This window comes from Vicugna pacos, chromosome 24 (genome assembly GCF_048564905.1).
Source record: "Vicugna pacos chromosome 24, VicPac4, whole genome shotgun sequence".
Classification (NCBI taxonomy): domain Eukaryota; kingdom Metazoa; phylum Chordata; class Mammalia; order Artiodactyla; family Camelidae; genus Vicugna; species Vicugna pacos.
The window spans coordinates 10,055,658-10,197,962 of NC_133010.1; the positions used below are offsets into that span (position 1 = coordinate 10,055,658).

General features: G+C 54.7%; 1 pseudogene; it reads left to right on the forward strand.

Moving 5' to 3' along the window:
- The first annotated feature begins 5,118 nt into the window (after positions 1-5,118).
- On the forward strand, positions 5,119-82,559 carry LOC102525858 (uncharacterized; annotated as a pseudogene).
- The last annotated feature ends 59,746 nt before the right edge of the window (positions 82,560-142,305 follow it).

Here is a 142,305-nt window from a genome sequence, read left to right on the forward strand (position 1 = left end):
AGCAGAGCTCTCTCCACCAGACAGCCTCCCTTGGGTGCCGCTGCCCACACGAGCCACTTCTCTGGGGGTCCCATGGCACAAATCTCCAGCACCTTTCACCCTACCCCTTGGTTGGTTTGTGCCCTTGTGTGGTCACTCAGATCTCTGAGTCGCTCTCTGCCCAAACACATGAGCTCTCTACAGCAAGCGAGTCTCTCCCCACCCCGCCTCCAGCCTCCGCTCACTGCCCTCTGCAGGGCTGGGCAGAGCAGTCACTCCAGAAAGACTTTAATTGGAAGTCTGGTCTCTTTTAGGGGAGCCCCGCGCAGATCACAGCTATGTTTTTCAGCTTGTTCTCAACAAAACCTTAGAGAACCAGATGCTTCTTGCCTTCCTGGCCCTGAGGCCCAGCCATCACCCAGGTCTCTGGCCACCTACCCACTTCTGCATCCTGCCTTCAGCAGGGCTCCTGTCTCCTCAGAGCTGCTACCCCCATCACAGATCATCACACGTTGTCTGCTTTCTCGCAGGCGGATGTGGAACTCCTCAGCCCTGGAGGACATTTAACCGTCTGCTGCTGTTTGCTGCTCCCCTTTCCACTTGTGTGACTTTGGTCTCTCCACTGAGACAGCCGGGTTGTTCCCAGGCCTGTCCTTTCTCTGCTGCTTCCAGTGGGAGGCTGGAAGGGCTGGATCAATGCAAGAATGAGTGAGTGGTGGTACCTCTAAGCCAAGCTGCTGTGTGGGTTCTAAACTGCTTGTTCTCATCCTGGACTCTGAATTCCTTCTGGGAGAGTCTGCCTGGGACCCTGCAGCTCCCCATCCTTAGAGTCCATCTGAATGAATACAGCACGGACCCTCAAAGTCAGATTAGAAACTGGTGTCTAGAAACTCCATCCTGAGCATCTACTGTATGCCCACGCCTGTCAAGGTGGCTGCAGAGGAGAAGAGGGGCCGGGTTACTTAGCCCATGCCCTCCACCAGTTCAAAGTCTAGACACAGAGAGATTCACAGGCAGGAGAGCCAGAACAGGTCTGAGGGGATGGGGCCATGGCCAAGGCTGCGGGATGTGGTTCACTGGGTACCAGAGGGAAGGGAGTGATGGTGGCTCAGCTGGAGGGAAGCGGAGCACAAAGAGGGCCTCCTCCCTCCTTGAGGAAGAGAGGAAAAGGGAAGGGAAGGGCAGCTAGCAATGGAGAGGCTCTCACAACTACACCACCTGAGCAGAGATCCCACCATGTGGGGCTCGTTACACCCTTAAAAATGAATCAGCAACAAATTGTAAACCCCAGATGCAGAGAGCAAATGAGAAGCCATTGTTCCCAGCCCCGACGGCCACTGGCCAGCCTTCTCCCTCTCGGTGGATGGAATCATCGTGGCCATGAAGTGGCACTTTGGGAGAAAGTTTTAAATCTGTTTAAATGTCACAGTGAGTAATACTTTGCTCCCATCTTCTCCTAATTACATTTCTCTTTGATGATCTAAGGTTAAAAAATATTTAACTCGTGTCTTTCTGGACTATCAAGGGCAAGGAGACCGAAGTGCCAACCTAACCGTGCTCCTCACTGTCTTCTCAGGGTTCCAGCACCTCTTGGCCTTATGTTGAGAGACCTGTGTATGTTATTCTATTCCTAACACTCAACTGTGGCAGAGACTGGAGCCTCAGCGAGCCCGCACTGCGGTTTTCAGAGCATAAACCTGGGCAGCTGCCGTTTCTGCCCCGCAAGCTGGGGGGAGGTGGGGTATTTGACCACACACCTACAGAGGTAAGAAAAGTGTTACTTGGAAGGAGAGACAGCCTAGATCCAAAATAAGTCATCCTCAAGTCGGAGAGAGGGGAGAGTGAGGAATCTCCCCCAAAGGAAGTAGAACCTTGTCATAGCTGTGGGTCTATACGTGGTGAGACACAGGGAGGGGACCCTGGTGCAGGGGCCCAAGGCACTGCCCTGGAGAGAGTTAGACCCATACCCTATGAAGGAGGTTTTGCAGGCATCTGAATTAACCAGATGCCCCCTTTCACTAACAACTCCACTCTCCCACTCACTCCTGCCCAGGACTGCCTTTTTTGTATGTACTGGCTACTATTAATAATAATATGAATAAGGAAACACCTGTGAATAATTTACTTGGACCTTGTGGGGAGGGGCTGGGGTGGTGTCTGAAAGCAGTGGCTGGGGAACCTCAGCCTCCCTCCCCTGTGCAGGTCCCTCCTTCGTCAGCACCACCCCTCAGCTCTCTTTCTTCATTTCCTCTTGTTCTCACATGGCTTTGGGGGGTAGGGGGCAGGGAGAAAAAGAGACCTGAAGGAGAAATTACTCTCCTAAACTCCCCTGTTATGGCAGAAACTATATTCCTCTCCACTGTGAGATCCTGGGAAGTAAGTGTCAGTGCCCCAAGATGATGTTCTAGATGTTTTGAACAAAGTTATTGGCCTCTGCTGACGTGTCCTGAGGGAAAGGGGAGGGGGAGGGTTCAGCATGGTGGGTGTACACACACACACACACACACACCACATTGGCAGAGTGTAGATACAAACGGGGTCTATGTACACATCCACACTGCATCCACATAAGCCCCCAGCATCCTGACAAGACATTTGCACACACCTCCAAGCCACCAGCTCAAACAATCCATGTGCCTGCCTTCCACCTGATCACAGTTCTTCCCAGGCACACCAAGACCACAGACACGTGGCAGAGAGGCTCTCTCTATGTGTGAGTTTCTGTTCGATTCCCTAAACTTGGGTGTTTCTTTGACCATCATATAACACTGGATAATGTAAGCCCTGGACCGAGTTATGAATCAACTATACTTACACACGATTCCGTCAAAGGCAGGAGTATCTTAAAATGAAAGGACGAAGTTCCATGGTTCTCAGAATTGTACTTGCTGTTTGGTTTGGGCCCTGGATCCTCAGGAAGAGGTGCCCCGGGTGGGCTCAGGGCTGAAACTCAGGGCCTCCTCTGGCTTCCTCCTGGCGCTGGAGAGCTCGGCGTTGTGGTTGTACCAAAGGGGCTTGGTCTCGGTTTTCAGGCAGCTGGGGTCTCATTTCCTTAAATAAAATTTTAAACATATCATCTAGTAACCTCACGCAATCCCAGGGCAGGAAGAGAGAAACCCAGAACACCCAACAGGGGCCGGTGGTCACCCGGCCAGGGTCAGGCCAGCAGCTTTGCCCCGCAACATGCAAGGGAGCTGGAGCCTTATTTTAATTTGCCTGGCTTCTGAAGCCGAGCAGAGGCTGCCCTGGAAAAGCAAATGCGGGAAAGGATGGGGTGCAGGTAAATATCGCTAAAAGGAAAATTAGCTCTCCCAAGCCAAGTTCACTACAGCATTCGCCCCCAGGGGCGGGGCTGTTTGAACCGGGCTCCCGCGCCAGCCACTCCCTCTCCCGCGCAGCCGACGTTCTGGCCCCGGCGGGCCTGCGGGGGAATCTGGCGGAGTGCGGGACCGGGCGGCGGGACCCTTGGCTCTCGCCTGCAGACGCGACTCCTAGCCTCGCACTTCTGGAGCGGGAGGTGCTGCAAACGAAGCCCGAGGGGACAGCGCACACAGCTGGAGTCTGGAGCCTGGGTCCGGCCAGAGCCCGGAGAGCGATTCGGAGGCTTTCTTTCTTTGATGGTGGATTTAGAAAAAAAAATATTTTTTTTCCCAATTTGAACCAGTAAAGGAGACAAGGGCAAAATCAAGCCAGTCCTTTGCACTAGCTCACCGGCCACCGCGCCCAGAACCTGCCTCCGTCCGTCGCTGCAGGGCGAGCGGGCCGAGGAGCCCGGCTCCTACCTTCCTCCCGCCAGCCGCCTGCGGGTCCAGCCGCCGCGCTTCGGGGCCGGGAGGCCGTCCGGGACGGAAACACCCACCTCCAGCCTTCGCAGGCGGGCTGGGACGAGGGTCAGGCCTCGAATCTCTATGCCCCGTCCCCTCAGAGCTGCCCATCTGCTCCTCAGACCCGTCCTCCCAGGTGGCTCGGGTGGCGGTAGACGCCGTGAGGGAGGCGAAGATTTGGGACTGCTCTGGCAGGTTGGGGACGCGAGGAGGGAAAAAGCAGAGAGACGGAGAGAGAGCGCGCGCGCGCGAGAGAGCTCTTGTCTATAGATTTATCCACATAATATATATTTATGTAGCTTTTTTTCTCTCGACACTGATCAATGCGCACTCGGATCGCTGGGCGGACTTCCTCCAAGCCGGCTCGCTTTTTCTAGTCTAAATAAATAAATAAAGGGAACCAGATGGGAGAAAAAAGCGCCCATTCCACCTTCGCCGCCGCCCCGCCCGCCATCCCTGCCTTTGCTTCGCCCGCCTGGCGCCCTAATAGAGCGCGTATCGGTGGATAACGTCCCCCTACATACCCACACGAAAATGAAAACCAATGTTTTTAAAATACAAAGAGTTGAACCTGCTGCTGATACAAAAAGAACCCCCAAAAGGCAAAGAGGAGCCCAGCAGCCCGGTTCCTAACAGGAACCCGCTCCCCGCGGCCGCCGGGCCCGGAATCTCAGCGCCTCCCGAAGAGCCATGCGCCTGGCGCTATTTATAGCCGGGGGCCGTCTCGGACTGTACCACCGCCACTCGCCGGGGCCGCCGACGGGGGAGGCGCGGCGGGGCCGGCGCCGCCCCACGACGCCCTGCTCCCGGCCGCCGCCCGCCGCCGCGCGGAGCCCCCCTCCCGAATCTCACCCTCTCCCAGCCCCGCGCCCCACTCCCCGCGCGCGCACACTCGCCGCCCCCACCCCTGGTCTGACCGGGAACTTGAGCCGGTCCAGCCTGTTTAAACGGAAAGGACAGGGATCCTGCCTGTTCAATGTAAAAAAAAAAAAAAAAAAAAAAAGACAGAGAGAAGAAGAAGAAGAAGAGGAGGAAAGAAAGAAAAAAAGAAAAGAAAAAAATCAGATCAGATCGAAAGAGAGAGAGAGAGAAGAGAGGGAGGGGGGAGAGGAGAGAGAGCGCGAGCGCGAGCGAGCGAGGGAAGAGAGGAGAAAGAGAGAGAGCAGAGAGCGAGAGGAGAGCGACGTGTAGAGAAACCGAGGGGGAGAGAACCCGAGTGTGTGTATGCGTGTGCGTGTGTGAGCGCGAGCGAGCTTGCGAGGGAGAGGAGCGAGAGTGAGAGCGAGAAAGAATAAAAGGAAAGAAGATTTTCTCTATGTATATAAAGATGGCCACGTTAGCAAACGGACAGGCTGACAACGCGAGCCTCAGTACCAACGGGCTCGGCAGCAGCCCTGGCAGCGCCGGGCACATGAACGGATTAAGCCACAGCCCGGGGAACCCGTCGACCATTCCCATGAAGGACCACGATGCCATCAAGCTGTTCATTGGGCAGATCCCCCGCAACCTGGATGAGAAGGACCTCAAACCCCTCTTCGAGGAGTTCGGCAAGATCTACGAGCTTACGGTTCTGAAGGACAGGTTCACAGGCATGCACAAAGGTGAGTGCACCTTTCCCTCCCAACTTTGCCGGGGAGAAGGAGCGGGCGGGCGGGCCGGCCGGCCGGCCGGCGACGAGCGAACGAGCGGGAGACGGCGCGAGAGGGAGCCTCAGGCGGACGCCGAGGAGTGAGGCGCTCGGGCAGCGGAGACCAGGACTGGGGTGCGTGGGGAGCTGCTCGCTGGGGCAAGGCTGGGTTTTGGTCAAGGAGCTAATAGACACGGTGCCGTGGGGGAGAGCAGGGGGAGCAGAAGAAGAGAAAGAGAGAGAGGATCGAGGGAGAACGGGGCTTGGATTTTTTGGTACAGCGACTTGAGAGATTGGGATAGGGACGGCTGCACCGGCCGAGTCCGGGACGCAGAGCAGACTGGCGGGCTCTCCGCCGGCCGGGACCTAGGGTGCTGTCCATCGCCGTGGTGCTGAAAATACTAAGAGGAGACGGTCTTCTCCTCCTCCGCTCCGGGCCAGAGTAGCAGGAGCGCAGCCGTCTAAAAAGAAGAGAGGTGACAAATTCAAAGAGATATTTTTATTTCGCTATTAATTTAGCAGTAAACTCTCCCTGCCGAGCTGTGTGCCTCAGTAATCCGGTTGTGGTGTGTGTGCGGGGGGTGTCGGATGTTTGAAGGAAGGAGGGACAAAACCTAAGGCAAGAATTAACAAGGAATCAGCCATCCCTTGGGTGGAGTGGGGGGGTCAGGGAAGCTTCAATGATCCCCCTCTCAGGAAAAGCAGAGCTTTGGGGAAAATCTGTGTATGAAAGGTATGCATTTTGAAGGGTGTATCCTAAATCATCCCAAACTCACCATGCAGAGAGGTTTATAGTACATTATTTCTTTTCCTTGAAGCAATCATTGCTAGTGAGTGCTTGGAGGAGGGGGAAACAGAATGATCAAAGAATTAAAACCCAGCAACTTTTTAGGAAAGTGGTCATGGGGATTGTCTGCAGCCTGCCTGTTTTCTCCTTGTTTTATTATCTTTAAGGCAGAGCCCCAAACGTGTTCAGTTGTAGAACGTGTGTGGGTGTCTGGTGGGTGACGAAATTAGCCCAGTACTTGCTCCCTAACAGTAATGTATAGGATGTACAGCGGGGATTAATCGGGGCTGGAGCTGTGTGGGCAAGTTAAATGCTTTCTGAGAGAGATTGATTATCAGGCAGAGAAGGAGCACCGGGCTAAGGAAGTTGTAAGGGATGTGTATGGACGTTCCGTTTTTAATAAACAGTAGTGTGGAGAGCCGCTGAAGATGCTGTGTTAGAGCTGGTGGTTTTAAATATGAAAACACACACACGCACACGCACACCCACCCACACACAGAGAGCAGCCTCATCCTTGGCCACAAATGGGCTATGAACAGAGCTGATCCTCCGGCACATTAGGTGCAGAACGCAGAGCTGTCTGGTTCTCTAAGCAGCAGTGTTTTCACTATCACAGCCTCCCTCCGTCTCCAGCCCTCCCTTCATCCGAATACTAAGCAGAGCTCCAAACTCTTCATAGTTGGAGTCCCAGAGAGCAGTTTTTATTGGCTTTAGCATCTTCCAGCTTGCCTGCTGAGGAGTAAATCTTAAAGTTAATGGCATGTTGAGTAGCACAAAAACACAGCAGAATGGAAATATACTGGGTTTGTTGGGGTGGGGTGAGGGTGGGGGCTGTAATGGAGAGAGAAACCAACCTTTATTCAATATGGAGAAAATGTCTGTCTTTTCAGAAGAGAAACTGGAAAGGTGGAATGGGGAGGCAGTCTCCGAAATACTGTTTGTTTTCCTTTTTTTCACCCTCCCTCTCAAGTCAACCATATCTCTGTAGTTTTTCCCTTTCCAATCAAGCTCCCTAGGAGCTAATCAAGATTTTTATCAGACCTTTGTCATTCTAATATGTCCCCAGGTTTTAAAATAGCAGCAATGAAAATAAAAAAGCATAGGTAGGGGAATCCTTTGCCCACCTTAATGATCAGTTCTTGTGGGGATTTGAGATTTTAAAGTTTAAAAAAATCAGAACCCACTAGAGGCAAAAAGACAGTTGTGAAGAGCTGAGCTTTCTATGAGATCTGGGTTGGAGTACTTTATTTGCTTTTTTTATTTCAAATGAAGATAATGTTAAACAATATTCATTGGTTTCTTCTCATGACCCCTTGCTGGTATCATCACTCTGTTTCTGATGTTTTTTGTATTATAGCAAAGAAGTAGCATTATCACCATTTGCATCAGGAAGGTGGAGAAGGTGATGATATAGTTGTATCTTATGTATCATATCCTATGTATCATATCATATATATACACACACATATCTGGTCAGGATTCCTAGGACAAGCAGAACTTCATTTTCTGAAGAATTCATTCCCTAAACTGGCTCAGTCAGGGGCAGGCAGGCCCGTTGGCTTTGGAATGCTGGGTGCCTCGTTGTTGAAGCTCACCCTTCAGAGCCTGAGCATATATTTTTTCTCTGTGAAACTTCCTTCCTCTCTATCCCTCAGATTTTTATAGGCGAGGTTGGGCCACAATGTCCCTAACAGTGCCTGGAAGCTCCAAGAGAGCTGAATAAATGAGACAGTTTCCGAGGTTTGGTTTATTCAGTCCTAGAAGAGTTTGAACTCCTCCTTCAGTGATACAGCCTGATTTATTAGCTAATCCTGATAAAATAAGCCTCCAGCCACCTTAAAAAATTACTCGCTTGCCATTGGTGATTAATTACTGTTAAGTCAAAAAGCATGATGAGGCTTGAAGAATGAGGGTTGCGTTTGGCTTCTTGATTTTCCCCAACTCTAAATTGCAACATGAGGCTAGGGATGGAAACGTGCCTTTGTTAAGCCTAGTTTTAGGGTATATTTGTGGCTTTTTCTTTCCCCTTCTTGAATTTCTAACTTCTAATGAATTATACTGGACACAATTGAGAGATATGACAAGATACTGGCTTCCAGTGTGGATGGAATATGTATGTTATTGGTTAAAAGAAGAAGAAGAAGAAAAATAAAGTAAAAATTTAAGTAAGTGCATAAGAATTCAGGTGGGTATATATTTGTTGGCCACCTTCCATTTCAGGTAACTGATGAAGGAAAGAGTTCTAAGGGTTAATGGCATACCTGTCATGCGTAGAGTGAACCTTAAAAGGCAATTACTCCAGTCAAATTGGGAGTCTGTGGAGGAGGGAGTGGGTGGGTGCTGTGGAGCAAACCCAGCCGTATCAGAGAAAGACCTGGGTTGGGGAGGCAGCAAATAGCAGTTGTAAACTGGGGTAATTACTGTAAAGGTAAATTCACACCCTGGAGACCAAAAAGCAAATGGGCAGGGGGAGAACTAGGTGCCAGACAGAGAAAGCAGTGAAAAAAGGAAAAAAAAAAAAAAAGACCAGAACAATTTTAAGAAACAATACCTTAGGAAGAAAACCCAGTTTAATGCAAACTCTCCTGGCTAACTCAGTCTCCTTTTCTCCCCCGTTACAAGCACTTGGAGAAAGATTGTTTTTTCAAGCTCCAAAGAGAAAAACACTGTGCTATTGATTAAAGAAGAGAGAGGCAAACTCCCCGGGTAGCAACAGAAGTGAGGTGAGGAGTAATTTTGCCCCTTTCTATAGAATTTTTCTCCCCTGGAGAAGGAACCAGGTCACCTACTAGTCTAATTCTTCTTCCATCTCACTTTTTATTTATTTCTCTTTTATTCTTCAAATTTTCTAGAGAACAGAGGCAGTGACTGAAAATGCATACACACATGCACAGAGTCATGCCTGCTAACACACATACACATACACAGTTGGTGGCTCACACATGAACAAGCCGCAATCCATTCATAACTTTGGTCTTGTCTAGCAGGGTAGGATGCAGCAAAGACTGAGTTACTGGGAGACATAAAGACTAGGGCTCTCTGGATAGCCATATTATAATGCATTATGTTGGAAGTCATTTAAGTCCAATTTAAGTGGTATTTAGTGTAATATTTATGAATTAATGTAATCTAAACATAAGGCTGTCCCCAAAGGTTTAAACAGCCTTTACTACTGATGTGTGCTTGTTCCCGGAGCCTGCGATGCATTTTAATCTAAACAGCCAAGTCCACATCACAGTCCCTCTTGTTAACCAGTCAGAACAGACCTGTGGCCTGAGTAACCTCTGTGCATTGAGATTTTCCTCTGCTGCGTGGAGGAAAATCTCCACTGGCAGCCCTGAGGTGCTCCCAACCCGGAAGCCACAGCTGCAGGGACTTCAGCCCCTCATACTTTCATACTACACCCAGAGGGAGGGTGGGACAGAGTAATGGAACCTTCTGTGCACTGAGCTCCGGCTAGTGCATCAATTTAAAACATACTCATCCCCTGATGCACAACCTCTCATTTCAATGGCATCTAAGTAGGAAATTCCTCAAGCCACCTTGATTTGGGGTGCAGCTGGGAGAAAGGGAAAGGGCAAGGGTTATGATTATGTTTTGGTGATTTGGAATCATCTTCATAAAATAATGTCTCGTATTTTTGTGTAAGCGTAACAATTAGAACATCGAGTTTTCACCGCTTGACTTCAGCTGAGAGAGCTTTCTGTGTTGTGTTTTGTTTTCTTTTCCCCCTCAGATAGGTGAATTAAAGCTAGTGAGGTTCTATCTGATTTCTGTTTTCAAATGAGTCTAAGAGACAGTGAGACTGAAGTACCAGCGTGGGCATTCGCTCAATTAAGATGAACTTAAAAAAAAATTACTTGGAAAAATAAAAATTCAGCTCTGTCCAGGGAAAGACACTGGCAGAATGGCTGGACACACACCTACAGCAGCTTTTAAAAGAGAGATTTGCTTTGTGAGAAAGAGATATGGAAAATGAGATAGCTCTAATAAGGAAAGAAGAAAAACATTTAAAATGTAAGTTTCCCTAGAGAAAATTAGCGATGGCAATCATTGCAAAGTTAAAATGATCCTGAACAACAGCCCCCATTTTAAAAACCTCCAAATTCCAGATGTTGATAAGTATTCTATATAGGAGCAGAGAAAAAACTATTGAGGAATGATTAGTTTATTTATTAGTTTATTTAAGATGGCTATTTGCTAGTTGTACATGATTTCATTTATCTTTTAAGTAGTCTTCCTCAGAATCAACCCACATACACACACGGAGATAAATTAATATGCACACGTGCACGTATATGCACCCATGTGTGAGCATGACTAAGCTCATCCCACACATATGGGAACCAGGGCTGGCCTAGATTTTACTGCAATTCAACAGGGAGATGTTAACACTCTTCCCCCCACCCCCACTCAGCTTTAATGGGAATTCTAGATTGGGTTGAAAGAACCCCCTTGGCATATTTTCACTCTCTCCACCTGCTCCAGTTGGCTGATGTTTGTGGCTTCTCAAACACAAAACAAAATAAAACAAAAAGAAAAGCTTTTCTTGAATGAAGTCATAGCTTAAAAACAACCCAAAGGAAAACAATTACAAAAATGTGCACCATAGCTATGCAAACCTGCCCTCCATTCATGCGTGTTGTGAAGTTTTCCAAGTGCGTTCAAAGAGCTGATTTCCAGGGGGCATTCCTGATACCCAGTGAGCTCACCACACTCCCGCGACTCACTCACTTGAGCAAGGCCATTGCAGGCATTATTATCATCACCATCATCATCATAATGTGTAGACCAGGATGGGAGAGGGGCTTCTGAAAGAGGCCTGGGGAGATACCCAAGACAACACCTATTTGGTTGAGATAAGAGCTGGTCTCACTTGCCTCAAATGGATTTGGGGAAAGCACTGCAGGACTCACACCTTCCATGTCACCAAAAGGTGGTCAGTTGCCAAAGTGACCCAGGAGGGATCTCGCTGAAGAGGATTTGGAATGAATAATCTATAGAGGAGAGAAAGATGCAATAGAGAATGAGGCCCAACATCGTAGTAGGCAGAAGAAAAGGAAAACTGAAAGTTGGAGGGCCAGAATGCCAGCCGGAAGCTGGGAACACTGGTTGACAGTGTCTGAAAGTGCAGCAGCTTCTGAACTTGGAAGGGAAATCCCATGTGACATGCTGAGAGAGGAGCTCGAGGGTGTGAAAATCTGTGCATGTCTGTGGGTACCGGAGGGTCAGGGGAGGGAAGATGCTGCAGCCTGTGTGGGTGTTGGTGTGAGTGTGTGTGTGTGTGCGCGCATGTGCACGCACATGTGTGCAGGGACGACATGACAAATTCAAGTGCAATGGAGATGATGTTAGGGGTCGTTTCATCTTGCAAGGCTGCATGCGTGATCACGGAGATGGTTGATGGAGAGAAGGAGAGAATGACGCTGTCCTCGTGATCATGTACATGCTCCACCTCGGAATTTGTGGCTTGAATTTGTCAGTGATCTAAGTTCCAGTGGGGAGGCATGCTCTTGTCCATCTGCCTGATATCCCCACCCAAAAGTCCAGATTGGGGTGAGGGTTCACTCCCCCCGACTCATCACCCGTCAAAGGCTTGCCCACTTCTGCTCACCTATTGACTCATTTTAGAAATGACCTTCCATCCGAGATCTGAGTGGCCAGCCACAGAGCCCAGCCCTCTGCAGAGATCATTCCATCCGCCCACTGCATTCCCTACACCACTTGCTGCCCCTTGGCATTCCAGTCCTAATTTTTTCTTGTATTGTGTTCATACACACACACACACACACACACACACACACACACACACACATATACACACACAGGACTTGACCAAGTCGGTCAAGCTAGGCACTGCAAGCAGAGGGCTGCATTTGGCCTGAATGCACACAGGGGTGGCAGGGAGCCGCAGCCCTCATTTTGGGCTTGGTACAGGGGAAGCACATCCCACCTCCTTTACTTTCGCCTGTTCTGCAGCCCTTCAAATACACAGGCTCTCCAGGAATCCCAGAAAGCATGTAACCCTACCCAAATAGCTTAGGGGAGGGGAACAGAGCCCCCCAACTTAGTTGGAGCCCTTTAATCATCCTCTTCTATCTTCTTTTCCTTCTTCCCCTTGCCATTCAAGATGCCCTCAAAAAAAAAAAAAAAGCCACTGGGTCAGAAGAGATAGATCCACGTTCCATTTGGCAGCATAGGGATGCAGTTAAAGATGCCAGGGCAAGAAGATGCAGACTATGATGGGGTAAGAAACGTTGGCAAAGGAATTCCCAGAGTCTATGTGTTTGCCCTAAGGGCTTCCTCATCTCCACTCAGCCCATTTCCAGTGACCCCTGGCTGGGTATAGAGCCCAAGCCACAACCCTGCCCACAGAAACCAACCAAGCAGCCAGGTGGGCAGCCCCAGGGTAATCGGCCTCCTTTCTGGGTCCCTCTGGGAGCACAAGGGGATGTTTTCATCCTGTGCATTCCCAGGGCTGCTCCCCTTCAACTTGCTCCGCATTTGGCTTCCCTTATCCTCCCTTGTATCTCCCCTCCAGCGTGAGCTGACTGACACTCAAAGGAAGCAATTCCCAGCAGCTCCGCTCAGGAACAAACCCTGCGTGGCCATCTGCAAGATGTAAATAAATGGGTGCCCTCATGGCGACAGGCGTAGTTCTGGTTCCGTGAGGACAGAACAGCCAAAAATATTGATCAAAGCTCGGGGGAAAATAATTGATAATGAGCTGGCCTCCAACAAGAGTTTAATTGACAGAGACTTCCGAAGGCCGGCTCTGGACCGCGCATAAGCTGACTGCGATGTTACTTTATTGCAATACACTCCGCTTTAATTAATTATCACCTTTGTTAAGAGCAGCTCCAGATCAAAGGTTTCTGGATACTTAACAGATCTTACTGACAAAACCCCCCATGCATTAGGCTATCCCACTGCTGGCAGGGAGGCAAGCAACATTCCTTCCCATTTTCTTTCCTCTTAGCTGGTGGCTTCTTCCTCTTTGTTAAAGATGAACAGCTCTTACTGCACAGCCGCTCTGTCCTAGGATGGGGCTGGTGTGGGGTGCTGCCCGGTAACGGGTGCTGCCCGGCGAGGGCATGGGGCTGCTGTTGCGCAGCTGTTTCTAAAATTACATGACGGAGACTTGGTTCACCTTCAGATCTATCTCGCTGAAGCGGGGAGTGTCGATAGAATAAAAAAGGAGTTCGTGGAAATGCAAAAGATGTGAGTGTATGGAAGTGTTTGTGTGTGGGGACACGTGCACAAGCGACTCTGTGCACGTCCACATAAATATTACAGGATCGATACGTTTCACATCCGCTGCCCACACCTCTTAACTTCTCCCTCCTGTCTCTTGAGCACCTGTGCCACTGTCATATTTCACTCTGAGAAATGCTTGCAGCTGAAGCGTGCATAGATGATGCTGTATCGAACCAAGCCATTGTTTGGATTCGGTTGTGGAGTCTGGGTGCCCATTGAAGGATGGTCCTTGCCTTGAGTGGGTGGTGCCTAAGGAATCCACTTCTCAAGATGTGACTGGAACCTCAGTCTCTAGAGTCCCCAAAATCCACAAACTGACAGGTGACTTACTTGAATGCCACCCTTGGAGCCATGCGAGGCAGATCTGAATGCCATACGTGGCTGTTTGTTCATTATTCTAATTTAATGATGCAGTCACACCTAATTAATCCATGTCTGGTTTATTCACACACTATGTTTGAGGATCCAAAAGATCTCACAAGCTAGCTGGCTTCCCTTTCCAGGGGCGCGTGAGGGGGCTCCCCAGACAAGTGAGCATGGCTGGGTCCAAACAGGAACGGATCACTGTAGACAGACTTGAGGGAGGCACTGTCCCTGACACCACTGTCCACTCACGTCGGAATGACAGCCATCACAGAGAGACGTAGTGATGAGATCATGTGCTTGTGTGCAGACACACGTGAGCACACGAAGCATGCGTTCTACCAGGGAGCCCTTCTAATCGGCAGCCCCGTGTGTATGAAACAACAGGGTCTGGTGGAGTGTCAAGCATCCCTGTGATGGGGAGTTTCGGTGCAGAAGGTTAAGAGGCAGAGCTGAGGCGACCTCCCCTCTCTGGCCTGAAGACAGCGGAGTCAGATACATGGAGGCCACCGCACAGGTGAAGAGACCGAGGCTGGGAACAGCAAATCCCCAAAGTCCAGTCTCAGCGCACCTCCCCGTGGCTGCTTCTGGCCAGACTGCTTCCAGTGAGTGCTGCCTCTTGCCTGACAGGTACATTGAGAGAACGAGGCATCAACCTAATAATATCCTTATAAAGCCAAGCCTCCTGCGCTAGTCCTAGGAGACAAGAGGCATCCAAAGATCAAACACTACATCACAGTGTATTTGTAGGCACTCTCTGATTCTGCTACCTCCTTATAATGCTCTAATTGACTATTTGATCAGCTCTAAAAGGGCCGGTGTTCAAGACAGACTCGCACACACTCTCACATGCACACTCACACACACCCACCCACACACACTCACCACCCAAGCATGCGCACGCAGACTTTCTCTTGCACGCACCACTGCCCCCACTCCAGCTCCGCCAACAAGGGTAGATTTTCACAGGCGATGCTTGAAGGTGAGTGAAATCACACACCTAAGACTGTACATGCCCTTCCAGTAATGGGCTTATCAATACCTCTTAAAGAAATGTGACAGCCAGCCCAGAGTGATTCAGTTGTGTGGACAAAGGTCGGCATATAGATATCCATTATTAATAATATCAATATCTTGGTTGACCAATATAACCAGAAACTGTATCATGTCGCTGCTGATGGGCAGGGCTTGGAGAGCTCCACGGCAGCAGCAGGAAATTATGCCCATGTAAAATTAATCATATTGACTGGTTCTAAGAATATACGGAGAGGCGAAGATGTTGGGAGTGCTTGCCGCGGTGGGAGAGGGGGACCTTGTTCCCAGAGGCTCTATGGTCTTGAGCTCCTGGAAGGAGCCCGAGGGGAAGGAGGCGTCTCTGGGTGACCGACGAGAACACCGTCCCTCATCCAGCCCCTGCCTTCCAGCGGGGTGAGTGGAGGAGAGGTGTCCTCTGAACAGGAAAAGAAAGAAACAGGATCCCTCACCCATTATCCACCCAACATATCCATATCTTCCTGTCAAATCAATACTTGGCTTGGCTTGGTCTCATTGGATGGGACACAGAGAGCATCCTTGTGCCCGCCGCGTGAAGAAGTCTATCTCGGAGGGGTGGTGTGAGCCTGAAGCAACATCCCCAGTTACATGGTGGGATCCTGGCCCCCGGAGATGTCAGTGTGTGCTTTGCGGCTTAGGGGTCGCAGGAAGAAAGGCACCCAATCCAATCTATCACACGATTGGGTTCTTGAGACCAGCAGAGCCAGAGGTGCGGGGTCCTGCCCCATCAGCACTGCTGGTGGGGTCGGAACGGTCTGGACTGTAGGAAGCCGTTGTTCGCTGAGGCTCACGTGCAGGCACAGTGAGTGGGAAGGAAAGGGAAGGCCATATGCCCTTGGCCTTGGAATTGCTATCTGGCCTGCCCCTGGCCCCCCGCAGCCATGCCCGCCGGAGCCCCAGCTCAGGCTGTTCCTGGTCCTCCCTGGCTGCCCTGGGCAGTGCCTGAAGAGTGTTCTGAAGGAGGAGTGGAGAGCAAAGAATCCAGGGGCCGAGGGCTCAGCGGCCAGGGAGAGACGGAATAGGGCTGACCAGGAAAGCCCATTAAACTTTCGGATCATTCCCAGAGCTTTTGGAGGCAGCTGGAAGGGAGGCTGCCTCAGAGACCAGGTCCCTCGGTGGGGTAGTGGTGGACGAGATGAATTGTAAGTGCAGGGGAGATGCCTCCAATTGTAAAGGAGGAAGAGGAGATGGGGCCTGTGGCAGGGCTGGGAGCACTGGGGCCTCAGCAGACCGGCCACATCCCATCGTCTCTTGACCCACCTCCCCCTCCTAGCGTGCACACTCAGGGTCCCACCAGGTGCTTACATCCAGCCCTTGGGGCCATTCTCTGTTCCCTCCCTCATGCTAATAGCCCAGCTTTGTTAGCTGAGTCCCAACCCCCGGGCTACCCAGAACAATTCACAGATCTCTGAATTTGCTCCCAGCCCCACCCAGACTAGGCAAGGCCGCAGAGTCGTTTGGGGGTGGGCCGATTTGGCACCTGAGGGCATCCTCTTTGCCCCGAAGTGCCTCATCCCCTCCTCAGCCTCAAGACCTGGGTTCAGAGCCCAGAGCCAGGCCCTTCCAGTAGCCCCGTTCCCTACCTTGGGGAGGGGCCCCCAAACTGTGTGTGTAGGAGGGCTCCCCTCTCCTCCAGCGGTCGCCTGCCCTCTGACGGTGAGAGGGAGAACTTTCTGTTCTCAAGCCAGGCCCCTGACACCCAGGAGCCTTTCCAGTCCTAGCTTGGCGTCCCAACCCCGCCTGCACCCCACTCCTCACCCCTGCAGGGCGCGGGAGGCACGCCTCTCCTCAGATGCACGGCAGCCCCCGCAGGGGTGGGCTGTGTGGGGCCCCAAACCTGAGGCTGGGACACCAGCAACACAGAGCCAATAGGAAACAAGAGAGGAGAACCAGAAAATCCAGAAAGTACTGTATCACACGTGAATTTTGTTTCATTGTTTTTAATGAATAATTAGAGCGCAGTTGAGGACAGGTTTTATTCTTCGTTCCATATGGCGAGACACCAGACTCTTTCACACTCAGGGGCCGGACCTGGGTCCAGCTCCAAACTGTTATATCCGTCCACTTCTGCAAAGGAATCTCCAAGTGCCCCTCAAGACACGCATGCACCCTCAACCCTGTGCCCAGTGACCCAGGTCTGGAGTCCAGCTGAGACCCCAGGGCCGCGACCGAAGTCCCGTGGGCCATCATAGTGAAAGGCACAGAGCAGGGGAGCCACCAGCTGGCTTGTTTCCAGCCTTCATTTTCTCTCGCAATTTTTAAAACTCTTTTTATTGAAAACTAAAACCTCCTCTTTGCTCTCCTTTTGATGATTTCAATAAATAAATTATTAGATTTATTTTAGAGTCAGTTCTGTTGTCATTGTGTTGGGCAGGTTTGAAACACCACAGGAATGAGAAGTGAAGGGTGAGGCCTGGGGCTGGACGGGTCAGGGCAGCTGATCGGTCCCTGGAGAGCGGAGGGGAGCAAGGTGACGGGGCCGTGTCTCGGCGGGGAGAGCGTTCCCAGAGGTGGCTGTGAGTGGCCACTCTGCAGACCAGGTCACAATGGCAGGCAGTTGGATGGGAGGGGAGGAGCAGGACCAGGGCCCAGGTGGCGGCCACAATGCTGGAGCTGGGGGCGGCCAGACTCCCTCTCCCTTTTGTGCGAGACCCCTGCCTGCGGCTCACACTCTCTCCAAGGCTTTGGTTTGGTTCTCTCAAGTTTCTCAAGTTTCTCAGCAAAACATTAACTCTGAATGTTCTGATCTATCTCTGCTGAGCCACAACAGAGACCACACAGCCGGGAGGAGTCAGTACCCCAGGCTGGCAGAGGCAGGAGGAAGGTCCTACTGGGGCAAGAGCAGAGGCTTCATCACCCCAACTGCAGCCGGCCTCTAGGGTGTCCCTGCAACCATCCCCACGTGGAGAGCAGGGACCCATCCCCGCCCACATGTGGCTGGGCAGCCTTCTGCCAAGCAGAGAGCGTGTGGGGCATTCCAATCCTCACCGGGAAGCCCTGGGATGGGGCAGAAACAGGCCTCCCTGCAGGAGGCAGATTCATGTGCAACTCAGGTGCCCTGAGAGTCAAGTTCCCTCCTCGGAAGGTGGGGACCCCACCATCACCACCACGAAATAACCGGGTGTGCCAGAAAGCAGCAAACCCACAAATATAAAAGTACCCAATGCGAATGACTCCCCCAAGGAGGAGGAATCTGACAGGGGCACGAGCTCCCTGCCCAGGGGGCTTGGCCACAGGCTCCCAGGGGGAGAGGGTGGCAGGGACCGGGCAGGCACACAGGGACAAGGCAGAGCCGGGAGGCTGACTTGCTGACGGCCCGCTTGTTTTGTTTCGTTTTGTTCCATTATGTTTCGTTTCGGTCCCACTGCAGTGAAATCTCATTCTCAGGCTGGTGGATAAAGGAATTTTTCACTTTGAAGAAATCTGGACCTACCACCAGCCTGGCTGACGAAGAAGAAAGAGACAGGGGTCAGGGGTAGGTGGGCGGCTTGTAGGTATGTCTGATGAAGCTGGTGACACCCATAGGACCTGCCCGGACGGGCCCCACCTGCTTTGGGGCTGCAGTGTCCTTCAGCTGTCCCAACGACAGCCCACTTGGGCTGAGAAATTACTCATGGAATATTTAAACTTGTGCCTGTGTTCCCTGTCACTTAGGCAGGCGTCCAGATTGTCCCCACAGCCTTACTCAGCTGAACGTCCCATCCCGAGAGGTGAACTGTGGGGTTCTGGAGGTTGGAACCTACCCCCGGCCCTCTGCCCTTCCTCTACGCCGGCCCCCAGTTCAGGCGTGGCTGCAGGCAGCCAGCAGCAGGGATGAAGCCGGGGACAGAGTTTCCTGGGGTGATGCCGGTCTGGAACTGCAGTAATCTTGGCAGATCCCAGGAAGATCCACTCCCGGTGGATAACACACCCAGGCCAGGGTGCCAGGGTCCCTGGGCGGCATGTTAACTGCAGAGGAGCCATCGGGGAGCTTCTCCCATCTCCGGGAGAGAACCCCAGCCCAGAGGAGCAGTAAGAGATGAGGTGACCTTTAGGGCTCCGAATATAGGAGTGTCTGTGGCCAACTCATTAGGGGAGGGAAGCTGCCCTCTCTCAGGCCTTCTGCAGAACCTGACCCGTGACATCTTCCTGACCCCTGGGATTTCTCAGATGGGGCAGAACCGAGCTCCATCTCTGAGCTGGAGTAACTGCCCAAGGCCGTCCCTGCAGGGACTGGGAGGTCGGGGATGTGGTTTTCCATGGCCTTCCTAGCTGACTGTCATCCAGCCTCCTCTGCGCTCCCCGCCCCCTCCAGACCCCAGACCTCAAGGCCCAAGGCTCTCAGGGAACAGCGGTCCCCAACTCGAAGGACTTCCCTTCAAAGTCCTGCCCCTTGCTGATCTGACAAATCAAACTGGGCAGATGCGTCCCTGGCGGCTAATGGGCATTAATGTGTTACCATCTCTGGTGACACGTGCCTCCTACAGGGACCTTTTAGAGCCCAGGCCATAACCCAAAGAAACAGCTCTAATGGGGGAATTTCCGGCATGGGCCAGGCCAGAGGGAGACACTGCGAGGCTGAGAGGCCTCTGGCTGTTCACAGGGCATGGGCCCGCCTGGCCTGCATTTGTGTCGCTGGGTCGTGCAACTCCCCCTCCGCTGCCGCAGGACCAGAGGAAGCCGGCAGTGGAGGGGCTGAGACCCTGCCTGTCTCCCAGCAGGGCCGGCGCACCCAGGAGGCTGCCAAGCCAGAGGTCTAATAAAATATTAAACACAGTCGGTAAACTTAAACCAGTGCCGTATCTGGAGCGCCGAGTCCCTCCCTGAACACAGCCAGGCTCCAGCCCAGGGAGGCTGCTGGTTCGGCGTTGCCCAGGTGTGGGACTGGGGGCTTCCTGGTCCAGGCCCCACTGGGGGCAGGAAGAGGGGAGACCCACAGGGACGGAGGAGGCAGGGCGGGAGGCCATGGCTTTCCTCCTCCATTCGGTTATTCATTTCCTCTGATTCTTATCTAATCTCTCCTGATTGTCCTGGTGAAACTTAATAGACAAAGTGAATTTTTATTACATCATCAATATAATCTCCAGCTAATCAGCCGACTCGGGGGGCCACCGCAAGCCCTCTAGCTCCTCAACTGGCTTCATAAATAGTAAGAACCACCACTGCCAAGCGTGACTCTTCCACCCACTCCCGAGAGGCCCTCTCCCCACCGCTCCCCCTCCCCAGACCTATTCTTGGGGTTTCTGCCTTCCCACGGGTCCCCCCGCCCAGTGGGCCACATTGCCGGTCGATGGAGATGTCTTCTCCATTCGTATTTTTAGTTTTCTCCCTCCCAGCTTCAGCTGTTAAAATCACAAATCTGGGGCTTGTGTTTTGAATGCCAAAATAGCCTAATGTCGACTGATTTTGATTCTACTTTCCTCTGTGCTGGGAATATGATATGTCAGAAGATATTACATAATCAGGTGGCTCGCAGGACATACTATAAACCACAGGATATACCAAATTAAGTCACGTATGATGCCGTACTGAGATAACCTGGGTGCCAGAGGTGTTTTGGTCATTTAAAGTCAGACCATGCGTCTGATACACTGTACCATAGATGTTAAATTATATATTTCATTTATATTATAGTATGCCTTCCATTTATATAGCATTTTAATCTGCAAAGTGCTTTCTTGTATATTATCTCTTTCATTCCTATTGCAACCAGGTACAGTTGATACCTTTTTTATAAAGAAAAATGGAAAAAGGATCACGAAGGAAAATTACAACCTGGTCAAATCCTGCCAGGATACAGCAGAGCAGCTCGGGCTAAGAACAGCCGCTGACAAGCCAGGGAAGGGGCGTGGGTGAGTGGAGGGGGCAGAGGTCTGGGTGGTGAGCAGGCAGGCAGATTCCTGGGGCCCGGCCCGCTGGGCAGCCCCTGGCCAAAGGGCAGCAAGGACCTAAGGAATGGTTGGTAGGTTGGTTTGTCTCCTTACTAACCTGCTCGAAGTTAAATATGAAACGAGAGCACTCCTTTCCAAGGCATCTCTTTGGTAACGCGAGGCGTCTGCTCCCCGGCTCTCTGGGGGCCAGACCACTCAGCTCTGCAGTGGTTTGGATTTGGGGAAGCCAGCAAACATCCCCTAGAGTCAGATCTTACAAGTAAGGTGGGTGACAAGGCTACTGAATCTGGCATTGGGCGTCCACACCCCTGGCTGTTTGAGTGAAGGGGGAGTCTGCTCATTGCAGGCAGATCAGAACCAGCTCTGGGAGTGACCAGCCACCCTTCATGAAGTCTCCCCTCGATCCTCATGCAAAAGGCTGCTTCCTTGCTTCTGTCCAGCAGGTGGTCTGTGTGCATCGGGGGTCATGAGAAGGATCCTCTGCTTTGGGCTTGACCACACGAGGGGGCCCTGGATCCTCAGAGGGGCCCCGGGAGCAGGCGGTGTCTGGCGCGTTGGACACTGCCTGCTGCAGACTCGGCTGGTGCACCAAGGCTGGAGCGGAGCGGCTCGCCTGGCTCTGGCCCCGCCCTGCAGCCTGGCTCCAAATCTCAGCTCCTTCCTCTCTCCAATCACTGCAGTGACCCCTGCTCACCTCACCACTTAGGGTCACTGGGAGGATGGAATGAGCTGAGCCGAGGGAAAACGAGGTGTGTAAGTTAAAATCTCCAGGGTCATTGTCATGTATTAAGTGCCAGCACCCCCATCAGACCACAGGGGGTTCTGAAAATCCTGCTCGCTCAGAAATACGATGCACGGGATGACATCAGGGCTCGAGGATGGACGGGAGGGGATGTTGACAAAGCACCTACTACACGGCGTACACACAGGACTCTCGCTTATTTTATCTCACTCAGTCCTCGTGACAAAACTGCGACAGAGATGTCACCGTGCCCCTTTGAATGCCAAGGGAACGGGAGCTCGGAGAGCAGTAACTCGACGGAGCTTACACGCTACGGAGACACAGAGCCAGAATTTGCAACCAAATTTGTCATATTCTCAAGCCCACTGCATTTCCATGACTGCAGCTCCCTTTATGGAAGTAAATAAAAAGATCATCTCTTCCATCGCCTTCGTTTTACAGATGGGGACACTGAAGCCCTGTGACATTAAAGGCTAACATTTTCTTAAATCATTCCACACGGTCTTTTACGAAGGCTTGAAAACATGTACACACAAGTGTACGTGGACACGTTACAGGCACACAGAGATACCTCACACCAACACACCCTCTGGCAGACACCCGTGCACACAGATACTCACACGTGTATAGACACAAAGAAATGTACTCACGGACACACACAGCAACATCAAATACAGACACCCCCGTACACAAGCACACACACCCAAAAATACAGATACACACACACAAGCACATTTCACAGATGCACACGTGTAGGAACATTCTGAGACACACCTCGAGATACACACACAGACAAGGCTGTGTACACTCACACAGAAGCACACACTCACACACCACCCTTTTAACAAGGCTGAATCAACCGCAAGGCATGGACACAATTTAGCCACATCGCTCCTTAGCAGAAGTAAAAGCAGCTGGTTTAGAGAAAAGGATGCAGAAGCCCAGCTCGGAAACAGGGGAGGAGGCACAGTGGGCTCCTTAACTCACCTTTCAGCCCTAGGCCAGAGGCCAAAAGTCCTCTGGCTGGTGCCTGCGTGGTGCAGAGCCCAGCAAAGGTCAAGGCCAAAGGCTCATTAGAAATCAGCAAATCAACAGAAGGCGTTTGCTGAGAACTGAGAACGCTCCCTCTACCACGGCCCTTCTGCATCCACCTGCAGGATCCTGGCCAAATTTCTACTCCTCTGACCAAGACCCAAGGCAGGTCCTGGAGAAATCTGGGGCAGGACTTCCAAGGACCCCCTCCCCGCCGCCCACAACCAGCCACCCACATCGGCCACAGACAGGAGTCATGTAGGTAAAGCCAGGCCTGTGAGTTCAAGAGGCGCCTCCAGGAAAGTGACTGGAAGGGACGGGAGTGGAGTTGAAGATTTGCAGCCAGTCTGTCCCGGGGGCCGGCGCTCAGGCTGCCTCACCCTGTGGTTCTGAGTAAGGGAGGAAGTCTTCCCACGCTTAGTCCTCTGATGTCCACCCAAGCCTGTTCCCAGCCTGCGGGGCTCCTGTCGGTCCATGGGACTACGCTTGTCCCAGGCTTGGCAGACGAAGTGGCCCTGTGCATCTGTATTAAGAGAATGAACACACACACACACACACACACACACGGAGCAAAGGGTCAGCCACAGCAAGAAACTCATCAGAGAACGTGAAATGTATGGTTTTCTCTCCTTTAGAATAAAATCCTGAGGATTGGGGAATGAGTTCAATGTTCACCATCTGAAGGACAGACTATTTGGAAACTGGCTTTCCTGGACCGTGGGGTGGGCCTGCCCTGCCACGTGCGGGCTCAGGCTGGGTGTGTTGGACGTGAGATTCTGCAGCCCATGGTCCGAGGTAGTGTGGGTGTTGACCTGTCGCACGTGCTGACGGGCCGTGAGGCTTTGCGGGCAGCTCCGGGGGCCGTGGCGGGGAGACAGCTATGAACAGCTGTGGTGTGGCTTGTTTCTGGCACACAGTGTGCCTATTTGATGCGTGTTTTCTCCTTACGTGTGGTGTCACTGTGTCCTGTGAGTGTCCAGCGTGCTTGGACACATGTGCTTATGTACGTGCATGCCAGGTGTTGGAGAGCTATGAGTTCTGCCCTGGTTCTGGAAAGGGAAGGGAGGGTACAGAGGGGGCTCCATCTTCCTTCTTGCATGGCTGCAAAGCTCCTTCATCCTGGGACTTGCCATCCAGCGAGACTTCCCCCCAGCCAAGGGGGAATCTTATGCCAGGAGTACCTCTGCCCCCATCCTGAAGCTCTGGGTCTCAGCAGAGTTCTGGGAGGACCTGGAGCCCTTCCCTGTAGTGGCTGGGAGAACTCTGTGTGTGTGTGTGTGTGTGTGTGTGTGTGTGTGTTTGTGTGCGTGTACGCACGCACACCACCTCCTTGTAAGCACACTGCAACCACAGCTGGGGAGGCCCAGGCAAGGCGATGCGTGGATATATATGCTCATGTGTGCTGAGTGGACACAGGCATGTGTGGGCTGTAATGGGCCCCGAGCGGGCCAGTTTATAAGTGACAGCTTGTGTGTTAAGTCTATGACCAGAGCTTCTACCAAGTGCCTGTGCAAAACGGCAGAAAAGATGGTCCGACTCCCTGGATGGGCACTCGGGCGGTTCTCCACCAGTGTGTGTCAGTGGAGGGTGTCTTCAGAGGGGCCTCCGGCCAGGGTGTCGGGGAGGAGCGAGGAAGAGGTCTGGGGGAGGCAGGGCTCTGCACACGCGTGGCTGTGGGCGGCCTGAGGGGGTGGGACGCTGAGTGACACTGACCTCCCGAAACCTCCCTGCTTTCGCGGGTGCGTGGCTGGGCCGTTGTGGCTTTTTCTCACATTCTGCCCCCAGCTCCCCCGGGAGATGAGGAAGAGGAAATTGGGGTACCTTGACGCCCCGAAATATAACCCTAAACACCCAGCTCCTCCTGGAGACAACGGAAAACGCAGGGTTGTGTGTGTGCGTGTGTCTGCTTGTGTGTGTGCGTGTGTGCGTGTGCGTGTGTGTGTGTGGCAGAGACAGAGAAGGAACTGGGTGGGGAGGTGCAGAAGCAATGGGAAGAGAGAGGCTCCCTCCACTGCCTCCGTCTGGGTGGGAGCAGATGGTGCTCAAATCCGACCAGCAAGGCCAGAGGCAGTGCTTGGAAGCAGTCCTGAGGGAAGGACAGCGCGAAGGAGGCCAGGGTGGGGCTCCCCAGAAGCATTCCCTGGCCGCATACATCTCTGCCCTCCCGGCTCTGTCCTTCTGTCCAGACGCGCAGAGTCCCTGAGCCTGGCCCCCACGTCTAGCTGCAGGTGCCCTGCTTCTTTGCCTCATCTCTGGGCCACTTGAGGCTGGCCCAGCCCCTGGGGTGCAGACATGAGGGCAGGCACTCCCTAAGTCTGGCCCCGGCATGAACTCTTTTGGCTCCTAGGCCGGCAGGAGGAAGCCCGTCCTACCTGCCCCCAGGGGACCTCAGGTCTCGGGCACAGATCTAGCTTCTCTGGAGGGAATCACCACGCAGGACCCCAAGGGCACGACCCTCAGCTCAAATCCAGGGTCATCATCTGCACTTTGCCCGAAGTGCAGGCAGCAGGCTTCTCCCCGGCTCACAGAGCAGAGCCCTTAGGTGAGGTCTGCCTTGTCTTCCCTCAGCAAAGGCCGGACCCTGACCCTCCACAGCCTAGTGTAGGTCTCCTGTATCCAAATGCCCTGGAAATCTGGTGAGAAATAAAGATCCTGGCCTGTGCTTCAGACCTTGGGATTCCCTGAAGATGGGCCGGGACTCTGCAGTTGGAGAACAGCTCAGGGGGTCTCCAGTGCCTGCTCCCCAGAGCTGTCCTGTGGCGACCCCCACCCCGGGGTCAGTCAGCACCCAGTCCAGATGGTCAGGATGCTGCAGCCTCCTCCTCCCTTCCCAGCATTTCCTAACTTCCTGTGCCCTGCCTCGGGGCCCCCGGGGAAGGATCTCCCGACCATGTGCTCACACCATAAAACCCCTCCTCAGGCTGCCGTCATAACTGCCAGAAAGACACATATTCCCCACCGGTAGGAAGGGGTCCTGCCCTCACACTCTCAATATCCCCCTCACACACACACACACACGGGCACCCAGATGCACACAGATACACTCACACACAGACCCACGCACAGGTACACTCATCCAGACATACACAGATGTACACACACAGACACAGACCCGTCCACACACAGGCACACCCAGACACACACATGGGTTAAGCTATTCCATTCTCAGCTCCGAGCATTCCTGGCCCTGCCCAGCACCTCCGGCAGCCTTTCCAACCCTGTTCTGTGGGAGGTGGAGGCTCCGGAGGTGGCCCCCGGGCTGAGAGGCAGGCAGTGCTGAGGTCAGATGCCCGCTGTTCCGCTGACAAGATATGTGACCTTGGGCAAGTCACTTTGCTTCCTGGGCCAGCCTCAGTTTCCCCCCTAGCAAATGGGAACACATAAACTGTCTAAATTGGATTTATTTTGAGTATGAAATGCGGTAATCTAGGCAGAGTGTTTGGCATGGTGCCTGGAGCACGGTTAGGCTGAGATAAATTGTGGCTGTAGCACAAGCGAAAAAGAAAAGGCAGTGATAGGTTTTCCAGCCCAGACGCTGGCCTCTGGCCTCGCTGCCCTTGTGTTGCCGCCTCGTTTCCTGGGAGATCTGGTCCATCTCTGAACCTCTGCTCAGCCTGTCCCCACCCAGTGCGCCCTCTTCCCTCTGCGTCCCCCAGACCGAAGCCTGGCCCTCTGCAGAGAGTGCACTGAGCCTCCCGCCCAGGGCTTCAGACCCACCGCACGGACCCCTGCTAGCGGGTGTCCACCCGCGTCCATCGGCCTCTCCTTCCCCCGTGGGCTCCCTACAGACTCCCAGGCCCCAGCTGGACACACGTCAGGCGCAGATCCATGGTAGCCCCCTGCCCTCAGCTGGAGGGACTGTCACTGCGGCCCCAGCCAAGGCCAGTTCCTTTTGTAATATTAAGTTTATTGGAAATGTTTTCCATTGTGAGCAATACTCCTAGAAAAAATAAACGAGATAGGAGGAGAGAAGAGAAGACACCACAGTCACACCTCCCAGAGATGCTCTGGTGACTGTCACGGTGATTTCCTTAGGTCTGACCGACAGTTTTCACTCAGAAGCAGCACAGACGGAGCCCGTCTGCCTACAGCGTGCCCGGCCCTGGGCTGCACGTTGTATGAGAAGTGGAAGAAAGAATCACTGTCCCCGCCCGCGGAGGCTCACAGCCGGGAGAGGAAATAAACTTGGGGGAAATGATGCCCAAAGCATAAATGAAATTCAACCCACCCCCACCCCCAGCAGCAGATCCCACTGTGTGCCCTGGTCGCCGGGGGGATGCCCGGCTCCTGTGGCCAGGGTTTGGACGTGGATGGGGGTCTGGGTTCTTGTCCAGGAGCCCCAGAGAAAGTCACTGGGCTTGTCCAGATGTTCACTGCCGCACCTGGGAGTGGAGAGGAAACCGATCACTTCTGAGAACGCTTCCGGTTTCACAGTCTATCCCCTGTGAGGCCAAGTGCATGCTGGATTTAGCGTGACGGTCGCACAACCATCAGGGACTCTTGGAGGCGGGGTGCGAGTGTGGCAGTATCTGAGGAGTCGCTCAGAGACCATCATGGGGGTTGGAGGCAACTAGAAATGGTGAGGGACTCCACGGAGGGATGGAAGAGTTTGTGACTGGGGCTTGGTCATGAGTTAAAGTGGAAACAGGGTGTGATGGTTGGCCATCATTAGCACCAGTTTCTCCCAAAAGGACAAGGGCGCAGTGGTGGTTTTATAGAGAGAGCACTGGAGCTGGAGTCCAAAGACTTGAGTTTTAATATCTGAGCGCTAGACCGTGACCCTGGGCATTGAGCTCCCTGCCTATAAACTGGGAATAACCTCAGACTCCGTGGAAATGGGAATATATAGAACAGGCTTGGAGAGTGGTACTAACATAATAATAGGAGAAAAACGGTTAGCATGCCTTTATCATTTACCGTGTGCTCAGCACGAACCCGAGCATCGGCTGTGCTGTGTCATTTAACACACCCAGCTCTCCAGGGAGGAAGGTTCAGTTTCCATCTTTATTTTGCAGACAAGGAAACAGAGGCACAGAGAGTTTAAGTGACTTCCCAGGTCACACAGTGAGGAACCGGCAGAGCCCGAATGCCAAGCAGGGCCCCGAGGGTCACGGGCTTGGTTACAAGTGCTTGTGCCCGTGAATGTTAAGTCCCACATCCGGGGATGAGAACGTCTTGGCGTGTAAACACCGTGATGGAAGATCAGATCAGCCAGCTCCTGAAGTTCAGTGGATACACAGTAAGCACTCAATAACGAGTGTTTATTTATTGCTTCTGTTTACAGCTCTATTCCCAAAGTGAATTGTTTGTTTAAGTAAGGAGCATTTACCTTTATTACAGTCATTGGTAAATAAAATTATATTTGCATTTCCACAAATATGTATGAGTTTAATTAGTCTTGCAATTCGTACACAAGAGCCAGTCCAGGAAACACATTCATGAGCTCACACTCCTACCCCAGGCAAAAAGCCTTCTCAGACAAACAACAGGATTAAATAATTCATTCATTCACAAATAGTTATCGATCACCCACTCTGTGCCAGGCACGAGTCTAGCTGCTAGAGACACAGCAATGACCAAGGCAGATAAACTCCTGGCTCTCCTGGCGCTTACATGTTTATGATGAGAGTTAGAAGATGAATTAAAAATAAAAATTAAGTGCCATGCTGAAGATTAAAATATATGGATGAGGGACTGAAGCTGTTCTATATCACGTGAGCAGGGAGGATCTCCCTCAGGAACTGACAGTGAAGCTGAGATCCAAACACCAAGCAGAGATGGAGGGAGAGAGCACTTTGGGCAGAGGGGATAGCAGGTGCAAAGGTCCTGAGGCAGGAATAGGCGTCGTGCATGCAAAGGACAGGAGAAAAACCAATGTGCAAGAGCATCATGGGGATGGTGAGGGGAGGGAGGTGGGAGGAGGGTTTTGGGGGAAGGAAGTGTCAGGCTTAGCAGGTCAAGTTGGAGTCTGAATTGCATTCCAAGTGTAATAAGAACCTGGAAACAGTTTGATCTTATATACATTTCACAAAAACCTTTCTGGCTGCCGTGTGGAACCAACTGCTATTAGAGAGCAGACGTGGAGGCAGGCGGCCAGGGGAGTGAAGATTGGGGTGTGGATTAAGATGGGCAGTAAAAGTGTGAAAAATAGATGGGTTCAGGGTGTGTTGGGGAGATAGGCGGCCCCAGGACTTGTTGCTGGATTGGATGTGGAGTGAAGGGAAAGCAGAGGCCCCAGTATGATTTAAGCTACTCGATGGCTGGTGGTGCTGCTTACTGGGAGGGAACACGTCTCAGGGATGGGAGACCCAAATTCCATTTTGGCCACGCTGAGAGTAGGATGCCAATTAGACGTCGCAGTGGAGACCTTCAGAAGGCAGGTGGATTAGGATCCTGGAGCTGAGTGAAGATCTGGGCTAGGGGCATAAATGTGAGAGGCATGCACGTATGGTGGTACTTTATAAAAGTTATTTATAATAGAACAGATTGAACAGGACTTCATAGATGTGCTTAGCGTTCTTCCCCAGTGTGGTCTGGGCATCAGTTAGGTCCTGCACAGTGTGATGCACACCGAGTCAGGCACGCACGAAGCCTGAGACGGGGTCCTGGGAGCCCCGTCCTCCCTGCACCCCTCCCCAGTCTCTCAGCAGGTGCTCCCCAATGCCAGACACCCCTGGCCCTCACTTTGTCACTAATGAATGTAGCAAAGGAGACTGTGCCTCCTGCCTCAACCCCGCCTCGTACCATCTCACAGAGCCTGGCTGGACTCTGTTCTTCCCAGGCTCCCACCTCAACCCCCCGTGCTGTAGCTGCGCTCCCTCTGGCTTTTGCCACGGCCACTGCCACCTGCCCTGTCTTGGAGTATCTCTTTCCCAGGATGCCACAGTTGCAGTCCACCCGGGAGGGAGAGCAGGAACTGTCCAGGGTGAGTCAGCCGGATTCACGGCGGAGATGTAGGTCGCCCAGCTCCCTCCTCCCTGCTCTGCGGCGGCTGAGGCCTCCCTGCCCCGCCTGCCCCACCAACCAAGCGTGTCCCTGTGGCCTGCACACCGTCACCCCGCCGCCCCCACCAGCCTGAACCCCGGGAGAGAAGCACCTGCAGGGACTCCTATTTGGCCCCCAGAGCCACCACCAAACGCCTGAGACAGACTGCTGGCCCTTTTCCCTCTCTTTTAAAGTAAGAACTAATAAAAGCAACACACAACGAAATAAGCTGATGTTACACTAACAAGTTAGAGCTGAAGGCATTCCATCGGCACCTGGGAGGCTCTGGGATGCTGGACGGGAGCGAGGGAGCATTGGGGGTGAAGGTCCCCCCCCTCTGAGAGTGGGGTCCTCAGAGATGCACACAGGCTGCCCTCCGTTAGCCTGTCACCCCCTAACTGCTCCCCTCAGACACCCCAGAGCCAAACCCTCCTTCCTTGTCACCATCATGGATACGCCTGGGTCAGAGCCCACTGTCAGGAAGGTGGTCTTCAAAAAGCCCCTGTAAAGATTGATGGGTAGCTGGACCCGAGGACGGGAGGAGACGCAGAGATGATGCACCAGCAGGGCACAGGTGCCATCACTGATCGGGCGAAAACAGTAAAAATACACCCCTTGCTGAGCACCCCGATGTGCGAGGGCTGTGCTGCCCGTGTGACCGCATCCCGGGTCTTCGTCCTCCCAACCATCCCGTCGTCGCCGGGGCAGCTGACAGCCATATGCGGCTATTTACACATACATTTACTGAGATGTAATTAAAAGTTCAGCTCCTCAGTTGTGCTAGCCACATTCCAAGTGTCCACTAGCCGCAAGTAACCAGCGGCTACCATGCTAGATGGTGCAGACACAGAACATCTCCCACAGGGCAGAAAACCCTATCCAGACAACAATTCTCAAATATCGCAAGTGGGTAAGGCAGTGAGACCATCGCAGGTGCACATGAGCGTGTGTGGAATCTTGACATGGGCGGGTGTGGGCTTCACCATGCTGTGTGTGTGTGTGTGTGTGTGTGTGTGTGTGTGTGTGTGTGTGTATGCGTCCAAGAGGTGCCTAGCCCTTGTCCACCACCCCAGACCTGCTGCCCAGAGGAGTATTCTGAACCTGGACTCCAGAATCAAACTGCCTGGATTCAAAGGCTCGCTCTCCCCTTCTCAAGCTGTGTGACCTTCATCAAGTGGCTTAACTTCTCTGTGCCTCAGCCTTCTCTTTATACAACAAAGATAATAATAGCGCCATGGCAGAGAGTTGTTAGGAGTGTTCCGTGAGATAATACGCACACAGCTCTCAGCGTGGCTCCCGGCACATTGTGAGCTATTAATAAACGTTAGCTGTTACTGCCGTTTCCAGGAGGCAGTGTGTTTGCTGTGCTGGGGCAGCCTTGGAGAAGAGTCACGTAGGGGAGCGCGCTGAGAACTCTGCTGAGACGCGAGGATCGCCTCATACTCATGCAGCTCAGGGGCTGGGGAATGAGCTGGTGAGAAGCTGCAAGAGGGGGACAGAAAAGTGGGCGAGAGATGGGTGCGGTGACGGGGGGGTGCAGATGAGGGGAGGTGCACACGGAGGAGGAGGGTAGAAATGGGGAAGGAGATGGCCTTCTTACCATGTTCTCTTTTTTAAATTAATTTACTTATTTAACTGTTTTTGATAGAGGTACTGGGGATTGAACCCAGGACCTTGTGCACGCTAAGCACACACTCTACCACTGAGTTATGCCCGCCCACCCACCCCTCTAGCATGTTCTTTGCAGCCCAGATCTTTCTATTTTGCTCTGTAGATGTACTGCTTGGAAGGGAGAGCCACGTGCATGGCTGTTTTACAATGTCAAAATTGCTTTCTCCCTTCAGTGAAGCAGCAGGGCAGTTACACCCTCATCCCTTGCCCCCTAGGACCTGAAGTCTCACCTGGGAGGGGAGAGCCACCCACAAACGACAAGGGGAACAAAAAAGAATCAGAGCCAGGGTGGAACCTGAGGGATTTTCTGGTCCAAGGCAGACATTTTAATACAAATCATTTCAACAGGTATTTGCTGAGTGCTTGTTCTGTGTAAAGCCAGCTGGTGGGTGCTGCAGGGGATTCAGAAAGAGAAAAGACACGAAAGAGTCTCTGTTCTCAAGGGGTTGAGGGCCCTGAGAAAGAGGCCCAAGGCCTTAGCAGCCGAAGATGAGACAGACATCCCAAGGGGGGCAGGGTCCTGGGTGGGAAAGATTACAGACAGGAGCTGGCGTCTGAAATGAGCTTTGAAGGATGGTAAGACCTTGCAGAGAACAAAACAAGGTCCAGAGAGGTGGCGTGGCTTGCCCACGACCACGTGGCTAGGAAAGACCAGAGGCAGGCACGAGGTCCTTCCCCCATGGGGAGATGAAGGAAAGGGGAACCCATCCCTGAACACGCAGTTCCGAGCGTGGGGTCCTCAGAGATGCACACGGGGAGAGACCAGAGCCATCCCTGACCAGCCAGCCCCCTCTGTCCTGGAAGTCTCCCGGAAGGTCCTGCCCAGACACGGGCTGGAGGCTGCCTGTGTTTTCAGATGTGGCCAGCAGAGGGCACCAGGACTACTGCACAGCCTCGACCGTAGAGTGGCCGCCCCGGTTCTGGATTCAGAGCCTGGGGCTCTCTGGGCACGGGGCACAGACATTCGCACACACACACCCACATCGGGTGCGCCCACTAGGGGACGCCAGGTGGGAGAGCTACCCAGGCAACTCACGGGGGCATGCTTGGGGGAGCAAGAGAAATCTCATGGCCCTCCCTGAACCAGGCCCATCCTTGAAGGTGGCACCTGTGGTTGAATTAAAGCGGTTTCTCCCCAGATGAGCCTGAGCCTGGTTGGTGACATTAAATAGGTGTGCTTTAAGTCGTTTCCTTTTGGAGATGGCAAAGGGAGGGGGACTCTCCATCTGTCACCACCTCTGGGGTTCATCCCCCAAACCCCTACAGCCAACCAATAGAAAGAGCACCTGCCAGTCTGTGTGTGTGTGTGTGTGTGTGTGTGTGTGTGAGGTCAGAGTGAAGAGAGTAGTCTGAAACGGTCCCCAAAGACTGCAATTTTGACATCCTTTAGCAGACACAGGAACCACGTCCTCTTCTACAGGCCTGACCAGGAACCAGCCTTCCTGCCTCAGTGATGAAGGCCACAGGTAGTCAGCACCTGGGCCGCTCTTATGCTGAAGACACCCCCACCCACCCCAGGACCGCCCAGGGACTCCCTCTCGTGAATGGAGGCCCCACCTTGCCCGACCAAGCCTCACAGGTCTTCAGAGCACGCACAGGCCCGGCTCAGTCCAGCCTGGGTGAAATCTCCCAAACTCCAAAGGGTGTGGGTCTTAATTCAGCTTTTCTTCTGGCTCTGAGAACCAGCATAGATCTGGTTCGGGAGATGACAGTTTGGGGACTCAGATGACAGTGACGATGGAGGTGGTGATAACTGAGTGCAGAGCGGGAGATGTGAGGGTGAATTCGACGCGGGGAGGAGGGGGCGCTGAGTGGTCAGGATCACCAGGCTGAGGACTGTGACCGGCTGCATCAGCCAGTCCTGCTGGGGGACAGTTCCAGGCCCGCAGCGGCTGAGCCGCACAGGGCCACGTGGAGCTGTGTCTGCCTTGGTTGTAAGCTAAGCGTATGAGTCCCAGGAAGTCAGTCACCTGGCAAGGTGGGGCGCCTCCTTCAGCCCGCAGCCCGCAGCTCACGCGGCCAAGAGGCTCCTCCTCCTCTTCCTCCCGCAGAGTTTCACATGCACGAGGGTGTGTGGAGACACAGCCAGCCCCAGGGAGTGGGCCATGGCTTTGGGAGGCCCACGTTATGAGGCCACGTCTGTAGGTTGTGCGGGGGTCGGAGGGAGCCAGTGCAGACCGCATCAGGCTTCCAGGCTGGGGGGGTCGGGGCCGAGGGCTGGGCTCCCCTCTCTGCAGTCACTGACTCGCCCCACTGTCTTAAGTGCGTCACCAGATCTCCATGGCCCGCACTGGCCTCTGTGAATGCAGCCAGCAACCCCTGCCTGGCTTACCTCACACAAATGCCGTGATGCTCAAATGAGACAGAGATGGGTAGGTAAGCCTCAGGCGTCACACAGGGGCCCGCGATGGACCTGGAGCTGGGAGCCCAGCCCCGGCTGCGAAGATGGTCGTGGCTCCTCTAGGGAGGAGGTGGGCAGCCAGGAAAGCACAGAGAAGAGACCCAAGCCCCAGGGAAGGCAGAGTTCCAGTTGTCCAGGCTCCAACCCACCTTTTGCCATGAAGCCTGTCCCCAGGGCTTCCCGAAGACCACCGGCCTCAGCCCACAGCCAGGGGGGCAGCACAGTGTTCAGCTTCCTCTGGGGAAGCCTGTTTGCCCCACCCCTCCACTCCCAACACCCCTCCAGGGAATAGCCTCCCACCTCCCCCCATTGCTGCAAACAGCTGTGATTCAGAGACAGAGTCATTTCCAAGGAAACCAAAAAAAAAAAGAAAGAAAAAGAAAGAAATCCAAGCGTCAGGGGAAATTTCAACCACAAAGCAAGTGGTTCCAGAGGAGCATTGACAGCACCCAGGACGCAGCTTGGGGCTCCCGGCATTGTCAGCACCATTCTCAGAGGAAGGGACATAAACAGGACATATGTGCAGGGGTGTGGGGAGGAGGGTGAATGTTTCCCCCAAGTGGAAATTAAACTGATCAATAACATTTTTTTTTGTCATTGCTGTTTAGCCACAGGGCCCTTGCAGCTACAGGAACCAAAAAAAAGAGAACAGAGCAAAAAGTTAGCAAGGGCCTGCTCACCAGGGATGCATCTCACTCTTGGCTTGGGACGGCCACATTGGATGCAGACAGGGTCCAGCTCGGCCCGCACGGAGCCCGGGGAGCAGGGCTCCCCTGAGCTGGCTCCTCTGGGTCCCCCGTCCTGGTGGCTGTCTCACCCTCCAGTGGGGCTCAAGGTTGGTTTGGATCCTACACCCTGGTCACTTACAGTGTGTTTAGAGTTCACTTGTAGACACTCAAGTAAGTCACTGCTATAAATAATCTATGGCCCATGCATGGTTGCATACACGCACATGCACACACACACAGGAGTGCGCACACACACACCATATCAGCTGACAGGTTCCATTCACTTCTCCTGTTGTTCTCACTCTCATTCTACGCTAACACGATAAAGTGAATCGGGTCCGGGATCCTGCCATGTGCGTTCTCGAGTCACGTGGGGCCGTCTACTGGTTGGCAGTGTCTGTATCTCAGAGCCGTGGGGCCACTGGTCTTCAGAGAACAGGGATACTTGCCTTCAGAATTTGTCCTGGGTGGTGGCGTTAGTCTTATTTCTGAAATGATAGACTAGGAGAAACAACCGAAAGGCTGAAATGAACTCAACAAGGTGTATATTCTCCTGGAGCTCTCAGTATAAAGAATTGGATTCAGCCTGATCCAAGTCATACAGAGATGTTATTTTTAATTCTAGAATTGCCACTCGTGAGCAGGAAAGATGCCAGCAGGATATTCCAACAGGAGAAGCCTGGGTGCAGGGAGGCGGCTATAGCAGCCGGGCCCCGGGCTGGCTGTCCTCAGTGCAGAGGGCAGCTTCCGCCAGGCCTGCTCCAGGATGCTGCACCTCTGTTCCCTTTTTCCTATACAGTGTTGCCAGTGGCTGGGGCCCCGGCAGCTGCAGAGGGGGCTCTGCAAACACCAGGCTTGTGGGCTCCGTGAGGCGTGTCTCCACTCCTCTGAGGCTGAAACCGTGCAGACAATAGGCCAGCTCGGGGAGTGTCTGCATTCGTATTCAGTCCTCTGCCTTCCGTTCCCTCTCTTCCCCTCCCTCTCCTTCCCCTCTGGCCCTGGGGATGTATTTTGCATCCTTTAAATGATCTTGTTTATTCTATGTGTCGGAATATAGTTATCTGAATATTAATTATGGCTTTAGTGAAGTTCATCGGTTGAATGCAGGAATTGAGAATTCCTCCTTCACTTTCAGCCACCTGCTTTGATTTCTCTGTTTATCTGCTTGACTGAGCTGAAATCAGTTTCTGTAAGTGAAAGTCGGCTGCTTGGAGCAGATGTTAATGCTCAGAAATAGTGTACGGTCTGCTATTAGCATAAGTAGCACTATGCTAATAAACAGAGGTGCACGGCGCTGGTGGCGGTGGTGGCGGTGGGAACCGAGGGAGGGGGCCTGCCCGGCGGCAGCGCCTGGGTCTGAGCACCGCCTGGAGGGAGAGCAGGAGGCCCAGCCTGGGCGCTGGCACCTCCCTGCCCAAGCCAGCCCCTCCCCCCTGCCCCGTTCCCAGCACCCCGTATGCAGCCGGCTGGGGGCAGAAGATTAATGACCGCGAGGGCTGTAACCAAATTGTAGCGCCATTAGCACCAAGTCACGACTGACAACTAGATACATCATCTCTGAGGTTTCTATCCAGCTAACTAATTTAACTATGTGAATACGGGAAACGCTGCGCTGATGCCACAAGGCAAATATTGCCGAAGCCGGGAGCCCGTCGGTAACAACCGAGAGAGGAGGAATCCAACAGGACCCGGTGGCCAGGCAGATCTGTCTTGCGGAAAAACTCCACCAAATGCCCCATCGACAGGCAGCGCACAGTGGGGAACTGACCAATCCCAGCCCCAGCCTCCAGGACCGCCCCTCCGCCCCGTCACCGTCACTGTCACCGACAGGGCGATGACAGGTCTCCTCCTATGTCAGAAGAGGACAGGTTTGATCACGGCAACACCTCTATGCCTGTCCCCCAAATCTCTCCGCGCCTCTGCAGCTCCCCACTTTCTCCAGGAGAGGGACTTGCAGGCGCTTTGATGAGAAACAGGTGGGCCTCGCTTCTCCTAAGAACTTCTCCTGAAACAGTGAATGCAAATTTTTATTTTCTTCTTTTTTGTCATCTTCTTTTTCTTCTTCCTCTTCTTTTTTTTTTTTTTTACAATGAACCCCATTTGAAATTACTGTATTTGCTCATCAGAAGAGCCTTATAAGGCATCCTTTTAGAAATGAAGGAACCCTCTGCCATGTGACTGTCACCCTTTAACTCTTCTGGTTTATGAGCTTCGGAGTCCCACACGGCCTTGTTTCTTGAAGCCACCCCCTGAATTCTCAGAATCAGAAACCCCTCACTCAGGTCATCACTGTAGGGAGCAGTGGCTGGGGGGGCTGGGGGTGCTGGGAGGCAGGAGCAGGAATGTCAGCTCCACAATAGAAACCCACACTCCCAAACTTCTCACCTGCCACGCTGGACACAGAAGAACGTCTCGCAGGCTCTGTGTGGCTCAGCAAATCTGGCCCCTCCCTTCCTTCATACAAGGAACTGGGGGTGAGCCCATGGGATAATGTCCGTGAAAGCAGACATTTCGGACAACTCAAAGCACTCCACCAGTGTGAAGGAGACATTTGTGCATAAGCAAATGTGTAGTTCTGTCTCCAGCCTGCACCACGAGTCCCGGTGGAAGCTGAGGGCGTGGTATCTGGGGTGGCCAAGCCAGCTTGCTGGAAGGCTCCACGCTGGAAGGTTTACAGCTGCCCACACCAGTAAACTCTGGGAAAAATGTTGGCAACAACCCAGATCATTCTGGGAAACTCAACTTCCATGAGAGATATCCAGACAATGGAGGCAGGAAGGACTCTGGCGCCTGAATAACTGTGCAGTGTCCCTCTTTCCAGATAACATTAAATAATCAATAATTACCTAAATAGACAGCACACACCCGCACATAGAGTACATCCCCTCTGCAAAGGTCTCTCTTCTCTTTTCTCTCATGTACGGTTTGTACCTGCCTCGTGAGCGGGTGGAACGGGAGTTATCATCCCAATGGACAGATGAGAAAACTGAGTCTGAATATCACTGTTGAGGGAGAAGGGCAGTTACTGCCACAGACAAAAGGCTAGGTCCATTTTTGTCAGGAAATTAATACCGTGCCACTTGAACTTTTTTTTTTTCCCTGCCTTATCTCCCAGAAAATTAAAAGGTAAAATCCTGACCACGTGCTCCAATCTGCTTATCTCAGGTGCAAAAGTGCGTATTTCCTCTGTGTCCCTCAAAGAGGCTGTTATCATTTCCCTTAAAGGTCTGCTTCTTCATCTGAAAGCTGTTTCAGATGTAAATGGGGTACAGACTCCCCCAAAGATAGTCTCCATCCCTCCATTCATTATTCCACACACCCTGGGCAGGGGTTACAAAGGTGACTGAGATTCGGTCCCTGCCCTCAAAATACCTACAAAGAAATCGAGTACAAAGCCACATTTTCCCAAAATGCCACAGGAACACACATTCAAAGTGCCGGGAACATTCAGAAGAAGAAAGGCCATCTCCTGATGGATGACTTGGGGAGCTGCCGCACGGGGTGTCCTTCGATCGTGGCCTTGATGAGTGGATAGGATTGTGAAATGCAGAGATCAGCAGGAGTGCCCTCCACAAGGAGAAAGTGGGCTGAGCACCGGGGAAGAGGAACGGGGCCTGGCCAGGCTAGGCCACGGGCCCCCGAGCGGACAGGGCAGCAGGGAGCTGGCATTAAGAGGTCCAGGACTAGACGCCAAGTCGAGGAATGTGGGTCCTCATTGACAGGCAGGGACCACATGCTCAGGCACCTGCTTAAGGAGATTCCCAGGGGCTGGCACACCAGTAGTCAAGGCCAGAGGGAACAGGGAGACCCTGAGGGGGCTGTGCTGGTCACTCATCACCCCACAGTGACCAGTGTTGACCAGTGCCCTGCCCTCCAGAACCCCTGCTTCTCTGCAGTCGGTGACTCCAGCTGTACTGGGTCCCAGGATGCTGGGGCCTGGCTCCCCTCACTCGGGGCTGCATCCTACATCCTGAAAGGCTGAGAGAACTGGCCCACCAGCCTGGGCACAGGGACAACACCAGCTCCATGATGGAAAAGCCCCACTGCCAAACCTCTCCCAGCAAAGGCCTCGGTTCCCTCCCACCACACCCTCCCCCTCCCCTCCCCCGAGTCCTCCGCTTTCTTAAAGGTTTTTGCCTTTAAAACAAACTGCTGTTATTAAATAAATAATTGATTCCCATCCCCATTTTTTATTAATCAAAGGCTAATCAGAGCTGCAGGTCGGCATGCAGCAACCGGTGTTAGCCACACGGAGTGGATATAATTCTTGCTAAAAGCAGCGAGGCGCTATTTTTGTTTCCCCAGTGCAGACTCAACAAGGGGGCATGTGCAATTTCCATTAGGCTTAGTGAAATACAGAGAAAGGGCCTGGGTTCTGAGACTCCAGGTTGCCAAGCTCAGCTAAACGGTCCACACCCTCGAGGGATCTTGGGGGCCAAGAAGACGGCAGTTGGGAGGCCCGGCTCCTGAACAGTAGGGACCAGCTGCTGGGAGAGAATGGTCTTCTGGAACATGGGAGGATGTCAAGACAGGCAGCCCAGGACTAAGAGAGCCTTCCCGGGCCAAGATTCAGGCTGGAACCCACCCTGGCCTGGGGCTGAGGGTCCCGGGGCCTCAGTCACAAGCCTGTGACTGCATCCCATTCCCATTCTCCCACCTTACCCCCTACCCCTGCCTGCACCCCCTCCCAGCTGAAATGTACCCTGGCAACATCAGGGTTCTAGGTCCTGGACCAGATTCTTATCAGCCTTTTTTTTCAATCCTGCTGACTTTTTTCCTTCTTTTTTTTTTTTCTCTCTCTCTCTCTGTACTTATTGATCCCAAACGAGGAAAAAGTCTATTAATCCTAAACCCAGAGAAGATTAGAGATAGGGCCGAAAGGGCTTGTCAGGACAGAGCCACGCGGGCATTATCTCCTGGGAAGGTGACCACGTCACCAGCAGGAGGAGGAAGGGGAACAAAGGATGCGAAACAAAGAGTCAGCTGCCCCAGGAAGCAAACGTGATCCTGATCCGTGATCCGTCCATCTGGGAGTGGGAATCCGGGGAGAGTGGGAAACAATGATGGTGGTCACTCCCCCGCCCCTGCCAGCCCGTCTCCATTCTCCAAGCACTTCCTGTGCAGGCAGGGATGGGGTTTCATCTCCTCTGGGGCCACAGACACTTGGGCCCTCGCCTGGAGTAGCCCACAGCCGGGGACAGTAGCGGGGTGAGAGCCAGGCCCATCCAACATGGGGACATCTATTTGGAACAGTGGCACTCAGCAGGGCAGCCCTCCAGGGACCTTAGGCAAGTTCTTTAACCTCTCCCTGCTTCCACCCCCCACCTCCCACCTCCCCACCATAAAAAAGACACAATAATTGTCAGAATCTTCCAGGGTCGTGGTGCAAATTATTGGAGATTATCTGTATGAAGATCCTGAGTGTTAGTCTTACCATGAATAAGTCATTATTATTACACCTTCATCCAAAGTTCAGGAAAAGAGTCTGTTCCACTGTCCTCTTTGCAAGAGGGACAGGATTTGGGGGTGGAGCAGGGGGACGCCGTCTTCAGGGACAATACAACAGTTAAGCAGTGTGTCAACACTGATGTAACCGAAAGCGTTTGGGTCTGTGCATTGACTGTCATCCATTCTGTGAGCAGTCCTACCCCCGGCAAACCCACAGGACTGTTCCCAGGAGCCCCCCGGAACCCAGCTGCATGTTTCAGCCCCCTCCAGGCCCCACTCAGCACTGGCAGAATCAGAATCCCAAGAGGGGAGGCCCAGGCACCCGCATTTTTCATGTGGAGACACTCGGCCACATCAAATTCCTGCCCAAGCTCCAGCGGCTGCTGGGTGATAGCTGGGTGCTGGATCCTCCAGGAGGAGAATCTAGACTCCTGTTCCACAACCAGGATCACACCACATTCTCCCTCGATAGATCATCCCTGGCTTGTCCGTAAATCTGCCAGCTGCTTCCCAAACAAGTCCGAAACCTTGTGGTTTCCCACGTCCCAAAGAAGGCAAGGCCAAGGGCTCTCACCCGCTGGAGAGCTGTTTCTGTTTCTTCCTTTCCACTGCCTCTGTTCCCCTCCCCAGTTTGCACCACGCTGGGGCTGTGCTGGGTTCCTTGGATGTGCCCCTGTTTACCTGCTGCCCCGTGAGTCTCCCTCATGCAGGGGGCTGCTGCGCTGTGTCCAGCCGGGTCTGAACTCCCCGAGGTCAGAGACGGGGTCTTCAGGTTCACGGGCACCTTCATGAACAATGTCTGGGAGAAAACACGGGACAGACGGGAACTCTGTTTCTGTTCACCTAGGAGGCTGGGGCTGTTACTATCCCATTTTACAAATGAGGAGACTGAGGCACAGAGCACTTGAGGGACTTGCCCAGTAAACACTGGGTTTGAGAACCTGGTTCTTAAGCCTGCACGGCACATCCTCCACATGCAGTGTTCCACCCTCGAGCCTCAGTCCCCTGGAAAAGCGGCAATTTGGGGGTTAAAAAAGAAAAGGATGATCTAACAGCGGATGGCTTGTTTGCTGTGTATTAGCAACTCGAAATCATGACACTTAGACTCCAAGTTACTGATTTACAGAAAAACATCAAGAGAAGTGGCTCGGTACAGTGGGGGGAGACGCTGAACTAGGAGACTGCAGTGCTGAGGTTTCTAAATTATTATTATTATAAAAATAACACATGCACATGGTAAAAAGTGCAGGGGGAGGTGTACAATGAAGTGTGATTCTCCCTCCCGCTCGAGACCCCATCCCACTTGCCAGAAGGAGCGGTTTCCTGTGTATTCTTCCAGAAATATGTCAAGTACAGACAGGCACACGCATACACCCCCACAGACACACAGACACGTTCTGTTGTGGAAATTGACACAGGCGTCCCACGCTGCCGTGCACCCTGATTTCTGCCTTGGCTGAGCACTGCGGCCCTTTCCAGACCCACACTCACGAGGACTCACTTATTCTATTTAGTCACTGTGTAGTATTCTGTTACCCAGACACTCTAATTCACATAGCCAGGCCCCCACGGAGAGGCATTTCAACTGTTCCTAGTTTTACGTTTTATTACAAACCACACACAATAGATACCTTTGTGCATATGCATTGCACACATGTACGATTCCACCTGCACAATGAATTCTCACAAGTGAAATTATTCCTGAGCATTCTACATTTTGATTGATATTTCCTTCCAAAGAGATTGTATCAAGTTAAGTTCTCATTAAATCTTTTTTTTTTTTTTGGATTCTGGTTTTTCCCACCGTTCTAACTAACATAGTACATAATCAGAAAATACTTAATATTTGTCAAGATTTTCATTTCAATTCCTGCCCTGATACTAACTAGCCATAAGGTCTTAAACAAGTCACTCTGCAGCCTGGGCCTCAGTCTCCTCACCTAGAAACTTGAAGGCTGGACTAGCTGATCCATAAGCATCCTTTTAGCTCTGCCTGCCTGTGATTTTAAGCATCTCTCAAGCACTTGCTGTGCGTTAAAACTGTCTGGGACCCATGAATTCTCCGAGCCCAGAGGAAATTCAAACCCAGTTGGGGAGTGAGTGGAACACACCCAGAGAAGGTTTAAGGAGCAACTTGGGACATTCTGAAACCAAGTGCAAATTTGCGCGGTTTAGTCTACGGGCTTGAAGAAGGTCATGGAGAGTGATCAAAGGGGCCGTGGCTGGGGCGGTTCCTTGGAGGAGGCAGAACTTGCACGGAAGGGGCAGGAAAATGCACAGAAGTGGTCGGTTGGACATGACAATAGGAAGCATTTCATCCCACACCGACCGGGAGCCTGGAAAGCCAGCCTGCGTTCTCTCTCTCCCCCAGGCACCCCACAGTCTGTTTCTTTTCTCACCACGGGCTGCAACCCAGTGAAACATCAGGTTTGTCTCCGAGCATGGTTTGATGTTCCAGTTCAGTGGGAATCCATTCCCATCCCAGCAGTTTCACTAAGTACTGTGTTCTTTGTGGGGATATCACTTTAGTGTACTGTTCTGGAAAAAAAAAATTACTACATATAAACCTTGATTAATCCAAATTCTCAGAAAATGCAGGATTGTAATTAATTCTGTTTTCTGAGTAATGAGAGGGTAAAAAAAAAAAAGGATTTTTGGAGGCTTGTGCGCCTCTCCCCCTTGGGTCAGCCCCAAGGGGAGGGTGACCCTTCTCTGGTGCAGGACTCGCATCCACGGCTTCCGCAGGTAAGGCTTTCGGTAGCCAGGGAATCACAGTTTGGATCGATGGTGATGAGCTGATGTCAGGGAGCTCAGGAGTCATTTTTGGCATTTGGCCGGCTCGACAAAACACAGGGCTTGCTGCTTGCTGCTTCTTCTTCTTGTTGTGTTTATTTGTGGGCAATTTGGCTCATGCTCCTGAGAAATGGGAGGGGGCATTGGGAAGACCTTTGCAGTGGGCTGAGGATTCTGCTAAATTGATGTTATGTTATTTGGGGCTTACATTCCTTAATAGCATTAGCTACGGTTTGTTACAGCAGGAGAGGCTGCTCACCTTGTAGATGAAGAAACCGAGGCCCAGAGAAGCTGGTTCCAGAGAACCAGGTGGTGACCACACCCTGCAAATTGGGCTCTTTCATGACATTTAGGTTGCAGGACTCTCCCAAGGTCCCACACAGCCCACTAGGGATGGAAACGGGGTTCAAACTATACAAACTAGACACCAAAGCTTCTCCTCTGAGATCCCCGGGGCCCTGGAACCTCCTTCTCCCTGGGCTTTGGAAACTATTTGTCATGCAGGAAACCTTAAAGCCTGTATTTTAAAAGGCACATGACACAACCCAGAGGCAGGCTGTGGGTGTGAAAGACACAGCCCAGCGGCAACTGCTTTCAATGGTCCAACTGAAAAAATCAGTCTGAAAGAATCATCCTACTTTTCATGTAAGTGGCTACCCACCCCCAAGTTACCCACATCCCAAGTGCTGAGGCCAGATGAGCCTCAAAAATCCACAACTTTTCCTACAGGTCATAGGCAGACTGACGGCCAGGCAAAGGCCAGTCACCTCCCCAGACGGACCATTCTCCTCCATGAAGGGGTGCTTGTGAGTTGAAATAAAATGTACCTCTAACACCCTTAAAGGCTGCCTCACACTGAGGCCAGGAATAGTCCTAGCCCTGACCCTGCTATCTGTGGTCTGGCCCTGTGATGTTTCTCTGCCGCTGTTCCTCCAGAGGTAAAAAGAAGATACGGTCATTTCCTCTACACCTGCCTCCCAGAGCTGCCAGGATAACTGAGGTTAGTGGTACTCAAATTTGGTGCTCTTCAGAGTGTCCTGGAGGCCCTGTTAAACACTGAAAGCCAGACCTTTCTCCAGAGTGTCTGATTCAATCAGGCCCAAGAATTTGCATTTCTAATAGACCCCAGGTGATGCCCACGCTGAGGGTCTGGGACCACACTCAGAACCGTGAACGTGGGAATTCGTGAAAGGGAGTGTTATTACTGTTTTAAATTTTGTAAAATGCAGACTCCTTTTTTTTTTAAGTGGAAAAAGTACCACTTAACTCCTTCCAACACCGTATCTGATCAATTTAAACCATCATGAATGCTGTTGGTTTGTCTAAGAACCTATGGAAGTTCCAGGAAATATTCCAGGTTGGTCAACCAATCAGCAAATGAACCCAACACCTCAACCCCGCACACCCCTCTCCCCACCCACAAGAATGGTCAGCTCAAGAAGGGAATTGTTCAGTATTGGCTCAAGTCCACAATGTGTCTGCTCCCTCACCTCCATCTGCACAAACCTGGTCACTGATACACAGAACCCACACCCATCCAAGCACCTAACATCGCTCCCACTCCCCTCCACACGCTCCAGAAACCCAGCTGCCGAGGGCTCTGTCACCAGCACAGTGGGGTCCCCGTCCAGTTGTGGGGGTCCTCTCCTAACATGGAGCTATTGTCTGAGTTAGAAGGGACAAATTAAAAAGGAATTGGGTTCCCAGAAGTCACTGACTCCCAAACCAGAAGGGCCTGTCGTGGGTTCCTATTGGTGAAGACATGTTAATGGGCAGGAGACCTGAATAGAGGGACGGCCGCCGTCCCAGCCAGGCTGCGGCAGGACCAGCCCCGGCGGTGCTCAAAACACACTGGGAAACGCGAAGCAGGAGCCACCCTGTGGCCGCTCAGGAGGAAGGGAAAGGCAGGGAAAAACAGCAGAAGGGTAGTCCGAGGAGCAAGAGGCACCTAGGAAAGAGGAGAGGTTTACAACAAAGAGAAAAAGGGGGCGGGCCAGCTGCGAGAGAAAGGTGGCGGGGGGAGCTGGAGAGCGAGCGAGGGGCTCCAGGGAGAGGACGGGGGTGCGGACAAAGAGCGCCAGCCGGCCGCGGGATGGGCGCGCGAGGCTCCGAGCGCCCCCGCGCCGGCCCGGCCCACCGGGTCTCCCCCGCCCGCCGCTCAGGTCACTGACTGACCGCCGGGGCCGCGGGGAGCGCAGTGCGGGACGCCGCTCGGCGCCCCCAGGGGGCGATGCCCGGCGGGGGGAGCCCTGTCTTTTCTCCGCTCCCTCCCGCCTCCCTGCCCTTAATGGCTCGGTAATTGATTGGCCCCGCGTCCTATTTTCACCGCGGGCGGCCGGCGCCAGAGGTCGGCTAATATCAATATTTCCCGCGGCTGCTCCGCGGTGTAGATCCTCCTGCTCCAGGCTGCCCCGCCGGCGCGGAGAATTTACCTTTGGTTTAACAAGAAGTGGGAGCTGAGTCAGGGATTAGGGCTTGTCGAGTCAAGTCAACACAAATAAAAAAAAATGGGGGGGGGGGAGAAGGGGAGAGACATTCGTCAACGCGCGGAGAGCAATCACGACAGCCTGGGGTTAATTGCGGGAAGGAGGAGGGAGGAGGAGGAGGCAGAGAGAGGCAGGGAAAAGAAGAGATGAATGAGGAGGCAGGAAGAAAGGGATTTTAAAAGGTGTGGAATCTGTATTCCTGGGGTTCAAATTCGAAGCTATTTGCAATCTTCCCACCCACCCTGTCGCCCCTCCAGCCACCGACACAGGGACCACAGGCACCCCTCAGCGTGATTCATTTCCTGACCCCTCCCTCCACCATGATACTATCTGGTCCCACTTTCTCTTCAACCAGATGCGACTCATTCGAGGTACCAACATTATGGAGGTATTGCTGTATGCCAGGCACTGTGCCCAGTGATCATCAAATATTAGCACATTTAACCTTCTCAACAGCCCCAGAAGACAGTCTCTGTGAGTTCTGGACAGGGTCTGTCTCCTCCCGCCTCCTCCCTCTCCTCACCCACCCCCCAGCCCCACCGCACCCCCCTATCCACAGCACCCAGCACAGCCTCAGTAACTCAGCCAGTAAGCATCTTATGAAAAATGGAACACATGGACAAACAAATGACAGTAATGTGTAGGATGGAGGTTGTGGACACTCAGCGAGCTGGAGTGAGTTACCCAAAGCCACACAATCTTTCCCCTCCACCACACCTCCTCCCGTCTTCACCTCTTGTTGCCTGATTAATTGTAGATGATTGATCAGTGGTTCTGTATTAAAGACAGTGTAGAGACTCAAGTTTCATACTGGGATGAAGAACCAGAAGGGACTGATGGCAAGAGACTCTGTGAGGCAAAGGGGGAGCCAAGAAAGCCCTGTGGGTAGGATTGCCCCCAGTAGTCCATGGGGTCTTGCCATCTACCCAGGACCCATTTTGCTTGCAGCCTAAGCTGCAGGAGTCAGCTGCACCATATGATGGGCCCGAACTTCCCAGAACCAAACTGGGCAGGTGCCTGCTCTCCCAGCAGTGGTACTCCCCCAGCAAGCCTGTCTCCCCAGCCTGGGTCACCAAACTTCTTGCCTTTGTTGGGACTGCCGCTGTGCAGCTCAGGATCCCAGAGCTGGGGGGTAGTCCAGTGATGGGGACATGCAGCCAGCACAGGTGGTAAACAATGGGACTTCCTCCAGGGCACCACCTGCTCCTGGACCCAAAAGAGACCCAGAGGAGCATGTAAGAGGATCCAGGTCAACTCTCACCTTTCCTTTTGCAAGATGCCCGACAACTGAACCTCTTAAGACTTCTCCAGATCCCCGAGGTCCCACGTCTATTCCAACTCTGATCCAGAGTACCAGAGGGTCCAAACCTGCACAACTGCACATGTGCCCGGCCACGTGGTGAGCTCAGGAAATCAGAAAGAGGAAGCAGTCCCCACCCGCCACGTTCTCAGTCTAGCTGTGGAAATCAACTCTGTCCACTGCCAAATAATGACAGAACAATACAAGGAGGTGACAAAGGGTGTCATTCCGTGGTTCTTCACACTGGAAATCCTGCAGTTTGGAGACAGAAGCGCTCCGTGTGGCTGGACTGATGTGGGATGGTTTTGTGAAGGATGGTGGACAGGAAAGGGGTGAATGCAGTGCCAGAACCGTGGGGAGGATCAAACTGATGGATTCAAGCTGGCAAACTGGATGTCTCCCCACAAGGTGGGCTCAGAGAGGCTGGAAGGAAGCCAGTGATCAGAAATATGGCCCTGGTAGGCTTTGCTGCCCTGTCAGCAGATGGACTGTGAGGATGGGACCACTAAGATGTCCTGGAGTGCTCTCAAACAAACAATCCTGCTCCTGTTGAAAATTCCTCTGCACCCACCCACCCAAAGGGATGGGGGCAGCAGCATCTTGGTGCCTGAGTGTCCACAGGACCCCTTCCCCTGGGTCAACCTCAACACACACGCACACATACACACGCACAATTATCTAGCCGGACCTGGCAGAGTCTCAGCAGAGAGGTGACTAGGTTTTCCCCATCTCACCTCCACCTGGCTCCTGGGCTGGGGCTGGAGGCATGGAGCTGTGTGGTTCCTGGCATCTTAGAGCTCACTTCTGGCACAGGCCAGAAGCAGAGAAGAATCTGAGCTGGTCAGCGTGCTAAGTGGCAAGGGCAGGGATTTAGGGACACGAAGGATTGCAGGGGTCAGAGGAAGTGGGGCTCATTTAGAAAACAATCTAAGAGCTGCCCTTTACTGAGGCATCACTGTGTGTGCTGGGCACCTGGCTTCTGTGATCTCAGTCAGTCCTCACATTTCCACCAGGAGGGAGGTACCATTTCTCCTCTCCACTTACAGACGCAGAAATAGGCATTTCTTAACAAGGAGGTTAAGAGCAGAGGTTACTGGCAGAGATGGGGTTTGACCCTACGGCTGCCAACTCAGGAGCCCCAACTCTTAAACTCCCTGAGTACTGAGTGATGACAGCCTGCTGTAACCTAGGGGTGGGGATGGGTAGAGAGGACATCAAAAGTCCCTCTGTGACTTAGGAAAAATAAAGAGGGGAGCTGGGTGTTCCTGTGCTCCAGAGACGTGAGATGGCGTCCCCTGCTCTCTGCGACTGTCAGTCCTCAAGCCCTCCTGCCTGCTTGGCAGGATGAAGGACAGGCTTTCTCAGACAGACAGGAGAGGTCAGGGTCACCGCCGGCAAAGACGCACCCCGTGCTGCTCCTGCCGCCTAGACGGGTGCTCTGATCGTCCGCTGGAGATGTCGCGCGGCAGACAGGCAGGCTGTGATCTTCAGAGAGCTGCGGTGCATCTGTGATGACATGTAGGCATCAAGATTTGCATATTTATTATAGATAAGCTGTCAAAATGTATGTTGTCAATTTCACCTTATACTCTAGATTTAATGGTGCGCGTAAAGGACAGAAAATCTTTAATATTAATATTAATATGATTTTAGATTATAAGACCGCATTGTAGATATCAATCAGCCAACCCTTAAGGACATGTCACTCAAGTTGATATAGTTTATAGAAAATTAATGTAATCCATCCTGTATGATCTATTACAGGGGGCATGAAGAGAGAGAAGAGCATGTGTGTGCTGGGGGCGGGGGCTGGGGGGCCATTATTACGTCCCACTGTTTTCCATAAGTGCTAATTTGTGTTCGTGCCTGAGACGTCAGAGGGCGGAATCTGCATATTTTAGGCTTGTCAGGGACCTCGGAGATTAGCCATGCCATTGGCTCCACGTTGCTGTGAGGAAACAGAGGACCAGCTGGGGGAATGACAGGGCCACAGTCACTCAGTTGGTGGCAGAGATGAGCTAGAACCCAGGCTTTGTGAAGGCCCTGCCTCTCTGCCCACTCTGCGCGATGCGCCCCAGGGCTCCAGAAGCTGGAGAGGGTTGTCGGCCGAGGCCCCAGGGCTCCCTGGTACACTCCCATTTCCCCCTCATCCCTAATCGCGAGAGGCTGCCTGGGCAGAGGGCTCCTTCATCCCTTTCAAAGGATCCCAGGAGCCCTCTGGTCCTTCGAAGGGCTCCTCCTGCATGACAAGGGGCCTGGTGGGCCGTGGCAGTGTGATTGCAGAAGGGCCAGAAAAGTCCCCAAGCCCCTGCTGCTGGCTCACCTGCCTTCCAGCCCCCGAGGCCCTGGCGTTGACACTCTACTCGCTCAAATCCTGGGCTGACCATCTGTGAGGGGCATGGCAGCATGATGGGGACCTAGTGACGCCAAGAAATGTATGATGTCATAAGACTGTTCCCTCCGGGTGGGACGGGATCATCCCAAACACATCTTAGGATCTGGGCTGAAGCCTCAGCCCTCACCTGTGCTGGTGCCAGCAGCACTAGGCAAGCCCCAACCACTTTGAAATGGGCTTCTGGGTTCCAGGGAGCTGGCCAGGCTGGATGGAGCTGAACAGAGAGCACCTCTGCATTCTCACGTCCGATTATGACCCTGGCTACCCACACCCAGCTTGCTTCAACTACACGGGGGTGGGGGGGTGGGGGTGGGGAACAAAGACTGTTGCTCTCCACCATCTGGGTCAACAGGTAACCCAGAGGCCTCCTGGACCACAGAAATGCCTGTTCTCTTAAATGCTTGGCTGTAACACACTGGCCTACCAAACTGCCCCTCTCTGAGCCTTCTTTTCTACACCCATATCCTCTAAGAGACACCCACAGTGCTCTGGGGTGGTTTCTGCACTGCTGGCTTTGTGCAAGGACCCAGGATGCGGGCAGAGACAGGGAGCTGTTCCTGGGAGCTTGGGCCAGGGGGAAAGGCAGCCTGTTCCTCTGGGGTCAGGCCCAGCCAACCACAGTGGCCAATTTGGGTGCCCAGGGCTTGCAGGGAGAGAATACAGACCTGGGAAGATGAAGGATGGTTTCCCTAATCTGCAGGCCTGCCACTTGGTCCTCGGGGACCACAAGCCCTCTAGAAGCCCTAGACTTACCAAGGGGATGGGAGCAGCAGCATCTTGGTGCCTGAGTGTCCACAGGACCCTCTGCCCCTGGGTTCTCCCAAGTCCTCAACAGAAGGACACCTGGTCTCCACCACTCGGCCAGCCCAGGACTCTGCCTCCCTTACTTCAGTCCCCAGTTCCTGCTCAAGGCCTCCTGGCTGGCACTCCCTCTCGGGGACAAGAATCAGGAAAGTCCTGGCCGGGGTAGTTCATGACCACTGGAGCTTACATACATCCACACTTCTTATCTGCAGTAAGACAAGGCCTGGCAGGGCTCCATAATCACAGAAGCTCAGAGGGTGGGCGAGGCCCAGGCCAGTGCGGGGATGCTTGCGGCCAGGGCTTCTCAGCAACTCCTAATGGACCCAGACAAACAGATGCGTGCCGGGCAGCCACAGCTCTCGGCCTCTTGTTTACATACCGCTGCAGACTCGGGACCACCTGAAGCATTTTTTATTCTGTTCAAACTACACGAGCCTCCTCGGGTACTTTGGTGTGCGTGCGTCTGGACAATGGCAAAATGCTGATAGGAGAGTTTCTTTTCTTTTTCTTTATTAATCTTTCACCAAACGAAGCCTCTAAGAAAGATGACCCACAGAACGGGGGAGGAAGGAAAAAACAAAGCCAGACAAAATGAGGAGGGCACGCTGGCCCTGAGCATGCTTCTTTCTTCCGGGAAATGCTATGAGTCCAGAGGGGGTTTCAATCCAGGAGGGAGAGTGTGGCCATCCCTGACCCTGCGGGCTCAGAAACCCACCACCTCACCCCCCCCATCTCTTCTCCCCAGTCACTGTTCTGGGTCCCAGCTGTTAAAGATTTAAAGCTGGGCAGGCGGGGACAAACCCAAGTGTCCAGGAAGAAAGGAAAAGCAGGTGGGATCAAAGGGGCACCCCTCCCCCGCCCCCATCCCCATGGCCAGACCCTTAGAGGCTGCCAGATCCTCTGCGGGATCTCAGCACCTCCAGGTAGAATCAACAAGACACCGGTCTTGGTTCCATCCGACTTCAGGATTCTTAACCTGACGCTCTCAATCCCCTGTGGGAGGGAGGATTCATGATCAGTTTCCAGGGATCCGATGCCCCCCTCCCCGAAATTATATGCAAAATGGCATGCACGTCTGTGTGCGTACACGTGTGCATGCGTCCATGTGTGCGCCTGTTCGGGGGCGTTTTCTAGGAGAGTGTCTTCCGTGTCCATCAGACTCTCTGAGGGCAAGGGGTGCCTCTGACGCATTCAGAAACCGCTGGGCTGCCCCTCAAACTGCTCAGCTATGGAGTCAGGGCCTTGCGAGGCAGTGGACTGCCCAGCAGTACAAGTGTGCAAGCTAAGGTCCTGCACTTAGTTAATCAAACCCCAACCCGGACAAGATCGCCTGGGGCTGGCAGGGGTAGGGGTGCTCTCCAGGCCCCGGCAGCCGCCAGGGTCAGGGGGCTCCCTGCCCTGGAAGGACGGCCATGAGGGCAACTCAGCCGGCTGTGGCTCTGAGCACGTGGGTTCTCAGCATCTCTGGTCCTCCATCCCTGCTGCCTGCCCAGAGATTACTTTCTCTCCCTGACCCTGTCTGTTTATTTCTGTGTCACCAGTATCTGTTTTTATGTATTCTCGGGCCCCCTTTCCTGCGTTTCCTCCATTAATACTTCTCGTTCAGGGGAGGATAAACAGGGTCATAATCACACCATAAAGTGAGCCACGGGCTGCGTGTCGCTTATTGCCCAGGGGTCTGCTAATTGGAATTTATAAAGTTCAATAAAAACTATAATCCAATAAGGCCTGAAACTCTTCTTCATTTATCTTAGGGGTAATATTCTGCCTGCCCGCCCACCCGCCTGCCTGCCTGCCTGCCTGCCTGCCTGCCTGCCAGCCAGCCAGCAGTGGGAGGCCAGGGAGCAGCCAGCAAAAGGGCCTTCCCCAGGGGCCATTGAGTCCCCGAGAGTGGCTAGCACTGAATCCAGAGCTGGGTGACCAGATGAGGGAGAGTGGAGGGCCTGATGGGGCCCAGCCTCCCCCTCAGCCAGCCATGATGGCCATCTCTCGGCCTGGGGATCCCACATCCCTAGCATTGTCTCTTGCACCATTACAAACACTCCCCTAGTTACAGCCCCTATATGCTGTGCAATTGAACCCCACCAGCCCTGCTTCCCCCAACATCTCTAGGAAACTCAGGTGACCTGCTGCAGGGAATCCTGCATAAGGGTGATGGACCAAACCCGGGATTGAAGGTGCCTTTCCCGGCCTCAGGGGGTCCACAGAGCAAGATGTCCCACAGAGTGTTCACCCCAACCAGAGCTCCATCACCGAGCTGTGCTCTATCAGGCACCCTCCATAAGCTGTTTCCCAGACTCAACAATGAGGGAGGCAAGTGAAGGTGGGAAGGGGGTGCCCACAGCCAACCTGAGGAGCTGCACCCTGGGGACGGTCAGAGGAGTGTGTTGGATGAGGGAGGTGACCAACCGTCCTGGTTTGCCTTGGACTGAGAGGGTTCCTGGACATATGACCTTTTGTGCTAAAACTGCAGCAGAAAAATGTGACTGAGAGAATTGTCCACAGGGTGGGCTGAGTGATGGGGAAAGGGGGTGGAGCTCCCAGGAGGACCCAGCCCTGCCCCTGGTTGGCAGCCGCTCTGGGAACAATATCACTTTCTCCCAAACACCTCCTGCAAATACCGTTTCCCATCACCTCCCTGGAAGCCCTCATTCGAAAAATAAAATTAATGCCCTCCAGCAGGAACACAACTGCTCTGAATTCCTGATGCAAACAGCTGGCCCCCTGCTGGGCACTCTCTGAGGGAGGGAGCAGGGGACGTACCGGACAATGCCAGCCCTCCAACGAGGACAAGGAGGGGAGAGAATCTGTCCCACACGGTATTCCTGGCTCGCTCAGGACTAGGAAGGCAGAGGCCTACAGAGCCCACTGCCCCCTCCAAACCCCTGCTGGGATGGGCTGTGTGTGCGCATGTGCACATGCGTGTGAAGGTGTGTGATGCCAAAAGTAGACTGCTGTCCCCAGGGCTCTGTTTTCTCACAGCGGGTCCCACAGGGAGACAATACTGGCCATGCTATTGTCCTAATGCAGCTCCTGGGGGAGGGAAGGTTGATCAAGAGGTAAAATGGGGAGGCACCCAGTGATGTACCCCCAGAGCCGAGCTCTTGGCAAGGAGGGCTGCAGCAGACGCTCGCTGCTCACACCACGCCAGCCGTGGGCTGAGCCACCCTCTCTGAGCCCAGGGCCCTCATGACCAGTAGTGTAAATGGAAACAGCGAAGTCTTTGGAACCAGACCTGCCTGGGTTCTAAATCAGCTTTCTGCCGCGTCTGTGCTGTTTAGCCTTGAATAAGTTATTCACCATCTTCAAGTCTCAGCTTGAGGAATCAGGCGGTAGCTTACATAAAATGCTGACTACGGTGCCTGGTCCACGTGTAGCTCATTCTAATGACTGTTGAGGGTAATTTATATTTTGTGTGAAATGCCCAGATGGAGATAAGGGTTAGCCTGTGGCCACGGTTGGGGCTCTGTCTTCCCCAAGCTCCCTTTGCTGGCCAGGAGCCAAATTAGAATCAGCAGGGGGGTGGAAGGTTTCGTGAGGAGTAGGTCATCCAGGGATCTGACTTGGACTTTAGGGTCAAGAAGGAATTCCAAGAGGAAGTAATGTCTGGAAGGGGTGGAAGAAAGATCCAGGTGGAGGCGGGCAGAGCCCCCCAGCCGAGGGAACAGCATGTGCACAGGCCTGGAAGGGAGAACACAGGAAGGCCTAGGCCTCTGTTTAGGATGATGAAAGTCAGGAAATGATTTTTTTTTCTTTTTTTTTTTTCTTTTGCCAAAAGAGGTAGTTCTTGCATCTGGAACTAGAAAGGTCTAACACCCTAACCCTCCTAATCCATCTCCAGCCTCTCCACCTTTTTCCCTTCATATTCTCATCATTCATTCATTCATTCACTCACTCACTCCACCAAAGTGTATCAAGCACCTCCAGGTACCCAGCCCAATGCAGGTGGTGGCGACCAAGTGCCTGCTTTCCAGAGGGGTGGAGTCCCCTCATCCAGTCTGAGTCCCACCTCTGCTGGGGCTCTTTTCCTGCCCTAGAATTTTTCCTTTTTTCCACCCAGTCCGATCTTTCAGGGTGGAGCTGAGGTCCCCCACCCCCTCTGAAAGCTCCGTGTGTCCTTTCTGGTCATCACCTCTGCTCTCTTCTTGGTAGAAGAACAAAAGCAGCGACATCCCAGATCTGATCTGGGCTCCAGGCTAGAGGTCCTGACCTGGCATCAGCCTTGTTACCATCCCCTAGGTGGGTCCCATTGCCTGGGCAGACTCTGAGCTCCATGAATGGGGGACCCTGCCTCTCTCCAGCGCTGCAGCCACCAGGCTACTTCCGCTAGTTGAGAGAAAAAGAGAGCAGTGCTCAGGCCCACACTGGAGGCTGGGCCAAAAAATGCCAGTCCTATCCAGTTCTGTGCAGGAAGCCTCGGTCTGCAAAAGATGGAGAGAGGGAGAAAGACCTTGATAGGGTAGGACCCTCCAAGAAGGAAGTCAGGCTGGGAAGATGCTCGCGGGGCAGAGAGAGGCATGCAGCTGGGGGAGGAGGACTTGTTGCATCAGGAGATGGTGAAAAGCAGAAAGAAAAAAAAGAAATAAGGGAAGTCACTGGGGGAGGCAAGACGGAGTGTGATCTAAACCGCAAATCCACCTCCTCCAGGCTCCGTCAGGCTTTCACTGTGCTGTAAAAACCACTGCCGAAGAGCAAGCCTGCTCGATGACAAAGAGAGATAATTGGCTCTCATGCAGATTTAAGCCCAAAGTTATCAAATAATAATAGCACGCAGAAAGACACACAGGCAAATGGGCCTGGGGTGCCTGCTTCTTCCAAAGGACAAGGATTTGTTAAAGGTTTCTAAATTACGCTCCTGCAATGGAACAGGGAAATGGGGCTTTTTTTAAAAGAAAAAAAAAAGATTTTCTTGTAATGCTTAGATACATTTTTAAAAGTTCCTTTATAATTAGGGATGTAATTTATATAATTTATTTTTAAAATACCCTTTTTTTAATTTCCACCCGGTCCAGTTAAAGTTGAACTGGAAAGCCCACGGTAAATGATTTTTTTAATAAAACCGTTTAAAGGAGCCCCAACCTGAAGCGAAATAGATATGTGGGTTTTCAGAGGAGAGAAGGAAAAAAATCATATATTGAAAAAATAAATTTCCTAACCCATTTTACACCCCAGATTTTATTACCACCGGAAGGTTTTTAAAATTCTAATTCCCTCTGCTTTCCTTAAGCTGTTTGTAGGTTTACCGCAGGGCCCCCAAAGGCCTGGGACTGGGGCCCAGTGGGTCAGTTTCAGATGAGTGGCCAACATAGCTTCACTTCCCCGTGGTTCTTCCTGTGATTTGTCTGTTTGTGCATCAGCCTAGCTCTTCAAGTGAACTCGAGCTCCCTGAGGTTAATACCATGCCCCTTAGGAGAAAGAAATCTTTCTTCCGCTCTCTTTAGCACCTAGCACAGTGTGGTGCATACAGTAGGTGCTCAGTAAATGTTTGCTGATGGCTGTGGAGAAGTCCTCATCCACCAACCAAGTGGAGACCAGAAACCATTGCTATCTTCACAGGCAGCTTTAGTTCCTGTTCTAACAACCCTCCTCTCGGGTGGGAGTTGGGAGGGGGGCCTCGTTTTCGGCTCTTAGTCAAGGACCCCTTAGGGCGAGGGGAAGAGGAGCAAAGAGCAGTTTACTTTGAACATCAGGGCCAGAGAGCATAAAAGCTCTTGTTGTTTGCGATGGGTTGGGATGGCGAAAATGCAGACAGAGGTACCAAGAGATGCTGTAAGCTAGATATATTGATGTCACCGTCTTTCCAGGACCTTGCCCTCATCATCTCTCCTGTTTGCTGGGCTCAGAGGTGCGCACCCCATACCTGTTAGAAGGCATGCACGTGTACACACACACACACACACACACACACACACACACCATGCATGCACACATACCCCATCCACACGGAAGGGAGAGGGACAGACTTAGAACCTCATGAACCAATTAGAGGACCCAGGAAAGCTACTCAGGTCTGTAACTGCTGTAGCAAGACAAGGGATAAAAAGGTTCCTGAACACCTGAGGGAGGCTCATAGAGGAGGGGGCATTTGAACGTGGCCTGAAAGCACAGTTGGATAAAAAGCATAAGGACAAGGGAGGGTGTTCCCGGGGGGCTAGGATCAGTGTGAGCACAGGGTGGTGGTGGGAATGAGCAGGTACGTCTCAGGAACAGCAAGAAGAGCTGCCCAACAGAGCCTCGTAGATGAAATAGGGGAGAGAAGGTCGGTCCTGCTTACAGAGGGCCTGGGGTGAACGTGAGAACAGAGACAATCAAGTCCATTCAGTAAGAGCGGTCCACACCCTGCCCAGTGGCTCCAGGAGCCTTTCTCTTTGGAGTAAGGCTCCGACGGGGGAAGCCCACACTGCGGCCCATCTGTGGACACACATCTGCTGAACAGCGACGTGACTACAGAAAAGCTCGTGGGGATGAGGCTGGACCCCGTTCTCAGGCTGCCGCCACCCTGTCTGGGAGGCCGTCCCACCTCCCAGGTGACAGGCAGGCACTGAATGAGAGAGGGCCTGGCAGGCAGAAGGGACGGATGGGCCATTAGAGTTGGCGCAGCCAGGGAAGGCTTCCTGGAGGAGGGGAGACTGACGCTTCCCCTGGAGGACGAAGGGGTCAGACTAGGGCAGCAGGACCACGGGCAGGCAGCCAGCCCAGGCGTCTGGTGGGTGGTGGGGAGGTGGAAATTTCCTCCTCTCCTGCCAAACCTCCGCAGAAGGTGCTTTTTTCACTTTTGCCTGGTCCCTGTGCCAGTGAGATCACACCAGACCCCTCCCAGCTCCTGAGACCCCCACAGGCCTCAGAATCCCCATTCCCTCAGCAGCCTGCTCCCAATGGCACACACCCACAGGCCCCAAAGGCCAAGGAGTCCTTCTCCAAGACTGCGGGGGAAAGGGCATTTCCTGAGAAGACAGTGGCAGAGTGGGGGGAGGTGGAGGAGATAGTAACCTCCTTAAACTCCGCTCGGATGGTGGGGAAACGGCTCGAAGGGTGATCGTCCTAGAACGTGGGTCCTCTCGATACAGCCTCCCGTTCGCACTTCCCACGCGGATGCCTAGCTCTTCCTGCCTAGGACATTGGGCCGTAAAGTGGGCACCACACTGAGACCCCGACTGGAAACAATAAAAGTGGCTGAGGGGTGACTTGAAAACAGATCCTTCTTCCAAATGCCACAGGAGGGTGGGAGGCACTTTCCCAGCTGTTCCTCGCCTTCCCAGACCTGGGAAGGATGGCGGAGCAGCCCCTCCCCACGGCTGCTTCGTTGCCAAGGAGATGGCAATTACACTGTGAGTTGGCTAGGATTTTCTGCCTTTCTTTCTTTCTCTCCTTCTTTCTTTGGTCTTTAAATTCTGGGCCTGATGGACTACGGTGGCCTGGCCGCCCCCGCCTCCACCTCGCCCCCAGCTGCTGACTCTGCATTACAGGTCAGAAGGGCCGTAAACAGTCGCTTCTGAAATGACAGGTGCCCCTGCTTGGGGTAAGCACGGCAGCAGAGAAGCCATTTGTCAAAGTATTTATAAAGTGGGTGGAGATGCTGAAGTTGTATTCCCTCCAGGTTAAAAAAAGACAGAAAGGAAGAAAACGGCCAAGAGCCACGAGGAAAAGAGGAATCCAGCAACTTAGCTCACAGACCGACGCTCCCTTGTTTCACCAGCTGGAGATATTTACTGAGCGTTAAGCGCCGCGGTGGATGCGGGGACGAAGAGGTCTGTGCTCCTGCTGTGCGGGGGCTCACAGTGTGGGGACACCCACACCTGGGTAGTCAGAGGCAGTGCACGGGGGATGAGATGCGTCAGGTGGGTGTGGGAGACCAAGAGCACCCCAGGAGCCGGAGGAGAGCTGGTGTGGAGTGAGGGGTCTGCGCCTCATGCCCCAAGGGAGAATCCGGCTGAGCTGGGTCCTAGGAGGAGAGCATGGGGGGTGCAAAGCCTTTGGGGTTGAGAGGGACGGGCTAGAGCCCTGTGCAGACGTCTGGAGGTGGGGAGACAGGTCACTCGCAGGGAGCCTGGTGCGCCCAGGGAGTCCAGACTCACACACCAGTCACCTGCGCAGCACACAGTGGGGCCGCATCCAAGCCCAGTGCCTGGCTTGCCTGTTGAAAAGATGGATGGGTGAGTGAGTAGGGAAGCCTGTGGTTCCGGCTCTAAACACATGGAGATTTCAGAGAAGGGAGAGGTTGGTAAGCACTTCCTGAAAGAGGCCATCCCCTTTATTTATTCATCATTCACTCATTCAACAAATAGTTATAGAGCACCGCCTGGGGACAGGGGACACAGATGGAAACCCTCCCCAGTCACAAGGTGGGATGATGAGTGGTAAGTGGTACTCCTGGGCAAAGACCTAAAGGCTGAACTGTTCGCAGAGCCCTCCCCAAGGACCACGCGCCCTGGCCACTTCACTCTCAGGCACAGCCCTGGGTCGGCTCTGACTGTTCACAGGTCTTCCTGGCTGTTTCAGTGCTGCGAAGGGAGGGGTCACATGTGCACAGGCCAGGTGGGAGCACCTGGTAATGGGAAGGGAGACGTTTCCAGAAAATGATGCCCAGGGAGGAGAAGTCACTGTTGTGCAATCCCACAGGGAGGGACTTTGGCAATGAGAAGCCTGTGCCCTCAGACTCCCAGGCAAGCAGGAAGACTGGGCTAGGGCCAAGGGCAAGCTGGGTCTCCTTCCCTAAGGATGGAGCCACCATCCACATCCAGCACCTCTTGAGGATTCAGACACTCTCACGGGGCAAAGAGCAGGGAGCTCAGGCGGGGTTCCCCTACAGAAGTGGGGCTGCTTCTTTGGCCAGAGCTTGCTCTGCGGCTGAGGGAAGTTTGCTGGGGTCACTAAGGAATGCTGGAGGAGTAGGAGACCCCAAGTGCCCAGGAGACATACTTTGACGCTGGACCCATGCCAGCTCTGGGGAAGAAGGTCAGTGTCCCTGCAGTGCTTTGACCAGCCGAGTCTAAATGAAGTTCTGTCGGGCTGGGGCAAGGACGTGCCTGGTGTGCACTGAGAATCCCAGATTGGAATATTCTGCTCATATGTGGGGGGTCGGGGGAGAAGGCAGTGCTTATGTACTCCAAAGTGTTAATTTCCCCCTCAGACTTTATCTTTTCTCTTCTTTTTCAAATTAACCATTAACCATTTTAAAATGAACAACTCCTCATCATTCAGTACAATCACTGTGTCATACAACCATCACTTCTATCATGTTCCAAATCATTTTCATCACCCCTCAAGGAATCCCCACAGGCATTAAACAGATATCCCCGTTCCCACCTCCTCCCAGTCACTGCAGTTACTAGTCTTTCTGTCGCTATGCGTTACATATAAATGGAATCATACAGTCTGTGGCCTTTGTGTTTGGCTGTTTTCACTGTACATAAGGTTTTCAAGGTTCACCCACATTGGATAGCTGAGATGTTCCGTCCTTTTTCTGGGCTGAATAATATTCCATTGCACAGCTATATCACATTTTGTTTATCTGTTCATCAGTTGATGTAAATTTGGGTCTTTTCTCCTTTGGGGGTATTGTGAATAGCTTAGCTGTGGATATATGTGTACAAAATAATTATTTGAATGCCTGCCTTCAAAATTCTTTGGAATATATAGTTGAGTGGAAGTGCTGGATCATATGGATAAGATAAGATCATGTCTTCTTATTTATTGTAAATTTCTGACTTGTTTGTTTCAAGGTCTCCCCCTTGATCCAGATTAACTCAACACTTATTATGTGCCTACTGTATATCATGCCCTCACTAATCCTAGGAGCTACCCTGTCTGATAAGTTCTAGCTCCTTTTTTTTAAACAGTTGACAAAATTGAGGTTCAGCTAGATCAGGCCTAGGTCAACCAATTGAGAGGTGCCAGAAACTCAGAGCAGAAGTCTCAGGAGGCAGCAGAATGGGTTGGGGCAGCAGAAGTGACCCCAGGGGCAGGTGACTATGGACTGCAGAGATGGTTGTTCTCAGCCAAAAGACTGAGACTCTAATCTCACACACAGAGACTCTAATCTCAGGGTTTGTGTCTTTGGCATGTGCACAGTTAAGAGGGCTTGACTCTGAGGGAAAGGACCCTCCCCACCTCCCACCTCTGCTTCCCCAGCCAGGAAGAAATGGTTAGCGAAGGGAACCCACCGACGGTAGTGAGGGGGCTCCAAGCCAGCAGCCCACCAGACCACTTGAGCTCACAGTGTGACCTTGAGCAGCACATACGCAGATGTGATGGGAGCAGCTGGCTCGTGTCCCCTGCAGCTGCACCTGTGGCATCTGTCAGCCTGGAGAACAGGCATGCCCTACCTATGCATACCCAGTGCCATCCATCAGCCCAGCAGGAGGCAGGGGGTGGGGCGCCACTCCACACTTATCTCCATAACACTCCAGCCGACTCCCACCCCACAAAAGACCTCAGCTGCCAAGTGTAGGATGAGACCACAGCCCAAGTCCTGGACACCTGCCCTGTAATTCTGTCAGGCAATTAGCACAGCAAATGGCCCAGAGGGGTCTGCCTGTAGGGAGTTGCCCTCCCGCCTCCAAATGCTCTCCCCTGCCTGGTCCCACCTGCTGTTTCCAGGCTGATGGTGCGCACACACCACTCCCTCCCTGGCGCTCACCAACCACAATCTCCGTTGGCTCCATGGCCCCTTGTGTCTCATTCTGGCTTCTGAGGTGCCCTGACCAATCTCACCCTGTCTCTCCTCTGCCACTGCAGCTTGGCACCAGATTTCAGCCAATCAGGGAAAAGGAGTGGAGAAGGAGAGGCCCAGATGAGGCCCGCCCGGAAATGCTGGGGAGGAGATGGCCGCTCTCAGGAGTTGCAGGAGAGAAACTCAAAACTCTGCATGTGGTGACAGTTCTGGGCCTGGGGGGAATGGAGAGGAGAATTGCACTTTGGAGAGGGCAGTGGGGCAGGTGAGGAGGATGGAGGAGGCAGTACTTCCAAGTTCTGGCTTGGGCTCCAAGAGAAGGGGTCCAGGTGTGAGCAAAATAACGGTCCCCGCTTTGCACGGGCGAAAGTAAGGCGCCCTGAGCCCTCCAGGCAGCGATGTGCAGCAGGTCGTGGTGTGTCTGGGAGGTGGACATCGGGCCACTGCGGCTTAAGGGTTGCACAGGAGCCACTGTGATTCCAGCTGAAAACAGTGCAGTGGGCAGATGACCAGATCTGAAACCAGGTCTGCTCTCAGTCAGTTGCCTTCTCACCCAGGAGCCCATATTTCAAATAATTCCTCCAACGTTGAGACCTGACTAAGGTGGATGAGAGAGACCAGTGCCACAGAGGAGGCAAGGCTGATTTTAGAGGAAATAAGAAGTCGCAAATGCTTGCAAAGGAAGGAAGAAACAGATCAGAACCTGGCTTTAGGACAGTCCCCAGGCTGGCCTGAGACTGAGACACAGGAGGACAAGGGACAGATTAGGAGGGGGTGGTAACGGCCGAGACACGAGAAGATGAGCAGGAAGATCGCAGACAGGTGCTTACAGGGAGACAGGTGAGATTTCTGTCCTCTGGAATAACTTTATACATCAGTTCCAGACAAATGCCAGTGCCCTCATCTAAGCGGGTGGGGTGTACAGGGAAGGGGCGGCCTCCTCCCCACCCTGCGCCCAGCTCTCCGTCAGATGAGGGCAGGGGGTTCCGGGGCCTTGAGCAGGGTCCCAAGGGAGCAGAGGAAGCCACCTCTGGGCTCAACCAGGATCCAGGCCTTGAGCCGTCCAGACTATAAGGAAGACGAGAGCCAGCAGCCCGGGTCAGACCCCAAGCGGCCTTCCTGGTGACGGTGACCTTCTGCAGATTATTCCGTCTCTCTGGCCCCTCATTATCCTACCTCGAAACTGTCTCCTCCTCACCCCTCATCTGCCACTTGGAAACCAAGGCGCCTGACCCTCCACCTCCCAGAAAGTAAGGAGCTAGTGGGGTGGAGGCTGGGCAGGAGCTCAGGAGTTGGCAAAGTGCTCAAGGAGGAAGCAAACTTCTCTAAGTTAGCAGGGCCATAAAACGCGCGGCACCGGATGTTTTTCCCCATTTCCCAGGGAAGCTCGGCGTCATTAGTGCGCGATGCATGCTGACTGTGCAGTGGGCGTCTGTTGAGGCTGGGGAGGCTGAGTGGCAAAGGCAGGCAGGTGGGAGAGGGAACAGGAATGTTCCAGCCTGCCTGTGGCCCCAGCTCACGTTCAGGGGGTTGCCAAGCCCACGTGACCACATGATACTGCTCTGGGCAGCAACCCAACCTCCCTCCCCACCTGCCTCTGCAGGATGGCCCGAGACGAGGGCATAGAAGGGAAGTCACCCCTGGGCCCGTGAGGATGGCTTGTCCCGGCTGCAGCACCAGTGGGCCCTTCTTGGAGGATCGGGGTGGGGGCAGACGGTCCTGAGTGAAGGCTTTGCAAGGGGCCCTTCCAGGTGAGCTAGCCCTCAGCTTGACCTCGGGGGATCTGGTCGGGCTGTCCACATCTCCCAGCACAATGGGTTTTTCGGTCAGTTGTGTTTTCCCCAAACAAGCTTATACAATTAGTTTCTTCTTGTTTCCTAAATTATTTTTGCCACTCCTAATTATTTCACACTCCATATACAAGAGTTATTGGGGTGGGTAATGGGAAGCAAGGGATCGCTTCGCAGGAGCATCGAGGGCTCCGAGACAGCTCCGAGACACGCAGGCAACTTTGATTTGTTTTTCTGCTCAGAGAATGCTGAAAGGACAGGGGGGCGGCGTCGGGGTGGGAAGGGAGGGGGCAACACAGATGTGGGCTGAGGCTTTGGAAGGCGCGGTGGGGCCCACAGCCCTGGAGGAGACACCTGCCAATAAGGCCAAGGCTATCACCCTACCATCCCAGTGAAAGGCGTGTCCCAGGCAGGCTCAGGGAGGGATGCAAAATCCAGAGGAAACCTCTGCTCAGTGACATTACAAAAGGAACACACATGGGGCCTGGCACTCCGCTGAGAGCTTTGCGTGTGTCACAACAGACCTGGATCGATCCCATTGTACCATTTGGGAAGTGAGGCTCAGAGAGGTTAAGGAACTCACCCAAGATCACACAGCCAGGAAGTGGTGGAGCCCAGACAGGAACTGTCTGATATCAGAGCCTGTGCCTCTGACCACCCTTTTCCCTGCCTGTTTCTGGGGTTTTCTTTGTTTCCAGGGATGCTCCCTAGGGGTGCTGCCCTGGGAGGAGAGCACTTACTTTAGGTGCAAAGGGCTTAGCCCTGCAGTCATCCCCACCTGGCCCCCCAAAGCCCACTGTGCCTGCATTCCATCCAGAACAGACGTGACCATGCCACACTCCCCTTGGGACAGCCCCCACAATGAATGTGTCCGTTCCAGCTCAGCTCTGATGATGGGAGATTAGAATTTTACTAAAGATTAACCAGAAATCTATGCAGGGAAGCAAAACCAGAAAACATAAGAGCTGTTGAAAGGAAGGGTGCGTGGAGCCCGGCCTGCTTTCCCGGGGCTGTGGGTGGGCCTGGCTGGCCTGGTGTCAGGCTCAGTGCAGCCACGCAGACAGAAGCTGGCAGGTGGAACGGGCCATGTGAGGATCCCACTTCCTGCTGGGCAGTTGGCACCTCCTCTCTTCGACCAGGAGCCCCCAGGCCCTCCCTCACCTTACAAGGCTCAGCCTGAGTAGCCCTTGGCTGCCTGAGGACGGCCACCCCCGGGGACCCCAGGACTGGTGGTGACCAGCCTCTTTCACCGTTTAGGCCCATCCTCTGGACAGGCCTCTCCCAGCAGCCAGATGCCCAGAGCTGTGCGGGGCTCTGAGAATCTGGGGGAGAGCCACACTTCCAGGCAGCACTCTGGTCCTGCCTCCGGGACTTTCCACATTTTTCACACACACATACAATGAAAGCAGAACCAGTGCGCTAAGTGAGGAAATGTGTGCACAGTGCCCGCCCAGGCAATGTTTGTCGCCGGCTGGGACCACACGGTCCATGGACTAGGAGCTGACACTGACCCTGGTGCTGACTGCACACCAGGGGTGCTCCCTGCTCCAGACACATCTCTTTTCATTCAGCCCTCAGCCACCCAGTGAGATGAGTGCTGTTAGTCTCCCATTTTACAGGTGGATAAACTGAGGGAGACAGTGGCTCCTGCCCCAAACTGCGCAGCTAAGGTAGTGGAGCCCAGCAGTGTGTGAGCCCCGTTCTTAACTCCCTCAGGATATCCACAAGGAAAGGGCTGGGAGATCAGCTCATCCATCTCCACTCCCTTCCTGCAAATAAGGCCCTGGGCATAAACCCACTCTCTTGATTTCCAGCCTGAGGCTTTTTTAAAGAGAGAGCTCTTTGGGGGCTTCTCTCCCCTCCTTGCCCCAGAAAACCATTCTCTCCTTCCCTCAGTGGGAGTTTTCTGTTAGTCTGGTTGCTTCTTGCTGGAGAGGAGAGCTGAGCTCTGGCCTGGCTCATCCATACTGGATGGGTAGGCAGGGACAGGAGGGTCCAGGGTGAGCCTGAGGCCAGGTGCATGGAACAGGGGCTTTGAGGGAGATATCCAGCATCCAAGTAGCTCTACTGTGGTCTCCACCCAGGTAAGAGAGCTAGGGCAGGAATCATTGTACCCATTTGATGGATGGAGAAACTGAGACCCAGAGAGATGCAGGGACTCACCAAGTCTTGATGGCAGAAGTGGCACTAGCCCCGTTTTAACCACACTTGGGGAGGGGAGTGCCCTCTCCCAGGCCACAGGTCTCAGAAAACAGAAGTTAAGGGATTTGGGAAAGGTGACTTGTGGGCTGGGGTCCTGGTGGAGAGTGTCTCTGGGCACAAGATGCAGAGGGAGCTCTGCCAGGGGAGAGAGCAGTGCTTTTGCCTACTGGACAAGGTTGGTACAGTGTGTCAAAACCCCCAGCAGGCTCTGAGGACCTCTCTGGCTTTATTGGCTGGAGTGCTGGAATCTTGCAAATGGCCAGTGGTCATAAGAGCTCGCTGGGCCTGCCCTGGGCCTGAGGAAAGCTCAGGGGGCAATTTTCCCGTCCTTTGGGTGCAAGTGCTTCTAGAACAGGGGCTGAGTACAGAGTCCAGAGCTGACCTTGGAGGCAGAGGTGGGTGAGAAGCCAGCACTGCCCCAGAACCATCCCGGGGAGCCAGGAGACAGAGCACAGCATCCAGCCTCGGGACGCAGACTCGTGCAGTTAAATCCCAGCCCTGCCTCTTCCAAGGTATGAAGTGACCATGAACATCCTGCCTGACTTCCCTGAGCTCTGGCTTGTCTTGGGCGAAGTTGAGGAGAAGGTGTCTACTTCTCAAGGGTGTGGTGATGTACCTGGTGGGACCTGGTGTTGCCAGGTCCCCCCTCCACCTGGGTGCCCACCCCTTCCTTGGCAGCTGATGGGCAGAGAGCAAAACAGATTCCATTGCTGGGTGCCTGGCACAGGCCTCTGGAGTTCAGAATGGAAGGATTGGGGCTTCCAAGCGGGGTCAGGGAAGCGTCACCTGGCAGAGGTGGGATGGTGCCCAGGCCCTGGCTGATGAATGAGAACTCAGCAGGCAGAGATGTGGAAGAAGGCCATCCTCGGGGAGGTGAGGCCGAGGATGCTAGGCATGGGCCAGACCTGTGGGAGTATGAGGGAGGCTAGGGTGGGGAAGGAAGAAAAAATCCTGGAGAGGCCAGGGGGCTCTCTCCCTGCAGTATCCAGCCAGCCTCAAGCAGCCAAGAGCGGGTACTGGGCCCCTCCTCCTGGGCCACTGCCCTGGCTTCCTGGACACCCTGTACCACCTTTCCCGAGAGCGCTGATTACACCCTTTCTGAAAAATAAAGAACAGAAGGCAGAAAAGAAGCCGAGCCCTCTCCTCCCAGCCCTCCCTCCCTCCCCGCCTCCCACCCGCTCTTGCTCTCCGTTGCTAAGTAGATGGTAGGTTTATTTGCGGCTGTCGGTTCCCAGTAGAAAAATTTCGTCTTGGAGAGCCGCCTGGATGGAAATGGCTTCAGCACCGATTTCATGGAGAAGGTCTGTGCAGTAATTAGTGTTCATGAGGGAGGAATTGGACTGGCAGGCTCCCAAGAAAACTACTCCCCAAAAGTTAGCTCGAGTCCAGAGGGCTACATCAAATCCAATTCCAGAGTGTGCATCTCCGTCGCTATATATAGACTCGCCGACAAAAACAGGCAGGCAGCGCTGTGGCTCGCGGTTCATGGGGGGACCGGCCGTGGGAGGCAGAGGCAGCCTGTGCCGTGAAACCACCCGGGATGCAAAACTTGATGGCTTCTGCTGCCCGCTGAGCTCTGTGAATCTCCCCCACTTCCTACCCCCAGCCTGGCCTGAACAGACACCTGGTGGGGGAGGACTGGAAAGGAGGTGGGGGAGGGAGGAGAGGGTAAGGCTGGGCTAGCCTGTGCTGGCCAACACAGGGGTGCATTTCTAAGAGCACACAGTCTCACTGCAAATGCCTGCTGCCCCGCCGGTCCCCACATAGAGCACGCTCGCTCCAACCACCAGGAGTGGTACCCCCTCCTTCCTCCTCTGTCAAGGTCCTGGGGAAGGGACACTGCTGCCTCCATAAGGGTCCCCTGCCCACCACCCACACTGACCCTGGCTTCCCCAGGCTTCCACGGTCACTGGTCACCTTTCTCAGGCTTCCTCCATGTCCCTGCCCCAGGCTGGATGTCGCCGAGTTCCAGTAGCCTGTCTTCCTCTCCCGTCCTTCCCTCCCTCCCTCCCTCCCCATGCCAGGCTGGGCAAAGAGCAGGTGCCTTGGGAGACTTCGGGAAAGAACTGAGAGCAGCAGGCCTCAGAGCTCTGCCAGAGCCAGGGCCCCTACCTTGGTCTACCTGGGCCTTCAGGCTGAAGGAGGAACAGGTAGAAGTAGGATTAAAACACAGAGCTCTGCATCTTCCTTCTGGTTTTCATTCCTGGGACATTCCCCAGCACCCATCGGCTGCTCTGATTGGTCGGGATTTTACAGGCAAGGAAGCCTGAGGTCCCCAGAAGGCCAGGGCCCCCATCTGGCCTCTGATCCAAGTTGCAGCCTCCAGCCTCAGGTGTTTTCGCATGTCTGTCTGTGAGGCCTTTGCATCAAGGGTCTCTCTCTTCATTCCTGCCACTCCCACTTCCGGTCACTCCAGTCCTGGACCCTCTGCTCACACCTGGCCTGGCCTCCAGTCCACATTTCTGGTACCACTGGGGACCTCTGAGGTCAGCCCCGCACTTCACACAGTATGTGAAGTGGGGACAGGGGTCTCTGACAAGGGGCACCGCTGCCCGGGAGTAGAACAGGCCCAAGCTGGCCTTCCTGGCCATAGGGTACACTCAGCTCAGCCAAGACAAAACAGAGATCTAAAGGAAATGTCTAGGAAGCTGAAAGAAAGGGTAAAACCTGAGGATGCAAAGACTGAGACATGGCCAGAGCAGACAACGTCAGCTTGGCTCTACCTGGCACAGCTCACGGAGCCCCGGGCCTGGGTCCCCGCAAAATCCCCTTCTCAGCCCACTCCTTCTGCCTGCAGACTCTCTCCAGGTTGCTGAGAACTGAGACTAGGACTGTACAGACCTGTGGGACACATGAGCGGCCCAGACGTGCGCCTCCCTCCCCCAGGCGGGGGCGGGGATGCGGCTGGGATCCGGCCCCCACCCGCTCGCGTGAGCCTGCCCTCCCTGTTCCCTTCCATTCGGTGCAAAGTCTTGGAGACACGCCTCCATCTGCTGACAGTCTGCTGCCCGCATGTTTTGTCTGGGGCCTTCCACGAGGATGCCCAATGGGCCTGCTCTCACCTCCTCAGGCCTGCGCCGGGCCCTGCAGCCCTCGCTCAGTCTTGCCCACCTCGCTCAACCCAGGAGGCCGGGCACTGGGCCTCAGCTGTTTCTCTCACTGACCGGCCATGTGCTGTTGGAATGATTGCCTCACCTTGACGTTCAGACGCGACCTTTCCTCCCGTAAAAGAACAATAATGTACCCTTCCCGGTCCCTCACTCCTCCACCCGTTCACTCATGGATGAATTAACATCTGCCAGGACCCACGTGGTGACAGGATTGGGCCGGATGCTGGGGCTGTCGACTGAAAAAATGCACACAGCCTGAAAGTTGAGAGTTATGTTCTATTTGTTGGGCTTCTGGGGGACTCGAGCCCAGGACACAGCCTCTCAGATGGCTCTAAGAAACTGGTCCGAAGAGACAGGGGAGGAGCCAGGATACACAGGGGTTTTTGCAACAAAGACCAAGTAGTCGGAATCTTAGATTACTGTTCATTAAACAAAACCAGTTATTACAAATGAAGGAATTTGGCGCTTTTCTATGCATGGGAAGGCACAAGAGTCTGAGCCCATTGAAACCATTTCTTTGATAGGAACCTTAACCATCTAAGGCCAGTATTCTGTTCTTTCCCATCCTGAGTGCCCTCAGCGGGCACTGCTGGGGGTGGCAGCAGAGGCCAGGCTGCATGCTCGTCTGCATCCTGAGTTCCCTCCGTTCACTGTCGGGGGTGGCAGCAGTGGCTGATGACTTGATGGCCACAGCATCCTTTGTTTACTGATATGGCGGGCAATATTTTTCATTCACAAGAAACAGATTCATGGGCAGGGATGCCAAACCCATTTCACAGAAAAGGAAACCGAGATCCAGAGAGAGCTAGTGACTTGCTGGAGGCTGCGGTTTACCTAGCAAGAAGTTGCCTTCAGTCAGTGTTCAGATGCCGAACCAGTGTCCGTCCCTCACCCTGCACTTCCTGTTGCCGTATCTGGCCCTCTGTCAGGGGTAGGACTTACCAGGGTCCATGGCAGACGGGCTGGCCCTGCCATCTGGGAACTCACAGGGTCCTTGGGGGAAACCAGTGAGTAACACAGATGTGAGGGCCCAGTCCACATCCGTTCCTCCCCACGAGGGTGGAGGTGACCATGCCCACCCTCGCAGGGCAGCCCAACCCCCCTTCCCAATGCTGCCGCCGCGTCCTGCGCTACACTTGACAGAGACACCCCCAGCTGTCCTCGCCCCAACCCTCGCAGCCCGTATTCCCAGGTCTTAACAATTCCTCTCACAAAAGAAACTGTTGACACTGAAGAGCCTCTTTGGGGAAGCATGAAGCCAGCTCTTTGTCACCCAGGTCCCTGCCAGCTCATTACTGCCTCCTGTCATTAGCATATTAGATACACGAGGTAAACCAAACACACTTGCCTCCTACACTCTCAATGCAAACCCTCCGTCACTCTGCCCCCCGCGGCCTGGCCTGTGCCGGGGCAGGAGGGCCGCACAGCGCCCCTGCCGTGTGAGTGCGTGTGGTGGGCGGCGTGCAGGTCCCACGCAAGGGAAGCAGGCACCGCTAGCCCGCAGAAATGCCAAAGCTATTTTTCACATGGTAGGGAATCGTTAGCATCGCATCACAACTGCTGCTACTGACAACAGTGGTGATGGTAACTCCCCCGCCACTAACTATATGCCATGCACTCTGCTGGTCCCACAACCCCAGCAGATAAGTGCCATTATTCCCATTTCCCAGGTAAGGAAGCTGAGGCCCCGGAGGGAGGGGCTATGGAAACTGCCCAAGCAACCCGACGGGCAGGGATGGTTCCCGAACAAGGAAGAGGGTACTGTCAGAACCAGACCCATCTCCCTCCCAGGTCGCAGCCCTTTCCCAGGATCCAGATATCCTGCTGACGGAAACCATCAGGCCACGGGGGTTAAATGGTTTTCCCAGAGGCACCAGCTGGCTGGCGACAGAAGCCAGGGGGTCAGATGTTACCGCTGTTTCGGGATGGGAAAAATGGTGTATCCTGGAGTGGTCAGGATGGGAATTAAGTAGACGGACAAGAGAGCATATGGGGTACCAGCCATGAGACCAAAAAAGAAAGAGAGGAAGGAGGAAGGGAAAGAGAGGATGCTGGAAGTTGGAGGCAGGAAGGAGAGAGGAGAGAAAAAGAGAAATAAGGGAAGGGAGGAAGGAGGGGAAAGAAAGGATAGAAAGAGGAAAGGAAGAACGGACAAGGGGGAGGCCAAGGAAGGGTGCTGGGGAAGGCATCCAGCTTTGAAGGAGCCGGAACCTGGGGGCTTCAGCCCCCTAGAACACTCCAGGGGCCCCACCCTCACCCTGCTGCCCACGGCTCTTTGTCTCTGCACATACATAGCCCTTTTACCAGCACATCCTTCCCTAGAGGCCACTGTAGGTTCCAGGCTGACTCAGGTGGCCCTGCACTGACCCTCCCCCGGGCAGAGCTGAGTGCCCTCCTCCATGGGGGGCAGAGCCCATGGTTAAGGCCACAACGCTGCAGGCAGCCCATCCCAGCTCACAGCCCAGCCCTACCACGGACCTGGCCGCAAGACCTTCGGCCAGCCTTTCATCTTGCAGTGCCTCAGTTTCCTCAGCTGCAAAATGGGGGCAATAATTGTACTGTTCTATAGAGTTATGGCATTAAATGAGACAATCCATGGAAAGCACGCAGAACAATCCCCAGCATAGAACCCCGGCTCACTGAGTGTTTCCTGTCATCGTTTGTGCCACTGATAAGCCCTGACCTGGCTTGGCGGGCATGCCTGTTGCAGGCATAGTGTCTACCTGGCGTCTCCTTTAATGCGGAGGTCTGGCTTCCATCACCTGGCCAATGATAGACTATCTGTAATTGGGTGCAGAATGAGTGCGTGAGTGAAGCACCTTTGACTGCATCCACAGATGACCTTCCTGATTCCAGTCACGTGGGTTTTTGGGTCTCGAGTACAAAAGTCAACAAATCAGCCGTTCAGTCGTCACTCTTGGTGGGTCCTGTGGGCACGTGGGCAGGTGTCTGGGAAGAGATGACATAGTGCCAGGCTCCATCCCACCCCCCCAAGGTCACCATCCCCACTTGCCAGCTGCCTCTTGCCACCTTGGGCACCACCTTTAGGTCACCAATGAAGGAAGGGTCACTGTGCATGGCTCTGGCTCTTCCTAGGATGGGGGACAGCTGACTTGAAAGCAAAAGCCAGGGCCCCTGCCCCTCCTAAGACGTGAACAACGTCTCTGTGAGGGCTTGAGGGACTGGCTCACTGAAGCCGGCATCCCAGTCACATTGGCTAACCCTTCCTTGCCGCAGCCCTCAGGTTAAATATTGCTAAATGCCTGTGATTGAACTTACCTTATTGATGTTGGGTGAAGCCCAAAGCCTGGCCAGAAGAGTGGCTTGAGTGGCAGAGATCGTGAGGGCAAGGCCTCCTCCACCGAGAGCTGGACCATGGCCTGCCTGCACTGAGCGAGATTGTTTTTCTGCTTTTAAAAAGAAAATCACATTTTCTAAACATTGATCCTATAATATAGGACTCCTGGCTATTGGTCTTTTCAAAATAGCCTGTCTTGGATGCTGAGGTTGGAACTTCTTGGTTGGTGTGCTTCTATCTATTTTTTGTGTCCTTTAAGTGAATTAGGACCTGTTAGGAAAGAGCCAGAGAAGAGAGGTAAGCTTAATTCACCTCACCAGGCAGGTCCTGAGTGCCTGTGTGCAGTCAAAGGGGTGCAGCGCACCCCTCTCTGATTCTGGGCAATTCAGCTGCTCTTATGAGGCCCCCATGCCAGGGCTTGGTCTGGAATACAGGAGAAGTCCCATGGGCTGTGGTCCAGTTAGGGAGACAGAGTTCCCACCGACGAGAAGAGCAGAAAACTGTTCAAGCCAACTCTGTCTTTATGTTTCAGACACTTGGATGTGGAAGGGCTTGTTGGAAGGAGAAATCAGCAAGGGCTGGGAAGCTGGGGAGGGTTCCAAGGGTGGGAGGATCTGGTAGAGGACCCAGAAGCAGAGGCGGCATCCCGGCGTGGGGAGGAGCAGAAACAAAGGCCCGGAGGTGACATGGACACCCACTGTTGGGGAGTGTGGTTCAGGGTGGCTGAGACAAAAAGACAAATGGACTCATCAGTCCTCTGCCTTGCGAGTCTGATCGCCTCTCCTTACATGCGAGACAGGAGTCAGAGAGGCTGACCTCCACACCACAGGACATCATGGGGTTAGAGAGCCGTCTGTCGGTACGTGGGGACAGTTTCAGGGGGCATGCCAAAGTCCTCCACGCTCCCCTCTGCATGGGGAAGGGGATCCTATGGGGAAAATGACCCCCTCCCCAGTTTAGCCTGTCCAACCACCATGTAAAGCTCCAAGAAGGGGAATTCTATGGAACTCACAAAGCCTTCACTGAGCTCCCTCTGTGGGCATAAGACCTGCACATGTCCAGCAAAGGCTGGGGAGACTGGGGGCTCAGATTCTGCCTGTGTCATTCCCGTACACCGAGAAGTCCAGCCCATCAGGCCGGGGCCAACAGCGTGCCTAAGTCAGTAGTGAGGCTCTGCATTTCGGGCAAACTGGGGAGGAGGGAGAGGCGATCTCCATATCGGACAGGCAGGCGCGGAGGCGGGCAGGCCGAGGGCGGGGAGGCTGAGACCAGGGACGCTGCTGGTTTCCCTCTCAGAGCAGTTAAACGAGCCTCGCTCTCTCTGGCCCTGCCTGCTACCCATCTCCCGCAGTGCAGCGACTGGTGGTGTGTGTTCCTGTGCCTGACACACTGTGAGGCCAAACAAACTGAAACGTCTGAGTTTAGAGCAGAGAAAGGTCTATTGCAGGGCCGAGCAAGGAGGACAGGGTGGCTCACGCCCAGAAAACCCTGAACTCCGGGGAGGGATTCAGCAAAGCATATTTAAAGGGCAGACAAGGGACAGGGGTCACAGGGTGTGTGATCAGCTCGTGCACAATCTTCTGATTGGTTGATGTCTAGGTAACAGGGTGGTCAACACTATCAACCCCTAGGCGCCTGAAGGTCTGGGGGCCACGGGCTCTCAATCATCAAGTAGTTAATTTCTTCCTTTTGGTGGTGGTTTTTAGTTAATTTCTTCCTTTTAGTGGAGGTTTTTAGTTAATTTCTTCCTTTTGGTGATGGTTTTCAGCATCTGAAAAAGTCAGAAAATATACATGAGATACTATTACCTGGGTATTTCAGAGAGGAGCTGCAGCAGAGGAAATAGAGAGTCTGTCCCCACAGGGTCTTGCTGGGTTATGGTGGGGTCACACCGACGAGACCCCTGAGAGCCCCTTTCACATGGCGCTCGGTGAGCGGTGGTCCCTTCCCACTGAGTCACGCCTGGCCTTTCAGTAGGTGTGCCCTGATCTAAGAAAATTCAGAACAGGAAGATCTAAACTCCTAATTAGAAGAGGACGCAGTTCAGTTTCTCGACTCTCGCATTTACCTTGGGATTTGTGTGAGGAGTCAGTATCCTACATGCATCCCAAATCCAGCCATGATGCTCCGATGGGGCCCTCTGCGGAGGAGCCCAGGGCCTGACTTTGACATTGGAGAGGGTCCCGGAAGAAGAGGGAAGCCAGGAGCATGCGGCCCGGGAGGCCCCAGAGACCTCAGTTGACTCCACCTGGGCCCGTGTACGAAAAGAATAAGGTCATCCCTGAGCTCCTTACCCCAAATCCCAGCAATGGGGTGGGGGTGTGGAGGGAGGACCTCTCCCATCAGGGTCCCCACGGTCCCCACTCACACTCCCCTAAGACACTGCCAGGGCTTCAAGAGGAGGTGACAGGAACTGAGCCCCAAACCAGGTCTCTGCTCCATCACCAGGCAAATCACACAGCCGCACCCCCCCACAACCCCAGTTGTCAGATGCTGATAACACCCCGGTCTACTGTGCAGTGTAAGAATCATGAGCTCATGGGCATGGCGGCATGGTGGCAAGTAAAAGCTCTCTGCACGAGTGACAGGGAGCACTCTGTGCTGTCCTGGGGACCAGCAGGAACCACCAGCCCAGATCAGGGGCACAGAGGCAGCCCCTTGGCTGTGGGAACAAAACCCAGCACATGTGTCATGAGGCAGGTTTTACTTGTCCCACAGGCTGGGCCTTAGAAAGGCTGACACCTTCCCTGGGCCAGCCCCCAACCCCGGAGCCTCATGGGCCCATCAGCCCCAGCCACAGACCGAGAACTCTTTGCAGAGAAAGGGGTGAGGCCATCAATGTGTCATGTCCACTTTTTGTCCTTTTTCACAGTGCCATAAAGATGCTGCCGGCGACACCAGACATGTAATTCTCCAGTGCTCAGGGTGTAAACAAGGGCAACTGGCAGGGACAGACACTTGGCACAGGCCTGCCTGCTGGTCCTTTCATCCTCCGAGGTCCAGAGCCAATGGAGTCCCTGGATCTGAGCTTCCTGAGCCCTACCCATGCCCAGCAGGAGAAGAAAGAGAGGTCTGGTCCCATTTCCTGGGGCTTCCCAGGCTAGATCTGGGGAGATTCCCCCAGCCCCGTGTCCATTTTTGTCTTGTGGCTGCAAAGGGCATGAGGGCTGAGTCACGGTGAGTGGGGCCCAATGCCCCATGGGACACAACCAGCTTAACCCTGAGAAATGCTTAAACTTGGAGTTCACCTGCAGCTCAAACTCCTCTGGAGTTTCTAGGTTGAAGAGTTGACGCAGGAGGGCAGTGTCGAGCCCAATAGCAGGACAGGGGCTGAGGGTGGGGTTTCAGCACTGGAGGGCCCGAAGAAGTGAGCCGGCCAGCAGCCCTGATTCATTGGCTGAGGGCGCCATCCATCTCCATCTCCTGCCGGCCATCCCCTCATCCCCTCCACCCCCCAATCCAAGCCCGGCCTCCTTGGAGGAAGATGGATGGCTCCCGCCATCTCCAGGAACCTAAGCCGAAGGGTAGACGTCCCATTCCAGACCCTCTCCACACCCGGCTTCCCCTGCAACCAGCCATCTCTCCCCAGCCTTGCAGCTCCCTGTCACCCAGCCAGGGGCCAAGTGGCATTTAGCAACCACTGCATTCACTGATGCCTGTCACTGGGAAAAGAAGGGGATGCAGAATTAGCAGCTCCTATAGTAGACTATTTCCACGTGGGCAAACACACACAAATGCAGAGTAGACAAAGATATGTATTCCAACTGCCCACTGAGAGGGGCCATCGCAAAGGGCTTTAAGAGATGCTGGGTTTGGTGTAGTCAAGGAAGGCTTCCTGGAGGAGAAGCTTCAAAGGAGAGAAGCATGGAGGAGGCAGCAGGAGATAGGGTGCTGTTCTGAGGATTAGGTTTTCCCCGATGGAGATGGAGAAGTGAGTCAGAGCCGTGTTCTGTGGGTAAACATCGTTCTCCCTGGCTGATGGACTGAGGGAAACGTCAGCAGAGAACTCCCAGGGAGGAGGAGGAGAGAGGGAGTGAGGCCAGGTGGAAAGGCCTGGGGAGACTGGAATGGCCAGGCAGGGTCCTGGGGAGATGGCAGAGGGATCACCTGGCGGCCAGGCACTGGGAAAGAGAGTCAGAGACCATGGCAGACCCCGTGGTTTCTTTCTATGCCTGTTACCAGAAGCTCACAGATTATCCAGGCACTCACAGATTAGAAGGGGGACGAGGCTCAACTTTGGGACAAGCCATGAGCAGTGGTCAAGGGTGCAGCCACACAGGAATCACGGAAGGGGAGACTACGGTGGCTGAGCTAGGCTCTGAGGGCTTCCCTGAAAACACGACCCAAGTGATGGGTCTTGAAGGAGGTGCAGACCCGGGGCAGGCCCAGAGGTGGGAGGACATTCCCAGAGGAAGAGCATGTGTATGAGGAACTGGTCTGCAGTGTCTCCCACACAGGGAAGGGAGCATCTGCTCCAGAAGGCAGGAGGGAGGCCGCCCTTGGCCACTCAGACAGCTGGGGGCAGAGGCTGGATGGAGGGACAGACGGGGCTTCAGGACACCAGTAACCCTCTTTCCAGGGATGCTGAAAGACATCCCCGCTCCCCTTCCCTCTATCCACCCCCAGACAGTCTGCCTTCATTTCTGGCAGTGGGGCCCCCATCTGCTTTGTAAATCTTGGGATGAGAACCACCAAGGAATGAAGCTCTGAGTGTGGGGTTCCCGGTCCCGCAGCAGGTGGATGGGTGGAGATTTGGGGCAAAGGAAACCACTCTGAACAGGGGCCCTCTCCTTGGTCCCTAGGTCTGGCTGGTTGGTGTGTTTCCTGCTCCCTTCCCCTTCCACTCCCTCACCCCACCCCTAGCTTCCTCTCACTTCATCTCCGCCAGCCAAGGGCAGGGCACGAGGATCCCATGTCTTTTTAAAGTCCAGATCTTCCTATTCTAGGGCCACCTTCCTCTGGCTAATTCTGTAATTTAATTAGTAGGAAGCCAAGGCCCGGCTGGGATGGGAGGAGGGAGCACTTGGGAGCCTTCCCTTCCGCGATGATTACACCCCTGGCTTCAGCCCTGTTCAGAGCTGGGCAGGAAATTGTACTTCCTTCACTTCACAATGACAAGGGCCTTTTATCCCTGCACACGGGGGCTTTGTAAATTACTGCCATCTCCGTGCAATTAATTCCATGGCGCCGTGTTTCTTCCCCACGTGGGAGAGGGCACCCACCCACCTCCTCAGGACTCCGAGGCACCCCTCGCCCCATCTGCCCAGGCTGCCTTGCTGGAGAAGGGTGTCTGCCACCCACCTGCACCCTAGCCTGGCAACACCCACCCTGCCTGCCCCCTCCAGCCCCTGGCTGGGTTCACTTCTCCCGGCCACGCCCTTCTCCTCCTTTCCTTCTCTGCCCCCAGTGCTTGCTCTCTCTTCAGTGCCCCAGGCCCCCAGGCCTGGGTTTCTTTCCCCCACCCTCATGGGCTCCCTTGGTCTCCCTGCCCCTAAATACCTGGGCTTAGAAGATGCTGTTTCCGCCCTTCACAGAGTTGACAGTCTATTCAGAGACATAAGACATGAAACTGATAAATAGAAGGATGAGTAAATAACAAGGGTGAGTGGGAAAAGGTCAGATGGCGGCATAAGGAAATGTGAGTGTGGACCAGTGTCCAGTGCGCACAATGGAACCAGGAGCAGCAGAGGAGAGGCCGGTGGGGCAGGAGGGAGGGCAGGGGGTCCACCTTATGCAGGGAGGCCAGGTGATCAGCTGCTGGAGGTGGCACGGTGGTGTGACTTTTCTCCAAATGGGGTCTTTCCTTGCCCCTAAACTCACCACTGCTGATTTCCAGTCTGTTCCTGCTCCACCAGGCTCAGTTCTATTCCACTCAAGCCCATGATTCAGGAGGTGGTGGGCTAGAAAGCGCTGGCCTGAGGGGTGGGAGAGGCTGGTGATGAGCTGGTGCTGGGAGAACCATCCCAGACAGTGGGCCAGGAAAGTGGGGAGCTGGGGGGAGAGGTCCAGCCTCACCCAGAGGTTCCCGAGCCAGCTCTGCAGCTTCTCACCTCAGATCCCACCCTCAGCACCACACAGCCGGGCCCCAGGAGAATGGGAGGGAGGGACAGGGAAGGGGAGGAGGCTCTTGTTACCGAAGGTACATTTGTGTACCCACCGTACCACGAGGCCAAACTGAAACATGGAGTTTGGAGCAGAGAAGGGTTTATTGCAGGGCCAAGCAAGGAGGACAGGATGTCCCACGCCCAAGAAAACCTCAAACTCCCTGCAGGGTTTCAGCAAAGCATACTTAAAGGTCAGGTAAGGGGAGGGGGTCGCAGGGTGCGTGATCAGCTTGTGCACAGTCCTCTGATTGGCTGATGTCAAGGTCACAGGGTGGTCAACACAACAACCCCTAGGCGCCTGAAGATCAGGGGGCCACGTGCTCTCATCATCAAGTAGTTAATTTCTTCCTTTTGTCAGCGGTTTTTAGTATCTGAAAAACTCAGGAAATATACATGCGATACTATTATCTGGGTGCTTCAGAGAGGAGCTGCTGCAGAAATGGGAGAGGGGTCTGTCCCGGGAAGCCCCACAGGGTCCTACTCGGTTACACTCTGGGCTCCATCATGTATTCCATTCCTCAAACATCAGCTTCTGGGACTCAGGGCCACAGGATCCAAAGGAATACAATTTACAGCTTGCTGGGTGACAGGAATCCGCTTCAATGCCCATCGGAGAAAGCTTTGAGGCAGGGCCATAGTGGGACCCACCCACAATCATCTCCCTCATGAAGAATCTGCCAAGAAGCTAATGTCCTACAATCTCTGTCCGTCTCCTGAGAATGGTCCATGGGTCCTGCATCCTATCTGCCTCACCCATCTCTTTTCACTTCATCTTCTTGTTTTAGCAAGGATTTTTTTTCTTTAAAGTTAATTATGTAAGTGACACATGAATCCATTCTGAGTCTAAATGTGCCAAACAAAACAAAAACTGTTAAAGTCATGGGAGACATCCCTTACCTGCCATGCTCCCTAGTTTTAGCTTGGGGTGACCCCTCGTAGACTTTGTGCTATGGTGGAGTCACAGATTTGGGCACAGAAGGAAGTCATGGAGAAGTCTCCGTTGTATACATACGGCGCCTGCAATTTCACAACTTGTTTTCCCCATCTGACAATTCATCTTTCCACATTGGAGATTTAGAACGATTCCGTCTTTTTTACTGCTATAGAGTATTCCACAGTTTAAACAGAAAAACGTTCTGGCACTAGGAAACCTTCAGATGATTTTCAACTTTATTGCGACTCCAAACAGCCACAGTGGACCCACGTTCCCTCCTCTGTGAGTTCCAGTGCTAGTATACGTGTGGGATCAGGCCTGGGGAGGGAAGTGTTGGGTCTGAAGGCAGGGAAAGGTGTCCGAGCCACCAGCCCCAACCCTGAAAAGGGTGCCTCCAGCATCAGACCATCTCAAGTTTTCGGTGTGCGGAGCCAGGTACCAACCTTCTCCCCAACACTGTCTTGGATCAGAGTGTGGCTGCTCCCTGGAGAATCTCATTTCCCAGCTAGACTGGGAGTTCCCAAGGGGCCTCACTGGGTGTGTCTCTGTGACACCTCAGCTCCTTAGAGGAAAGTGAGACAGCACCATCCTCATAGCTCGAAACCCCCTCCTCCACTCCTGTGAGGAGCAGCCACAAGGACAGGAAGTCACGGCTGGTTTAGCAAAGGCCCCGTGGGTGAGGCTCGGGTGCCCCCTCTCCGCTGGCCACCCTGGATCCCCACCCCAGCCCCCACCCAGGCCCACTGCGTTCTGCAGCACGCTGTGACCGTTGCTGTTCCTTCAGGGATCCGCCCCCAGCAAGGGAGCAAATGTGGTCCCTTCAAGCACCCAGAGTCAGCAGTTAATAACAGCGTATCCACATATGCCTTTTGAAAAGAGCCGCAGTGAGACAGCTACCTCTCAGAATGGACAGTCAGACATGGCGCTGGGCTGGCTAAGGAGATCGTTTCAGCAGGCCTGGTGGGTGGGCACCCATGGGCCCCTATAGAAGGCTAGTCCCTCCTCACGGAGACGTGGAGGGACAGAGGAGAGACTCTGCCTCTCTGACCCCCCAGTCCACAAGAGGGACTCTGTGTTTACACCGTGCTCTGTGGTTAGAGTGCTCTGCAGAGGAGGTTCAACCCGCTGGTCAACAGGTCTCCTCACCAGCCTCTGGACGGAGTAAGAGATGAGGAAACGGGGGCTCAGAGAGCGGAATCAGGAAGTGACCCCTGGCTGGTAGGGTCTGTGTACGGAACCACGCAACCGCCTTCTCCGGGGGTGATCTGTGGGTAGAGAGAGCAGGGGAGGGACGTAGCTGCACCATCAGGCCCTGGGCAGATGGGCTCAAGGACGCCTGGGGCATGAGAGCCCTCCCACCAGGGCCGCCCATCAGCCCTCACAGGCACCCTCTGTCCCCCAACTATGGACGACCAGTGTGGCTCTGTGTCCTCAGGGTCTTGATTAGCTCCCAGCTGGCTCCAAGCATCACTCCCGTCCCCCCTTCACCTGTTGGAAGCCTCAAAGTAGCCAAGATGTTCGGGGTTCAGTGCTCTTGACAAGTATGTGTTGAGCTCTGCCCCTTTCTGGGCACCAAGAACCAAGCAGGACTAAAACAAAGTCAAGCTCCGTCCTCATCTGAGCTGGGGGAGACTGCCAATCAAGGAACAAACACACACTATCAATATGTTGGGGTGAGGGGCGCCAAAGAGAAGAGCAAACAGGATGAGGGGTCAGAGAGCAGGTATGTGTCATGTGTGTGTGCGCACACGCATGTGTGTAGGGGGTGCTATGTTAATGAGTTCATAATCTATGAAGAGGTGACATTTGAGCGAAACCTGAGGGAATGAAGGAGCAGACCGTGAGGACAGCAGGCTGGGCTCAGTCTGGGCAGAGAGAGCCACCAGTGCAAAGGTCGGAGGGCAGAGCATGCCTGGCGGGGCTGAGGGGCAGGAAGGAGGTGGGAGAGTGAGCAGGGGACGAATGAAAGGAGGTGAGGTCAAGGGGTGGAGATGACAGAAGAGGTCACACAAGGCCTGGGGACAGGGGTCTCCAGAAGATTGTGGTTCACAACACAGCCATGAGCTCCCTCAAAAAAACTGACAGAAATTCCTGGAAGCTGGACAACAGCAACAGATTTTTTTTTCCTTTTTTTTCTAGAATCCTTCCCTTGTTATCCTGGGCCAGGGAAACATTGTAGCCACTTTCTCTCCCTCCTCCTCCTCCTCCTCCTCCTTCATTTTCCTCCCTCCTCCTCCTCCTCCCTCCTCCTCTGTCTCCAAACCTGCCCCTGACCTTGTCCTGAGCTGGCTTGCCTGTTTGCAGCAAGACAGCGGCTGCCTCCTAGATGCAGGCAGGCACGGGCGGAGGACAAGGCCAGTGAGGGGACAAGAGGAAAGAGGCCCCCGGAGAGACAGGCAGCAGCACGAGGGACGACGTCACAGGGGCCTCTGACCGCTATTCATTTCAGTCTCCCAATGTCTCCATCAATAACCGTCTGCCCTGACCAGGAGGGAGGAGCAGAGAGCGGGGAGGAAGGTTGATCTGGGGTCTGGATGGGGAGGGATGGATGGAGTCACAGAGAGGACCGTTGGCTCCTCCCAGCCCAGGGCAGGAGCTGGAGGGAGGGAAGGCAGAGAGCCCAGGGGGACCTGAGAGTGTCTGTCTTCCAGCCTTCCCTCCTTGATTCCTTCTTCCCGTCTCTGTTTCCCTGACACATGGATTCCCTTCCATGTCCTCTTTGAAGCCAGGAGTAGAGGGGAGGCAGGACCAATTTTTACTTTGGAAGAGGAGGAAGGGAGTCTTCATTTTGTTATGGAGGAGTCAGGAACTTTCGGGGATGCGGGGAGCACTCTGTGCCCTGGGAAACAAGAGGCCAGAGCGAGCCTGGTGACAAGGTACAAGACTGGCACCAGCAGCCCACGGGCCTCATGAGAAGAGGAACTGGGCTCCAGGGCCTGGCACAGAAACTGGCACAAGGGCACTTAGGAAATAGTTGATAAATGAGAATGGCCAAATGGCCAGCTGTGGCCAATCAAGAAGGGAGGTTGACTTAAGATGGACTAGAACAGACAAGGCAGGCTGCCTGGAGGAGGTGGACCTTGGAGGATGTGAAAATGGGGAGAGAAGGCATAGCAGGCGAGGAGACTGTGGGAGCAAAGCAAAGGGGGCAGTGGTGAACACAGAGGGTTAGGAGGTCAGATCATGGGAGAATCAGTGAAACAACGGAGGGAAAGAAGACTGTGCAACAGAGGAGGCAGCCAGGTGGCTTTAGAAAAGTCTGAGGCTACAGTGCCCCATAAGACCCAAGCCTGCTCTTGGCTGAAGTTGGCTTTTTGACTTCCCCTAAGGCCCCAGCCCCACAAGCCACACATATACACATCTGTGGGCATAGGAAGAGGCTCTGACATGGGACAGTTTGAGGGAACTCGCAGAAGGCCTCTCCCATCAGCAAGCATTCTCTTTGCCTTGTCACCATGCTTGAAGAGCCAGCATTAAAGAGTCACCCCTTGAGTAAGGCACAGTGCTCTGAGAAATCCAGATTCCCCAGTGAGGCGCTGTCAGAATCCCGCCATGGGAAAACTGGACTGGATCTTGTGGACCACACAGTCATCACTTTCAGTTCCCACGTGAGGAGACTGAGGCAAGACAGGGGACATGATTTGCTGGAGTCACCCAGGGAATTAGAGGCAGAGCAGGAGCCTGTGGGAAGGGTGTGAAGATACCACTGCAGATGTGACAATGGACTGGGGCAGGGGACACATGGACAGCCCCATTCATTTTATTAGGACAGCCTGGCCTGGGGTCCTCTTTACAGATGGAGCCTTTATTGGGAAGGCTGAAAGGGTCCCTTCCACATTTCTCCTAAGGGGCCAGAACAAGAGTTCATGGTCAAGGGTGACTAGAGGCGCTGGGGGTGAGGGGTGGAAGCCGCCCCTTCTGGGAGGTATTGAGGCTGGAGCTGAAACAGACAGAACGGCACCCTGAGGGAGGCAGGTACCAGGGCATGGGACAGGAAGAGACCCGCAGGGAGAGGGGGTGTGGCGGGTGGGGGGTGGAGATGCAGAGTGGGGAGACTTCACCGAAGGAGCAAAATAGAAAAGCAGCGAGAGGGACGAAAACCAGACACACAGGAAAACGCAAAGGCAGGAAATCTCGAGTAGAGCGCACGGAAGAGAGAGGTGGAGAGAGGGACCAAGAGCAGGGAGGGGCTGGAGGCGCGAGGGCGGGCGGGAGGGCGCGTGGGCGGCCCGGGGGCGCCCCACTGACCCTTCTCGGCGCTTGCTTCCCTCCCTAGGCTGCGCTTTCCTCACCTACTGCGAGCGTGAGTCAGCGCTGAAGGCCCAGAGCGCGCTGCACGAGCAGAAGACTCTGCCCGGGGTAAGTGGCGCCCGCCGAGGCGCGAGCGACGGACGCGCCGACAGGGGGCGACTTCGGGAGGCCGGGCTGCCGCGCGGCCGGCGAGGGGGGCTGCGACCGCGGCGCCGGCTCCGCTCCGGAACTCGGCGCCGCCACTCAGGCCCCCCGGAACGGCGAGGCGCGGAGCCGGGAGGCGGGCGCGTGGGCGCCAAGCTCAGACCTCCCCGGGCGGCCTCCGCTCCCCGCCGTCCAGGCCCGACGGAACCGCGGGCGGGGGACGAACTCGGCGATGGTCGCAGAGCAGGGCGCGGCGTCTCCCCTGGCCCCCTGGGGCGCCGCCCATCGGGTCCCTCCTCCCCGCGCTGCCCGCGCGGGCAGCCCCGGGGCAGGGACGCGGCGTGCCCGGGGCCCCGGGAGCCCGGAGCTGCCTCCGCCGGCGCCGCGGGGCCCCTGGTAGCAGGGCCGCCGCCGGAGCCGCCGCCGATCGACGTCGGACACTGGCCGTTCCTGGGCTCGGGCCGGGGCGGGAGGGAGCGCCTGCCCGCCCGGGCTCGGCGCCGCGAGTGAGATCACCGCGGTTTATTTAAGGAGCTAGCCCTCGCCTTTGATAAACTATCGCGCCTCGGCCCTGGTTTATGGCTCGTGTGCGGGGGAGAAGAGAATTATTTATGGCCCCCCTAACTGGGTGTGATATCAGCCATGGCTATTATCGAGGCTAGTTCATCACCATAAAATAAGAAGTGTTCCTCGGGTCAAGGGTCCGCGCGGGCTCTCCTGTGGGTTCAGAGAGATGGGAGGGGGCGGCGGGGGGAGATATACGGCTCACCGAGTGTCTAAAGATAAATGGAAAGATGTGAATGTTTGTGGGCATAATTTAAGGAATTTAAAACTGTACCGTTTTTGAGCTTGTACAATGGACCCTGCAGGGAAGCACGTGTGTCCTATATGTGTGCTCGCCAATATTTACACATGCATGTTTACATTCTTACCAAGCAAACCGTGTGTAAACACACGTTTCCATTTCTGCCCCACAGCGGGAAAGGTTAACCAGGTAGACAGAGAGAAAGCTCGACCTGGGGAGGGGGGCAGCCTCAAAGATCCTTTTCACCCGTTTAGGGGTGGGGAGGGCCTTCCTTCCATTAAGACAGCCTTTGTATTGTATTTTGGTGTTTGTGATTGCAAAGCACGGGGCTGAGTCATCTTAATAACACACCCGCGGATGCAAATGAGTAGAAATTGTGCACCGTACAGGTTTTTGTGTGAAGCCCAGCTCTGGCACGGTGGCGGTTCCCCAGTTGGTTTTCTAGCGGCGCGGCTACATGCACATATATTATAGTAATTACTTTCTGGGTGCCCTCTGTAAGATGGCAGAAATATGCTCCACATCGCCCCATGTTATGTGTGAAGCATAAAGCCATATTGTAAGATAATCAAAGGCTTCTGAGAAAGGTTTGTGCTGATTAATAAAGTGTTTATGGTACTTTGTTTTGGGGGAGATTGTGATAGATATTTTAGAGCCACCCAAATGGAATAGAAAATACCACATTGTTATGGGAGGCCCTTCATCAGCTTGAGAGAGATTGCTGGGGAGTTTCGTGATGGCTAAAAGCCTGGAATTAGATGGGGAAACAGAAAGAGAAGGTGGGAGGGGGAGGCTTAGGATTTTGAAGGGGGAGAGGCTGGGAGAATTTCAGTAGCGAGTGTGGATTGCTCAGGATCTAACATTAACTTGCGGTTGTTTATTTTACATATAATAGAATAGCTAAATGATGGAGTGTATTAGTTCTTTAATAATTTATAGAAATACTTTGATGTTGCAGTAATTACATTAAAGGTCACATATCAAAGGTAATTTGGTTGAGCAGCTGTGATGGTTTCTCAGAAGCAATCAATACCACTGTCCGTGGTGCTGATTTCACCAAGGGGCCTGCCAGATTAAAGAAGGCTTATTACCAGGCAGAAAGGCCCAGGGGAAATCAGGAGCACATTGGAGCGACGCGCCAGCCCCTCTTCCACCGATAATTAACACTGTTCCCCATAATCTGTGCTAATCCTTCATACTGGGAGATCCAGTGGCATTTTCCTGAAACCACAAAGACAAGTTGGGCAAGTTTGGGAGAAAGGACAAAAAGAAATGTGAATATATGTTGAGAGATGGGAGGGGTGACGAGAGAGGCCAACAGGGGAGCTAAAACGTAGCCTAGAGTCCCCTTGCGGTGCCTGGAATGCCATCCTTTCTTCAGAGGCCTCCCGGGGAGACTCGTGGACTTAAAGACCTCATCACAATTCTCAGGGCAGGTACAGCACACAGGGCGAGGGACCAGGAAAAAAAGGCTGGATTGCAGCTTGAACTTCCCAAGGCACGTTGTCCCCACACAAACTCACGTGGAGACAAATGAAAAACAAAATGACAACATATTAAAGTGGAGTCATTTGGATTCCAGAAAGCAGGACTGGTGTTACTACTGTTGGTTGGTTCTCTCCTTAGAGATCAGAGAAAATGATCCACTGGCAAATGCTGAGAGGGGACCAGGCAAAATGCCCCCACCCACCTGAGTAATGGGTGTTCTCACCCACTGAGATGGTGCTCACGGCTGCCTGTCTGGTTAGGGGGTGGAGAGACCTCTTCTTGTCTGCAGTGACCACCCTAGGTGACCTGGTGAGCATGCTCTGTGTCTGACTAAGGAAAAAGAAATTGGAAAAAGAACCTGGAAACTGGTAACCTCAGCAATTTAGGCACTTTTCCAGACTTCAAAATCCATTCAGATCAATCCATTAAAATCAGCCTTCCACTTTCGCACTGAGGAGAAAAAAGGGGAGAAGGTGGTACAGGCAGTCCGTTCTGTTTCCCAGCAGGTTACAGAGCTAGCATCCTTTTGGCAGCAAGGAAAACAACCCCACTGTTGCCACACACACACATACACCACTACTAAAAACAATAACATAACAACAGAGGCAGAGTCAGAGACACCCCTCTCACGTGTCCTCATTTGGGGACTGAGAAGGGGAACTGACATTTCTCTTGGGATAAGTGGGAGCTCAGAAACCAGACTACAATGGCTATTCTTACAAGTCAGAGGTCAGGATCCATGGGAATCAGCCTAACCAGCCTCTTGGATGCCTAATGGAATCATCCCTGGACCAGTATTTCAAATGCATTATTGTTTTTGAATTTGGCATGACTTCAGTAGAATGAGATTAGTAAACCACAAAGCCTCGTCAGGGTCCCTTGGAGCAGTGTCTTCTGCCAGCATCTAGGCAGAGTGATTCCCCTTTCTAAACGCTCCATCTCCATCTCTCCCTCACACTCTCCATCTCACCCGCGCTCTCTCCTGGCCCCTTGCTCTCTCCAACTCATCTTCTTCCATTCCCAAAATTTGTTCCATCATTTCTATGGTACAGTCGACATGGTTTCTCAATCCATCAACGTGAATTTCCTGAGTGTGTGTCGGGCACTGTGCTAGGCATCCAGGCAGACACAGAGATAAGAAAAATCCATCCGCACCCCTCTTGGAGCTGTCCATCAAGTTGGAGACAGAAGCCAGGCATACACACAAAAATATCATCAACAGTACAAGACAGCACGTTATTATAAAATGGGTAGTGTGGAAAATAGCTCCAGGGTAATCTTTATTAAGCACTTCCTATCTGACAGGCATGATGCAAACACATCACCTCCATTACTTCTTTTTATCTTCACAACCACCCTCTGAGAAAGATACCATGAGTATCTGCCATACATGAGGAGACCCAGGATTAGAGAGAGTAAGCAGTTTGCCCAAGGTCACACAATTAATAGTGGCCAAGCCAGGATCCGCACAAGGGTCCCTTACAAAAACCCAGGACACCCATCTCTCCTTTCTAGTGCCACCAGTTGCTTTAGAGGGGACCCAGATGACTATGGGGTGCAGGAGTTGCTCCAAAATGTGTTTAAGATGTGGGCAGGGTGTGAGGAGAGTTGGGAGGAAGATGGATGTGTCAGAGGAGACTGCTGGTCTGAGATCCAGCCTGGAGACACGGCACGCCAGACAGGTCAGGAGCCGTGAGCTGGGCAGGAGGGGTCCCCTCGGAGAGCCCCCCAGGACCTGAGTGTGCACAGGAGGCCTCTTGGAAGGACGCTGTTCCTTAAAATAGGTCCCCGCTGCTTAGTCCCGCTTCCCCCTGCCTTTGGAACTTTGCAGGGAATTGTCTTCCAGGAAGAACCCATCTGTTTCCAAAGTTAGGAAGGCAGGGGTGAGACTCCGATTAGAGGAAGCCAGACCACACGGCTGGACAAGTGGTGGACTGCATGGCCAGCAGTAGCCAGCCCTCTGCCCCTGTGGCAGCAGAAGGGGCTCCTCACCAGGGCTATGGATGGGGAAGAGCTGGGTCCAGTTAGCAGGAGGCCTGGAATTGGGGAGAAGAGGGAGCAGGCGGGGGGAGGACGCAGGGGGAGAGTGGGAGCTGTATCTGCTTGGTAAACATTAAAGTTCCAATTCACTAGTTAAAGATTGGCTTTTGTGCCCTCACTCTGGCAACCTGAGAATACAAAGCAAACCCACGCTCCTCCGTGGCTGCCTCCCACCCCCACCCGCTCCGTTCAGCCCGGGAGACAGGCCACATCGCTGCCATCACACCTCGCGACTCAGGTCCCCGCCACTCAGGACGCGTCATTTCCATGGAAATTCAATGTGACCTTCTTTGAGTTTACCAGGAAAGATGTTAAAATGGAAAATTAAAAAGAGAGAGAGAGAGAGAACTCAATTGGATTTCTAGCACTGCTGTCTCATGATGTGTCTCCTGTCTCTTCCACCCACTTTTGTTGCCCCAAGTCTCATCTCCTCTTTCTTTCTTTCTCTCCTTCCCTTTTCTCTTTATGCTTTGCTCCCTCCTCTTGTCTCTCCCTTCTGGTCACCTTCCTCTTCCTCTTTCCCCTTCTCATCTCCCACCTTTTCTTCTTTATCCTTCTCCCTTGCCTTTCCCGTCTCTCCCCTCTCCTCCTCCTCCCGCACACCCTTTCTCTCTCTCCTTCTGCCCACCACACCTCTACCTTGACACCCACTGGAGGCTCTAATGGGACCCCCTCCAGCTTTACTGGGACTTCCCCAGTGAGGCCCATCTCCCTCCTGACAGCCCTGGCCTAGAAGGCGCCATCTCATTTTATGTACAACTGTAAAGATGAATGATAAGTAGAAAGGATGCAGTCAAGAACAAGATGAATAAATTATAAAGGGCAAATGATGACAAGACAGGGGTCCCCAGAGACATTGATAGGATAACAGAAACTAAAGACGAATTTATGATGGATGTAGTTAGCATGTACGGAGGCTGTTAATTCTTCCGGGTAATTTGACAACTTCTAGTGATTGGCGCAATCAAAGCATTTCATTTTAGAGGTGTGATATATTTCCACTTGTCTGTCCTGCAAGCACAGTGTTGGTTTTCATCTCTACGCGGTGAGTTGGGGCCCATCAGCAAGTGTCTCTGCTTCAGGAGGTGGAGTCACGAGCCAGATCCCCCAGTACCTCCATCTTGTGGTCCTATGGTCCTTCTCGCTGAGTGCATTGGTTTGGGGGCTGCTGTAACAGAGTCCCACAACCTACATGGCTTAAGTAGCAAAGTGCCACTAACTTGGGGGCTTAAACAACAGAAATTTATGGTTGCACGGTTCCAGCACTGGAAGACCAAGACCAAGGAGTGAGCACGGCTGGTTCCTTCTGAGGACTGGGAGGAAGAATCTGTTCCATGTCTCCCTCTGCACTTCTGGTAGCCTCAGGCATCCCTTGGCTGGTAGATGGTGTTCTCATGCCATCACACTGATTCCCCTGTGCGCATGCCCGTTTCTGTGTCCAGGTTTCCCCTTATGAGAAGGACACCTTATGAGATTTGGTCCCCGCCTAATGCCCTCATCTTAACTTGATTATATCTGCAAAACCTATTCCAGATAAGGTCACATTCACAGGTTCTGGGAGTCAGGTCCTCAACATCTTTTAGGGGGAAGGGCACGATTCAACACTTAACACTGGAAAATGGGCAGCCCCATGGCTCTTCCTTGGCAGGGAGAGAAAGGTCTTCAACTGTGTTTGAGTCACCAGGTAGGAGTGGGGGGTTCCCACCAGCCCTTCCTCTGTGTCTCCCCTAGGCCTCATTCTTCCCTTTCTCTCTTAGGGAAACGAGTGACATATCTTCCCTCTTTTCCCATATTTCCTAAAGAGAGCCATTCACCCACCCTTTTAGGGCAGTGATTCTTAACAGAGAGCAGTTTTGCCCCCCGGGGGACATTTAGACATTGTCTGGAGATGCTACTGGTATTCAGTAGGCAGAGGCCAGGGGGCTACTGAACACCCTACCGTGCACAGGACAGCCCCGCAACAAAGAGGTATCCAGCCCCAAATGTCAGTAGTGCCAAGGCCCCTGTGCTGGGACCAAGGACAGGTGGAAAAAGGCACAGTGGGACCTGAGGATGGGGCTCCCTTCTCTCTTACTCCCTGGTTCTTAGTCCCCTGGGGGTCAAGCCCAAGGGTCCTTAGAGTGTTAGAGGGGCGAGGGTCTGTCAAGGGGCACTTGCTCAAACGGTGTAAGCTCGGGGGGAGCAGTGGGCAGCAGGAGAGGACAGACCCCCTGCAGGCATTCGAGGGCGTTCCTCGTTGGCCGTTCGCACACTCCTCTCTGCGCATGTTCAGCACAGACTTCTTGCCCAGCTTTCTCATTTTATCCACACAGAACCCGAGATCTGAGTAAAATGCGTTGAAGTTTGCTTGTGACCCAGCTAGGACCAGAACCCAGCCCAGCCCCTCCCTTGGGAACAGCCCCCATCCTGACAGGAAGTAGATCCGGCAGGCAGGCAGGCACGTGGAGTGTCAGAGCCTGGGCTGGAGCCAGGGAACCTGAGCTCCCGGCCCCCACCTGCCCGCCATGAGCCAGGTGCCTTGGGCGAAGCACTTAGCTGGGAACCTCCCTGGGCCTCTACCTTCTGGACTGTGGAAGGAGGCTATGGGCCAGATTGCTCCTGGAGCCCCTTCGAGCTCTGACATTCTTTAAAATTCTAAGAATAATAGACTTGGCATTACTCACATTATTGAAGACAGGGAGAGGAGGGGAGAGTGGGAGGGTGAGGAAGAAGTGTCTCCCGGCCTCCACTGCCGGACTCCCTTTGTGACAAGCGTAATAAAGTGCAGGTCAGCTCTGTCTCTCCCTGACGCACACCAGACAGGCGGCCTGTTCTTGAGGGCCAGCTCCAGGGCAGAGCTCCAGGGAAGGGCTGGCTCCCACTGTGTCCACCCTGGCCCCTCGGCCCTAAACCTCTCTCCTGCCCTCTGCTCAAGTTTCTTTCTCAGGAACTTTCTCCAACACTTGGCCCTGGCATGCTCTGGATCACGATTGCCATCACCCAAGTCAGCAGCAGCAAAGTTTACAGAATACCTGCCCCGGGCAGAGTTCTTTTTTGGGCGAGGGCGGGGGTTGCCTGGCATCAGAAAAAAGGAGTGAGACACAGACTCATTGCTGAAGGAGCTTACAGTCAGGTTTGGGAGGCAAGTGTGGAGACAGCACACGACCCAGAAAATATCTTTAGGTGCCAAAAAAAAAATCATAGTGCTGGGAAGTGCCTGGGAATCCAGCTGAGAGAGATCTGGAGACAAAACAGGATGTTCTGGGGGAGCCCACCCTGCCCCACCCAGTGTGGTGACCTCCAGCTTCCAGGCTCTTCCCCCTCTGACATCCTTCATCGGCTTACTGAGGTTATCATGGCAACATAAAGATCTCATCGCCTGTAAACTCCTCGGGCTCCTGTCACCCACAGAACACAGCTGGATAGACTTGGTCTCCTGGCCACAGCCCTCCGGGTCCATGCAGCTTCTGCCCAAGTTCATCTCCTTCCTTCAGGCTCCTCTTTTTATCCATCTCATTCCCTCTGCCCTGAGAGTTTCTCTTCATCCCTGGAGGCTCAAATCCAACACGCTTCCCCTGTAATGACCCTCTGGCCCCTTCCAATCCTTCGTGACACCCAGCGGGGTGTTGGTTCCATGCTGCTCTGTTGACTCCACTTTTCAGCTCCCAGAGTCCCCATCCCCAGAAATTCCTGTACTCGCTTCTTTGCCCAGAGCTGACTCAAGGGGCTGGGGGGCAAGGGGGCAGGGGGCAGGGGAGAGCTTCTGTTTCTGCGCATTGACTTCGCCTGCCTGGGCATCACCCAGTGGCGTCCAGCAGATCCATTCTCAAGGCTCCTCTTCCATCCACATCACCCACCCCCTCACTTGTCCCCTAGAAAGTTGTCAGCTCAGCTCGCTCTGTGAGGGTACGTTGGGAAAGACAGGAATGTCTCATTTTATGGTCCTGGGTGCCTGGAGGAAGCGCTCTGTGGAAGGTGCTTTGTCCTGGGCAGTCGCAGCTGGTGTGGGTGTGAGTGTGTCTCAGCAGTGGTGACAGGAGTGACGGGCTTCCCGGCACACATGTGTGAGCTGGAGGAGGTGCAGGAGGGGAGGGTCCCAGGCCGCCTCGGTGGACGCACCCGAGTGAGTCTGTGTGAGGCTGCTTGAGGGTTTGCTGACCTTTCGCCAGAGCGCGAAGCAGGGAAGCAGACTGTCTGCGTGAACTCCTGCTCCGGGATGGATGTGCTTTAGGACTGCAGGCGTTTCTTCTAGAGCGTGTGCACGCGGGCGAGCAGAGAGCCAGGCGTCTATGTCGTGGGCCTGCATCGTTCCAGAACGCTGGGCTGCCAAGTCCCATCAAAGATGGGGCACCCTGGGTGATGATGGCAGAAAGCAGTGTTGTTTTGCTGTTTTTGTTGTTGTTGTTCAATTCTTCGTGAAAATAGGTGTTATAAAGAGAAAAGGGCTGGAGCTCAGGGCTCCGGTTTCCTGCGGCTCCAGGGTGTGTTTTGAGCTAAGGCACTTGTGGTATGTCCTGGATGTGACCACCAGGAGGCGCCAGGCAGGTGGCCCCTCGCTGAGTGTGGCTGAGTGCGCACAAGGCAAGTGTGAGCCTGGGGTGCCCAGATCTGTGCCCGGCGGAACACTCCGCTCCGCTCCACCCTTCTGAGCACTTACAGCCTGTAAGGATGACACCAACCAGCTGGATGACTTGGCATCATGACCTTTCTGGGCCCAATTCCTAATTCCAGAGCGAAAATTTATGAGGAGGCTCTTCAGATGCTGTGGATGGCTGTAAATCCAGGTATTATTATGAATGACAGAACAGTGATGTGAGTATGGTGGACTTCGGGGTCCTTTGCCACAGTAAAGTCCAGTGACTCCTAATTCACTCATGAAATAGTAACAGGACAATAACACTGTGAAATGGTCAAATGTGTGATTTGGACTATGAGTCTTACTACATTTCAGAAGAGGGAGGGACTGTGAGCTGGAATGACCAGAAAGGGCCCCATGGACGGGGAGACAGGATCCAGGTGTGTGTTAGGGAGAGGAAACTGGGCAGGTAGTAAGGAGAGGAGGCTTTGGGGAGCCAGGAAAGTCTGGATTTTCCTCCTGGAGTTAGGGATGAGGATGGGGATGGGGAGGAAGTGGTGGGAGAAGCCAGCGGGGCTTTGTCACACTACTGCTCTGCAGAACCTCCATCCCGCAGCCTGCAGGCCCCATCACCTCTGGGCACGTGAGTCCCAGACATCCTGCTCACTCTGGGCGTGGTGTGGGCACCGGCACTCCCTGCCTCCCCCCCGCCCACCCACCGCAGTCCTCCCCGGGCCTCGGGACTCAACTCTAGCCTCTGCCTTCATCTAGGAAGCGCTCCCAGGATGCTCTAACCCACACTGGCCTCCCCTTTGTCTGAGCAATGTCAGCAGAGCCAGGGGTCTAATCGTCCCTGGCTCAGTGTGGATTTGGGCATATCTGCATCACCAAGTGCTTGTTCAAAGTGGAGTCTTCAGCCCCGCCCAGACTGTCTGAGCCGTGTCACTCAGACTCTACCCACCACATTGTAACAAGATCTCTAGGAGACTCATGTGCACAAAAACGTTTAATGACCCCTGGCTTAACTGTAGGCCCTGAAGTATTCTCAGTTTGAGTATTCCCAGAAGCAGGCTGTAGAAGAGCATTTGAGCGCAAGTGGTTTCTCTCGATGGTGACCCCAGAAAACACAAAGAGGAAGTGAAGGAGTGTGACAGGATGACACCCGTGATTCACCAGTGCTCTCTAAGGGCCTGACATGTCACAAATATCCTCTCATTTATTTGTCAAAACAGCATCACTCAGGTGCTCTCAGGCAAGCATTACCAGCGCTGTTTTATGGACCAGGAGCCTGAGGGGAGGGGGCTGGCTCCAGGGCTCACACTCCTTCCACGCGACGTCCTGTGGCACCAACCCCTGTGGAAAACCAGAGATTTGCAAGGGCAGGGATGGCATCGTGTTCCTCAGTCTCTGTCACCTCAAGGTCAAGACCAAGCTGCTCCCACGGGAGACTCTGTTGTGACTGCTAGACTCCTATGGGGCCAAGTGTGTCAGTTCCCACAGGTGTCACTGCACACCAGACCTGCTTTTGAATTGGAGAAGTCATGTTCTGCCTGGGAAGAAGAGTTAAATTCCAGCACCTGCTCTGCCTGAAGCCTTACTGGTTGCCCTTGGGGAGCCACTTAACCTCCTCGAACTTCAGTTTCAGTGACTGAGGTTCCATTTGGCTGCAGTAGCTTCAACAAATGGAGCATTGGGCTTTTGCATCTCATAGAGTCTGGGGTCTAGGGTGGGCTTAGCAGCGTAAAAATGTCAGCATCAGAATCTTCCTTCATGGTTACAAAATGGCTGCCCTGGCTCCATGCATCACACCCACAGTCAAGCAGAGTAAGTCCAGCTGTAGCTGTCCATTTTCTCAGGAGTGTGAAAGATTTCCCATAAATTCCTCCCCAGTAGAATTGTGTGTGTGTCTCACTGGCCAAAACTGTGTCCCTGACCACTCTAGCTGCAAAGGAGGCTGGGAAAGGGATTATCTTGCCAAGAATGAAGCATATATCTGCCACAGTCAAAATGTGCTTTGGTCAGTGAGGAGGACGAGGGCATGGATGATGGGTAGGAGCCAGGAGAGTCTCCCCTATTGGCTTCCTAGAAATGGGTGGGGGTTACAGCAGAGCACGCTGGACAGGGCAGCAGCCCCACCCCATACACTGGCAGCATTTGCCTTCAGCTCCTATCATGACCCGATGCTGTTAGGAGGAGGCTGATTCAGAGTCATTCCAGAGTGTGTTCTAAGAGATGCTTCCTCAACACAGCACTGCTAACTCAGCGTGTTTATCCAGCTACTGACGTGGTTTCTAATTCCACGGAGTTCTTCATAGGGGATGAAGATTTCAACCCCTTGGGTACCATATTTTTATCTTCTACCTCTTTCTTAAACTTGTAGCCTTCTGTGTCTCTGCATGTGGCTTAGATATTAAAGAGTCCTGGCCCCTGTGCCGCTTGACAGCTGTCCCCACATCACAGGCACTCCACGGTCATGTCTCTGCTCTCACTTTGTGGCCTGGTGGGTGCCACAGACCTGAAAGTGGCCCCGCTGGTTCTCGGGGCCAGCAGCAGAGGTGACAAGTTTACTTTTCAGGAACGGAATCAACAATCTGGTCTGTTGTCAGGAGCATGGAATGAGGCGCGTGTGCTCTGTGCCAAGCCCGCCTGAGAAGTGAGAATTTGTCCTCTGTATTAACTTTGTCTGGGCTGCATTGAGAGTCAGGAGGGAAGGGTCAGAGACAGCCCCGGGCGGGCCTGTGTGTCCCTCTGCTCCTCAGACCCTCCCTCGCGGCTCTGCCTACAGCACCCAGCCCTCCCCACCCCCAGGGCACGGGCTGTCCTGAGGGTAGCGAGCCTCTAGCCACGGATGTGTTCAAGCCAAGTTTGAGTCGCATGGGGCAGGGGGGTGGCCAGGGGCTGGGAAGGGAGTGTGGTGCAGGTAATTTCTGCACTGGATAAATCATTTCTTGGAGGCAAGCCAAGATTCTATGACTTTTCTCTGTATTTTAGTTGCATCTCCGTCATAAATTGACCCACCAGTGCCGACCCAGTCCTCAACCCCCAGCTAAACCTGCTAACCCACATTCTATCCGAGGAGAAGTGACCACTCCAGCCATCCCAGTCTCTTCCTTCTCTGAAGACCCTCAGAACTTACAGGCCAAACCCATCACATCACTGGGCAGGCTCAGGCCCCAGATTCAGCCAACCCAGCTTCACCACTCTGAGCTGTGGGACCTTAGGCAAATCTCTTCACCTCTCTGTGCCTCAGTTTACTCCTTTAGACCCCAGGATGTCAATAGTGCCTTCCTCCAAGAACTGATGCATGAAGTGATGCTAGCAGAGTGCCGAACATGCTGTGGCCATGTGTCTTTCCACCACTGCTGCTGCCTTTGCTGCGGCCGTTTCTCCCACCCTTACCCTGGGGAGGAGCGAGTCTCCTGGCCTGGCCGCTTCTATCTGCCCCATCCTCGCCCCTGTCTGCCCCGGGCTGGAGGGCGACTGGCCCGGGGCGCACAGCAGCAAAGCCTCCCAGCCGCATAGCTAACACAGGGCTGGCCAGGTCGGGGGCTGACAAGTGTGGGAGGGTCAGGGACATCCCCCCGAGACCTCTGGTCCTGTCCCTGCCAAGCCTGGCTGTGCTTAAACAGGGTGGGGTTCAAGATCACCCCTCCCTGCTCTGCCCCCTGAGACGTGTTAGCTAAGTTTGTGCTGACAGTTTGCACAATCCTCACGTGAGATTTACACACTTCCCTCTTTGTACCCCATTCACCAACCCCCACCCCAAAAAAGGGCAGCACCCCTGAGAACCAGGTGAAAGGACCCAGGAGATTTAAAACCCTCACCAGTGAGCGCAGAAGCAGAGTCACACCCTGGCACCCACGTGGTTTAGGATGGTCCAGGAGGCCCTTCGAGGCAGGGCGACCCAGGGATCTGAAATGAATATGCATTCGGCCTCTCCCAGCAGCTCTGACAGCTGGCATCCGACAGCTGGGCCTGCTCAGAGCCTGAGAGAAGGCTTTTAATTCAGTTGGTAAGTGTTTCCTGAGCACCCACCAGGAGCACGGCCCCGTGTTGGTACTGCTTAGCAGGTGGATGCGAGGAGAGAGGTCTCGGACCCCGCTGCCCCTGGGGCTTTCCCTCCTGCGGAGCAGAAATGGTGTACATGCCAAGCAATTAGAGGACAATGGATTGAGACTTCGGACTGAAGTGTAGGGCTCTGAGCCGTCAGGGAGCACTGCAGGGCCGTGTCTACTGAGTGCCTTCCATGAGCCTCGCTGCACTGAGTCCTAGGGGTCCTTGCTGTCCTCGGAAGGACGGGCAGGATTGGGGTGGACGGAGAGGGGCTGGAGACGCATTCCAAGGAGGTGACAGGGGAGGAGGGAGGGAGGGGGGCCGTGAGGGAGACTGTACTGCTGGAGTTCAGGGCGCTCAGAAAGAGGCTGGAGGTCTCAAATGAGACGACAGTTGGGACTCCGATGTGGGAGGCCTTGAATGTCCCACTGAGGAACTTGGTTTCTTTTCTTCGGGTACTTGGGAGCCACTGAAGCTTCCGGAGTAGGAGAGTGGGCAGCCTGAGTGGGCAGAGCTGGCACACCTCGGGCACAAGTTGGCAGAGGCTACTCTCTTGGTGTTGGGAAGGCCTGCTGGAGGAGGGTGGAGGGGAAACTTGGATCCCTCTGGGCCCCTGAAGCTGGTGAGGTTCCTAAACCACCTGGCTGCACATCAGTGTTCCTGAGACATTCAGATTTGTAACAAGTGCAAAGAAAGACAGAGATTCAATCTCCCTCTTTCTCACTCTGGCTCTGTCTCTCTCTCTCTCTCTCTCTCTCTCTCTCTCTCTCTCTCTCATGCACACACACACACACACACACACACACACACACAGAGGCATGAAGTGAGGGTGGGTGTGGCCCACAAATGCACGTGTCACAAATGCCTTTATCTGAAGAGGCCCTGTGGCTGATGGATCTGGTCAACCTGCTCTAATCCAGGAGAGCTGAGGGGTGGGGGGCACACCCATTTCCATTAGCATCCATATTACGGGGCTGCTCAGTGCAGTTTTATGACTTTGGAATAGACAATCCAACAGTGCTTCCGAGTTAATGTCCCGCCAAGCCCGCTTTAATGAACAGACACAAAGCGTGTGCAATTAGCACAGTGACAGTGTGACAGTGGAAACCAGTGAGCCCCTGACAAACACCGTCATTCTCTTAGGTAGACGACACATTCCTGCAGGCAGTAACGTTGTCTGCACGCTTTATTTGCTGATCAAAATGTTTTGCGCCATAGATTTTGCAAAGACTGACTTCTTCTAAAGTCCAAATTACCTTCTATTCTGACTTGGTGAGTTTGAAATTTACCAGGACTTCAACTGACTCCTTAAATAATGACTCCTTAAGGGTTGAGCCTCTCACATGGAAGGAACTTGCGGTGGGTCACAACTTCTCCAGGAAGCCTCTCCTGATGGAGTGAACCCCCATTCTCTGTCGCACCCCCACGGTGTCACTGGGGCCTGTCCCTCATTGTGAAGTGGCAGAGTAGATGAGATCCCACTGGTGGCCTGCAGTCCTCCCAGACCCCCTGGGGCTTTGCCACTATTTTGCGTGTTTCAGACTGTTCCTCAAACTCTTCCAACCCCTGTTAGCTCACTGGGCAAGACCCCGATCGGTCACCCACCAGGCAAACCCACTGTCTGGCCACACTTTGAGTCCTCCCTGGCTCCTGCCCACAGGTTCTGGGAAGACAGTATGTGCCATCGCCCTCTATTCTTATTCAACGACTTATCTAGAGGAACTTCATATTTTCTTTTAGGATAAACTGAGCTAATGCGATGTGCTTGTTTTAATTTGTGAGGTTAACTGATCTAATTATCTGTGGCGTTTAGTTAAATTCTTGTGCCTGGGCCGGCTGCAGGTGTGGGCTTTGAATCCTGCCAACAGGAAATCTCTTAAAACGAGCTGATCTAACGCAGCGTGGTCTGCTGGTCTGAGGGATTTTCTAATAATGCATGAATTTATTAACAGCTAAAGATAAATAGAGGGGGTATTTACATTAAACACATTCACAAGGAACTGTCTGCTGCTTCCCTGCCCCCTTCCAGTGGCTGCATCCTCCAACTCACGTCACTGAGCCATCAGTTGAGTCCGGAGAAAACCTGGAGGGCCCCCTGGAGGCTACAAGTAGATACCCCAACATAATGACACTAAGCGGGGAGCTGGTGTGGCCAGGCTTAAAGACCTGGAGTTTTAAGTGACCCCAAGAAAGGAGCCACTGGTGTTGTTCAGATCCCTAGAAGCTGACGCAGTCTTCCGAGACCAATAGGTGACTTCCCTTAAGGTAAAAAAATGATGTCCCATTGTCCCTGGTGGTCCTGGAAATCTGTGTTTGGGGCTGAGAGCTACCCCTCCCAGGGGGAGTGTGTCCAGGGAGGGTGACAAAGAAAGAACAAAATCCTTCCATCTGAAGCTAGTTGACTGGCTGCTAACATCCAGCCTATAGGTGAGGGGCTGCCCACTATGCACAAAATGTGTCATGTGGGGCTCCTGGCTTTCCGACCCCACCCTCTGCCCTGATCCACTGGGAGCTGCCCCATCTCCTGTCTGGGACTCCAGAGACCTCTCAGAGGCTGGGGCTGGGATGCCAACAACGTCCAAAAGAAGTGGAATTCTAACTCCAGAAATCCTACATTGCTCGAAAATACTGCTAGCCTGCGTTGTCTGGAAATCCAGGTTTGGGATCAGGCCAAGCAGCCACAACTGTGTTTGAAATGTATTTCCCGTTACCTGAGGCCCAGACGCCCTGACAGCCCGAGTCACTCAGTACTGACCTGTTTTCATCCAGCGTCAAAGCTCTCCCTCTTCCGCGTGAGGGAGCCTGGCTGAAACCACACTTGCAAAGGCACGTGTAGAATAAGCACGCACGTGCAAAGTGCACACGCGCACACACTGATGCCCACCCACACTTAACATTCAAACATGCACACGCACGTACACCGGGGTGCATGGTGTGTGTGCGTGCACAGAGGTTTGTACATTCACCAGACACACATATGCACATAAACTCACAGGAAGACGCTCCCACACTAGCATCCAGGTGCACGCACGTGTGCGGGCACACAAATACAAGTGTGCACACACGCTTTCCCTCTGGCTCCTTTGGAATTGAAAGAGAATGTAGCTCTACAGGGACAGCTGAAGATAAACTCTTGATTTCTGATTTCCAGAGCAGTTTGGACAAGGTCCTCTGAAATGCATTAAAATGCTCATCACAGCATCTGTCTGAACCCTGGCGGCTGTGTGACTTGGGGGGAAATGGAAACAGAAGGGATTCAGAAGCCTGAACTCCTCCTTGACTCTCCTTGCGTCGCTCTCTCCTCTGTCTCCCGCTCCCCTCCCTCGCCTGCCCCCACAGCCTCCACCCAAACCCAGCCTGGGCCGCAGTGGCCCCGACTCTGCCTAACTGTTGTGGGCCCCAGAGTGTCGGGGGTCCTCAGGGCTAATAAACAAAGTATCCACCAGGGCGGCCAGGTCCTGATTCCTCTACGGCAGAGAAATGGCCTCCCACCACCTGGGCCCAGTGCTCCCCAGGTCCCCATGGCCCGCGGGCCCCAGGCCTCTCCCCCCAGGGGAGACCAGAGAAAGTGCCTCACCTGTCAAGGATGGATGCTGAAAGCCTGCTCTGTTTAACCTGAGGAAGGGCACTCCAGGTGAAATCTCAGGCACGTGGGAGGCAGGTCAGGGGGAAGCTTTCTGATACCCCTGAGGACAGGTGTATGGACAAGGGGGCGGGTTCAGGGGAGATCATGCACCCACATTCCTGGTGAACACCGCTCACTGCTTCTCTGCGCTCCCAGGTGAGAGCCAAGCCCTGTGCACAGACCCTCCCCCACCCATCCCTGGCTGTCCGCCCAGCTCCTCTCCAGCGCTTCCGCTGGACACCAGGTTCCAGGAACACCCGACTCCCCCTTCCCATGCAACTTCATACTCCATACTTTGTTCAGTAGCTTCTCTTTGCCCAGCATTCTCCTACAGCCTGTATATCTCCTGTATCCCAAGTTCTTTGGCCAGACCAGTCTCTGGTCAACATTCCAAACTCAGCCTAGCCATCACCTTCTCCAGGACGCCTTCCCCAGTCTGGACAAGGCCGGATAAGACACCCCACCACCCAGTAGTCCCAGAAGTTCCTGCGCATTCCTCAATTGCCAGAGTGTAATGTGACCTCCTGGCTGGTCCCTTACCCCGGACCATGTGCTTTTAAAGGACAGGGGCTGGGTCCTGCCCATCCCTGTGGACTCAGCCTTGGCACAAGGATCAGCCTGCTGAGTTCTCAGTGGCTGAGAGGATGTTGGAATGTGTGGGCCGGTATGCACCTAAATCCTTGGGACCAGAGCGGCTTTGTGGGGTCCCTCAGGGACATCCTGGAGGTGTTTTTCCCTCTCTGCTGGGACCTGGAGCAGGCTCTGGTCAGGCCTGTGTGAGTCCTGGTCTCACACTGGGTTCTGTGTGCCCACTCCTCACCCCTACCCAGGAAGATCAGAGCTCCCAGCATCTCATAGTTCCATTTTTCCTCTTAAGCATCAAACTGTCATTCCTCTAAACACCATCTGGAGACTCCTGGCTTCAGCCCCTCACTTCTCCCAAACTCTTATTAATGTGACGGGTGTTTATTTCTTCTTCCTCCTCTTCCACTTCCTCTGGAACATCTCAGCTCTGTGGCCTGCAGACATTCATCTTATCTTCGGGGAGATCAGCTCTGCTGGGGAGGGCGGCCGCTCAGGCTTGGCTTTACGCAGCTGACAGTGATAAAGAGCAGACAGAGCTAGAGGGAGCTGTGCCGGCCCCTCCCGGAGCCTGGTCCCAGTGGGAAGGGGGACAGTGGAAGGCGGGTCGGGGAAGGAACCCGGGTAGATCTGCTCTGCAGTGGCTTCGACTCTGCCATGTTGATCTTCTAAGAACTCCAGGACCCTCTGTGGCTCCCTGGTGCCGCCAAACAAATCCCAGATTCCTAGCCTGGTCCCTAGCCATCTGCATCCTTCTGCCTTTCCCTGCATCGGTGTCTGCCTCAGCCCCTGGGCACGCATCTCTGCTGCCAGCTCACTGTGCTCATCCCTCCTTCCACACCTAGGCTCCTGTTAGAACCCTCGCCTGAACACACCCCGCCCTCCATATCTTGCTTGTCCTCAAAGGAGGATCTCGTGCTTTCCTCCTCCACGCAGCCCTCCCTGGCTACCCCACCCACATCCACCACCTTCTACAGCCCTTGCCACATGGTCCACATTCTCTCACTCAGTGCTCTAACCCACATTGTACTCATGCATTGCACCTCCCTGATAATGCCCACAGAACCTGGCCCAGGACTGGGCACACAGGCAGTCCCTGCTGTCTTGAATCAAAGTGAGCCTGCAGCACTGACCCCCCTGAGACGAGCCTTAGCAACTCGGGAGTGGCTGGTTGGCACTGGGGAGCTCGCCGGTGGCGCCGTCCTGCAGTGCCCAGAGGGAGACCCACCCATTCCGGTCCCTGCTGTGGTCCAGGCTGGCACTCGAGGCCAGCCTGCTTCCCCTGGTAAAGCATTAAGCTAATGCGTGTTGTGTCTCATTAGTGGCATTCTGTTTGTGCCAGGGCCAGGCAATTTGATGGGTAGTTGATTGGCTATTCTGTTTATTTATGGCAGGAAAAGCATTCTTTATTGAGGACTGGGCAGCACATCTCTGTCCCTATGGCACTAAGATTCTCTGGCAATCATGCAATTATAAATTAAGACTAAATAAATAATATATAATCAGCAATAAAGACCACACGCCTCCATGTAAAGAGCTCTCCTCAGGCGGGCCACAGCATCTCCCCGTGGCTGGGCCTGGAGACCCAACAGAACCCCAACCTGGGAGACCCCATCCCCCGGGGCTCTCGGCCGGGTCCGCCATCGCGGTCAGCTTCAGCGTCCGTGACCGAGCATCTAGGTTTAGTCATTACACCCGTGCCTGGGGAGCCCACCAGCACTGGTAGAAAACCTTTAACATTCTGCTGCCCCTGACCCCCACAAAGCCTTCAGGAAGGGGGGCAGGCATTGTTCTCCCCAACAGACAGGCAAGGAAAGTCAGTAAGGCCCGTGGAGGTCGGGAGGCCTGAGCAGGACCACAGGGAGAGGCAGCTGTGCCTCCATCACCATGGTCCTGCCCTGGTCTCCTTGTCGCTTCCGAGGCGGGTCAGGCTGGGGATGAGAGGTGGAGCGTCTTCTAAGGGACATAAGGGTTAGTGTTGCCATCCTGCCCGGGGTGAATGCCGAGCCCACTCTCCGTTGTCTGCAGGTGAGGGAGGAGAGCAGACATCCACAGCCCCACCTCAGAGCCACCCCTCCTCACTCATCATCATGCCGGAGCCCCCCGCCCCAAGCCACCCTGCCATCTAGGGGGTGCAGCTGAGTGAGGTTGCCACCCATCATGCTTGTTGGACCTGGAGAGGCAGTGGTGAGGGAGGCACAGGTGGAGCCATGGTCAAGGACAGGGAATCGTCGTGAACTCCCCGAGGGAGGCGCAGGGCCCCTGAGGTGGGGAGAGTGCGTCACGGGGCCTGGACCACATGGCTAGAGGGGGACTTAGGAAGGTCCACAGAGAGACCCTGGGGACCAGTTCGCCCACTGGGAATACAGGCCGAGTAGGTGGTTTCCCTGGGAGCTGTCCGAGGACAGCAGGCCAGGGTCTTCCTCTGGGCGGGTCACCAGTATGGAGTGGGCTGAGTGGTCTGGGTTTTGAAGTCTGCAGATGACACTGTCACCCCAGCTCCAGGTTCACCCTCCAGAGCCAGCAGCAGCGGAGCTTCGATGCTCCCCGTCTGTGAGACGCCGCCCCGCGAGGGGCCACTGAGGTCAGGGAGGGTCAGGAGCCCTGGAATTCACGAGGGCTGTGACGCTCAGCCAGCCTATCTGCAGAGCACAGCTCCATGCCCAGAACACGGGCAGCCAGAGCGGCTGCACTCACCCCAGGCAGAGTCCTGAGTCACAGGGCAGACGTGGGCTCAGCGCAGACATCTCCTGAGGGCCCGAGTGCAGGCAGAGGAGCTTCTCCACGCAGCCCCAGCCAGCGGCCGGGAAGGGCCCATCTGAGAGGGTCCCGTGGCCGGAACTCTCAGAATGAGCAGGGCTGGGCCTTGCTGGGTGGGTGGGCGAGGAGAGGCTCAGTCTGTGGACGCTGGAAAGGCAGTGTGTGTTCTTCGGCTGCACCAAGGCGTCTGCATCTCAGTCCACCCGCACCCCTCTGCCGACACCCCCTCCCTGCTCTTCCTCCTCATCCTCGCAAAAACTAATTGTCTCTCGCACCAGCCAGCGCCTGGTGCTTCTGAGAGGTTTCTGCATGAAACTAATTATGCACTGCTAATTTGGCAGCTAGCAGCTTTCCCGCTAACGTTCATTTGATTTGGGTGGTTCTGCTGAGCGGCATTTCTGTAAATACGCCATGGGCCTGGCAGGGAGGGTAACTCGAGTTCAGGGTCAGGAGGAGGGGCCTAGGGGTCTGGGGGCGGCCGGGTGGAGTGTGCAAGAAAAGGCCTCAAGCCCCAGTGAGTGATCCCGCTTTGGTCCTGGAGGGCTGGTATCCGAGGGTCAAGGAGATAATGGGGTGGGCATGGCCTTGGGGGGAGCAGGATGGTCCCTTTTCTCACCTGCTCTTCCCAGGCCAACGTCCTGGGCAGATGCCCCTCGCTCACAGGGCCGGCACTTGGTTTCATGCTCTGCTGTCACTGGGTGGAAATTCTTGATAATTTCTGAACAAGAGGCTCTGATTTTTCAATTTGCACCTGCGAATTATGTCACTGCCTCTGTCAGAACCATTGAGGAGGCTCCCAGGGGGCTTCTGGGTTTTCATTGTGCCTCCTGGAAAAGGGGGTCCCTGAGGACAAAGGCTGATTGCAGACTGGACTCCTTGAAGCGCTCCACAAAGAACCGGGGTATTTAGCATGGGTCTTCCACACTGTACGCCCCAAGTTGGCCAAGATAAGTCATGTCCAGCCATCTATTCATGCATGTGGCCTTTTCGTCCCCCATATCCCAGCAGGGCATCCCTCTGTCTCAGCAAACGTGGGTGCTCCTTAAATAACTTACCATCCCAGGGCCATGCTTCCCTCCCAGGTGGAAGGAATTCGGTCCTCCCAGGAGCCCTTTCTACAGTACCATTGAGACCACCCCTCAGTGACCCCCAGTCTTGCCCCAGTCTTGCCAGTCCCAAGTATCTTCACCAACAGACAGACGTGTGTGGCATCTAATTCCAGACCCACCTGGTGGCCCCGGAGCTAATCTCTTCACTGCTCTGGGCCTCTGGCTCCTTTCCTACAAAATACGGCAGGATAAGCCTCCTTTGAAGAGGTGATCGTGCAGCCACTGGTGGAGCGGTGGCAAATACTGTGACTCGGTGGCCATTCTGATGTATGGCCACATGGCAGGCAGGGCCTGAGATGCTGCCCTTCCTCCCTCCTGGACCTAAATCGGCCCCATCCTTGACTACAAAGCTCAAACCCTGCCTCCTCCAGGGGACCCCAGTGACTTCCTACAGGACTCAACAGCGAATCAGCCTCCGTGCTTGCGGGTTAACGGGCTGCTGCTGTGGGTGGCTCCTGTCTTACAAGCCATTATCAGCCTACATCTCGTCCTCCGAGTCCCACGCTCCCCAGGCACGCGGGAGACAGCCAGGAAAGAGCTGTCGAAAGGAACACACTTGCTTTACACCCTTGGCCTTCCACGCACACACTGGGGTGTATTATATGGCATTTGTCGCTGGCTTTTTCTTCCCCTGATGGGATCTGAGTGTCATTTTCCAGCAGGCTTGTTCCATGCCCACAGCCAACCCTGGGAGACCCACTTCCCACGCTGAAGCAGCAAGAGGCTGTTATTTGACGTTGACTCCAGGTTCCATTAGTTTCCAAGTCTGCCCAAGAGGCGGGCCTCACGCCAAGCTGTACTGACCAGCCGGCGGTGGTAACCAATGCTGAGTAATGGTTCAAATGGTAACCAGCGTTAGCAAATAGTTCCTGTGGTAATTGCAGCCTAATTTGTGTGTGTGCACATGAATTAGCGTGCATCTGTATGCCATTAGCGCTCTGAATTATCTCCTGAGCGGCGCTTGCCTCGGGCCCAGTGGACAAAGCCGACAGTGAGATGTATCTGGAGCTCAGTTTCTTCTAAGAACAAAGGACTGAAAATGGGGTTTTGAGGAAGGGTGAGAGCTTGCCTCCAGCCTGCTTTGTGGACTCGATGTGTAAGCTGACCCTCTGGCCGTCCCCAGGAAGGGAGGCAGAGCAAGTCCGAAGGGCCAGACCTCGGCACTGATCATCCTTGGCAGCCTCCCTGGGGTTTCTGGGGCAGAACTGAGGGCAAGCCAGGACCCCCTCGCAGTCCAGAGAGCTGGATTCAGAGCTGGGCAATGGATAGGGGCATGTTCTGTTTCAAATGTGTCCAGGAGTTATTTAAAGAACTCCTTATGTAAAAAGAGTGATCACCTCCTGGCTTGAGTCTTCATGTCACAGACTTCCTGAGAGCAGGGACCCTTGGTGTTAAGGTCTCTACACGGATCCACTTGTATGCCCTGCGTGGCGATGCTTAGGAAAATTCCTAAAGAAATGCCGGTGACATCTGGGTTGATTGCTTCTTTCCGTCTCTCCTGGACACTACTGCCTGTCCATTTAGAATTTGAACCACTAGGATTTAGTAAGAAGAACCTGGAAATTGCTATTTGATCGCCTTCCTGGTTTTCTGAAAAGTCCTTCAATGTGACAAATCAAGCCATTCAGACTCTATCTTCCTAGGACTTGTGTATTTAACAGATTGTGTCCCCACAGGGAAAAAAAAAAAAAAAGCCACTCAGCCCAGCACAAGACTCCTAAGCTGGTATGGTTTTAGGGACTGAATGTGTCCATAGGTGACCAGGATTAATCGGGGTGTGACAGCTGTGGCCAAGGACAGTCTTGCACGATGAGTGCCAACACCCACGAGGCAGCAATGATGAAGACAGTCATGAGTCCTTCCAGGTTTGAGGCCAAGGGCAATGGCCCCCCAGGGCACAGAGTAGGGCGCAGGTGTGACACAAACTCCCCATTTCTATCCAGTCCTCGCTCTCCCACCACCAGGATGTCACGTCCGTGAATTCCATAAAGATTTGTGAATATGGAAGCGTTCGGTCTCCATGCTAAGGCGATCGTGCAGACTGAGGGACATAGACTATTACTGAGCCCTCAGTGAAGAGAACTCAGGAATCTGGCTGGACGCTCAAGAGCTCTGAGCAAAGATGGGAGAGTTGGTTGTACAGACAGTTAGTACTGGGAGGGAGGGAACTCAGAGCATCCTGGCGTTAGAGAGGAAACTGAGTCTAGGCAGTGAGCCAGCATCACGGGGATACACCGAGACCAGAGGGAGGGATGTGGAGCCTGAACTTGGCAGCCGTGTCGGAGACAGTCTGAAACCCGTCAGTGCAAGAAAACACTTCAAAACCCAAGGGTGTGGGCACACATCCTTAAAAATTCACCACAAAGCAGATCATCCAGCCAGAGGAGGTAGAATCAGAAAGTGTTCCAGGCTCTATCATCAGTGATGAATGTCGCAAGCAACGTCAGTCTTGCAAAGAGCCCCAGGTTCTCTGACCAGCAGGCGCTTTGCAAGCAATGGAGTGTCTGCAGGTCGAACCAAGCTCTGCAGACAGCAGTCAGCTTCGTGGATGCTGATGAGCTCAGCTTACCAAGCCGGCATCTGCTAAAGACAATAGATCTTAAAAACTGTATCCAGTTCTAAAGCTGGTGAAGCACTCTGCCAGCCAGGATTGAGTCTGCAAACCCTAAGCTCTACAAACGGCCGTGGGTTCTGCAAACTTGAATGAGCTTTGCAAGTAACATCAGGTTCTGCAAACCCCAAGAAGCTTCACAAGCGGAAGCACGCTCTGGGGCTAGTGATGAGCTCTGCACGCAAGGCCTGGTTCTGCTAACGACAGGCGCTACCAGCAGCAGCGGGCTCTAAAGCCAGTGACGAGGCCTTCCAGAAACGGCTGACTCTGCAAGCAGCAGTGGGTTCTGCAAATGTCAGGCAGCAGGGCTGAGCTCAGCAAGTAACAACAGAGGTGCTGCAGAGTGCATCCGGGTCTCCCCTGTCCTGGGCTCCAGAAATAGCCTGCTGAAGGAGGCTCCCTCCATGCCGGGAGGGCTCTATCCACGCCTCGTCCCGCCATGCCCCTCCCCCCGGGGGGCATGGTAGGGTCCTCTCTCTGGTGGGATGGCCAGTCACCTCCGTGAAGACATCTCTTCCAGTGATACATCTTTTTTAGGGCAAAGAACACTCCACACGCACTTTGAAAACTCAGAGGTGGTGCCTGGGATGGATATGGAGGTAGCCAAAGCAGACGCTTAGACATTCAGACCAGTGGAGGAGAAGCTGGACCCTAACTGGAGGACAACGTGCCTCGGGCAGAGCAGCCTCGGCCACGGGCACAGAACGAGGCCACGCCCACAGATGGAGGCCACGCCCACTCCACGATCTTAGCGGTCACTGGGCAGGACTCTTGACCAAAAGAATCCGGCTCCCTAGCCAGTCTCGGAAGCTGCAGTCCCACCATCAGAGCTTTCACTGTTCGAGTCAAGAGCGTGAACCTTGTTGAAACGAAATCACCACCCACCCACTCTCCCAACACTGTCGGCCCGCAGCCTTGGTGTGAATCAGCTCTTCATGTCCCCGCCCTGGTGACACGTCCAAGACCAGCTTCGCAAGGTGTGTAGGGGCTGGCGTGCGCCTGGATCCTTGGCACCTCGGATATGCCAGTGAGGGCTGGGCAGGAGTGGGTGGGGACTGGAGCAAAAGGACAACTTGTGGGCCAGACTGGAAAGCAGAAGGGTCAAGTTTCACCATCCTGCCAGGCCAGAGCCTCGGGAGAGCTGAGATCAGAGGATGGAATGGCCTTCTTGGCGTCTCCCAGGTCTGTGGTGCTGAGTAGGAAAAAGAAAGGAGGGGAGGAGGAGCGGATGGAGGATGGTCTTCTGGCTGCAGGATGTGAGGTCTGCTCCCAGGCCCAGCTCCCTGACCTTGTCAATAGCAGGAAGCCTTGCTCGGTTAATTAATGAGTTATTCAGGCTGATCCTTGATCTCTGGAGCAAATCAAGGGCTTTGTGTGACTCCTGTTAACTCCCTGGCTTTGCTCAGCAGCTGCCTGGGAGGTGGGTTGGGGAAGCCTCTGCCCCCCTCCACCTCCAAGCTCTGCTGACACTCAGAGGCCTAACAAGACTCTCAGCCATGGATCTCAGGTGCAAGGGTCCCAGAGAGAGCTGACCGAGTGTCCTGGAGGAGGCTTTCAGGAGGGGAGACCCTCAGAGGAGGAAGAAGACCTAGAACATTCAGCAACGGCTCAGGATGCAGCTAAGGGCCTTCATCAGCCATCTGCTCGAGGCAACGCCATGCACGCTGTAAAGATGACAGTGGTCACAGAGAGCCAGCCCCTGACCCCGTAAGGAGAACCACAGAGACCCAGAGGCCCTCCCAGTGCCCAGGAGTCAACCCGGCTTCTGCGAGTGCCCGGAAATGGAGCCAGCCTCCTCCCACTGAAACTGCACCTTGTGGGTGGGAGCAGGTCTCAGGAGAGACGCCACCCAAGGAGGGGTGCTTCCAGGAAGGACCAATGACAGAAGGCCTGAGAGCAGGAGGCCTGGGAGCCAGGCTCACGCTGCAAGCCTCTGAGGATGGGACACTATCGCATCCAAGGATGAGGAAAGGAACAGAGAAGTGAGGTGAAGCCTGGACCCCCAGACAGGGAGCCCTGGAGCTGGGGGAGAGTCCCGAGGCCCGGTCTCAGGCCCTGCCCCTGGCCTGGCGGGAGTGATCACTAGATGGGCCGCCCAGAGAGGAGGTGTGGATCTCCGCCCCGACCTGGGCAGCACTGCGGTTCACCCGGAACGAGCCGCAGTGTGAGCATCCACAGGAGGGCACAGTCCTGATTCTGCTCATTGTGGCCGCATGTCACCTGATCACTCAGGCCTCAGTTTCCCCAGCTGTCCATGAGGGCTAAGAAACCCCACCCCACCTTTGACCCAAGAGAATCCAGTCAGAAGATGGCAGCAGAAGCCCTCTGGCAAGACACAGCCCTACAGGTGAGAAAGTCAAGTTCATCACCTGAGCCCTTTGAGAAGGTTCCTTTAACAACTATGTGCTGTCAGAGTGCAGGGCTGGACGGGGCAGGACAAGCGGGCCGAGAACCCAGGGCCCACACATGGAGAGGCAGAATCCCACTCCCCACTCCGTCCATCCCGGGAGGGCAGAGCCTGGGCTGGAGGAAGCAGACCTGTCCCTTCAGCAGACCAGCCTCACCGCCCAGCTCCCTTCTTGAGCTCTTACCAAGAACCGTAATGGAGGGTGGGCTTCAGGACACAGAGACGGAGACGAGGACTGGAAAGGGAAGGGGAAGACCGAGGTAGCTCCACGGAGAAGGAGGAAACGGCCCAGGGACAACAAACTTGATCCCGGAAAAGCCTCTGGGAAAGTGGGCCACGGGAGAGAGAGGGGCTGGCAAGAAGCAGGATGGAGGCTCAGGGTGCCCTCTGCTGCAGGTGCCAAGGGTGGTCACCAACACTCCAGACACCTTCAGGACAAGACCAGAAGCCTCGGGGCCCTGATTCCATCACAAGGACTCATTCATCTCGATTCATGTCATTGGAGATACAAGAGTGAACAAAATGTCCAGCCTGGTGAGGGAGAGAGACAGAAAGGAAGGAAGGAAGCCACAAGAGCCCAAGGTGGAGAACCCTTGGACCCCCTGCGGGGTCAGGGGCAGGCTCCCTGCAGAGCCCTGGGAGGCGGCAGCCTTCCCCAGCTGAGTTCATGGTCAGCCCTTCTCTGAGGAAGACCTGTGACCCTATGACCTGAGCTCCTGTGTCCCTCAAGTCTGGATCTGTGCAAGGGTCACCATCTGTCCATCATCGTCACGACCTAGTTTCAAATTCTGAGACTCTGCACAGCCCTGATTCCATGGGATGGGGACAGAGGCACTCTGGGCTCAGAGCTTCAGCCCTGGTTCCTCAATCTTGAAAGGAAGGGCTTCTCAGCCCCTGGGGAGCCCCCTGGCTTGTTCCTTCTGGCCAGGAGAGAGACCCTGAGGATTGCCCCTGTGTGGCCCCAGCACCCGCTGGTGTTTTCCCAGAAGGATAAGGAAACACCAGGGTGAAGGGCAAGTGGATCGGAGAAGAAGCGTTGGAACTGAGCAGGAGGAGGAGGTGGGGGGGGCACTTTATAAGGAGGGAATCTCATTCACAAGCCCCTTGAAACAAATTAGATCCTAATCCTTAAGACAAAAGAAGGATTAGTATTTGCCCAGATCCCATGTGCTGCGTACCAGGCATACTTCATCCTTGGGGGGGTGTGAGTAGGTAGGCCTGAGAAATCCACCACTTCCCATCCGCTCCTCCCACCTCTAAATGCTTTAAATCCATCAAACTAAATGAAAGCAGCTGCTGTTTTAAAGAAATAAAAGGCTCTCATATTTAAAAGCCCGGAGATTTTGAGTAGAGAGGGAGAAAAATATATATGAATGTAGATTTTTTCCCCCAAAGTACCACTTAGCAATACAAACCCTGGGCAGCCCTGGAGAACGCTCTTACCAGCGGGGTGGGATGGGACACTGGCCACGCCAGGACTGACACCAGGGGTGGGCGCCCATGTCCTCCCCGTGTGGCCACAGCAAGGACCGGGGTCAATGGCTATTGGTTAACTGATGGCTTCTTTCCTCTTTAAAGTCATTAGCACATCCAGAGCCTGTTTTGTGAGCCTGGTAAGATGTGAGGGGCTCACTGTTCTGAGGCAGGTGCTGAGTGCAGGAGGAGGCCTGAAAAGAGCTCTGTTCCTTGTCTAACCAGGAGGGGTCACGGAGGAGTCAGGTGGTGTGACTGTGGCCCCAGGCTCCTCTGCAGAACAGACAGAGCCACCTGCCTCCTGGCACCACGTCTGGGTGCGGTCAGGCTCTGGCACCTGCCAGCGCCTTTCAGGGCAGTGCAAAGTTACTTCCCGCCGCAGTGGGATTTACTGTTTTGCTTCCTAACAGACAAATCTTTGCGAAGTTGTTTCCAGGTTTTGTTTGGTTTGGTTTCGCTTTGTTTTTGCATGAATTACAGCCTCCCCTTTCCTAATGTGACTGGTTTGTCTGGAGGCAAGGAAATTGGTTTTTGGCTAGAAAGACAGATGAATGGGGAGAAAAGCATGGGGTGGGGGTAGGGGCATGATGTGAGGCTGGCTCGTTGGAAAGCTGCCTTCCAGGGCCTCCCCATCCAACTCCGGGCAAGGTCCAAGGTAGGCCTGAGTGACAGGACCTGGCTTAGGCCAGACAGGGAGTGGAAGAAAGCCAGGAGGAGGGAGCACGTCGGCCCCTGCCTTTGGGGAGTCCATGATTCCTTCTTGGGAAATAGCTTCTCTCTTTTATCTCATTTATCATCAGGAGAAAAGGTGGGGCAGAGACTCCTCTGGGCATTTTCTTTCAGCAACTACCCCTGTCCCCAGGCAGCCATCCATCCAGTGATATCCGGTGCCTTGGAGGCCCTCAGTGGTCCGTCTGCATCCTACCCTCAGCCTGATGGCCACGCTGCGCTGGCTGACCTCTTCCCTATCGATCCCCGCTACACTGTCCCGCCTCTGTGCTGCTGTCCCAAGCATCCCTACACCTGAAGTGACCTCTCCATCCAGATCTTCCCCAGATCAAGTGTCAGTCCCTTGTCCTAAATCCCAGAGCCCTTAGAGTCTGGACGACACCTCCAGTCCGAGTGAGGGGGCCACTCACTGTCCTCCAGAGAACAGCACACGCTGCCTCCACCTGGAATCCACTCCCTGTGACCCCGAGGGCTGACGAGCGCTTGGTTGGGGTGTTAGTGCCAGGCTGCAGTTAGGGAGTACCCCAGACGTGCCGCCCGGGGGCTCTGAATGCCCCTCGGTGTTCATCTGTTCATTCAGCAAGTAGCTTCAGCGCACAGCGTCAGTGTGGTCAGTTTAGTAAAATGAGTGCAGTGGGAGGTGGTGGCCATGAAGCTGGAGCAGAAAAGAATATTACGTCTATAGTCAGAGAGAAGGAGGAAGGGCAGTCCAGGCAGAGGAAGCCTCAAGGTCAATGGCCAGGTGTGGGAAGTGTGTTTAGGAAGCGGGCAGGGAGGATGGGGCCAGGCCCCACCAGGAGGACCTGGACCCGCCTGGAGGAAGCCCGATTCTGCAGGCAGGAGGGGACTCGCGCAGACAGGTGCTGTGCCACTCACTCTGGGTGTGGGGACCAGGCAGGGATGGGAGGCAGCGGGGACCTGGGTTGGGGCCGTATTGGGGTCTCAGCTGTGCAGAAAGGAAGGAGATGGGTTCTGTAGCCATTTTGGGGGTGAAATGAGGGGAGTCGGGGTGAGGCCCTCAGTCAAGACAAGAAATATTAGTCTTTTACACCTTTACTTACTTATCAAATATTCATGGGACCCCTACTAATGTGGGGTCTGGGAGAGAGGATGACCAGAGAGCAGCGTCCAGTGGACTCGGGGTTAATGGTGGGCCAGATGCTTTGATGGTGGGGGCACCACTGATAGAGACTCTCAGGCAGAAAGCCTTCCCCAAAAGTAGCCGCTGGGCTTCCAATGCAATGCAGGTGAACTTTTAGCCCCTCACACCTGAGGTCTTACCGCAGGCAGGAGGCCCTGGGGCCGGAAAGCCCAGCAGCCCAGGGGTAAACTGCTCACTGCGGGTTGGCGCTTGACAGACACGGTCTCAGGGTCCCACACACACGGCCACTAAGACTCGAGTGGCCTTGGCTAGGCAGGCGACGTAAGTTTTCCATTTGTGTGACGTTCACAGTCCCGGCCTCAAGGACTGGCCATGGAGAGTGTGGAGTTCCACCCAGGGCCTCTGGCACGTGGCCGCCTCTTCATAAGCAGTAGCTGTCAGCTCTCCCACTGCGGTGATTACTGTTATTATACCCCCAAGCGGGACTAAGGGTGGTGTGCGTTCAAATGCCACCATCACTAGTGGAGAGCAGGGCCACCAAAGATGTTCCGTTCCAGGGCATCTCAGCCAGCATCCCTCAGGCTCACCTACTGCCCGGCATGAGAAGGGGTCGGTGGCGGCCAGGAGAGTCCTGGGCTCTGGCACAGGCTAGTGGGTGTGCCTTGCCCGCCCGCCTGCCTGCCTGCCCGGGAACAGGAGGGCTCACAGGCAGAGGCAGGCGGGTAGACAGAAAGCTCTGGACACCCCGTCCCCATTTCCAGGTTTGCCTGGAGGGAGTGGGCCTCTCCGTTGCAGGTCCTGGGAGACGGAGGGCTGGGGTTGGGTGCCCAGAGGGAGGAGCGGTGATGGCGAGGGAGCGGGGCCAGCAGCAAGTCTTCGTGGGCTGCTCAAAGCGGTCCCACTTCACGTCTGCTGGCTCCTCAGGGTGAGCTGGCTGGGGCGCTAAGTACAACTGTCCTCCCCTAGACCCGTCGGGAGCCACTGAGCTGCGAACACACAGTGTGTGTGGCCCAGCTTGGATTCCCAGGGAGGGTCGTATGGAGGGAAGGGTCAGGCAGACATGTGAGCAAGATGACGCACACACACACACACAACGCACGTGCGTACACACACCCCACCTCCCTGTATGGGGCTCACATCCTCAGACCACAGTGGGCCCTGCTGGGCCCTCAGGCACGGGAAGCCACATCCCACTGGGGTTTCCTCAGTGTCCCTCGCCTCTTGGTGCCCAGTGGGGTCACCACCCTCCCTCTTTCTTCTGCAGCGGGGCTGGGGGCCGCCTGATTCTGCAATTCTGCAGAACCATCCCACCCTAGAAGAGGTCTTCGAGGCCCTCCCCTAAGCAGTGCCCACACCTCCCTGTGCCTGGGGCTCATTCAGCCAGAAATGACTGCAATGAATGACAAGAGTCCCACGTTCACTGTCCACAGGTGACAGGTTGGGGTCCAGAGCACAGCGCCCTGACCCAGAGCCCCTCCTTCCCACCCCTAAGACCTAGGCTGGTGACAGGATGCTTTGTCCCTGGCCAGGAGCATGTGCATTACTGTGCTAGACCCCAGAATGTCCTGAGAAGGGACTGAGAGGGAGTGGGGGAGGGGAGGGGCGCCTGGGGCACTGCTCCTGCTGCCCTGCCCACCCAGGTGCCGTGTGGGGTCAGCTGTGGGGGGGGCCAGCAAGGCTGTGCAGCCCGAAGGCCCCAGCAGGGAGATCGGGAGGGCAACATTCCAGCCACAGAGATCATCAGGGATCGCCATGGCAACGGGGGTGCAATTAAGGCCCGTTTCAGCTGGGAGCAGCTGTGTGCACTTTATCTGCCTTGAATAAGGAGCAGAGAAAAAACCTGGGGAGGGAAAAGGGGTGGGGAGGCAGGCGGGAGGGAAATCGCAGTCCTTTGCAGGCCTCTTCCTGTTCGGAGAGAAAGAGGAGGGGGGTGGGAGGAGGAAGGAGGGAGGGAGGGAGAGAGACGGAGAACAGAAGAGAGGGGGCCAGACAGACAGAGAAGGAGACACCGCGGGGAAACTGAGAGACTGAGGCCAAGAGAGACATCCCACAGACATGCACACAGACTCACAGCCTTGCTCAGAAACACAGACACAAGCACAAAGCGGGAAAGAGAAAGAGAGACCTCAGTCCTAATAGAGGAGGGAACAGACACACGGCCAGAACCTCACGGCCCCCTCCCTCTTTCTTATAGGGGAGTTTTTTCCCAGCCACGATGCGGCCTCTCGGCCTCCCCTTCTGACACATACACATACACACACACACTCACACCAGCCTCTGAGCCTTTGCTCCTCTTGCCCTGATCCGGCCACTCCTAAGGTCTACACTCTTTGGGTTCCTCCTCTGGGAAGCTCTCATGCCTTCCCCAGGATTCTGTCCGTGGTCAGGGACTTCAGCCCCCTTTCTGTCCCAGTCCCCACTGCCAGAGGGCAGGCATAAAGGAATAGTAGGCAGAGAAAAGAGCCTCCCACTGAATAAGTGACACACCTTGAGGTTAAGAATTCAGATTCTTATTTTTCCCCTTCCTGGCTGGGCCACAGATTCAAAATTCCATCTTTGTATCAGTATTTAGTCATAGACATGGGGCCATAAATGCAGGCAGGGTTCTGTTTAAGGAGACTCAGTCTTAGGGAGTGAGCTGAGACACTCTCGGCATACTTCATTACACAGCTTGTGGACAGCTCTTTCTCTCGCTAGCCCAGCACACTCCTGCCCCAGGGCCTTTGCACTTGTTCTGCCTTCCATCTGGAACACTCTTCTTCCACATGCTCACTAGGTTCATTCCCTCATTTCCTTCAGGTTTCTTCTCAAATGTCACCTTATTAGGGAGGTCCTCCCTGACCATTCAGTATAAAACAGTGGTTCCCTGACCCCCAGGGCCAGCATCCTCTCTCCCTTCCTCTGCTTCATTGTTTCCATCCCTGCCGAACCTATTCCATCCTGACCTGCATGGTGGTCTCCCTCCACTCGACTGTGCACTTTGTGCAGGGGGACCTTGTTCTATGCTCCACCCCAAGGTCCTGGACTAGGACCTGTCACACAGTGTCAAGGGGCCACTCAGTAAACCCTGCATGGCAGTGACTGGTGACAGAATTTCTCCCACCTGCCTGGACTCAGGCAGGCAGCCTCATGGGAGAGTTGAAGCTGAGCTCTCAGTGCCTTGATGTCCTTTCCCCGCAGTTCCCCGTGGTCACAGCCCACCCTCTCCCTTTCCTTGTCCTCAGGGGGCCTAATGTCCGGACCACACTGATCCACTCAGAGGGAACCCATTCTTCCCCATGTCTTGGAATCACTTCCTCCTCCTCTCCCAGGACCTGAATGCCACCTGCCCAAAGGGGTTCAGGTGTCCGCTTCTCCCTGGGGCCCTGTCCTCCTCCAGCCCCAGAACCTCGCCTTTCCTGCGGACACCTAGGCTCCTGCCTGGGGTGAGGGGCTCTATTTGGTGCCTTATTCTATGACTGGTGAGCTGTGACTGAGCAAATCACCTCATCTCCCTGACTTTGTTTCTTGGCTTCAAATCAAAGGGGCACAACTCCGTCGATAAGGGCTCCCGTTCAGACAGACCCTCTCGGGGCTGCTGCCTGGACCGTGCTGGCCTCCAGTGGTCAGTTAACTCTGCATCTCAGTGACTGACCAGGAGCCACAGCCTGTTGGCCGAGAGGCGGGCGGGGTAATATCTGCTGGGCTGTGTCCTCAGAAGATGGCTAGGACTGGGCGTCCCGCTGAGCATTCACCCCTCAGTGGAAGCAGGCCATCGGGGCTGCACACAGAGAGGCTGGAGAAAGGGCACTCTGAGGCTGCCAGGCCCACGCAGGCGGTGGGGTGGCCGCATCTATTCCTGGCAGTGCCCTTGAAGGCGGTCAGAGCGGCTCCCGCCAGCCTCCCAGATGCCGGAGCACGGCCGGGGGCCAGCGCCTGTTCCCAGAGCCCGCGCAGGAGAGAAAGGGCATGGGGGGGCTGCCACTCCCGACCCCGCCGATCAGCCGATGCGTCTTCACTGGACACCCCCTCAGTGGACTCTGGGCAGAGTTGGGAAGGGAAGGAAGCCCTTCTAAGGAGACAACACGGGGCTGTACCCTGGGGGGTAGGCCTAGCCAGGGAATTCAGTCGTGGAGGGGGTTGCGCTGGTCAGAGAGGCTTGGGGAGGAGGTGGGTAGAGCCTCACCCCATCCTCCTCAGAAGGGCCTGTGACCTCCCAGAGGAGAAATAAATGGCCCTCGAGACCTGCCCAGGCCTCAGGCTCCCATCTTCATCACAGCCACAGGACCTCGCACTGAAACCCTCAGGTGCTAAGACCAGGGTGCTGGGAGGCTCCGAGAAGAGACACATTCCTGTCAGCAGGATAGGCCACAGGGGCCCAGGGAGCCTGGAGGGGACTGGAAGCGGCCTGTGTGTGGAGGCGAGGGGGACACGTACCCAGCAGGGCTGGCCGTCGGGTGCTCAGTCAGCTCGTGTAGAGCGCACGAACCATGGTGGGACAGGGGGCTGAGTACAGGATGAGTGTCCCTCGAAGAGACGTACCGTCAACAATGAGTCAGGGAACACTGGTCCAAGCCTGAGCACCGGGCGGATGCAAATCAGAAGAGGCGATCAAATTCTAGAGGGGTGGAGGGTGCAGTGCAGGGACCACTGCCCACCCCGGGGCCTGCCTGGCACCATGGCTGAGCTTCAAAAAGGGCTCCTCGCCTCTGGCTGCCAAGGATGTTCTGGGGGGCCAGGGCTGCTCAGGGGCCCCTGAGCCTGGGGGTGGACTGCCCAAGGACGAGGACAAAAGCAGTCACCCACCTCCAGCTACTGGAGAAGAAGGCCCAGGTGGGGACCACAGGCCATAAAGGGAGCCCCGGGTACAAGCGAGGCCGGGGTCTGGTCCCAGCTCTGCCAGTCAGCGTGGGGGCCTGCGGGCAAGTCTCTCTCCTTCCCATGCAGTGTCTGTGGCAACAGCTGGGGACACTCAGCCCCCACCCGGCTGCCTCCCAGGGCTGTCGGGAGGATGCAGTGAGAACACACACACGAGTCCGTTCATAAACCTGGACCAGGAGGGTAAGGATGACAGTCAGGGCGAATCCTGTCTGTGATACACCAGGGGTCGCAGGAACTCAGATTCCATGTGTCTGGGGATTGGCTCCTGGGCTCCAGAGTCCCTGGGCAGCTGGTAGCCCAGGGAGCCGCCCACATCATTTCATTAGCCTCCCTAGAATGGGACCCTGCCTTCACGAGACTGAACCTCTTACTTCACTCCACTTCTGGTGCTACTTGGCAGAATTTCGCTCTATTTCTTTACTTTTGCAACTGGTGAGTGAGTAAGTGAGTGAGTGAGTGAAGGGAGTCTCTTGTGTCCTCGCCATGCTCCTCCTGCTTTCTGGAAGCTCCTTGAGGGGAAAGGAGGGCCCATGTGTCTGTGCTGATCACAGGGTTCTGCAGAGAAAATGCCCAGGAGTGTTGAACTGACTGAATTTCGCCCCCCAGCAACCCTGTGGCCGCCCCACATTTAGCAGAGGCACCGTGCCTGGTAAACCCTCTGACAACAGGCTTGACAGTCTGGGGAGAAGGGATGGGGCTAAGGAGCAGGGGACACATGGGGAGAGAGTTAGTGATTCAAGAAGTGTCAGCAAATACTTACCAGGAACCGTGCTGGGTGTGTTACATGGATCCTCATCTGCTCGTCCACTTTACGGGCTGGGACCCTTTTATAGGTGGTGAGGCTGTCATAAAGAGGTACAGGACCTTTGACCAAAGGCACGCAGCTCCTAAGCAGCGGAGCCAGGACTCAGACCTGACCCCGTGGGATCGGCAGTCCAAGACTTTCCTGCCCTCCCTCAGACAGGGAGCCGGGCGGTGGGTCCCCATGGCTTCTCTGAGGAGCAACAAGAGATCTTCTGTTCGCAGTTCTAACTGGCTCCTTGTACACGTCCTCCCAGGGGAGCATCCCCGGGTGAGGACCCTGGAGGGCTGGCGTCAGTCACCCAGCCTGGCCTGGCCCCTCCAGGCTGGGGCCGTGCGAGGGCAGGGGTGGGCAGGAGCTGCCTGGTCCGCTTGCCTGGTCTCACTTGCCTGGGGGGCCCTGGCCTAGAATACAAGGTCCTCACTCTCCAAAGCTATTTGACACCTGCACGTGGACAGAGAGGTTCAGAAGTGAACAGGTAGCTGCAGTGTTTGGACAGTCCCCCGCCCCCTACATACACACACATACACACATACACACATACACACATACACACACCAGCCCAGCCCACCTGGACAGACCCTCCCAGCCCAGCTGGGTCTCTTCCTGCTGAAGCAAACCTTCCATGTTAAGAACCTTCTCTGGAGCAGTAAGCAAGCTGAGGGGAGGATGGTGCAAGGAAGTCCCAGGTCAGAATCCTGGCTCCGTCCATCCTGAGCCTCCCCTGCCCTTTCTACAGAGTGGAGATATTAATACCTGCCTTGAGGTGGGTTTTTCTGAGGATGAAAGCTGACGCGCATGTGGTGCCTGGCACAGCTCCAACACTCAAAGGGTGGATGATAATGAGGAGGAGGCGGAGGTGGAGGAGGAGGGTGACTGGTGACGTGAGGACAGGCGACCAGACCACAGAAGGCTTCCGGGCATCCCGGCTGCCCCCGTCTCTCTCTCCCTGAGCAAACACTCTCAGCTTCTCAGGGGAAGCTCTGTGGGAGATACGAAATGAGTCAGACTCATCCCTCCCTTTCCTCCCTTCTTCCCAAGTTCTTGTCGGTGTGTCTGTCCCTCTGCCCCGCCCCCACCTCTGTCTCCCTCTGTCTGGCACCCCACCCCTTTGGCAGGTTTGTCTGTGAGCCTCCTTCTCCCAGCCCCTTCTCCCAATTCTTTCCTTTGCTTAATCATCTTACTCCTAGTGTCCTTGTAACTCAGCCCCGGCCGTCTGGCCATAGCACCACCCCGCCAGGTGACAACTCTGAGTTCCACATGCACGTGGATGGCAGCACTGTGACTCAGACCCCAGACCCCTCTTCCGCAGGCCCTGGACCCCTTCTCGGGAACCCAGCCTCCCGAAACACAGATAAACCCTTCCTGGCTCTATTTCTGTTCCCAGGGGAGGAAGGGAGCTAGTGAGGCCTTGGTCACGCTCACTGGGGCGGGACAGCAAGCAAGCCAGGGCTCAGACTGGCCCCTGGGGCCTCGGGCTCAGTGGATGGGGGGCCCTCCCGCCAAGGAGGCCGCGTCATCCTCACCCAACCTTTCTCAGCCTGTCCTCAGCCGGCCACCCAAGTCAGCCGGCAGGGAGCTGCTGGAGGGTCCTGGGTCCCACCCTCAGGCTTCCTGCATTTTTAGCAAGTGCATCAAAGTTAGAATTGCACTGGCCCCTCCCCCCCGTTCCTGACCCGATGGCCCCAGCCCAGGCCTCTGCACCTGACGCCTGGCAGGCCGTGTGTGCCCACTGCAGGCCCGGCGCCGAGCCACATCCCGCTCCCAGGATGTTCCAACAGCACCCTCTCCTGGAAGCTCCCTCTGTTTTTTGGAGCGTCGACTCCCTCCGCTGGCTTTTGGTGACCACACCTGGTGTCTCTGAGAAACTCACTGGGGAGATAAAGGGAGGCTGAAGGGTGGGGTCTCATCTGGAGCCTCTGGTCCAAGCACCCCATCCCCAGCAAGGGGGTCCGCCGGCTCACAGGGTCTTGCCATAAAGAAATGAAGATGGAAGATGAGGATCCACACTCAACATGCACTAAACTCTTCATCTTAGATTGATTCTGGCTAGTCATTTGAGAATACTTAAAAACTGCAGATCTCAGGGAAAAAAAATCATCTTCCCTTTGAAGCAGAAAATGGCCCATTTGCAAATTAACGGCTGGGTGGGCCAAAAGCCCCTCTAGGCGGGGAGAAGGGATGGTGAGTCAGTATCTCCGGAGGAGCAGGAGGGTGTGACTGGGGTGACAGCATCACGATACCAGATCCTGCTGAGCAGGGCTGGACCCGAACCGGGAGGAGGAAGCCAGACCGGCTGCCTTTCATGAACAGGGCGCACCTCCAAGTAAGGGAAGCCGATCGAGCTGTGCTTCTCCAGACGTTTGTTAAGAAGCGGCTGGGCAGCCAGTAGCCCAGGCTGCTGGAGGGCGTGGGGGCCACTTGCCCAGGAATGGAGGCCACCTGGAACCTTAGACTTCTTCAAGGAACACCGAGGCAGGGCTCTGTCCTCTCCCTTCTCTGCTCTGCTAAGCTCTCCCCATTTCTTGCACGGTGCCTGCTGACAACCACACTGCCTTCTCTGTCCCCCAATACCCTGGGTTAGTTTACATCTATCTTCTTGTCTTCTCTGTGCTCCAAAATTCTGCTGCGTCCATAAGTCCTCCCTGACTCCCCCGGCACACGGAGTCCTAGGGCACATGTGGCCCAGCACTGGGCTACTTCTGTTTCCGGGGGTGGCTCTTGTCTCCCCAAATGTGAGCTAACCAGGGGGCAGGAACCCCGATTCTCTGTGATGCCCTGTAGCCTCTGTGGGGCCTGGTGGGTTGGGAGGCCCGGTCTCCTGTGGATCAGTGCCAGACTGTAGGGCCTCACGGGGACCCTCACCTGTCTCTGCCTGGTGACCTCCTGGGATTTCTTTCCTCTCCATCCTTCGCTTATAAAAGTGGAGGAGGAAAAGACTGGCGTCAACCTGCTGCTTGTTTAAAGGTAGATGCACGAGGCAGGCTCTGGTTTAACTAAGACGTGAGGGAGGTCTCCCGACTCCTGCCCCCACCGCATCCCGATAACAGCACACTGCGTGGGTGGGGACCAGAGGATGAGGCAGCCATCCCCGGATCCCCAAGCTCCCTCTCTTGAGGCCCTTTGCAAGAGGGGCCAGGCTCCCCTGTCCCTGGCTGAGTCTGGGAGAGTAGGGAGCAGAACTCAAGCCCTCTGCATCCCTTCCCTCCCCATGGGAATCACCAACATGAAGGCCAAGCCTCTTCCCACCTTCACAAGCTTTGGACCTTTTGGGTCCAATTCATCCAACATTCATCTACCAGATATTTACTGCCCACGACAAAATTGACACAAGATGTCAATTCAACAAATATTCCATGTGCGTATTCTGGGTGCACAGCTCCACAACAGATGCTAAAATTTCGAGGTTTATGTAACTGACTACAGGCCCAACGACACACGGGTATCCGTGAGATCCCCCTCATGACCTGCAGTGTCTGGCTGGCCTTGAATCTCAGCACTACCACTTACTGATGGTGCAACCTGGGACCAATTACTTAACTTCTTCCTGCCTCAGCGTTCCGGTCTGTGAAGTGAACCACTGTGCCAGTTAAATGAGTCAATGTGCATAAGATGCTCAGATCAGGCCTATTATACTATTGTTTCCTGAGTTCCTACTATGTGTGAGAGCGTGGGTGAGGTGCTGAGCCCATCGCCCCGGCCCCATGGTGTTTGCCCTGCCCTCAGGGCCCTCACATCCCAACAGAAGCCCTGTATGGGCAGGATGGATGAGACTGGCGTCCAGGATAGGTCTGGGGACACTGCAGGCAGGTGGTCAGGAGCTGCTGCTTGAGGCTTTGACGAACTCCCCAGGGGGAGGCACCTGTGTGGGGAGGTGGAGGGCGTCATCGCTGAGCCCTTCCACAGGGCTGGGGTCCATTTACAGCGAGCGAGGTCACTTATGAATAGTAAATTCTTTGCTCCAGGCTCCAAAGAGTCCCACCACCCTGCTCTACCCAAAAGCCAAGGTTATGGCCAAAATAAACAAAGCTGCCCTTCTCCAGAAGAAACTCTCCCTCTCTCTCTCTCTCTCTCTCTCACACACACACACACACACACACACACACATCTCCAGCATCAGAGGAGGAAGGAGGAAGTGGGAAGTTCAGGGAGTGGCCCAGCAGTTTCCACGCCCTGTTAACTCATTTTTTTAATTTATTCTTTCAAATAAACCACTGCTACTGACTTTTATCCCTCCCTCTTCCCCACCCCCAGCCCCAATCCACTTTCCTAAAGCCCCTGTGTAATGATTCATTCTCCCTTCCCAAGACAGAATGGACCCTAGCAGGGTCCCATCTAAAGGAGAAGCTCCAGAGAGAGGGTGCTGTGTGGTCAAGGGTCTCTGCTGCTCAGACGTGGAGATCAGGGTGGGTTCAGAGGAGAACGCCTGTGAGTGGTGGTAGTCAGGAGGGCTTCCTGAGGGAGGGGGACTGAACTGGGCCTTAAGGAAGAGAAGACACCCAGGGCCACGTGTCTAGTGCTGGATGGGGAGGTGATCTGGTTGCCACTCCCAAAGCCCTGGGCTAGTGGATGTCCCCTTCTGTTTCTGGTGCACCTTCCCTCAAAGAGGGTGACCTTGTGAGATAAAGGGTGACCACAAGGCAGGTGGCCTGGCTCAGGATGATGTCCCCTTGGCTGCCCCATCAGCCACACCAGGCTCACTCCACCCCTCCTTCCTAATGGCCCCGTTACTGTAAATAATATCTTCCCATCCGAACAATCAGCCTGCTGATTTTAAAGCTCCCAGTTTGTTTTTTCTGGTTCTGAGGCTTTCACGTTAGAAAACACAAGCACAGCCAGCATCTGTCTGCGGTCTCCCTGCAAACAGCCCGGCCGTTAATGCTCGCGCAGCCCCGCAGGCCTGCTCCCCAGTCCCCCTCCCTGGTTTGTTCCTCCTCCTGTTGCTGAGCTCTGGGAGGCGGGGAGGAGCCAGCTCCCTGTGCTGAGTCTGAAGCCGGGCAGGAAAACAGGGAGGGGGCGGGGCAGCTGGAGTGTCCTCCAGGATCTGCCCCGCCCCACAGGGCTGGGAGGAGATCTTTAAAACAAATTCCCAAACCTTCCTTCAGTGATGTGCAGAGTCACTGGTTCGACGGAGGCAAATCTCACAAGTCAGGAAGGGTTTAGGTACCAAGAGTGTGGTAGTAACAGTAACAGCAATTATAATACACCCGCCATCTGGCATTTGTATTCCTCACATCACTTTACAAATCATCGCTGGGTCCACCAGATCCGTTAAACAAGCTCAGGAGGGGATCAGGGGAGAATTCTTATCTCCATTTTCAACAGAGGAACCTGGGCCCAGCGAGTCTGCACGGTTTACTCAAAGTTCTAAGCAGGTGGATGACTAGTTTGGTGTGTGGGGAATTAGGTGGATGGGTACTTAGGTAGGATGTTAGATAGGATGGGTAGTTAGGCAGGAGGGTAGAAAGGCCCGGTAGGTGACTTCAGCCAATAGGCATCTCTCCACTCCTGGCCACTCAGAACAGCAGTCACCTGCCCCCTGGGATGTAGGTAGTTGTATGTTAAGCCAGTGCCATTAGCTAATTATTCCCTGTGGGTCTCACCTCCTCCATGGAAAGGGAAACAGCTTCTCCTCTGTCTGTTCCCTCACCTCCAAGCGTGTATTTTTGGAGCTAAAACTCAGGACATCTGGTCCAATAAGGAGGATGTGCCCCCAGACGGTAAGAGAAGTGAAATCAGGGCTGCCCAGGGCTGCGAGGTGAGCTGGGCTGCTGCCCCGCTGGGCGCAGGACAAACTGGGCACCCAGCCATGGCCAGCGGGGCCCGCTGGGGCTGAACCAGAGGCAAGGACACGCCTGCCCTTCCTCCGCGGTTCTCCAGGATGTCCTCGGAGCTCCAGGGAGAGCGTGCAGCCCAGCACCCCTCCTCTCCACCTGGTTGTCAGTTCCAGCACGTTCCCCCTCGCCAGGGCCCCCCAGCTAAGGCTGCCTGAAAAACTCCACCGGGAGCATGTACAGGACACCTTGGGTCTAATGTAACATTTAATGGCCAAATCTCCCCAGGCCCCCGCATTAACACAGAGCTATCTTACTGGTTCTAACCAAACAGAGTCACACTGCTAATGGCTCCAGGACTGAGCCTGGACAAGAAGGAGGGGATGAAGGAGGCAGTGGCCATGGACACCTTGTTGTGGCCTTGAGAGGTGGAGGTGGGCCATTCCGAGGGCCAGAGGTCTGCACGGGATCTCTGAAGGCAGGGCCCTGCGGCGTTCATCTGTGCATCACAGGAGCCTGAGGCCAGGTCGTGTCCACTTCCAGGGATACCAAGGGGTAGGAGGGACTGGACCCTGGTCAGCCAAGTATCTCAAGGCCCCATCCAGACCCCTCTGACCCGCCCTCTGGTGCTCCCTCCAGCCAGACCCCGGTCCAGCTCTGGCTCTGCCCCTGACCAGCTGCTCAACCTTGCACGTGTCCCTCCGATTCTCTGAGCCTCAGTCTTCTTGTCTGTAAAATGAAGGACAGGCCTGGAGAGTCCCTGAGGCCCTCTGCAGCTCCAGCATCGGACTGCAGGGCTGCTGGCTCTCGGGTGGAGGCAATTTCCCAGATCACTGAGCCCCACCTGGCCACCATTGTGTGAGGGCCTCCCCTGGGCACCGGCCGTCTGGAAACACCGCCATCCATCTTTGTGAATATCTGGTTAAAACACTCACCTAATCCTAACCTAATCCTTTCAATTTGAGGAGAGAATTGAAGAAAAAAAAAAAAAAAGAACGCCAGCAGCCTGAAGCCTGAATGCTAACAGATGGGTAAAAAGTATGTATAAATTACACCCGCTGCTGTCAATTCAAGCTCTCCAGATAAAGTGATATGAAAGGTGTTTCATTTATAGGGGAAATTAATTGCCAGCTGTATGACTGGATGGTGTGAAGAAACCACAGCCACACGATGTGTCCCATGTATTTTTCCTGGCTGGATTCAATACCTCTTGTGCCAAGGGCGCCCACTCGACTCCAGACCTTGGTGGGAGCACTAGGGTAGACATGACCCTAAACCAACTGTCCCCAAGTTCAGGTGCAGCCAGGGGAGCTTCAGACATGGTGAGTGCGCCTGGCATTGGGAGGCAGGGAAACTTCCTCCCCTCCATCGGCCCTGACCTTGTGGACCTTGGCTTCCTCATCCTTCAGAACAGCTGTTTGAGCTGCTTCTACCCTATCTATGAAGAGATGCCTTCATAGATTCCACTCTGTCAGTGCCCTGGGGCAGGACCACATGGCAGTCCTCTTGTGCCCCACCCTGCCTCGCCAAGCACCCCCAAGATGGATACTCACCCCAGTGTCACTGGGCAGCATGGCACCTGGAACACCAGTCACATCATTTATCCCATGACCACCCACTCCCTCTGCAACCAGAGGGCAACCCTTGACCTCTCCTGCCTCAGTCTCCGCGTCTATAAAGTGAGGCTGTCTTAGCTCAGGCTGCTGTGATAAAATACTGCAGACTGGGTTGCTCAAACGAAAGGCATTTGTTTCTCATGATTACAGAGGCTGAAAAGTCCAGGATCAAGGTACTGGCAGATCCAGGTCCTGGCGAGAGCCCACTTCCTGGCTTGCAGACAGCCGCCTTCATGCCCGAGACCTCACTCGCAGAAGGGGATCAAGCTATTCCTCTTCTAACCAGGGCACTAATGCCACCATGGGGCCCCACCCTCACGACCTGATCTGAACCTAACCACTTTGCAAAGCCCCTCCTCCTAATGCCGTCACGTGGGGGATTCGGGCTTCCACATGTGAGTTCCAGGGGGACACAGACATTCAGCCCATGGCAGAGGCGCTCTGTCAGAGGGCCCACAGTTCCCTTCCCAAGCCAGCGCGCTCCAGACATTAAGGGTCTAAGGGTCGCAGTACTTGCTGCGGAGATGGGGAGGTTGAGAGGACGTCTCTGCAGGAGACGGAAGCAGCCAGGAAGAGCCTGAATTCCTCTCCATTGGCGATTGTGTAAGGGGAAGGGGTGGGCCTGCCAGGAAGGGCCGCCCTCCGAGGACTTACCTCGGTGCCCTGAGACACAGGAAAAGGGGGAGGGCGGGGAGGCAGAGTGTTGGCAAAGCCAAGACACTTTGCACCCCCAGCCCCTAGTTTCTGTCGGAGCCCCCACACACCACCAGCCCCATCCAAAGCACTGTCTGGGTCATTTGGTGAAGACGTCCTTGTCCCAGGGCCATTTCTGAGAAGGGCAGACTGAGGTGCTGAGAACCTTTCCAGCCCTCAGACCCTCCATGGGTGCTCAGAAACTGTTTCCTGCACTCTCGCCCCGCCCCCTCTCCCCATCCTGTCCAAAAAGCAGGAAGAAAGCCTCCAGCTTGGGGATTTCCTCTGTGGTTCCTGCCTTCCCCGCCTTCCCCTTCTTTCTTTCTTGGGTGGGAGGCCAGGCCTCTGCTGAGAGAGCCAGTTGAGGGACACGCAGGACCAGGATGTGCTAGAAGGGTCTGGAGCCGCCCCCAGCCCCGCCCTGTGGGGCCTTTCTATTCCATCGGAGGAAGGGGAGGGGGTGAGTGGAGTGGGAAGGAGGATTCCCACCCTGTGCCCCCCACCCCCAGCATTTATCAGAACTATTAAGACAATGAGCTAATATTCTATTCAGATTTAAATAATAAATTAATCTGCATTATACTGAGGAGGCCTGAGAGAGACTTAATTATCTGGTGTACTTTAGGGTGGAAATGAAGGTTGGGGATCGTGCTGGGAATAGACAAGATTACCAGCGATCACGGATGCAGGCGCTGAGATGCCGGCCCCTGGGCAGAGGCAGGGAAGTACTACACTCTCTCTGGCTCCAGAAACTGCCTCCAGCAACAGCAGAGGTGGGGAGAGCATGCCTCCATTCCTGACCATCCCTCCTGGGAACCCCAGGAACACAGCTCCTGACATCACTCGTCTTCCTGAGCAGCAGCTGGGAGATGGGAATGGGAGCTGTAGACCCGTCACAGCCTGGAAGGTGCTGGGGGCAGACAGCCCTGGCACATGAGCCCGCCTCTGGGCTGTGTGATCTTAGGCAGGCTGATTAACCTCTCTGAGCCTCGTGTCCATCTGTAAACTGGGGGTGCTACTGCTTGTGTCCAGAGTGGCTGGGGATCAGACACCACCTGGTATGCAGCCTTTAGCACAGTGCCCAAGGGTAGGAAGCCCTCAGGAAATGGGGAGGCAAAGATGAGAGTCTGACCGTGGGAGCATCTTCGGGTCGCAGTGAGCCGAGTAGGGTGACCGTGTGGTTACCCTGTCTTAAACAAACTTAGCGGTAAGCAGGATTGCAGAGCTGACGCTTGTGTTCCTCAGCTAAGCCAGCAAGCGCCAGACCCGTGGTTAATTTTTGTCCCTGGCTGGTTCCTGCTGCTCCCTGGGAGCGGAGCTTTTCACGCCCTGAGCCAGCCTGCCCGAGAGAGGACTATTTTCAGCCCAGCAGCTAGAGCAACAAAGATGTGAAGTCACTCCTGCTACCTGCACCTGCCCTCCCCAGCCCCTCTGAGAGAGGTGCCAGGAGAGATGCAGGGACCAGCCTAGGGGTCCTGGAGCGCTGCCCACCTGCCCTCTGTGAGCATTCGGGGCCCATTTCCTCATATCCCCTAATTTTCTCCTCCCCTCCCTGCGGGCTTTCTGGATGCTTGTGTGGGACTCTGCCTGGGAGATCGGGGGTCCTCCTGCGTTTGGTCCCTCAGGAAGACACACTCGGATGGGCAGGAGGGCGGGGAACCTGGGTGTCAATTAAGGCTGAACCAAAGGGAGCAGCTCCCTCTGCTGGGAGTCTCCAGGGAGCTGGGACTTGGTAGGTGTGTGATGAGGTGGGGGCAGGGGGGCGGCACCTGGGTGATAAATCATCGCAGAGAACCCAGGCAAGTGGGTGTTGCCGAGATCCTGAGCTGAGAAGAGCTTGATCATTTGTTAAGTTCAAAACTTGTCAGTTGTCTCAGTCGGCCCTGCAAAGAAAACTGAGGATGGAGACCTTTCTAAGATGAGAGAGAGAAATTTAGTGGCTAAGGAGGCAGAAATCAGACGAGAGGTGCAGGAGCTGCTGCCGGGTGTGGGGAAGGGGAGGCGTGGCAGCCTCACCCAGACCCAGCCAGCCAAGCCCTGGGCCTCTCGCAAGATATGCAGTCCTTTGTGGCTTCTAGATGCTCACGTTCCTCTCTTGGAGAAAGCTCAGCTGGAAAGATTTCCCCCGTCTCAGCTCCGCTAAAAAGGGGGTGTGTTCATGGGCAAACAAGATGCTAAGGCTGTAAGGCCTGAAATATGGGATGTCAGGTGAAGTCCCCAAAGGGGAGCCAAGGGAAGAGCCAACGGGAGCTGGGGGAGATGGGAGCCGTTACAAGAGAGGGCAGGGCCCGCTCTGGACCTTCGCCACACCCCCTCGAGTTTCCCCTCCTGTGGACCTGCCTTTCCTGCCTCCCAGAGTCTCAGAGGAGGTGATCCAAAGGTCTGGATGCACGCTGCCACCACCACCACCACCAAGCTGCCCTCCTTCCCGAGGGAAGACAAGAAGCAGCAAAGGAAGGTGCCCTCATTTTCCCTGCTCCCCAGCTGGGAAGTGAAGGTGGGGGTTGAGGACGGGACAGGGGTGTTGGATGGTGGGCTTATGAGCTGCGTCCGAAACCAGGCACTTGGGGAACTGGGTCTAAGGACCAGAGTCTCCCCCCAACCCCCTCCACTGGGACAGGCTGCTGGCTCTAGGTGTTCATTAATTGCAGCTGGATTTCCTGTCATCAGCAGACCAGCCGCTGCGCGTCCACTCTCTCCACTGCACCTTCAACCCACTGGGGAGAAGAGGCACCAACTGCCCCTCGCGCCACACCTTGCTGTGTAATGAGGCAGCAGACGTCACTCCCAGAGGCAGGAAGGGCAGAGAGAACAATGGCTGAGCCCCCTGTTTGTCAGCACTGCCCTTGGCGACAAAAGACACAGGCAGCCACTCCAATGAGGATGATGGGTCACACATCCCCTCCCACAGGCGCGCCGCAGGAGTGGCTCTGGGCTTCCGGGCCATTAATGGGCTCTGCTGGGTGGTCCTTGGACTTCAAATCCCAATGGTCCCAGCAGAAGCTAACAGACTGAAAATGCCCAAAACAAGCCTCCAGAGCTTTGTATGAGCCCTACAGCCAGAAGTGGGTGCTCCCTCCTCCTCGGAGTGACCCCGGGCCTTGTTGTCTGTGTCCATCACTGGGCGGCTCATCGTGTATGGCCTTGAAACACAGCTTCTCTCTTTATTCCGAACTCCTTATTATTAACTTGCTTTTTATGGTTTATGTTTCAGTTTATGTGCAGCTTCCCTTCTCCCCAACAAAACTATAAGCTCAGTGAAGTCAGACACCAGGCCTGATTCCTCTGTCTTAGCCTCACTCAGCATCCAGCCGGCTAAGTAGCGTCTTCCATGTCATGAGCGCTCAACTAAGATTTCTCTACTTAGAACCTTCTGATCTCCGCCTCTCGTAGGGGATTTCGAGTCCTGAAGGAGCTAGCCAATCTCAAGGACCGATTTCAACAAAGCAAGCCATCTTCCAGGGCTCCAGACACGTGCCATCCAGCCTACTTCTCCACCTGTCCCTTCATCCTCAGACGGACAGAATCATAAAACCTTAGGGAGAGAGTAAAACTTTGAAACCCTGTGGTCCATCCTCATGCCCGTTTTAGGAATCCTCTCCCCAGCATCTCCCACACATGCTCAGCTATCTTTGCTTGCACCCACCTTCCAACAGGTGGCGCGTCCTGTTGTTGACTGGTCCTTACTAGATGTTCTGAGACAAAGAGCCATGGCTGCGACATGGTGTTTTGAGAGAATTTCCAAAAACAATGGTTCTGATGTTACCAGCACAGACAGAGCAGAAGATGTGACCCTCAGGCAGCACTCAGTCTAACTGGGGACCAGACAATAGAATTAGGATGGCCCCCCCAGAGGAGAAAATGCATTGTGTTGGCAAGACCAGGGCCGGGGACTGCAGGCACGCCACCTTTAGCTGCTGGGTGATCTGGAGTGGCTCTTGCCCTAGGCAGCCCCTTGTGTCCTCACCTGCAGAAAGAAGGGGTCTCTTGAGCCCGTCCCTGCTCAACAGCACAGTCGCTTCTCAGGGAGAGATGAGTGCGGGAGGCATTGAACTTGGAAAGCTGGAAGGGCGGCACCCCACTGGAGGACACTTGACATCACTCCTCAACCACACTTGACATCACTCTTCACCTCCAACAGCAGTTCATCCAGTTCACCCCATCCATTCACTGGTTTCACAGAACATCAGAAATGCACGTACGTGGCAAGAGCACTCCCGTGTTGTACCCCCCGTGGACTGGGGCAGGACGTTAGAGGGCCACTTGGCAGTACTTGCAGGCTCACATCTAACCAAGAACAAATCAAAAGAGCATGACATACAAAGAGCAAGAAGTTGCTGAGAAGGAAATCATTAGGGGCAGGAGGTCGATCCAGGAAGGCTTCCTGCAAGCGGAGGGCGTGAACAGTAAGTGGGAGGCGCTGGCCACGTCTGCGGGACAGTCTCGCCGCTGGGATTTGCTCTGTCTGGTTCCTACGCAGTCTTCATGGCACCTGGCTTGTTGTCACTGTTTGTACAGTTGGAGGACAGTGCCGCCCGCCCTGATTGCTCATTTGTTTTTCCCTCCTTTCTCTAATTCAGTCTTTTCAAACAAGTGATGGGAGAGCAGGTGCCCCCTTTCCCTCCCCACCTCCCAGCTCCCTCTCTGGTGGTGCAGGTGGGGCGCAGGGGGTGGGGTGATTCCTGAGATAAGGGCAGTTGGGATGAGTTCTGGGGGCATCCCCATGCCCTCCAGTGACCCTCACGACAGCCTCCCATCTAAGATGAGAGGCAGGGCCCACTGCAGTGCCGGCTGCTCCTCAGCCACTGTGACCTGGAGGTCAGGGGCCCAGCAAGAGTGGACCCAAAGGGAGGACCAGACAGGACCCAAGGCCAAACCACCTGGTATCCCAGCCTTGCAGCCTCCTTGCCCCAGCAGAGCTGGCAACGGGCAGATATCCTTCATGCCCCTCACTCCTTGCAATCAGTGGAAAATTAAATGTTCAAGGCGGGGAGACCTATGCCATGCCTTCATAGCTTTTCCACAGGACAGAAGCCTAGGACTCAGGAGGCCTAATTATCTGAGCCCGGGCCAGCCTCCCAGGACCTCAGTTTCCTCATCTGTAGATTGGGCATGATGGTGCTGCCCAGACAGCCTTGCAGAGGAGTTAGGAAGATGAGAGATTGAATAAGATGGCACTTTGAAATGTATAAAGTGCTGGGCTCACCGGCCATGGAAGTTTAATACTTTAATCCTATTATGATGACTGGTTTATGGAGGGTTCACGTAACTTAAGGAAGAGAGCAACTGTGTAGCAGAAAGAGGAGGGGACACAAAAATAAGAAGGGGACGACAGCCCCCTGGGAAAAGAAGAACATTCTGTCAAGGGACATAATGACTGGCCAGTTTTTATTGGGCACCTACTGTATGCCAGGTAGTGACTAGATGTTGGGCAGGTGATGAATAAGGCACAGCTGGGGACAGAGCTGTGCCCAGGCAGAGGGGAGTGGAGGGGGCTCCGGGCACACAGCTCACCATGACCCCCAACTGAACTGGAGTCAGGAGTCCTTTTCTCCTTTTACTCACCCCTGGCACCCAGGCCAGACACAGCTGCCCAGGCCTCTAGCAGCCAGGCCCAGGCATGCGTTCCCCAGAACCAGGGCTGAGGGGGAGGCTGGCAAAGGAAGGAGCGTGGGGGAGGCAGCCCTGCCCAGAGACACCTGCAGCTATAAAAAGTTCCTGCCCCACCTTCAGCCCGAGTGAGAGCTGCTAAAGTGAGCACCCTACTGCGATCCGCAGGGTGAGAAGCAGCAACACCATCCCCCACCCCCACCCACCCCCGCCAGCAGTGGGGGAGCCCAAGGAGGGAGCAGCCTGGGCGGGGCGTCCCGGAGGGCGGGTTACTGTGGCTCAGCCCTGGGAGGGAGTCACTGGCAGAGGCCGGGCAGGGGAGGCCATGTCTGCTGTAGAGCCAGGAAAACAGGCCTCCTAGCTCGCTGCTCATCGCCCCTCCCAGCACTCCATCTGCACCTCCGGGTTCTGCCCCCACCTGCCCAGCCAACGCAAGACATGTAAACTGCTCTTGCAGCCTTTGGTTTGCACACTGGGTCCTAAACCTTAGTTATCTCCGGTCAGTCTCTTTCTGCCCTGGGTTGGGTTTCACGCGTGGCTGTAGGTTTTGTTTAAAGCCCCAGCAGGCGCTGAGCTGTACACCATCCTCCCGGGCTCTGACCCTCCCCTCCCCAGGTGTGTGTGGGGTGGGGGTGGGGACCCACTGCAATGCTATTACAGTATTTGCATTTATATGAGGCGCAGACCCCAAGTCTCAGGTCTCTGGATGCTTTTACAACCCTGTGTATACATAATTTATTTTTGTTGCTATTTAATCAGTCTCCGCTATGAGATGAAAAGTTTCCAAGGGACCCTGGTTATTATGCAACTTTCAATTCCAGCAGCGTTGACTGAGTGCATGGGGTCCCAGCCCTGATCCACTGCAAAGGTGGGAGCAGGGGGCTGGGCAGGAGGTCATGTGGTTCCCACCCACAAAGCAGGCTCAAACCAAGGCCTGGGTGGCGGGAAACAGGGTGCAGAGCCAAAGTCCACCTCCTGCAAGGGGTGGTCAGGGAGAGAGTGAGCATCCTGAGCCACAGTCCCTGGGGAGAGAGGCTGAAGGAAGAGGGGCTCGAGGAAAGGGTGTGATCTTGGGAGGAACCAACTGGCTTGGACCTTTGGTTTCAGAGTCTGGAGACAGAGGAGCTGGGCAGGGAAGCTGGAGGCTAAATGGGAGGCAGGAACTGCAGAGGGGAGCCTGACTCAGGAGGCAGAGAGAGGGAAGGATGAGGCCAGGTGTGGTGTCTTCAGTGGAAATCAGTCCAAAGAGGAGATGAGGTTGTTCTGGGTTCCTGAAATAAGCCTCAGAAGGACAGCTTCCATGCACGGCCAGAGGGGAGCCCCAGGCTAACCAACATCTCCACCTCCGGTCATTTGTGGAACGTGATGAGTTATAAATAAGTAAACAAATAAAGACACTGTGGTGTGAGCTGAAGATCTTGCGTCTGCCTGCCAGGGTGAGGCCCTGAAACGAGGGCTGTCCCGTGGGGGTGGCACTACCCACCTGGAAACTCCAGGACCCTTGACATACAGCAGCAGATGGACACACAGACACATACAGACATACGTGGAGACACACATAGATATTCAGAGACACAGGTACTCATAGGCACACGTACACATTCACTGATCTGCGCACACAAACGCAAGCGTAGACACACAAAGACACAAAGACACACAGGCGCATAAAAAGAGGCTCACAAAAGTGCATGCACAGATTTATACACACACCTTCCCCGCCTCAGGCTTCCCTCTGTTGCTGCCACATCCATGGCCAGGGGTGGGGTCCTTCTTTCAAAAGAAGGTTGATTGGAGAGTGGGGAGAGGGAAACATGAATAAACGGGCTCTTCCTGGAAAAGCAGACTGAGAAGAGTCTTAGGTGTCCGGTTGCAGCATGGAAAGTAAGCTTTCCAGCGGAACCTCTTATCCCACATAACCCTGCTGACAGCACATCTTCCCTGGAGTGCAGATTTGAAGTTGGTACCAAGCTGAGGTTTTAAGGAATTACATGATCCTGTTTAGGAAAACCCAAGTCGTGAGTCCTTCCGAAGACTTGCATGCCCCATCCGCTGTCCTGCTGGCAAAGCTCTTTTGTCCCAGCTCCTGTGGGGTGACGCCCCTAGACATCCTTGGAAACACGGCCACACCCCAGTGGATTCGCTCACAGAGCGGAACCTCTCTGCTTAGCCACTGCCCCCCACACCTCCTTTCTTGCAATCAGCCCTCTACTTAAGAACAGCCCTGGGGGCCCCCTCTTGGTTTACAGATGAGAAGATTGAGACCCGGAGCAGGAATCTGGCATCACCTTCTTTATCCATCCCCTGCCCACCCACCACCCAGGGAACGACTGGCCAGGTGCAAGTTCCAGATCCAAACCGTCCCACGCCTTCCCTGCACTCAATGTTCATGAGGACTCCATCACTGGCCGAAGCTTTTCTTTTCCTCTCATCACCCTGATTATTCCCTGTTTAATTAAAATTTGTTTCAGCTAATAGGCCTTAAATTAGTATTTTCAAATATTGACATCTTAGGACCCTCATTCATTATTTTCGAAAGCTCTGGGGCTAATAGCTTTATCACCCTCCAATTAATTCCTCATCCACTGGACAGGTAGCCGCTGCCCCCTGAACACGGACGGACATATTCACATGTGGGCAAGGCCGCACTCATGACACATGCACGCAGACATGCATGAGCACACACACACATACACACATACACACACACCCCCTGGACACTTTCCCCACTAGAAGTCAGGCCTGGTAGAGTGTCTGTGAAAAGCAGAGACCACAAGGAAAGCAGAGTGTTGCACAGCAGGTCTTTGGTACCAGGCCAACCGCCATCACTGACACACTGAGGACTCTGCAGGTCTGATGTTCTCTGGGTCCCCTTCTCTTTGCGACTGACTGTGTGAGGCCCTCAGCTCCCCAAAGGGGCCCAGCTGGTGACACCGGCAGATCCGTCATGGTCTTTTGCAGTCCACAGAGCAGGTGCCGGGTGCAGCCTTGGGAGGAGATGGGTTGGGGAGTCAGGCATTGGCCTGGGGAAGGGATCCCTTGTCACTCACTAGCCCTGCCCCCTGTGCTATTTCCCACCTGACTTACTGAGACCTTTAAGGAAAAGCAGTAATATGTTTCAAATGTCACCCCAGGCCCTGCACCTCCCACCCAGGCCAGTGCATCGTTTTGGGTGGGACAAGCTGAGAGCAGCTTCCAGAGGATGGAGGAAGGGGGCCTCAGCAGAGCAAAGGTCTTTTCCAGACTCCCCTTGGGATGTGTTCTAGGCTGCTCGGTCGGAGGGCTTCACTCAGGGGGCCCAGCCTCCCCATCCATCCTTCCAAAGCTGAGACTCTGCCCTGCAGAGGGGGCGGGGCCAGGAGACTGGCATTCAGCTCAGTGCGGACAGGTTTTTTTTCCCCTCCTCCTTGTAAACAGTCTGGAGTGATTGGGATTAAAGTCTCTGCAAGTTACTGGTATCGCTTTTCAGAAGAGCCAAGTAATCCACGGGGATTAAAGAAGCAGCCGTGCTCATCTCCCACAAATGAATATCTGTCAGAGGCATTGACCTGTTAAAATAATGAATTTAATGCGCAGCAAACCGCACAGGCGGTGACGCAGCGTGGCCTGGCAAATTGTTTTCCACATGTCCTAATGAGACTTTTAAGGAAACAGGACCCCCCATCAGGCTGCCCTGCCCCCAGCCCTCCACTCCCTCCGAGCTCACTTCCTCACTTCCCTGAGCCGAGAGGTTTCGCTTTCCTGATGGAGGGAGGAGTCGGTGCCCTAGAAACCCTGAAGCTCAGCCTTGCTCAGCCCGCCCAGGAAAGGCACTCCTCCCTCTCAGTTTCTGCAGGTTTGCTATTGCCTTTGTGGGCCATTGTGGCTTCCTCCAAGGGCCTTCCCGCAGCTCAGCCCCCGTCTGGTCACCATGAAGCCCTCGCATGGCCCTGAGCCCCTACTTAAGGCTCTGACACGGGACAGTCTGTCCCCCTCCTGGCCCTGGGCCTGTCCAGCCCCCAACCCGCCACAAAACCTTAGGACCAGAGCTGGGAGCTGGAAAGGAGGCACCTGGGGCCAGCATGCTCCTTTTATATAAGGGGAAACTGAGGCCCAGAGAGGGGACCTGGCTTCCCCTCGGTCACCTTGAATGTCCGTGGCAGGCAGAGGACCAGTGTCCCCGTGTTCTACTTCGTCTCCAGTTCTATGTCCCCTCCTGCTCTTCTAGGGGCAGCACACATCACAACACACACCATAGTAGAATCATGCAGCCAAGTTCAGGACTGGGAGGAAAAGGTGGCCAGGCAGCCGGGGTGAGGGAGTGAGAGCCCGCCTCCAGCTCCCCATGGCCAGGACCCGGGCCTGGGGACAGATCTAGCTGGGAGCTAGGGGCCCATCCTCCGCTATTGAAAGGACAGCCCATAGCCAGAGTTGGGACCACATTCACTTGAGGGCAGGGGCTGTGTCCCGCTCCTACCCCAGTGGCCGCTGTCCATCACCACCAACATGCCTTCCGCCCCTCCAGCCGTTGCCAATGACGCAAGGGCCAGCTCCACCCTCATCTGTGTCCTCTCTGGGGAATGGGGCCCCTACCCATCAGCACCTAACAGAGAACCACCGTGCAGACAAAAGTCCCCTCAACAGGCAGCCTGTTCCCTGCCCTGTGGCATGCCCATCTTTCACCGTGTCCCCAGACTGGCGAGGACAGGGGCCCTCGGGCTTTTACCAAACAGCTTTAGCTTTTGCAGATACAGATGGTCTAGCCTGTGCCAGGGGGCCTGGTTCCTGCCCCCAGAATTCTCCCAGGGAACCCACTCTTTCCTTCTTGAATCTCCATGAGGTTTCTTCCCCATGGATAAGTGCCCCACGTCTGCTCTAATTAGGGAATTATGAGCAACTTGGTGGAAAGGCAATGCATATTCTTTATTTCTTCTGTCCTTTCTTTTTGTTTTAAGAAATCATGTGATTATGTATTTTCCAGGTCTCAGGTATTCTAATCTAGGAGGTTTCAATAAAGCCAGAGGGCAATTAAATCAAGTCAGGTGGCAGGCTTGGAGGCAATGCAGGAGGGCTTCTTGAGGTGGCCGCCCTCAGAGACCCCCTGTGTCATCCCAGCTGGGGGACAGGGAGACGGTTAGAACCCGGGAAGGGCCTTGTCTTTGCTGCAAAGCCAAGATATTAATAGATGTGTACACAGCTTCCCCATTTTAACCTGAGGGATTCTGCTCATGTCACCAGCCCACAAGGGACAGGTGACATCATGGTCAGATGATCCATTTTTCCAGTCACAGGCAAGCACATTCTGATGCCAGCCCTGGGTCTGGCAGGATAGGAAATCCAGGTGGTTGGAATAAGTCATCTCTATCCTTAGGAGTCCCTCATTCGCACCGGACAGTTGGGTCCCATGACAAGAGAGGGTGAGACCAAATGTCCAAAGGGGGCACAGGCTTTAAGAGACAGGAGTGTCAGGAACGGAGGGCCTGCCACGTGGACTGGAGTGATCAGAGGGCCACATGTGGGGGTAGGGGCTACAGAGGATGCATTTGGGTCTGAAAGAGCAGAGTGAGGGACAGCGTGGAGGTGGCCAGAGTGTGGCAAGGTCAGGGAGCAAGAGAGGAGTATCTGGAGCTCAGTGCCTTGGACTTGAGTGCATGGTGGGGGGTCTGGACCTCCTCCCCCAGGCAGAATGGAGGAGGTGTGAGATGGGGCAGGAGTAGGAGAGAGTGGGAGCTGGGGTGGGGGTGGACCATCGCAACCACCTGGCTGGGGAAGCGGGAGGGGAGGTCCGGTGTGACCCCCTCATCCACAGCCTCAGGAGAGACTGGCCGCAGGCACTGTGTCACGGGCATTGTTCCCTAGCAGCTGGGAACCCTTGCCCCAGCCACAGCGGGACCACACAAAGCCTTAGTAACAGCACGGGCAGTGTGGCGTGTACCCGCTCAGGGACGCACAGAGTGCCCATGGTGAGAGGTGCTGGGTTCTGGAGCCAGGCCAAGACCCTCCAAGGCAGGCAGACAGGGTGTCCAGGTGGAGGCACGTTTCCCTCTTCAGCTCCCACTGATGCCGACAAGCCCAGTGCCCGTTCTGGGTGCCCTCTGCCCCTCCTCCTCCTTGGCAGGCCATTCCTCCTCCATTCCTTCTAGATGTGCCCCCTCCCCAAAGCCTCCCATGGTCGCCCACTGCTCCTTGGCCCAGCACACCTGTATGCAAGCCGGGTTTTGTCTCAGATCTTGCCACTACACTCTGTTTGGGCCTTCTGGGCGTAACGCCAAGGGCAGCTCGTTGCTGGCCTGAGGGTACCAGCAAATCAGGGCTCTGCAGGAACCACCCTATTAGAGGTGGGGGCTAGATCACCCCAAGTTCGTGGAACAGGAAGCTGTCTCACTTGGCTAGGCAGCATGAGTCCGGGAGGGCTTCTCAGGGGAGGAGACTTAGGAGAGTGGAGGCGGGAGATGCTCAGAGAAGAGGAGGAGGAGGTGGCCTGGTATATGGCAAGCCTGGCATCTGACCAAGGATCCGCTCCTTGTTGGGGGTGGACAGGGAAGCCTGATGACCCCCCAGTGGAAGATCCGCGAATGTCTCAGCCACGGCCAGCCTCCTGGGAGCCTCCCAAAGTTATCCTCTTGAAGGCTCTGCGTGGCGACAAGGAGAAAGGAGGACAGGCAGGCTTTCTCCCCCTTTTCAGAGAGTTTGGGGGTGGCTTCAGGAGCCCAAGGCCTGGCTGTTGCCAGGACTGCAGGTACCTCCAATATTTTGATTTTTCACTAAAACAGCTTCACCCCACCTCCCAGCCCTGGGTTTGGAGGAGAACCACAGGCCAGGGGCCCAGAGACACACGTACCAACAACACGGGGAGGAGAGTAGGAAGGCAGGCACCCCGCTCTCTGCCAAGGATGAATTCAAGGGTGCCGCACTCAGGCCCCACCTCTGCCAACAATGTCTCTTCACCCCACTGCAGACCCACCTCCAGCCCCACCTCCTCCAGGCAGCCTTCCCAACCCATGTTGGTCCCACAGGGACTCCCTTCCTTGTGAAAGCCATTTTCCCCTGGGGTCAGCGCCCCACAAGACCTGAGAGATTCCGGTCAAATCCTTAGTGCCATTTATTTCACCAGGAGGACACTCACAGCCCAGCTGGACCTGGATGAGCCTAGGCCAGGGCCCACCCACAGCGCACCTCCTAGAACTCTCAGCCCTGTGTCAGGGCATTGCATGGTCTTGTCTTGATCTGATGAGCATGTTTGTATAGGGGGAGGGGTGTCCATTCTAACTGGAAGCACTACACACTGTTTGGGAGCACCAGCTGCTCCCGCCTCCTTATCCTTCTCAGCCCTACTGAGCATCAGACAACGTGGCTTAGGAAAGCAAGGTAGAGGGATGGGCACTGTGTGTCCTCGGAAGAGCCTGGGAGAGGTTTGGGGGAGGACTGAGCTCACTGCAGAAGCTCGGAGGACCAGGAGCATCTGTGGGTCATTGCTGCTGGAGAAGTAAACTGAGGGGAGCCTTTTCCATCGGCAAAGTCAGGAATAGGGGTGGTCTCCGACCAGTTTCCTTGGCAAAACGTGGCAAGGGGCTTCTCTGTAGCCTTGAATGTCACCAGGGCAACTGTAAAAGGCAGCATCCCCTAGACACAGGAGTCTCCCTCACACAGCTCACGTGCACGAACACACCCCCACGCTCACACACAGGCGCACACACTCACCTGCTCCCGCCCCATAATCTGCATTCAGCCTCACGTTCTTCAGGTACAGCTGTCCCTCCCCCAGGCTCCAGTCTCCCCTCCCAGTCCCCTCACTTATCCCTGACACCTGCAGGGATGGCTTTGCCTTTTGAGTGGCCACTAAATGGGGGGGGGGTTGGCGTCAAAGCCACAAGGGGTAGAAGGGGAGGGGCCCTGGGAGCCGACAGGCTCCTCCTTTCTCCCTCGTAAATATCCTGTTCGTTTCACTGGCGGTCTGATGGGAGCAGGGGAAAGGCAGCTGCTTTTCTTAATGGGCCATAAGGGTTGCCACTGCCAGGCCATCCCAGGACGAGGCAGGCGCTGCTCCACCTGCAGATGGAGGAAGGGATCCTGAAAGCGCCTAATGAGGCCGGAAGTCTGGTCCTTGCTCAGGCACTAACCCTTTTTGTGATCTTAAGGGAATTACCTGCCCCCTAGACTCAGTTTCCCCGCCTGTCTAATGGGAGGTAGTCATTTGTTGCCCACAGGAGAGTGGCGTCTCTTACAGCAAGAGGGGTTTGAGCTAGACACAAAGGACTGGCTTTTGGAAATGAGAGTTCTTAACAGCAAGGATCCAGGAATGTCTCCTCTCTGTTTCTCACACTCTGCTACATTCTAAAAAGACCCCAACGTGGGTGACCGGAGGGAGGAGGGAGGATTGCCTTCCACAGGAAGAATCAGGCCACGCTAGTCTGCACGGACCGAGGGAGGCTTGAATTCACATAAGATGTTTTACAGCTCACATTTCATCGCCTGCACGTGACTGTCCTGGGGTTGTTGACCGTTAATTTGCTCCAGGAGCGCATTCTCTCTGCAGAGAGCAAAGGTCGACTTGAATCTCACTCATGCCTCAGTCTCCGATCCATTTATCACTCAGTGGATCCCACTGAGTCCCCACTGTGCGCTCAGGCCACAGGGACTCAGGAGAAAGGAGCACGTGGCTGCAGCGGCAGGCAGCCAGGTCACTGTCTGGCTGGGGAGACATGACTCACACACATGACACAATCAAGGGCAGGGGTGGCCGTCAATCAGAGCAGGAGGACTCCGAAGGCTACCTCCTTCGTAGCAGGCAGAGATGCGTGTGTGCTGACGTGGTTAAAGGAGAAGCTTTGTGGGGCCCAGGGCGGCAGTGACAAGGTCCCCTGTATTTAAGAAGGTGGCAGAGACCCTGTGGCATCTGCAGCTGGGCCAGCCAGAGCCCAGGGAGATGAAGGAGGCAGACTGAGCGGGAAGAGCTCGGGCCAGGAAGCCGGAGACCTGTGTCCTGTTTGCAGCCTTGCCTGTGACACTGCCTGGTCAGTCCTCAGAGCTTTAGTTTCCAGCTCTGCAAGCGGGGCGTGTGGGGAGATCCTCCCCCAACCATGGGCTGGGAGACTCTTGGCAGAATGCAGGTGGGCATGTGGCATGAGAGGGCTGAGAGGGAGGTGATAGGGTCAGAGGCGTGAGGGTCCAGATTGATGATCCAGCCATCCTACAATTGGATCAAATAATGGAAAAGAAAAGAAGAAAAGCGTGAGTTGCAGGGAAGGGGGAAGACAGGCCAAGGAGACTTGAAACATCTCAGGCTCAAGCCAAGTCCTTACGCGAGCTGGACCAGAACAGGGCAATAAGACACGGCATCTGGCTCTTCCTGGGGAAGGCGAGGCCCTGTGTATGGTGCCTCAAAGGCTTCCAGATGGTTGAGGCTCCCAGGGAGACCAGGAGGCAGGGCCCCGGGAGCTGGGAGTCTCTGATCTGCTGGGGGCACTGGAGACGCACTTTTCTTGGTGTCGCTCCTGGCCTAGCCATTTGTGCCCAGGAAATTCTCTTTCTGAGCTTCACGAAGTCATTGTTCTGCCTCTCGGCTGAAGTAATCATAATTCTGGGCAGGCCAAGCTCAGGGGGCAAGCACTGTGCCCTGTTCCCAGCCAGGATCGGGCCACCCCGAGGGCACGCATGCCACCCAGACCCCGCCCTGCTGTGCAGAGCATCCTCACAGACAGGAAGGGGACACAGCACCACCCGCAGGGTTCCCAGCGCCCGTCCCCCCTCCACACTTTGCTCACACAGTTCCGGGCACTTCCCTGTCTTACCACCCGGTTCAAGTCCCACCTCCTACACAAATCCTTCCCTGAGGATTCCCGCTCACAGGCCGGCACTTGCGTTCTCTGCTGTGTCATTCACTCCTCCTAACGGCCCTGTGAGGGAAGGGCTGTCATCTCTTTTAACCAATAAGGAAACTGAGGCGCCAAGAAGAGAAGAAGCTGCCGGGAGTCACGTAGCTGGTGAGGGGTGGAGCCAGGATTTCCACCCGTCTGGTCTGGCTCTGGGGTCTGCACCCTAACCGTGAGGCCACACTGCCGCTCACAGCCACTGCCAGCCATCAGGCCCTGGACAAGAATCAGCCCCTGCAGCCCCTTCTGTTCGTTCAGAGGGCCAGTGTCCCCTCGCTGTATGGCCGGCTTCTTTCAGGCAAGGGCAGGGCTTAGAAGTCTTCGGTCCGCCCCCCAATCCCCTCCAAACCTCCCAGCAGGGTGCCAAACGCTGGTGGATGGATGTGCTCCTGGAGAAGAAGAGCAGATGGCTCACACGAGCACGAGATGCAGCTGCCAGGAACCCGGAGTGGCCGTTTTGTGAGTCCTTCGCAGAGGACGCCCCTCCCACTGATCCTGTGCCACCACGGGGCTCCGGCCTTCCCCAGGATCCTTGCTGTGAACTGGCCCTGCCCGAGGCCCAGGGACTCGCGAGGAGGAGCAGATGGTCCAGGAACCCAGCAGTACTGCTGCTCTCTTTGTCCTTAAAAAAACCCTATGGTGACCCTCCCAGTGTACAGTGGACCCTGTCATCCCTTGGGTCCTACACTGTTTGTACCTGAGGGTTTTATTGTCTCCACTCTGCCAGGGAGAGGGCGGCCAGCTGACTTCCTGGCCAGTGGTCCAGATCACATGGCTACCTACCTCCCTATCCCCGCCCTGACCACACCCTGAGACAGCTCCTTGGGCATCTCCCCAGTGGGGGCTCCCGGCTACGTGTCCCTGACCCCTTCCCCCAGGATGGGTTCCACCCATCTTCCAGGAACGCCGCGAATCCTCAGACTTGGCCTTCACTCTGGCTCCCAGCAGCACTGAGGCAGGGGCCCCACTGGGAAGTTTCTCTGGGTTCACAGACCTCAACCCTGGCCCCTTCTCCTCTGCCTCTTGTCCCAGGGTTCCCTGAGCAGAACATTCCAGAGAGATTAAACCCCTCCCCAGCACATCTTTGTTGAAATGCAACCACGAAGATAGAGTCACTTTAAAGAAATGCCGTTTTCATCACTAAGAAGTGCAATTCATTTGTAAACCCATGTAATCAAACACAGAAAAGTAAAACCAACATTGATTAGCAATTAGCCTATATGTTCCATGACATTGATTGAGCCCCTCGTCCTGCACTTGGCGCTAAGGAAATAAAGAAGATTAGGGCACTGCCCGCCCTTGAGGACAGAGGGGTCCTGCATCCCAGGAGTCCACGGCCGGGCCCTGGGCTGCAGCCTTGTCAAAGGACTCCAACAGGTCCCTTCCATCCAGCCCCGCTCCCACTCCGCTCTGTGTACCAGCTGCATGTCAGGCGCCAGTCAATGATTCGAGAAGACGTGCACGTTTGGCAAGTTACTGAACACCTCTCTGTGCACTGGTTCCTCCTCTAAAAAAACTGTTCTGTGGTCTTCTTCCTCTTCGAGGGGTGGTTTGCAATATTCCTTTAATATCCTCACAGCAACCCTCAGAGACAGGTAGGGATGTGTTTTGATCCCACATTAAATTTTGGAAATGAAGAAAATGTCAGGGAGGCAAGGAAGGTGACTTGGGCCACACAGCGGGAGGACTAGCGCCGAACCCAAACCTCCTGGTT